This window comes from Oryza glaberrima, chromosome 5, assembly GCF_000147395.1.
Source record: "Oryza glaberrima chromosome 5, OglaRS2, whole genome shotgun sequence".
NCBI classification, from domain to species: domain Eukaryota; kingdom Viridiplantae; phylum Streptophyta; class Magnoliopsida; order Poales; family Poaceae; genus Oryza; species Oryza glaberrima.
In genome coordinates, this window is record NC_068330.1 from 5,803,727 (window position 1) to 5,939,739 (window position 136,013).

The window sequence follows — 136,013 nt, forward strand, 5'->3', positions numbered from 1 at the left end:
AATAGAAAAATTTGCTGTAGGATTTGAATCCTATGAAATTCCTACATAAATCCTTTGATTCAAAGGGACCGTTAACTTCTTTTACGTGGATCACTAACATGTGGGGACCCATCGCGTCTCTGACGTTCGTACATAAAAACTTTGGCGTCAAGAGCTAAGGTCTATATTCCAAATTACTTTTCTAAGAGGTGTATTTGTAAAATAATTTTACAAAAGGGCCACAGTGTAAAAAAATCCAGTTCAGTACAACTCTATTGGTTGTGATGTGATGGTAGGGTAGAGATGAAATGGGCGATGTTCAGATTGATGTTACGGTCGTGCTAATATGGCCATTCTCACGTATTAAGGGCCCTTTTAAATTGCAGAAATGCAAAAATGAAGGAATAGGAAAAACACAGGAATGTGCAAAACAGAAGATTGCAAAATACATGAAAAGCACAGGAATGACCATTTGTTTGGACCATAGGAAAAACGTAGGAATCGGTTGAGAGAGATAGACTCAAAGGGAAATTCCCAAGAGGTTGAAGCCCTTGCTAAATTTTCTCTAAAATATCTATGAAATTGTCTATTCCATAGAAATTTCAAAGGATAACATATGATTCAATCCCTTGTTTTAAAGGCCTTCATAGGAAATTTTCCTATAAGATTAAAATCTTGCAAAATTTCTATGTTTTTTTTCCAAATCAAAGGGCCCTAATTACTAAAATTTCAGAATTTTGACATTTCCAAATTCCAAGACTAAACAATAGTCAGGATCCTATAGGCTGTAGAGCTCAAATAGAGGGTAGTTCCTGCAAGTTTCCTTATGTTTTCGTGGAAATTGAAATCATAATATATACATTGCATGGCAGCGATGTGCAAGATCAAGGGCCATTTTGGATTGAAGCCAAACAGCCCTCAAATTGATTGAACTCTATCAAACTTTTGTTGTTGACAGCACATTCAAACGGATCCAAGCTTGAAAGTATAAAAAAAAAAAATCCTTTAGCCCTTTGGCATACACGGATCAAATTTAAAAATATGGATTGATGGTATTAACCGTCGTTTCGATTAATGCTCGTAGTGATTTTAGAGGAGCTGGTGAAAAACATGGGTAATTTACTAGGGTAGGATTCTTCCTGAAACGTCGAGAATCTCTCACACCTGGGCCATGTGGCCATGCCATGTGCTTGCTGGTCAGCGACGAGATCTGGAATCTGGATAGCTTTCTCTGAACAAAATTAAATAAAATAAATAAATTTCTTGTGAGAAGCAACAACAGGCAGCAGGAGGATGCAACATGCTTTGCTTTCTGAAAGCGAGCTCAAAGTGTGTTTGCCTCTGGAGAATATTCAGATAATCGTGGCACTTGTGCCTTTCTATGTGTTTGATTACCAGGACAGCCGATATGTTACTCCAGTGCAAACAAAAAATTTAGGTAAAATCATGCAAATAACTTTAGTCTGAAGATTTGCTGCAGTATTCCAGTTTTTGAAGTTCGTAAATCTTATTACGTAAAGTACTTGGGGAGGCAGATCAGTACGAATTGAGCCTTAGAGAAACTGAATTGTTTCCACTAATAATTCGATTCCTATGAACTTCACAAATTCCAAACAATAGCATAGTACTTTTGATTTGGAAGACTGCAAATAATTCCATCCAATCTGGTGAAGTCCATCATTTCTGGACAGCAATGCATATGCAGCTTCATCGGCAACTTTAGTTCAGGTTTGGGCAATCATAATTCATACGGAGTAATAGTTAACAACTAACCGATCAACCGTCCATTGCAGTTTCTGATGCTTGTACGATAAATTACAAAAGGCCAAAAATATGATGCACTATCAACAAATCTTCCTTGGGTCATCAACGACATTAATCATGTGGCCCTCCCCTCTCAATATATAAAAGAGAGAACATAAACAATGTCTCAAATTGCAACCCGTCACAATAGTTTGCTGTTGGAAACTTGACATGCACCTGAACATTATTACCACATTGTTATTTTTTTTTGGAACTTTTAGTCACATTCTACAGAAATAATAAATTTGCCGCTTCTCTGAAGTATGTGCTGGAAGCTTAAAGAAAACGAGAAAGGAAATGCATGAAAATGCTCAACTGGCAAATGTTTGTTTTTATAAGTTCCAGAATCCTACTATATACATATACAAAAAGATACATCGGTGATGTTTATAGGCCAAGCTGATGAGACCAACGTATTAGCACAAGAGTTAAGACAACGAACATGGATCTCCAAAGACACCTAACATAATTGACAAGCCAAAAGAAAATTCAGCAGTACATTGCAATTCTGCCAGCTGGAAACAACACTCTCTGATCATTCCCACAGGGCACAACCATAAGTACTAAGCCAAACCACCTAACATGATCACTAATTGCACATGACTAGAGGACTTCCCTTCAAACTGAAACTAGCTTTCTGGTCCATCGAACTAAATTAATGCTTGATTTCTAAATCTAACTGCTTACGATTCACCTCGCAAAATCAGGAATTCACTGGCAGAGGAAGAGAATTAAGTTATGGAGCATACTGATCTCATAAACTCAGCAGTAGTTGTTAGATGTAGATGAAAATTTCCAGAAAAGTCAAGCACCAACCTGGAAACTGAGCATTCAACTTCCCCTTCAAGTGGCTTCTACGCTTGGACACTAGGGTTGCACGTCTTTGGAGTAGAACGATTCTTGACAAGCGGAACCAACGATTGAACCACATCAGCCATTAGTGGCCTGTAGTCAGCCTCTTGTTGAACACACATGGCAGCAATGGCAGCCACTTGGACAGCATCTTTCAATGAATATTGACCCTCCAGTGCAGGATCCAAGATCTGCACAACCTTCTCTCGGTCTGTGAGCATAGGCAATGCCTGCATCAATGCAACTAGCGACAGGTCAGATATATGCAATGTTTAAATATTATTTTTGAAGATAAATAATTACATGGAACCTTTCCTACCTAGTACAACAAGAGAGGCAGATGGATCCTAATTAAGCTGTAACGTGATTCACTAGCATAAGAAAATGACAGGAATAATGAAGCAGAGTCGATTGAAGTGCATGGTAAATTTTAGTGTTGAAGTACATGTACTGATGTACCTTAGTACATATTGGTTCCTCACTTGGAAAGCATCTCAAACTTTTGCAACTGAAGTACTAAGTGTTCCATTACCTCATTTATACTATGAACTAAACAGTAGTACTAATTTTATAATTCCTGATGGTTGAAGAAAAACAGTTCAAAGTAAAGATACATCGGTACAACTATGTGATGGTCAGCTAATGTTCTTACCCAGTTAACTAGAACACCTTCGCCTGGAGGCCTCTTCATATCAACTGGCACCCTGCCAGTAAGCAACTCCAGAAGTACAACACCGTAACTATAGACATCGGATTTGGTCGTCAAATGCCCGGTCAAAGCATATCTTCAGAGTTTGTGTAGCATGCACCACATTAGAGACAGTATAATCAGTTCAATAATTCATTTATATTATCAAATCAAACAGTAAAATGGAAAAAGAATTGAATGTATCAGTATCAAACTCAAGTTCGTTCACAATGGGTTCAGAATTTGGTCTTACTCTGGTGCAACATAACCTTGTGTGCCTAGAACTCGAGTTGATACATGACCACCAGCTCTATCAGATCCAAGCTTAGCCAAACCAAAATCTGACACTCTTGCACGGAAGTCCTTGTCCAGTAGAATGTTGCTGCTCTTGAAGTCTCTGTGTATAACAGGTGGATTAACACGCTCGTGAAGATATTCCAGACCTTTTGCTGCTTCAAGAGCTATTCTCATTCTAGTAGGCCAGTCCAATTTTGAGATACCACCACAGGAACCTACAATGTCAGCTTTGTGGGATATCAGTTGACGAGAAAAATGGGCGCGCCTACAAATCGGGTGCCCGATATTTTTGTCAAAAATCGGGCGCTGTTTCACCAAGTAGATCGAAAATGTTTCAATCTTTTAAAAAGCTGAAACACAACCAAATCACCTCATGAAACATTTTGCTACAACGTATGAAACAAACGGTTTCCAGAAAATCAGGCGTTGTTTCACCCTATATAAAAACAATGTTTCAGCAAATATGAAAGAATGTTTCAATTCTTAAAAAAAAGTGAAACACGATCAGATCGCTAGATGAAACAATTTGGTTCAACGTATGCAACAAACGATTTAAAGCCATTGCAACACTTAAAACTTGTGTACATCAACAAACCACGTGTCCATCAAGTTGAAAATATTAAACAGTATCAAAAATTCACTGCAACATGTGATCCATACATAGGGAAACATCACGAGTATACTAGCTGAAACATTGTTGGTGGAACAAAAAATGAAACGGATCCCCCTTAATAGGGTGTTTCCGTTATATCCGGGCAGCTGTTGCAATGGGCGCGCGTGGTGGGGGCGCATGGTGAGGGCGCGCGAGGCGTGGGTGGCGCGGGGCGCCTGATTTTTTTTCTCCCCATCGGGCGCCCGACGGGGAGGATTTCCGAAGAAAATTTGGCTGAATGAATACCATCACTAAAAAAGATATGCTACGGTAAATGACAAGGAAACATTTTCAGAAACTTCATATTTTCATATCAACCAAAAGAATTGAAATGTGGCAATCTGTAATTTCACAGTATGCCAACTACCTGCCCACTTTAAGGACTTAAAGCAGTATCAATGTATACCAATAAAGAAAGAACACAATGCATATGTAATGACTGCAATTTTGTAGTGAATTCACTTCACTTGTTTTCCAAACCATAACTTTTAGAACTATCTCGGCAGGCCATATATACAAGACTCAACAGATTAATAACTCAATTGTAAGGATGAAAAATAATGGTGGTGCTCTCTCAACAAAGGCCAGATGACCGATTTTACAATATTACAAGGCTTGATTTTTTTTTTGTGGAAAAAACACCAGATTTTTAAGATTGAAGACACCTTGTTCACCATAGGACTAGCTAAGAGTTCTTATCTGGAAGAGAGAAGGCCTAAAACGGTCAGTTTCCACTTTCTTGTAGAGTATTAAACAGACTAAAATCAGTAAATTCTCACTGATAAGAGGTTAGCATGCTTTCCTTAGCAATTAAACCAAGCAAATAGTGTAGACAGTATATTTAAATACTATAGATCTAGGCCACTAAATTGCTAAAGCTTTACATGAATACATAAACCATTTCTTGATGAACTGGAAATTCTGTTTGATTCTTTTGACATTGTGACTTTGAGATAGGTGATTTGATAGGTTCACCAATTAGGTAAGTTCTCTTCTCTAACTGTCATTCCGAAGGGATAGTCAATCTTCAAGAGCATATGTAAACATCAAACAACGTATCCTATATCAGCATTACAGAGAATGTAATTATTTTCATTGCTATATCATGTATCCAGACCAAGCAGTCCCAATGGACTCATAGAATGGCAGAGGCAAATAGAGCTCTTGCACATTTTCGTTAATCCATGAACAGAATCTAGGGAAAAATTCATAATGAATTAGCATACGACCAATGGTGTCTAGTAATAAAAACTAAGGTACATTACATGAAATATTCAACTCCCGATTCGTTTGTCTTCTGATATGCAATACTAAGCATCAAATTTAGAATTTTTATTCCTGTATTATTTGAATCTCACTTTCCCTCCTTTTAGTCAGATATAAGTTTGTTTCCTCAGCAAGACAACTGTTACAACTGCTCCATTTCTTCCCCTCAAAGTATCAGGACATAATAAGGTTATCAACCAAATACTTCATGTGCACTAAAAGCAATTAATTCAGCTAGGTCCCTAGTTCTAGCTGTGGCATCACTAGTGTTTTGCAGTTTTGCCATCCAAAGACAATAGTCAACTAAGTTCAGGGATAGCTTCCCAGTCAATTTGCTCTCATAGTTTGGTGTTCAAATGTTGCAACACTTAACTAACAACATCAAACCTGCCTAAAAATCATTGTAAAATATCAAATTCAACTATAGTTGTAATTGGATGCTAAAAGGTGTGCATACCTCCATTTGGGTAGAGATGCTCCTGGAGACCCCCATTGGCCATGAATTCATAGACCAGCAGCCGGTGTCCACCCTCTGAACAATGGCCAATCAAGCCCAAAAGATAAGGTGATCGAAGCCGACTCAGCAGCTCCACCTGCCAAAAGATCACCAATGCCCTATATTAACCGCTCAAACTTGATTAGAACAGCTTAGAATTCCAGCAGTAGCAACATCATAACCCAGATTTACGGTAATTAGAGCTCCATGTGTGTGTTTAGAGCCAACTACAGGCCAAACCAAGCAACCGAACACTCCATTTTTGGAAACATCTTTGACAAGATGCCAAACCAAAACTAACCCCAACAGACGACAGTGACCCCATTTCGCTCGGAAACTCCGCAGTGTCTCATTGTCTCCATTGGACCGCAAAATTTCATCAACATATATAACTCGCAATGGGTGGTAAATTCGAATTTACCGCCCGTTGCATGTTATTCTGTCCCAGGCCCCAATCTCAGACGGAAACCCGCATTTCATTGCTGGTAATTACTCGAAACGCAGATTATTTTTTTTTACCTCCATCTCGAACTCCTCTTCCCCCTGCTTGCCGGGGCGATCCATGAGCTTGACCGCGACCTTCCTCCCATCGGGGAGCACCCCGCGGTAGACGGCCCCGAAGCTCCCCTGCCCCACCACGTGCGCCCGCCCGAACCCGCCCGTGGCGGCGTGCAGCTGGCGGTAGCTGAACACCTGGACGGCCCCCCTCTCCCCGCCGACCACGACCGCCGCCGCCGCGCCGTCGCTGGCGGAGTTGCTGGACGGGCTCTCCTTCCCGAGCGTCGGGGCATTCGCGGAAGGAGGAGGGGGAGGCAGCGGCGGGGGCATGGGAGGAGGCGAGGAGGAGGAGGAGCGGCGGTGGTGCTTGGGGAGGTCGAGCGAGTGGAGGCGGCGGGAGACCTTGCGGGTGATGTAGCAGTAGTAGGCGAAGGCGGCGACGAGGGAGAGGAGGGAGAGCGCCGCGAGGGAGACGATGACCATGAGTGCCACCGACTCCTCCCGCTTGTAGTCGTCGCCGCCGCCGCCGCCGCTCGACATTGGAACCCTAGGTCTCGGAGGTGGAGGAGGAGGAATGGAGGAGGGAATAGTGATCGCGAGAAGACGACGAGGGTTTTGAGGGGTTTGGGGGCGGAGGTGGGGGCGGAAGCGGAAGCTCTTCTTTATGCGCGGAAACCGAGGTTGGAGACAGGGAGGAGTGGGGGTGGGCCCGCAGTGTCAGTGAATGCGACAGTGGCGACGCTTTCTCACAAGTCAACAGTTTCGTTTTGTCAATAGCACAGTACTCGTAGTACTCCCCTATCGTAAAATACCTCCGTTTTACTACCTCCGTCCCAGTTTAGCTGTCGCTTTGACTTTTTTTTAATGTTTGACCATTCGTTTTATTTAAAAAATTAGTATAAATATATAAAAGGATAAGTTATACTTAAAGTACTGTTGATAACAAAGCAAATCACAAACAAAACAAATAATAATTTCATAATTTTTTGAATAAGGCGAATGATCAAAAATTATAAACAAAAACTCAAAGCGACAAGTACTTTGGGTTTGGGACAGAGGTAGTACAGTCTAGGCTCCTAATTAATTACCTCCACAAGTCTAGGCCTGCATAGCACCTTCGATTAAGGTGCTTGTGGTTGTCTCTTCGTCTTCGCTTCACGTTCTCCATGCATGATGAGTGTTTGTGAAAATGGTAAATGTATTTGTGGGCCCCGGCAACGTATCCATGGTCTTATCGGTTGGTGACCTAGCCTTCATATAGCCTCTGCATGCCCTCGTCGCTTCGTGCTCATCGGTCTTGAACGATGTGGTGGTGTGGATGGATAGGTTTTCAGCATGCATGAATCTCGTGTAGCTTAGACGTCACAACAGTGGCGTAGGAATGGTGTTGAAGGGAAGAGGAGTTGGTGGAGTCAGTCAGTGTATCTCCTGGCTAGATGAGATTAAAAGAATGAAGAGTTGATGAATACATCTGCTGTAGATGGGAACCAGATTAGACATGGCCAACCGCCTCTTGGCTTGTCAAGTCCTAGGTACAACAAGGACTTGTAACGAGATGTTGATGAAGAAGTTGATGCAGACAACAACTAGACGAATGTGGCTTGGTACCTACTTCAGATGGTGGGTCTACTACTAATTCAATTGATTATTGATATGATGATGAGCCCAAAAAGGGGCTCTATGAGAGCGTCGATAACAACAACAACCTTGGAAGAAGTATATGCCTCGTCGACAGAACGGTCAATAGCATCATTGGTGTAGCACAAGCATGAACGACTCCTTGGCATCACATATGACATCGTTCTTGCTTCATGTTGATGTAGATGAGTGACGCTCCAATACATAGACGAGTGGCATCCCATCATATTGGTATGGCGAAAAGGAGACGTCACGGAGATCAGCATGTGTAGCAGTAGTGAATAATAGCAGCAGGGAACCATTTATACATTCTTGAATTGTTTTGGGATGAGGACAGATAAATATCACTGAGGGTTGATGGATAGGATTGAACCCTTCTAGTGTAAGGAAGAGGGAGGGTGAATCCTATCCCCATCATCATGGCTTTAGACAGATGTCCGCTTCAGACTGAAGGAAGCTGCACTATTTAACTCGCACGCGACCCCACAGCTCATGCCCCATCAGTAGTACTTTTCCCTACTCTGGCTGTGGCGAGAGGTCTGTGAGAGACTTGAGAGTTTAGAGCTAGTAGAAGCCTTCCAGGTAATACACTGAACCTTGGGTGTGTTTAGTTCCTGAAAAAAATTGGAAGTTTGGGGAAAGTTGGGAGTTTGGAAAAAAAATTGAAAGTTTATGTGTGTAGGAAAGTTTTTGATGTAATATGATGTGATAGAAAGTTAGAAGTTTGGGGTAGTTGAGGGTGAACTAAACACAGCCCTTGTCCATTGGTTTTTATGAGTAGATGGCTAGAATAAACACCTGATGTCTAGCTACAAGTAGATGGATTAGTGTAGAAAATATACATATTAGTGAAAAGACTAATACTCTGGCTGGCTAGCAGCAGCTACATGCATGCATCGAATTTTAATGGCTAGCAGCAGCTACATGCATACTCCCTCCGTCCAAAAAAAGACAAACCCTGATTTCCGTGACCAATGTTTGACTGTCCGTCTTATTTAAAAAAATTATAAAAAAAATTAAAAAGATAAGTCACGCATAAAATATTAATCATGTTTTATCATCTAACAACAATAAAAATACTAATTATAAAAAAATTTCATATAAGACGGACAGTGAAACGTTGGCACGGGAACCCACAGTTTGCCTTTTTTTGACGGAGGGAGTACATGCAAGCACCTACTAGCACTAGTTGGTTCCCTCCCTTTAGCATAGTCACATCAGCTAGCTATATTCTAGTAGGCTGTTAGTAGCTATCTTGCATGCAAATTTATATATTGATTAATATCAAATATTTGCATATTTGACTTGGTGAGATGCACGGATAGGACGGCAGGAAACTAGGTAAGGCTGCGCCATCAACTATTTTACTTAATCATCTCTAACTGAATTTGTTTACCTGTATTATATTGAGATAGTGATACTAACAATCTAACAATAAACAATATTAACACCCGAATAAATTAACACCCGAATAATGGATTGATGACTTTATCAGCGATAATAATAACGTGATTAGGATACCTAGCCTGAGACGGCCGATACCTAAAATAACGATATCAGGTCGGCTGATATCAGTGTGAGATGAGGAACGCCTCACACAAGTAGGAATTCGACGGTGTGATTCTCAGATGAGGGTATCCCTAATTGGGGACAAAAATGGATTGAAGGAACGAAATTATGACGATTACTTTAATACCTCTGCAGTGTATTTTTTTAACTCATTTACTATGTTAAATGTCCTTTATTATTTATCGGCTGTTAATATCTATGGGTAGTAGTATTTTCTGTCTTTAAAAACATCTCTATAGCTATATGTACTAATCTTGCTGAGTATGTACAATATACTCATATATTATTACTATTTGATGTGCGCAGAAACTAGTCAAGATGAGATGTCTGAGGAAAATAATGACATGCAAACCTAGTGGGGGTGCGGTCTACTTAGTTCTTAGAAGCATACAAGAGGACATACCATATGCTAGGTATAGGGTATCGTCTTGGTGACAATAAGTTGGTCAGTGAACCAACCGATGTAATATGCAATGTAGTTGGTGAAAAATAAATGGAACCACTGTTGTAGGTGTCCAAGCTCCAGCTGTTATGGTTAGACATTACATCTTGCCTTGTATCCTTATGAACATATATATATATATATAAATAGTTAGCATATATGCTTATAAGGATACGGCGGACTGTCATGAAAAAAAAATATTTGAGTTGTGATAGCATGAAGACTCCGCGCGTGACGGATAGGAGACGTCATGGATGAGAGACATCACAAACAGATGGCATCTCATCTTGGCGTGACAAGGGGGGTACCACAGACGGACAGCATGACGACTCCAACACGAGAGGAGAAAGCATCACGGATGGACAACCGATGACTCTGGTGTGATAAAGAGAAAATCTTATGGACGGTCTTGACGACAGCATGCGGGCACCTAGCAATGACACCTCGATGTTCTCCTCGAACAGCTTGACGATGAGCGTGAGGAAGACGGCATTGTCGACGAGGGTGAATAGACGTCGGTGGCATTGTGAGGCATAGGCTGCAACCAGTAAAGTAAGGACGCCTGGCATCTTGATGACATAGCAGCGCCAGGATGCGTCACCGCGACCGGAGATTCTAGCTAGATGGAGTAGTGCAACCTCTGGCGGGATGAAGAGAGAGCGATGCCAACAGATGAGCCAGCTTGATGATTCCGGCGATGGCGACGCGCCCGCGTACTGGCCTTCCAACATACATGCACTGAGACAGACTAGTTACCCATAGCAGTGAACCGAAGTGGCGTCATATTGTTTCTCCCGGTCGATCATCTCCTCCTCAACGTGCGCCTTCTCATGGGATGTCGAGGTACTGCAACTGAGGTCGCCGGCCACCGAGCGCAGGCATCCTCACACGAATGCCGAAGCGCTACGTCGAGGCATCTACTTCTTCCAAGGTTGTCGTTACCGGCGCCCTCGTAGAGCCCCTTTTTTGGGTTCATCATCATATCGATCGGATCAATAGTAGACCCACCATTCGAAAGAGGTGCCAAGCCGCGTTCGTCTAGTTGTTTTTTGCATCTACTTCTTCATTAACATCGCTTTACAAATCCCTACTGTACCCAGGACTTGACAAGCCAGGAGGCACCCAACCATGTTTAATCCGGCTGCCATCTACACCAGCTATCTTCAACAACTTTTCGTTCTTTTAATCTCAGCTAGCCAAGAGGTGCCCAACCATGCTTATTCGGTTGTTGTGTACACCAAGTGACTTCACCAACTCCTCTTCCCTTCAACACCTTCCGACGCCATTGCGGTGACATCTAAGTTGTCTAAGCTACACGAGATCCATGCATGATGAAAAGCAACTCATCTACACCACCACATCGTTCAAGACTAATAACGCAGAGCGACGAGGGTGGGTGGAGCCTATATGAAGGCTACGTCACCGATACTAGCGCACGGACCGATGAGGCCATGGATACGTTGCCAACACCCACATATACATCTACCATTTTCACCAACACTCATCATGAATAGAGAATGTGAAGCGAAGACGAAGAGACAACCACAAGCAGTTTAATCGAAGGCACTCTGCAGGCCTAGACTTGCGGAGGTAATTAACTAGGCATCTTTCGAGACCTTAGGAACCAGAGGACCACTTCTTCAAGTTCAGATATGTTCAACGACAGGCAATGGAGCGCACATATATATTAAGTTGGGAATTTGTATTTATGATCTGGAGATTATAAAGCATATGTTTCCTATGTTCTTTGTTCATTTTGTGGACTTAGTTACACTGGCATGCCCGCATATATCGATCTCTAAACATAGAGAGACGTTTATTTTTTTTTTAATGAACAGTTTGACATGTGGGCCCTCTGGCCGTATATGTCCTTTCTCATTTTTAAATTGTAGGGTGTTGGTGGTGTGGTGGTGATAGATTTGCCACTCATCACCATTACTACTACACCTTTTTAAAGGAGTATAGAAGTTCAATATTTTAAAGTAAGAGATTTTGACTTTTTTCTAGGCAACTTTGTTAAGTTTGATCAAATTTATAGAAAAATTAGCAACATCTACGACACTAAATTAGTTTTATTAAATATAACATTTAATCTATTTTAATAATAATATATTTATTTTGTATTGAAAATACTATTATGTTTCTATAAATTCGATCAAACTTAAAGAAATTTGGCTAGAAAAAAAGTCAAAATGACTTATTATAATATGAAGTAGGGAGAGTAGCAAGTAATTAGTGTAAGTAAATAGTGTAAGAAAGTTTTTTCAGCAATCACAATTTTAAGGGGCATTTATAAATTTACCACTAGTTTTTTTATATCTACTAAGAATGTCATTCAAACGACATTTCAGTGGTAACTTTGCAATATTCTAATGGCGGCTTTGCAATAAAGATTTTAAACTGCAGTAACAAATTTATAAGAGTAAATTACATTGGTGTTACACAAACTTGTTAGGTGGGTGCAATTTAGTATATTAACTTGTAAAATGCTCGTTTTGATACACGAACTTATCTGATCCGTGCGAACTAGGTCCAAAATGGCTTGACAAGGTTAATTTCACCTAGCTGATGTTGATTAGGATATGGCGTGCAGACGTATAGTGAGTTTGCATAAAACATTTTATATTTATAAATTTGTTCTCTACTTTATCATGAATTTTATATGTTTCTAACCCATGTATCATTGCTCGGTATTTTATATTTTTCTCTACAATCACTATATCTCATTCTATCTTTTTATTGAACAAGTATATATGTAACAGTATAGTAGCAACCTTCTCATATATATGTTTATGTAGTATCCTAATCAGCACCTAAATCAACAAAATTAGTCATGTAATATCCTTTTGACCTTAGTTCGCATGTGCAAGATAAGTTCATGTACCAAAACGAGCATTTTACAAGTTCATACACTAGATTGCACCTACCTAACAAGTTCGTGTACCGCCGATGCAATTTACTCAATTTTATAATTACCCCTATTTTTAAATTGGGCCGAGTTTAGTTCCAAACTTTTTCTTTAAACTTTTAATTTTTCCATCACATCAAAACTTTTCTACACACATAAACTTTCAACTTTTCCTTCACAACGTTCCAATTTAAACTTCTAATTTTGGTGTAACACACCCTTGGTGAAATAAATAAACCTACGACAATAATAATCGAGTAGCCGAAAAAAATATGACAGAAATCGTGAAGGGCGGTGGGTCGCGGCAGTAATTGCGCGGGGAGGCCTTAATATTTTTTTTTTTAAAAAAAAGGGAAAGGAAGAAGTGAGTAGATCGACTTACTCGGAATTCTCTCTCCCCCCGACCGCGACTCCACGACTCCTCCCCGTGCCTTCTCGGAAGCCGCCGCCCCTCCCGCCCGCCCGCTCCGGCTCCGGCGCCGCCGAACCGCCGGAGGCGGGGAGCCGGCGGCCGTCTCCTCCGCCCTCCCTCCCTCCCTCCCATCGCCGCCCGCCGCCGCGAGATCCGCTTCGCCCCTCTCCACGTCGCGTGGTAAGCCCTAATTCCCGCCGCAACCCTACCTCCTTATCTTCCCAATTCCGCTGCTCCGGCGAGGCCAGCCACCCCTCCGTCCTAACGACGGCCGCTCGCCTCGCCTCGCCTCGCCGCCGTGTGGCGCTCAACCCCCCGCGGACACCCCTCCAGCGTAATTGGCAGCTTCTGAGTGACTCAGTTGCGTTTCGCCCTAGTCGATCTCCCCGGTCCCCTCGGCCTCGGCTCCCGAGTCCCCTCGCGAGTCCGGCTGCTTGCTCCGCCGCATGCTCGCCGACGAGCACCCGTACGCACTCTACGGTGCTCGAATTTGTGTTAACATTAGCTTCTCTGATGGATGTGGAAGCTTTACTGTTTGCCTTAACCTCAAGTACTAATAACAGTTTGTTTGTTACCCAAAAATATTGGGGTTCAACTGAACCTTGATGCCCCATGTTAGGTCCGTCCCTGTAAATTCTGTATCTCAGTTTGAATTGTCGCCAAATTGTGTTTTTTTCTTTTGTTCAGCTAGCATCTCTCGATAGACCAAATCATAGAAACGGAATCACTGCCAGTTTTGATTCTAGTCGAATTAGCACTGAATTGGAACTAGAAATTTCAAATTCCAGATACCTTTTCATACCCAGAACATACCCTAAGGACAATTTCAGCTAAAGTTTTGTCTGAAATGCCTTTAGCCACTAAATACCAGTATTGCATGGGGGTGGTTAGCGACGTCTTCAACGAAAATTTTGTTTACTGGTAATTGCTCTTCTGGAAGTATGTGCAATCTGCGCACTTATTGATTGACCAATTCCCCTTTTATTAAATGATTTCGTATTGCAGTTGAATGTTAATATGTGTGTGGCTCATAGCAACTGTACTGAAGAGAGAGTATGCAAAGTTCCTTATCAACATGATAGTTTTGGTGACTTCTTCAACAACAATTTGAATACATGATTTGTTAACTTTTTATGTAAAAAGTAAATTGTCCAGAGAAACAACACTACTATACTATAACTTTTGCTTCAACATTGTACTAGACATTGAAATGTACAACTCTGGTGCTGGATATTTTGTGCTCTTTAACATTCATCACAATGTGTATACTACTCTTTATACTTGTCCTGTGCAATTGTGCATCCTAACCCAAAGTAAAAAAAAAGTTAATAATAATAATAATAAACCATGATAGTTGTGATATTCAGCACCATTGCTCCACGGACCAATACCGACGCCAGGGTCCTCCTCTTCTATTCCTCTGTATCACTACTTTCTCCTCTCCACCTTTTCCCCAAAGATGGCAGCTGATGGATCGGGAGTCAACTTGAGAGAAGATGACATTCGGACAATCAAGATATCATGTGAGATGCTTAGGCTAAAGGTCAATGCACATGGTTGGCTAATATTCCATATGGTATACAATGGACATATTAAGTGCATATGGGATCTGGAGTCGAATTTGAAAGGAGTCCAGATTTGGTACAATTGGAGTTTGTAAAGTTTGTTACTTGTATGGGAAGGTGTCCTAGGGTATTATGACTTTTTGCATGAGTTTGGTTCGTGGCTTTAGACTAATTAACTCGGGTATAAATAGAGAGAGAGGGTGCGGCCTCTCGGTATCGACTTTAGAGAGAGTTGAGTTTTGAGAAAAGTGCACTTGCATATTTGCTGCGTGGCTTGCTGAGTATGTCGTATACTCACCTTACCATCATTCATCAGAGGAGGAGTTCTAAAGTGATGCTGATGGTGTGGAGGATTAGGTGTAGCCTTGGTCAAGCTGCCTGTGGAGTGGAGTCGTCTGCGCCGTTTATCTTATTTTCCGCTGCTTAGATCTTTATTGATTGAGAGGAACTATCTACCTCTGTAATGACATTTTATTCGCTTATTAATTAGAGTAATAATTGTACTCTATTATCAATTTGTTATTGTGTGCCCCGGCTGATTCCTGGACGAGGTTTCACACACATGTAAGCGTTTGGAATTTTGGATAGAAATTCCGGGCGTGACATGGAAGTTAGACAATGCATCAGCCTCCCTCTTAATAGGCTCAGTAACCACATGAGGAGGTTGTGTAGGATTGAACAATGAGAAATAAGCTTATCAGAGGGAGGGTAAATGGTTGAAGTACCCCAAAACTAGAACTTTTAGTGGAATTAAAAAGTACCCTCGAATCGATAGTGATCAGTCTGACCGGAGTAGATCCACCGGTCTAACTGCTCGAAGACCTCCGTTCTGAGCGGTGTTGTTGTTCCGGTTTGACTGCGCAACGCGCTAAAGTCGTTTGTTGCTGCCGCCAGTCTGAGCACCGTGTAGCCCCCGAGCAAACTTAAATTACAGATCTCTCAAAGTACATTGAAACTTTATTACTTCTATTCATGTTTACAAAGTGCAACAACACTCTCTCAAAAGTCAAAAGTGAGGCATGCCATCTCTCTCAGCGGTGGGCGCTAGATACAGATCTAAGGGAACAAGAGGGAGGACTGTGAGTTAGAAGCCACACCACGGGCTATTCTTAACACAGTCAGTAGAAAAGTAGCCATCTCGGTTTTTCTCTCTCTTGTGAACAGGAGCAAACAATTAAAATGTGGGTTATATATATATATATATATATAAGTAAGTAAGTAAGTTACAGTGAAGAAAATCAAACTGTGAATCATCTGTAATTTTTTTTAATTATTCTTTGCAGGTTTCCAATTTTTATATATTTATTGCTAAGAAATTGTGATGTTTACAGAAACTGAATCCCTCTCAGCCCTCACTATTCTCTACCCTTTTACATAACATGTCATTCTGTGTGTTAGTTTGTGACATCATTGAGGTTTACTGGTTTAATGATTTACAATTGTTTTTGCGCTATAACCATATTGTTTTTTAGTAATACCCTCCTTGTTAATGCGCATTTTACTTCTCGGACCTCTTCTCCTAATGTATTTGATTTAGCAGTCAATGAGATAATATAAGCTCAGCTGGTGGCGATCATCTAGCACATAATTTCTCATATTCTTTTCACTGTGTTGTATGCTGTCAGGTTACAGATGAATCAGCCTGAGGTTAACGGTTTGTTATGTGTTGGATTGCATCAAACAGATGGGGGTGACGAATTGTATGCAACTGAATGTCTAAAAATGAACCAGGGTTCTTCACATGAAACAAACAAGTTGGATGCAGTAATGTCAGCTTCAACAATGCACAGTGATCATAACAATGCTAATGCATGCGTAGATGATTACCAACATACAAAGATGATGGCAGGAATTCAACCTATGGAGGAAGTTGGTTTTGGCTGTATGCAACCCTTTGAGCTGCAATCACAAGTATGCATTTTTAATGCTAATGTATTTATACAACTAGTTATTCCTTTTCTACTACTGCAATATTGTTATTATTTATCAGGGGATAGTACCTGATTCTGAGGAAGAAAGCTTGCCATCTAGCCCTGAAACTTCTTCAACATCCAATTATGATATGCCTGGTGATATGGCCAACCCTTCTTCTTTTTTTTGCTTTGTACTGTGTGCATCCTGGTAATAATTGTTGTGTAATTTCAGATTTAGCTGAGCAAAACTTGGAGCATATTTACAATGTTTTGGGTGAAATGGTATGTATCGATAATGTATTTAATTTTAAATGTATGGTTATAGTTGATATTGATTAATTCAGTTTTAGTTCTTCAGTAAGATTGAAGCAATTGTATAATTGTTAGCACTTAAGCTGCGAAATATGTTTACAACAATTTACCAGGAAAAACCAATTTGCCGTAGCACTAATGTTTTATAGTTCCATTTACTGCTTCCTCACATTGGCATGGTTCAAGTGTTGATGTTTTGCTTACAAACAAGCTAGTTACTTTAACTTAGATTGAACTACCTGAATTGTTGGAATTGGGCGGAATGCTATATCTTGCTGTCTCATTTATGGTCATATGCACCGAGTTATATATTGTGATAATTTTCTTAGACGACATGTTCAGGCTACACTTGTATCATCTTGTTTTTTTATTACTAGCATATTGTCCGTGCGTTGCAACGAAATTTTAATTAAAGAAAATTTATCATTAACCCATTATTACCATTATTTTCTGCATATATTATCTCTTAGTTTCTGCATATATTTTTTAGTGACATGTGGAACCTTTGGTCCCACACTATCGTTTTCTCTTCCAAAAAAGATGGGAGTTGGTGATGGGGTGGTGGTAGATTCACCACTCACTACCACCAGTACTCCCTTTTAAAAGAGTATAGATTATATCCTATGCATTGTCCACACCATAGCAAGATAATAGAATGCCCTCTCTTTCCTTGAAGAATACTCCAAACTTTTAAGTTCTTCAGATGCTTCTTTCTTTTTAGAGTAAATTTCATAAAACTACATGTTTTGTGGTCTAAGTTGCAGAAAACCACATATACTTTGACACTTGGCATTTAAGTACATATATTTTGGTCGTGTAGTTTCACAAAACCACACTATCAATGAATGGATTCACTCGCGAGATGATGTGGTTGTTTCACATAGGACGAGGACATGGCATCCTATTACCAGCCATCACACAAAATTAACAGGATGCCACGTCCCCATCCTAGATGGAAGAACCACGTCATCTCACGGGTGAATCCATTCATCGATAGTGTGGTTTTGTGAAACTAAACTACCAAAATATATGTACTTAAGTGCCAAGTGTCAAAATGTGTGTGGTTTTCTGCAACTTGAACCATAAAACATGTAGTTTTGTGAAATTTACTCTTCTTTTTAATATTACCTTTTGATCTTTGTCGCATTTTATTTTTTGATAATATGATGGACTGAAAATGTTGGTCAGAGTCCTGACTTTTAAGAACTTCATTGCCCCTAACATTCTTCAATTACAGGTTGATAAGGAAGGGCCAGTTGTACTTAGTCCAGAGTATGTGATGTGCAGCACAACTTCGCATGTGGAACCTCGCTTAACTTTCTCAGCAGACGGATTCAAGATCGAATACTGGGATTCTTGTGAAAATGATGAGATGGCAGCTCAATATTGGAAAATTTCTGATATTACCTGCATTGATTGTAAATGGGCACAAAGTGTAAGCAGTTTGTTTATTTAGTTATTATTGCCTCCCGTTATTTTATATAGCTTAATACTGGTTTATTTCTAATCAGGTTGGATCTGTCTTAATAACTCTCCATGTTGGATCCGGCACAGAAACTGGAAATTCTAGTATGCAATTTTTTTATTGTGCTTGTGGTCAAGATATTATATTTCAGATTTGATATTCTTTTCCTTATGCTCTGAAGCTAATGAAATTTACTGGTTCATATGTGACTGCGATGCATGTTAGGCATGAAATAGCACTGACTCTGTTGGTTTATTGGTTGCCGATTTAGACCTCTGATTTTGTTTTTCAGTTTTTTCTGAAAATACAAGCATTACCAAAATACTTAAATATTTTGTTTGTTTGGTTGATTTTGCTTTAATGCAGTTTTAATGACTTACAAGACGGCAAGACTAGAGCTAAATGTAAAATTTCTTCTCTATTTTGTAGAAAATGTAGGTTCCAGGACTTATATTCACTAGAAAGTGGAAACACAATACCATCATTGAGAAATAGTACAATATTTATAATTTTAATGCATAACAATTTCCATTTGTTTGGTGAGGTTTTATTTTTTTCTTTGCACACCCCTATTATTAACTAGCCTGACATGACTAAGAACAGTATGTTTGGTGTTTTCTCTTAATATCTTTCTAAGCAAGAATAATTTTATGAAGTCTTGCTTATTTTATGTTGTGAGATTTTGTTTCAGCTTACCATCTTGTTTCGGTTGCATGTAGTAAACTAGACTCTAATTTAGCACCGTTTAGAAACTATCCACTTTGCTAACAGATGCATGCAAGAATACATAGGTAACATGGATGATAATTTTTGAACTTCGGATTTAGATATTCCTTCATGTTTGTTACAGACTAATTTTCTTGTCTTGTTATCCTGTAGGTCATGGTAGAATACAGTTTTGTCTTATTGATTCACAGTGGCCAAGGAAACAGCAAAACATTTGGCATCTTGCATCAAGATACCAAGAAATATGGAACAGTATTCCATCGTAAGCTTTCTACTGATGGTTTGGTTTGTGTGTGCATGGGTTGTTCATATGCATTTTCATCAATTCATGATTTTCACTACAACATAGAGCTGCTAATAACCTCATAATGATGCATCATTAAGTTGGACACATTCATTTTTGATATTTTCCGTGCTATTCATGATTGCAAGGATAATACTGACTATCAGGGGTGTTAACTCTGAACTTCTTAGCTCAGAACAAATACTGGTCATACCAAGTGCCTGCCCGTATTTTAGCCTGTGTTTGCCAGGTTGCTAGGTTCTACTTGGGTTCCAGATTCGTTGTTCTAGGATAGGTCACATCCTATCCTAGGTTGAATTATTTCGGGATGGAGGGATTAGAATTGATGAAATAATAATTTAAGTTGTTTATAATTTTGTGGTAAGAGTTCTGTTATAAACGACTTTTCAGAATAGGTATGCCACAAACTCTGAGATGCTATGCAATATGTATTTTGGTATATATTATTTCATTAGTTCTGGGTTGGGGTATGGATATCAAGTCTTAAATATGAGCATATATTATGACAGATAATATTATTTTGCATTTTGAGGGAACATTTACATCTAATTCACTTTATGCTGACCGTTGCAGTTGAATAATTGTGGTGTACCTATATCCATCACATTCTTATTGTGAAGTTTGCTCTGTATTGTTAAAGTAATTCCGATTTTCAGTTGTGTTATTTTTATCATTGCTATAACAAAAAGCTTATGTAACTTCATGTATTTTCAGGGGTGATTTTGCATCAGAGAATTGGAACATTGAACCCAGTTTGTTTTTCCCTAAGCAATACTTTTCTGAGTGAGTATTTTACACACGTTTATTCTCGGTCTGTTTTCTGTTGTTTACAGATGAACAATCTTAATATCAATGCTACAGGTTCATCTTCAGTGCTCATATGAAAGCGTTTTTGTTGATAAATTCCCAGCACACTTCATTCTTTTTTCTATCATGAGTTCCTGATTTCAAACATTTTTTTGTAGTACCTGAAATTGATTTTACTATCTGTGGTTCTCTTTCCTGTAGAACAGAGGTGTCTGCATTTTTTCTCATTTGAGGAAAAGCGCATTTTCTGCCTCTGGTATTATTAGTCCTAAAGTCTGTAAACTCTGAGGCTCACTATTTGTTTTCACTGCATCAGCACTGAAGAATTTGAAGATGTTATCTATCCCAAAGGAGATCATGATGCTGTTTCCATTAGCAAAAGAGATGTTGAGCTGCTGCTACCTGAAACATTTGTCAACGATACAATAATTGACTTTTATGTCAAGTAGGTTGATTTTTTTTATGCTATCTGATATATTAGTTCGATTTGAAATTCTATCAATAGGAATGCAACCACAGTTCTTGATCTTTGATTTTTAGATTTGCTGCAGAATTGTTCTCTTGTCATAAATTACATTTAATATTTAAATCCTCACTCGCAGGCACTTGAGCACAAGAATTGAACCCGCTGAGAAGCACAGGTATCACTTCTTTAATAGCTTCTTTTTTCGCAAGCTGGCTGATCTTGACAAAGATCAAGGGAGAGCTCCAGAAGGTAGAGCAGCTTTCCTACGTGTACGCAAGTGGACTCGTAAAATAAACATATTCGCGAAGGAGTTTCTGTTTATTCCAGTAAACTTCAAGTAAGACACATGACGATGAAAGTTCTGTTGATGCAGTGATAACCTTAGTGCACTACTAATAATGTTTCTGCATTGCAGCTTGCATTGGAGCTTAATTGTCATTTGTTATCCTGGAGAAGTGGAGACATTTAAAGGCATGAACTTGAATTGAAACTGAAATAGTACTTTTGTCACCTTTGAGTAAGTTATTTTAATTTCCTATTTCTTTGCTTCAGATGGTGACACAAATATCTCTGCAAAGATTCCGTGTATACTACACATGGATTCTCTCAAGGGAAGTCATAGTGGACTGAAGGATATCATCCAAAGGTATGCTCAATTCACGTAGTGGTTTAATTTTCTCTTGAGGGTTGGGGCAGAGTAAATATGCTGATATTTTCCTTGCATCAATGTTTGAAAAAATCACACTGTTCCGAGAATCAGCTAGATTTCTTTCTTTCTTGTAGTTTCATACTAGAAAGCTGTCCCTTTTGTTAGTAGTTCTGTATGAAGTTGTGGCAGGCTACTGACATATACTCAGAACCTTTTTGCTGAATACTGTGGTTGGAAACTTGGAATTGACCCTGTTCACACAAATATTAGCGACTGTTATTACACTCATTCTTTATTTTCGCAACTGGTTTTCTGAATTACTAGACAATCAGCACAGCTGGAAATCCCTGGAACCACCTAAGGGCTTAGGTGAAGTTCTGCACCAGTGCTGAATGGCACTGGTACGTTGCCATTAGGTTTTGAGGAGTATTGTTTAATTATCTCTTACTACTTAAAAGTGGAGTCGTTCATCCGCCCCTTTCCTCATGTCCCGTGCTTTGCGAACCACCACCTCCGAGAAAACCAGAAAAACCAAACCGGTGGTTCAAAAAGCCAGCTAGATGGATCCACACCCCAAGCACAACCCAGGCCTGTGGGCCCATGCAGCCTATTTCCATCTATGGCTCTGTTGCAAATGCACGGGCATATTACATAGTATAGTGAAAATAAGTAATTTTATTATTTGGCACATCTTTTGGCACACATTTGACAGATGTGGGGCTTAGCCCTACACAACTCAACAAAGATCCTCCCCTTTAGTGCAGCCACCAACTACACATATTGTGTGTCTCAACTTTTCCTCGATCCATGCTGCAACTAGCTACCACCAGTTACCTTAGATGAGCTTTTTACTCTTAATCTAGGCCGTAGCCAACTCCCCATGCCACCTGTGATTTTGTTTGATTCATCTCTCTTTTTAGCTCCAATGATGCTTAAATTCAAGTTCTTCATAGCACTCTCGAGTTCTAGAAAGCATTATCTGCATCAAGCTTGGACTCAGCATGTTTAACCTTAATGTGGGAGGGATATTGTTCAGTCATTCATCATTAACGAAAGCTTGAGGAATGAGGAGCATCACATACATACTTTAATTATCATTTAAATATATATAGCCTTGCGATGCACCAAAATAGTTGAAGAGAAAAAAGAAAGAGAAGACCAAGGTAAATGAGTTGCTTGTGGCCTTGGGCCTGTTCTAGCCAAACAATACTCCCTTCATCCCATAATATAGCAACCTAGGACCGGATGCTGTCTAGATTGTACTCCCTCCATCTACTTTTGATAGTCATATTTCCAAATCTGAAAATTTTATTTTTGATAGGCATATTTCAATCCAACAACCTATCATCTTAATGATTTTCTCGAATTTAATGCGTGACTCTCCATTCTTCCACACATGATTGGCTATATGGGCATTGAGAAATGTAAATATTAATGAATCTCTTGTTTACGAGGAATAACTAGTAGCATGTTTAAATGGATGATAAGTAAAATTACTTATCCTTGGTCTGTGTGTCAAGATAAAATATGACTATCAAAAGTAGATGGAGGGAGTACTATGAAATGTCTCATCTGATCCTAGGTTGCTATATTATTGGACGGAGGGAGTAGTAGATACTTCCTCTATTCTATAATGTAAGGCATGGTCAAACTTGGCACGGTCTTCAAAACTAATCTTTGACTTATAATTTCTCATACACTATAAAGTTGGTAGCAACAAAATTATAACCATATATGAAAGTATATTGAAATACCAATCCAATGACAATATTTTCAGCAAATGAAATTCAATTTATATTATACTAATCATTAGTCAAATGTTTTTAAAGTTGAATGTTGAAATGCGTGCGCGCCTTACATTATGGAATGGAGGGAGTAGCAAGCAAGCGACTAGCAATGTTTAGTACCACCTTCCTAGTATGAGTGGAGCTTGCCTAGTTTATAACGATGGGAACCCGAGCTCAAGTAACACTTGTTTGAACCTTTTGCATGAAGCGAGGACAAAATAGCAACAGTGCACAGAGTAGTGTGGTTAAACAAATTGAGTTCACCCTAGAATCGTTTTCGGGCCCTGGGTGTTACAATCGGTATCCTTGCAACATAGGGATCTACTGTAGACACTCCATGTTGGTCATATATAACTTGAAATGATAATGGTTGATGGTTTGTATTGAAGACCATGTCCATGCCCATGTTATAAATGATGCATATTTTGGATTAGAGGTAGTAACTGAAAATGTTCAGTCTTCCTGTATTAGTCATGTTAGGTGATTCAGAATCACTCCTTTGTGGTCAATATCTGGTGCAAAGAATCATTTATGATGTTCGATTCTTTATTGTGCAGTTATTTATGGGAAGAATGGAAGGAAAGGCATCCTGAATCAGCATCAGATTGTTCGGACAAGTTCTTAAACTTGAGGTTTATCTCCCTCGAGGTTTGTGCATGCTGTCTTATATTTTATGGTACCAGCTTCATATGCATTGAATTAGTCTGAAACATAATACAGAAAACTTCACTGGGCCACTATTAAACTGGAAAAAGAAATTCAGAACTAGGGTCCTTCTGAATTGGTTCAGCTCCATGCATTTGAGCTGGTGAAACAAGTGAACCATATGGTTATAGGTTATTGTTGGAACTGTGGCGAACCAGAACCAAACAAAGGCCCAAACTACTCATCTTAGGGGCCACATCATATATCATGTAAAAATTCGAAAGCTATGTATAGGTGGGCAAGGTGAGGGATTGAATTCAGATTGCCATGGCGAAGATTGGCTGCATGAGCCATCTGGGCAACTTTCTTATTGCAAACTAGAATGCATCTCCTATATATTAAGGGCCTGTTTGGCACAGCTCCAGCTCCAGCTCCACCCCTCCTGGAGCTGGAGCTCAGCCAAACAGTTTCAGCTCCACCAAAACTGGGAGTGGAGTTGGGTGGAGCTCTCTTACAAAATGTACTAGAGTTGTGGAGCTGGGTTTAGGCAGCTCCACAACTCCACTCCAGAGTTCAACTCCTGGAGTTATATTTAGGAGTTGGAGCTGTACCAAACAAGCCCTAAGTGCCTGTTTGGCACGGCTCCAACACCTCTCCTGGAGCTGGAGCTCAACCAAACAGTTTTAGCTTCACCTAAAATGGGAGCGGAGCTGGGTGAAGCGCTCTCACAAAATGAACTAGAGAGGTGCAGCTGGGTTTAGGCTGCTCCACAACTCCACTCCAGACTCAACTCCTGGAGCTAAATTTAGGAGTTGAAGTTCTACCAAACAGGCCCTAAGTTATTAACACAATCTTTCATGAACCACAGTTGAACTGCATGGTCCATTGGTCATACCACTGAACCAGTGAACTGAGGGCACCACTGGCTAAATGACCGGTCCACCCTTTTCCACTATGTTCTAAAGGACCTTAATGGTTGGTGTCTTTCTGTCCTAAGTTCCGAAAACCATTTTATGTTTGGTGGAATGCAATGGTTGAAGGGGTCAGGAACTGAAGGAAAGCCTATTCTTTCGGTGATACATAATCAGTGTACGAAAACCTGGTGGTAACTGGCCCATGACTGGTACAGGAACAAACCTGCCTGAATACTCCAAATTTTGTTAATTTCTTCCAGCTGCATTTTCTGGCTAGTAACTGGAGTCAGAGTAACCGGTGGCCCGGTTACAATATTTTGAATCTAAATATTTGATTTGAAATTGTCCTGTAAATTCTTGTAGATCAATGATGTTAGAATTGTGTTGCCATTTGCCATGTGGATTATTAAGAGGATTGATATTAGTATCCCCTTTGTATATTTGTGCAAAAGGTTCAGCCAAAGTCTTAACTGCATAAAAAGTTCAAGATGTAAAATAATTAAAAAAATCCTGTATGTTTACTGAATTTGCTTGTCAATATTCTGTATGTTGACCATATTTGGTACGCACTTGGTGTGCCACCCAAATTTTGCTGAGAGTTCACATTTTCATCCTAGTCGGCGACCCTTTGCTGATTGGGCAACCCAACTGATGGGTCAAACTTGGCACAAACAAAATATAAATTGATCTAATAGGTTTTAGGCCCTTAGCTTCACTGAAATTAGCACTTATTCAACAATTTCTATGATTTACCTGGCTATTAGATCTTTCTTGGAAGGCAGATGGATTCAATAGGCCCTAAAACATTGAACAATTTATGCACATCCGCTTGACAGGCTGACAATATGAGCAAAAGTATCATCTGAGAAAAATGAAATATAATTGTTTTAAGCTTCTAGCATACTTGAGTGATTTTTTTGGATTGTAATATAGTTGTGTTCCTTTCGTGGTCCAGCTCCCTCAGCAGGATAATTCATTTGATTGTGGCTTGTTCTTACTCCATTACGTGGAACTCTTTTTGACGGATACTCCGAGAAGCTTCAATCCTTTGAAGATTGACTCGTTCGCTAACTATGTGAGCTCTCTAATCTAACTTCATTTTCATAGTTGTTTAATGAAATTATGTTCGTTTGTTATTTTTGTTGGTAACATGTCTTGTTTAACCTTGAGCCGTAACACTGTTACCTTGAGTGATCAGTTGTTTTTCCTATGATCCTAGTTATTATTTCAATGAATGCGAAGAGTTTTTGCTATCGTGAACATTTTGCACTGAGTTTGAAACTTCAATAGTTTGTCCTCTAATGAAAAATAAACTAATGTAAATGATTTTATTCCAGTTAACCTGCATCTCTGTTTGACGAAGTGAAATAGCTATGATTTGAATTTGGTGCGAATTAATCATTACTACCTTGACTGCTAAAGTTTGCATTTTAGCAAGTTTCAACTTGTACTTTTGAATCAGTTAGTGCAAATGAATTCCTACTATAATAGCTTATGTGAGAATTCTACATTGTACAGATATATTGCTTCTTACCAAAATTTAGGCTTTATATGACATTGGGCTAAGTTGTATTTACCAGTAGTCAATTATGAAAAGTAGAAATAGCGGTTTATACGCACCAGTTGAAAGTTACAAATGGGGAATTGTGTCGGTTCAATTTAAAGCGGGATTTCTAATATTCTGAAATTGTGCCATTTTGGGTTGTGCAATTCCTAATTAAATCATCTGGATGGACATGGGTTTTGTTATTTTTATATCTCAGGATTTGAGCCAAACTTTAAAAAATCATCCTTTTGTAGTGCATCCCATTCCACCTTTACATCCTCTTCAGTTGGAGCTCCAAGTTCTGTGTTTTGTTATTTTTATATCTCATAGCATTTTAGAGTCCAACTTTGGTTTTGGTCTGCATTTCAACTCAACCCTCTACACTTTTTTTTTGCTTTGGTAACCTACAATACAGTATTCTGGAAAAGCTAATAATAATTCTTTTTTTACCATATGGTCTATCATTAGTTTTGATTTGATGATATAGTCCTCTTATGTTTTCACTCTTGATGTACTTTTCAGCTTAGTGATGATTGGTTTCCACCTGCTGAAGCTTCTCTCAAGCGTTCATTGATTCGAAAATTAATCCATAAGCTGTTGAAAGAGCCTTCTCAAGATTTTCCCAAACTAGTCTGCTGTAGTGAGCAGCTGGATAAAACACATGGGAGTGAGAACGCTGAGCTAGAACAAATGAGTGAGAATGCTGAGCGAGAACAAGCTAAAGAGCTCCCTGCTCAGATGTGCACTGATGGTGAACCTGATTCAGTTGGCACCATTCTTGAAACACAGCAACCATCCATATCAACATGTTTCAATGATTCTGATGAAAACGGCCCACCTGTTTCTGTACACAACCCACATAAGTTGGAGGTATATTTTTATCTATTGGCTTCTCGTTTTAATAGACTGGCAGTTATTACTTTTGTCAAGCTTGTTTAGTAATACAGTGCTGTCAAATTTGTTGTTCTTGTATTTTATTATTGTTAGGTATCGTCTGCAAACAAGGATGCCATCGTCTGCTTGTCAAATCATGATGAGAAAAATGAGTCACCTCCTGCAGATTCTTACAATCATCTTGATTTGAGATCATGCGACTCAGAAGAGGCTGAGACAGCCAAGGGATCAGCTGGTGTTGTGAAAGATCCGAATAGTCATAAGGAGCCTTTGCTGGATTCTCTGGATAATAACCAGGATATTTCCATCCAAGCTGGAGCTGAGATGCATGACAGTATGGACTCCAAGTTATGTTCGATCTCCAATAATGCTGACTTAATGGCTAGCGAGGAACGTTCGTTAGACAAGAACACCAAAGAAAATGAGGAGCACAATCGAACCTCAGAAGATATCGTAGAATCTGTCATGATGCTTGGCGGCAGCAAAAGTGACACTGAACTTGATGCAGAACCAGAAAGGACTGCAGGTGAAGCTGAGGTTCGGAATTGTGATCATTCTAAGGACATAGATTATATTGCATTAGGTGATATCAACAAAGATGCTGCTAAGCAATCTTTAAATAGGAATATTGTTGAAGCTGAGGACATTAAATGTGAAGGTACTCTTGTGGATCATACAGTGGTAGAAGATGCAACTCCATATAATGTGAATGAAACTAGTGCAAGTGCCGACAAAATCAATGATAATGAGCATAATGTTTCATCTGAGTTGAAAGAAGGAAATAACGGCAATGGTATAACCACTTCAATTTCCTGTGAAATGGAAGATAGAAACATTGACAATTTAATGGTAGGTGATAGCAGAAACGGAACAGATGAAACTCGTGCAGATGGCCAAGAAGCTCACGATAACTCTGCAACAGCTGAGACAGTTCCCTGCGAAGACAATGCAACAACCAGCATAACTGATGCTGAGATGCCACACGAAGATAGCACATGTAGCGTGAAGGGTGAAGCAATTTCGGATAACACAGCATCTGATGCCAAAAGACCTCTGCCTGATAGCACCTACATAGAAGATATACCTGACGACAAGTGCTTGCAGAAAGATGATGGCGGGGGTGATGAAGCAAAAACAGAGCGGCACTACAAGCGACGGAAGTTTCTGGTCTCTGAAGCAACATCTTGAGATTAGATTGGACCTGTGTAGGTGCTAGTTTTCGCTTTGTGTTATATGTATTCATTTTTATTGCCTTTACGCAATATCCTTGTCTTCTATAGGTGAGTCCATGAAATTTGTAAGTTATGAATAGACATAGACCTCAAAGAGCTATATGAAACTCTGATGCCTAGCTGCCTGCATGACCAACTTTTGTTAAAGGTCTTAACTTAGATTTGGAACTGAAAATTGTTGTATATGGGCGAACTTTGTGATGTGCTGCTAAGATTTCCGATACCGGTAATCATCATAATTTATAGGGGCTGGCGTGTTAGTGAGCTAGGCTCGAAGTTTCAAATCTATGTTTCTTTTGAGATTTTAAGCATGCAGGCTAATGTTCATTTTTAGCAGAGCTTCAGCTGTTTGGATCGGTTGGACATTGATGACATGAATAGCCGGTAGCTAATGTCAGTTTGTCTCATCCATATATTGCTTGCACGGCAATGCCAATGAAGTTTGGTTTTGTGCGAGGTGACCGGGATATTAAGCAAAGTTTCTGAGGTGGATTCCGTTAAGAACTCTACTTCTGTGGTCGGTGGTCACTGCACCAAACTATCAATTATGTACCTCACTCAGTACTTAAGTACGTGTACTGTGGCTATCGACGCATGTTTGCACGTATTTGGTTGGAAAAAGGACGGCAAAAATACACTTGTGGTCGTGCTATTCCAATGCGAAGTTCACCATGGTCCAACAAAATTTATGTTGGATCAAGGACACCTGGTGCAATGACCTTGGAACAATGAACAGTATCAATTTAATTGTCATGGCAAACACATGTAGTGCAAAGGGGGTAACCGAACCGCCTTCGTTTCCGGTATTCGCGGAAACTGTTTGAAAACCTTGACTAACAGTGAAATTTGACCATCAAAAATTTAAAATCCAGTTTGACCTTGACTAGTTTACCGAATGGTTTATGATCTCGAGTCGATAAGAAACCTTTGGTTGCAAACCACAACTTAGGTGAAAACCATAAAACTCAAAGTTTCTAAAAAAAAATTCACATTATATTGTGCAACTATACAAAATCTCAAAAGCAAACTTGACTTTGTTTGTGAAATATGAAATTAACTAATGTTGAAAAAAACACTTTCCTAAAAAAAATTCTCTGCAATTTGGCAATTTCATATCTCACAATCAAATGAAGTAGAGCTCCTTATTGAAGTTTTGCATGGTTGTCTAATGTTATCAAGCTACTATACAAAATCTCAAAAGCAAACTTGACTTTGTTTGTGAAATATGAAATTAACTAATGTTGAAAAAAGCACTTTCCTAAAAAAAATTTCTCTGCAATTTGGCAATTTCATATCTCAAAATCAAATGAAGTAGAGCTCCTTATTGAAATTTTGCATGGTTGTCTAATGTTATCAAGCTATATGTAAGGTTTTCTTTATTCCTTGACATTGATGGTTCCTTTGCCATTCATAACCGTGCACCACTTATATGTAGCACCCCACTTACACTTTCATTCTTCATAACGAACAATGTCTTATAAGTTGATTTCACTCTTATTTAACTATCAAGGTGGTATTAATCAAGTGCACATGGCACTCATAGGTCACGTAGACAATATTTTAATTGGGTTAGGATGTCAGAGTGGTCAACGCGGTTATTAAACCGTTTGGAAGAGTATTTGTGTGTTTGCAAGTTGTGTAAAATTATTTTGCCTTTATCCCGGGTTCTTGTTAGTAAAGACATCTTTAGGGAAAGTGATGCTTCAGCCAAAGAATATCCGAATGTCCATTTCACTTTTGCAATGTAATGCATGAGCCAAAGAATAAAAAGTCTTAGGAATGAAAGGAGTTTAAAGGAACTGTTACAATAAAAAAAGCATCTTTTCTTTATAAAGTGCGAAATATTTTATATTTGAAGATTCGAAACTTTTTGTAGTTATGATGGTTAGCCTCTGTGTAGTCATATATAGTTACCAAGTCAACCAAATATGTTAACCCCAACGTTGGGAGACAACAATGCACAAAATATGACCTTTTCCTATCCTCTCTTTTCGTTCAAAAGATAAACATTAGCCAGCCAAATCTTCATTTCTCTCTCTACATGTCAATCGATACTATTGTTTTAAAGGATAAATAGCAATGTGCCCATGTAAGATGATCTGCTGTCCGCGTAAGCATGTCCAACAGTTCACATAAACTCAATCTCCTAAATCTCTTTTCTAATAAGGAGAATTTAAGACATGGAAATATTATTCTTCCCCAAATATACTCTAATTTGAGCCCTAAATAATAATAAAGAAGAGGGCCAACCTCCCTTTCCACACTTTGGGCTATCTCCTGTGGGTGGAGCGCAATTCCTCTCCTCTCCGCTCAGTGCAAGGGAAGTAGCTACGAGTGAGGATTTTGGGACAAGAGTGGCTCCCAACTTGTGAGGACCGAATTTTATGGGGGGAAGAGAACTCCAATCCTTAGGCAAATGGACATAGAACTGTTAGACATGCTCTAAGGTTGTATTTAACAAAACCTTTTGTATTCCCTCCGTTCCATAATATAAGGGATTTTGGGTGGATGTGACACATCCTAGTACGTCTGTCCAGATTCATCGTACTAGGATGTGTCACATCCACCCAAAATCTCTTATATTATGGGACGGATGGAGTATGCTTTAGGTCTGCTATAGAAAAACTTTTAGAACTTATTTATAATTTTATCAAAAGGGTCAATTTATTCACTCTATCCAAAAGTGTTACACATTTCGGTATGTTGTTTTTCTTTCCAAAAGAGATGGTCATATTTATAGTCTCAACTATCTTAGTCCTCATTGGTTACATGCATAGTATAATTCATTAGTTTCTGGTGGGTTTTGTTTTTATAATTTTTAGAAGTCTCGTCAAACACTATCACTATAGTCCGCTACGGTCCATCCGCTGCCTTATCTATTTATTGTCATTGTGATTTTAAAAATTAAACATAATTATCGTTTGGGTTTATTATTTTACTCTCTATAAGTCTAGTAAAATCATTAGTGGCTTCGTTATTATACTCCTCTACAGCTTGCCCGCTGCTTCCGCTCTTTATTGCTTTTGAGATTGTAAAAGTCCAACATTATTATCATTGGGGTTTATTTTTTTACTTTCCAGAAGTTCCACCAATTGTCGTGACTGGTACTGCTTAATGGCATGCTCGTCGTTCCTCCTCTTAATCATCATAGGGATTCAATTTGGGATTCTGTTTATAGTTTTTAGATGTTCCATCAATCACCACTACCCTGCTTCATTACCTTCTCCCATCTTTTATTGCCATTTGTCATTACTGTTCTAGATGTTTTTTTTTTTGAAAATTTCATATTTTTCATTCCTATATTTTTTATTTATATAAATTGTATTCCTACATGAACTCTTATAATTATTCTTCTATTTTATAAATTTATTTTATTTATTATTTCGAATTTTATTGATCGTGTTTTAGATGGTCACTTCTTTCAATAGTTTTTATTTTTTAATTATAAATTTTAGCTATTTATAAATTATATTCCTAGTTGAACTCTTATTTATTTTAAATTTTAGAATTCATTTTATTTTTTATTTTAAATTTTAATTTAACAATAACTGAAATCCACAATTAAAAATAAGCAATATTTTAATCCCAAATTTTAATTTCCGAGTCGTAACTGCGGCGGCAACGACACTCCGACGGCGACGGCAGCAAATCCCCCCTCCCCCGCCGCCGTCCGGTGACGTGGCCTTCCTCCTCTTCCCACCGCAGCCTCAAGTTTGGGGCGTGCCCCACGCACTGGGCCCCACACCCGCCCACCATAGCTGGTCCCCACACTCCAACCTCCCAATTCCTCCATGAACGTAGCCCTCCATACACCACCCCTCTCACAAGTTCACAACACCTCACCCACGGGCCCACCTGTCAGTCACTCAACCATCCCCACCCATCCGTAGAGCGGGTCCACCCGCCCAGTCCACCATCGTCGTCACCCACGAGGAGACGCCGCAGCACGGGAACACTCTTTTTTCTTCAATTTCACAGGAAATAACATTTTTTGTAATTTCTTTTATAATTTTTTTTAATGCGCGTCGGCGTTAATAAAGCGCAACGGCAGGCAGCGATCTAGGCGCCCGTCGTCCACTCCTCCTCGCCTTCCTCGCTTTTATCGCCGCCGCCGCCGCCTCCGCCGCCACCGAGGAGTAGGAGTAGGAGGAGGAGGAGGAAGCCGGTAGCCGGAGGAGGAGCGGGGAGATGGCGGACGCGAAGCAGCAGCAGCAGCAGCAGACGGCGGCGGCCGCCACGGGGGTCTGGAAGACGGTGAAGCCCTTCGTCAACGGCGGGGCCTCCGGGATGCTCGCCACCTGCGTCATCCAGCCCATCGACATGGTCAAGGTACCGGACGCTGTGCTTCCTCCTCCTCCCTAGGGTCTGAGGTTGGCGACGGGATCGGGGTTTTGGGGTGGGTCGGGTTGCTTGCTCGGGGTGGAGGGCTTGGATCCGTTGTAATGGAGGGGGATCTGGTGGGTAGCTGCGTAGGAGTGGGTTGGATCTGATGATGCGTGGGTTCGAGTGGTGCAGTGGAGCTCGCTTGTAGGGGTGGCTGGGTGTGGATCGCTTTAGATCTGTTGCAATTTGTCGATGGCATCCGCGCGGATGCTTGGGAACTCATTTCCGTTAGCTAATTATTGTCTCGGATGGAGTTCGGTCGCCACGATCTATTAGATCCGTGGAGTTTGGGTTTTACGTGATGCGGATTGTAGTAGAGCCGTGCCAGTTTGGTGTTGCTCGCTGTTCGCTGTGCTTTCTTGAGGTATTTCATATCGCCATCTTAGGTAAATTTGTCAGTGGATTGTGTAGTAAATTGCCTAATTGGTCGATCCTGAGATGATCCATTAACATTTAATCTGTGAAAATTGTAGCAGTAGCAGATTTAGTGTATGGCTCTACATTTGTGCAGCGGCATGCAAACGTGCTAATTTTTTAGTCTGGTGGGCGGAGAAGATGCATTCCTTGCTATTCCTTTTCGTGATCTGTTATCGATTAGTAGCACAAAATGGGGAAAAAATGTCAGCAAGATCTGTTGGAACATGGGAATTGGCTAGTAGCCATCACTATCAATGTGCTGATGGCTTGGTTTATGGTTGGTACCTACTTTATTTAGCACGTGAGCTTCCTGTACATAATTCTTCCTTTTATTTTGATTTCAGGTGAAGATCCAGCTGGGAGAGGGATCTGCAGCTCAGGTCACAAAGAACATGCTTGCTAATGAGGGTATTGGTTCCTTTTACAAGGTTCGTTCTACTGAAGGTGCTTTAGATTCATTTTCAAACATTGTAATGTGTGTTCTCAATGCTGGTTATGTTAGGTTACTATGAGATTTTACTGGGTCCAACTTGGACATTGTTATCCAGTATATATTGTTCGTATCAATAATGATTTGATCCTTGTTTAACCTTGAAATGTCTCAATATACGATGTTAGCATTTTAGCTTGAACCAACAAGGATTCACTATTTTGCACTTGTTACACCATGTTCGGTTGTTAGTCTTGGATTGATATGTTGTTGAAGTTCTTCAGCACCTCATTCGCAGGGTTTGTCAGCTGGTTTACTAAGGCAGGCGACATATACTACTGCTCGTCTTGGATCCTTCAGGTTTGTATAGATCACTTGTTTTCCATGGGCAGAAATATTTTAAATGGTTACTGCTTTTGTTGTATTATTCTCATAATGGTCAGAATCAATGATTTCAAATTGGAAACTCGCGTCTAGTCTCCTCGGTACCTACTAGGACGATTAATACTAATTGGATGGCTTTACGACAAATTGTGGTTATAATTGAGTCGCCTTATTACCGACTAGGATGACTAATCGCGATTAGGTTGACAATTTGAAAACATGACTCGAATCTTGTAGTTACCAGCTAGGATCTTTCTGCTACATTCCTTAGGGGAAGTCATATTAATTCGATGACCATATTTGTTTCAAGTTTAAGAGTGCCAGTTCTTCTCACCTTTTGTACTGTACCAGGAACTCAAAATTTAGTTATGTGTGTGCATGATATCTGATGTGACACGTCCTGTTACTGGAAGCAAAACAAAGCCTTTTTAGGTCTACGAAACTATATCATTACCTAACAATGATGAATGGGCCTGCTTCACTGGGCAAGAGAGCCAAACATGTGCATAAACTATGCTGATTGCTATCTGTTGCTGTCTTGCTGATGAGTAACTGAAAGAAATGTGCCAATGCTGTTTTGCTTGATAACTTTGAGGAAAATTAGGTTACCGGGGATATCATTATTCTTTATTTTCTGGGATTTTTTTAAGAGTGATTAGGCTGTGTTCGGATAGTAGGGATGGGAACCCAATCTCCCCGCACGGAAAACGGAGCGGTCCATTAGCGCGTGATTAATTAGTTATTAGTTAACTTTTTTAAAAAAATGGATTAATTCGATTTTTTTAAATAACTTTCATATATAAACTTTTTACAAAAAATGCACCGTTTAGCAGTTTGAAAAACGTGCGCGCGGAAAACGAGGGAGGGGTTGGGAACTTGGAGTTCCAAACACAGCCTTAATCATGCTATTAGCAGAATTATTTTGTAGTACACTTGGCCTGATGTATCATTTGCTATTTTGGAGTTTTAAGGAACATTTCATCTTTTTCTTTATTGTTCTCCTGCGGTTGTTCCATTTTACTGTGTAGAGAAATTTGATCATCATAAAGCTGGATTAGTTGAGTTTATTGCTTCATGATTCTAAGTATTTATTCTGATTTAGATGGTTGTCAATATTTAGGTTGGAACTTGATATTTGATTATCTAATTCAGGGTTCTGACAAACAAAGCAATTGAAAAGAATGATGGAAAGCCATTGCCTTTAGTTCAGAAAGCTTTTATTGGCCTTACTGCTGGAGCTATTGGAGCATGTGTTGGTAGCCCTGCTGATTTGGCACTCATTAGGATGCAAGCTGATTCGACCTTGCCAATTGCACAACGCCGTAACTACAAGAATGCTTTCCATGCGCTCTACCGTATTATTGCTGATGAAGGTGTCCTTGCCCTTTGGAAGGGAGCAGGACCTACTGTGGTTAGAGCTATGGCCCTGAACATGGGTATGCTTGCTTCCTATGATCAGAGTGTTGAGCTATTCAGAGACAAACTTGGTGCTGGAGAAGTTTCGACTGTACTTGGTAAGATTACAGCATTGAATACTTTATTGTTTTTCTTTGCTAAACTTGTAGAAAATTTTCACCTATTTTGTTATGGTGCATAGCTTTTGCTTTACATGCATTAAGACTTTGCTGTAGTTGAGTAAAATATAATCTTTCAATATTGCACATTACTATCAAATTTATGTAAGCACATGCCTGCTGCCCTTCTTCTATGCTCAGGACAAAGTTTTCATATGAAATATTACAACTTCTTTTACAGGAGCCAGTGCTGTTTCTGGGTTCTTTGCATCGGCCTGCAGTCTGCCTTTTGACTATGTGAAGACACAAATCCAGAAGATGCAACCTGATGCCAGTGGGAAGTACCCGTACACCGGTTCTTTGGACTGTGCCATGAAGACCTTCAAGAGCGGTGGCCCATTCAAGTTCTACACTGGCTTCCCTGTGTACTGTGTCAGGATTGCTCCCCATGTGATGGTAATGTTTAAGCACATCTTTGCACTGTACTTGTACCACCTTTTGTCTCTAGTTCTCCACATGCATCCTCACTGAGTGGTATTTTGTGCAGATGACATGGATATTCTTGAATCAAATCCAGAAGTTCGAGAAGCAGATTGGAATATAAGGTCTTCAGTTGGAGGTTAATATGCGGAGTTATCATTTGCTCGAGTGGAGATAATAACGTTCCAGCTGCTTACACTATCGGTAGTTGGTTTTGGTAGACAAAAGTTTAAACCAAGTTATCCTAGCTTAAATGTTGCCGTGGTGGTACTATTGTGTCTTTTACAATAATCGAATCATTTGTTGTAACTGGGGCGATTTTTTTGGGGTGGACATACTTTATTTTTGTTGGCTGGGACTCAGCCATGAGGGGGGATACTTCCTGCTTGCGCCATTGAATTAAATGGGACCATATTTTATACAGATTTCCAAAATCTCTCAAATGATCTTCAGCAATTGTTTCTATTGGAAGCCAATGTGTTCTTATTGGAATCGGACATTTGTCTACATGGCAATGGCCACAAAAGATCGCATGTGACAAATATGTCCGACCAGTGGAATGGATCTGTGTTTTGCTAACCTAGTACTTGTACGCGAAAACAAATACAGCAGTCATGCGTCCGATAGCCAAATCGGTTGTGTAATTTTCAGCTCAAAGCAATCTATTGTTTTCTCTCTTCATTTATATAAACTATAAATGAAACACGATTTATTCGGAAACTCAAATTTACTATCCTAGGTACCATATAATTATAAGCTAGTACTTAGCATTCAGAAACTTGAAGTCAAGATCGTAGCATTCAGAGGGGCAGCATATTCAGAGAAGAGTACACGGCATCCAGAAAAGCAGGGAGCTGCGTAAACAGTTGGGCCGTCAATTTGTTGGGCCTATTGTGTCTGTTTACCAATTTTCCTTGTAGGGGACCAACAAGTCAACAACCCATATACTGTTTTCAACATTTGAGATCGAGAATTTCCCAAAAATACAATAAAAAAACTCAAGAAGACTTAAAAAAAGAGATTTCTAAAACATTCATAAATTGGATATTATGGTGGTGTGATGCCATTAATTTACCTTACAAATGGACCATGCAATTTAAGCAAAAGGAGAACACATTCTATCACCTATGTCCAACAATCAACACTAAACCACCAGTCCACCACACAACAAAAGAACAGAAAAAAACAATAATTGAAATTCATCTTGAACTTGGAAATACCAGACCACTACCCCCAAGATCATTATGAAACACAAACAAGAATAAAAAAAAAAATCAAAACAACAATTCAAAGCAAAGGAAACAACAAGGGAAACAGCACATATCTGATGATCAATATCTGCCACTGCACCTAGATAATCTGTCACATCAATTCCGAGGACTACTCAGTGGCGACACCTCCGACACTGCCGGCAGCTGGTTCTTCTCCGACGCTGCTGTCGCCGGCGAGGTCCAGCAGATGTCGTTCAGCGACGGCCTGAGGTCTCTGTTGCAGAACGCCTGGTACTCCAGCGTGTCGCCGGCCGTCTTCTTCACCTCGACGACGTAGCACGACGGCGAAACCTCGAAGATCTCGGCGTCAATGGCGAGCTGCCCTTTCCTCCCTTCCTTCCACCCCTGCAGCTTCACCGCCATCCCGTCCTCTTCTTGCCTCTTCTTCTGCTTCTTCTTCACCGTGAAGTGCTCCGTCTCCGCGATCTCCTCCAGCCTCGACACGATCGCCGTCGCCGGCTTCCCGGTGACGAACAGCTGATCCTGCGTCCTGCTGCTGTGGCCATGGCAGCAGAACATCCCTGACAGGTCGAATCCCTGCGAGAGCGAGATGATGTCGAACGCGTTCAAGCTCGCCGGCTTCATGTTCATGGCGGCGTTCGCTGGTTTCTCCTCCTCGTTGAGTTTCATGGTGTTCGAGCTTGCCGGCCGCTTGGTGTGTCCCTTCTTGAACCATGGATGCTTGACGAGCTCGTCGATGGTGATGCGAGTTGTAGGGTTTGGGTCGAGGAGTCTGGAGATGAGGCTGCGTGCGTCGGGGGTGAACCAGTCGGGGACCTTGAACTCGCCATTGGTGATCTTCTTGTACATCTCCATGAGGTTGGAATCGAAGAACGGGAGGTAGCCGGCGAGGAGGAGGAAGAGGATGACGCCGCAGGACCAGACGTCGGCGGTGGCCCCGTCGTAGCCCTTGTCGCCGATGATCTCCGGCGCGACGTACGACGGCGTGCCGCACGTCGTGTGGAGGAGGCCGTCGTGCCGCCGCGACGCGCTGAGCGCGCTGAGCCCGAAGTCGGTGACCTTGAGGTTGCCGCCGCCGCCGCTGCCGTCGTCGTCGACGAGGAGGTTCTCCGGCTTGAGGTCGCGGTGGTAGACGCCGCGGCTGTGGCAGAAGTCGACGGCGGCGACGAGCTGGTGGAAGTACCTCCTCGCCGCGTCCTCCCCGAGGCGGCCGCCGCCGGCGACCAGCCTGGCGAGGAGCTCGCCGCCGCGGACGAGCTCCATGACGAAGTAGATCTTGCTCCTGCTGGCCATCACCTCGTGGAGGCGGACCACGTTGGGGTGGCGGCCGACGAGCCGCATGATGGCGACCTCGCGCTCGATCTGGTCGACCATGCCGGCGCCGGCGCGCAGCGCCTTCTCCTTGTCGATCACCTTCACGGCGACGGTCTCGCCGGACACGAGGCTCCTGGCCTGGTACACCTTGGAGAACGTGCCGTGCCCCAGCGAGCGGCCGAGCTCGTACCGGCTCATCACCACGGTGCCCTTCTCCGGCATCTTGACACCGGCGCCCGGCGGCGCCGCCACCGGCAGCTGGTGGAGGCGACGGCCGGATTAGTGTATGTTCACGGCGGCCATGGCTGAACGTGGAGAGCCCATGTCGTTAATGGGTGAGAGACGAGGAGGAAATGGAGGTGTGGAGGAGCCATTTTTGAAGGAAGCAATGGCAATGGTTTGGTGTTTTTGCAAATCCGCCATGGGAGGAGGATGAGAGCATGGAGGATGGAGCTTAGCAGTGGTAATTAATTGTGGTCTTCTCCGTAACACAAGGTGAGGTCATTTCCATGTTAAATTTCACCATTTGTGAACTGCCTAAAAATAGGATATAAGACGATACAAATTTAGCTAATATTATTTATCAATTTAAGTCTATTGAGTTATTTCTCTCATTGATTTAGCTGAGCCTAAGGCCTTCTTAGTATGACTTAACATTAATAAAGGATCCCTTGTTGCTTTCGTGGCTAATGTCAATGCTTTTCCTAAATTCCAGAGGCATTTTGATGAAATTATCCTGGGAGAAGGCCAATATAGAGTTATGTTTCGCATATCACTAATATATATTAATATATATTAAGATTATCATCTTTGCCAATATTAGAGGATAATTTTGTGCTTGACAATGCGAAACTGTATCTAGCAAATGTTTTTGCGAACTTTAGGAGTTCATCAATACCAATGATAAGTCATTAGAAAGGTTAGAGAAAGACATCGCACATTTTAAATACGCCACTTGCCCAGTTCATATGACCTTTCTCCTACTAAACTACGATCATTTTTCAGAATTGTAATATTCAGTGAGACAAAGTGGAGCATAATTGACTTGTTTTATCACTTTGTATATCAATAAGAAATACAAAATACTAAGAAGCAAACTAAGTAAGATCATGTATTTGATGGCAAAGATAAACTTTACTAAGGAGAGAGAGAGAGAGAGAGAGAGAGTAGCAACTCCAAATTTAATGATAATAAAGCTCATATATTCCTTATAAGGGGAAATAAAATTGCCTCTATATCTTACGTATACATATCTTGATTTTTTTTCTTATGTATGTTTTTTTGCAAGAAATAGGGACATGCTTAATGTCCTGGTTTGACAAAGTATTACAAACGAAAATTAATGGCATTATTTTTAGGTTGAATCATTATGAGACGTTCTCGAAATTATGGCCTTGTTATTCAGCCACATTTCTAGTGGATAATAGATGTCTCATTAATATAGAGACACTTCATTCCTAGAAATTTTTTACATCGATCATTACTTAGATGATAATTTACTAAGTAAAATTAAATTTAAATCATGTGATTCAAGTTGATGGAAAATCATATATTATGATTCCATTGCATAAATAATAAAATCAGTGGGAGCTCATCAAAATCTCCAACAAGAGAGATTATTCTACCTCATTTATGATTCATATCTCCATTATGTGGATGCTAAAATTTTGCATGAGTTGTAAAAGTTTTGCAAAACATTTTTTCATCTCTTAACAGTGACTTGCAAAAATTAATATACATAGCATAGCCTGAGTTGGTTTTTTGTTGTGGAAAGACAAGTCACATATAGGGTGTGGACTTAAGAAATCTATTTGTGGAGTTAATCAAGCATCAATGATGTTTTAAATTCCGTTGCATCATTAGTGAACTAAGCTTAAATAAGAATATGGTGGATAATGATGTCTGTAATGATGGAAGTGAGACGTCATTGAAATTATGACATGTCATTTATGCCACATTGTTGATTCCAAAATTTGGAACAATTTTGAATCATGATAAAACATTAGTTAAGACTTCAAACCGAGTATGTTATTTTTTAATTAGGAATTTTAAAATTAAATTATGTATATGTTATAATTGAGTCTACTCTACATGTAATACAACTTGATATTTAATAATTATGAATATAAGAATTATTAAATCATCAAAAAGCTTAACTCCAAACCAAGATTATTTATGTACCTATTAATTCAAACTTGCTAAATTATTTTATAGCAAATGCTTACAAGAGACACCAAAAGATAAGTACAAATCTATATTTCTAGTATTGAATTTTTAAATTATGAAATTTCAAAAAAATAAAGTAATAGAAGAAATATTAGAATGGATTATATAAGAAATTACTAATTCTGTTTTTGGCATCTATAATTATATAGAAATGTTTTGTATCAACTTCCTTTAAAACAAAATTTACTTATGAATTTAACAACATAATTTATCATTATCTAGTGAAATTTTAATATTTTATATTCACAATAGGCCATGAAACATACAAGTTGACGGTTAGTAAGACTAATCAAACTTGAACTGTTTTTCCTTATTTTTTGGGTCATTTTACGGCGCCCCCTCCCTCCGTCCCCGGCAAATAGTAGTTGATTTTCATGGGTATTTTAGATTTTTTTTCCTTAATTAAGGTAGAAAGGTATTTTGGTTTGTTGCCTTGCTCCCAGTTTGTGATTGCTACCGCCCTCGGCTCTTCTCTCGCGACAGCGCAAGCCTGACTCTGCCACCACGGTGATGCATGGTGCCGCCCCTCCACCCAAGGTGCCCAATGGTCATCCCGTCCGTGCCCCTCCACTCCGCTATACGCACAACATGCGGCTAGGTGGCGACCCTTGTTGAACGAATTGGCGTCCTCTGGCTCCGCCTCCCACCCGCGTGCTTGAAGCTCCGAGCTCGCCGCCCCTCCACCTTTCTTGCTCGCCTTCAGGAGTGAGGGACCACTGCCACTCCTTGCGCGAATAATCCTCTCTGTGGAGGCGGCGCCCCTCATTTGTATGCGGTACGTCACAAGAGCCGCTGCCACCACTGCATTCAGTCTGGAGCCACTGTAATCATTCTTCCGTTTGTTTTGATCCGATTTGTGAAGCAATGTCTCAATGTACATATGCAAGGGAATTTTTATGCCAATATCTTTCGCTCCCCAGTAAGAGATTGTCTTGAGTAAGATATTGTTGCCCAATCTACTACTAGGGTTATCATCGGAGGCGTTCCTATGTAGTGTTTCCCGGGCTCACCACACCGGGGTAAATTATTCAATTCTAGCTAATTTGTACCATATTAATTAATATGTTAGCTAATAATTAGATAATTAATATGTATTGGATCCCCGGTAATTTTTGTCCTGGGATCACCATTGGTTATCATAGTTCAATTCGTGAAAGAAATTACTAATATTATCAAGAAAGAAATATATTGACATAATTGGTAGGAACATCCTTGTTGCAACATCCTTGTAGTATTAGAGCAAGTGAGCGTGGGGGCGATGGCATGGAAAACAGTGCTTTTCTCGTCGAAGAGCACGGCAGCAACATTCGACCTCTGGCTCCAGGTCTATGTGACTGCACGGCGCCTTGGCAGAAACTCGCAACACAAACCTAGCTGTGGTGAACCAAAGGGTCAGGCTTATTATACATTTGTAACCCTGTCATATTACTGATTACAGAGATTTATACCAATGCCACAATTTTTTTTTCAGATGTACCCTTCTACTACACCTATTACACTAAGTATACTAATGTAGTAGAAATAAACCTCCTTCTTTGGATCTAATCTAATGAATGGCTCACATTCACCCAAGGGTACTTTAAAAAAAAATCATGTTTTGACGAGAATATTTCGCCCCTTTGCTTCAGAAGTCATGAACCTAATGTGGGAACTACATCACTAATGGATGATGACACAACAAAAAATGAATGAGCTGATTGGCATGGATCATGTGGATTACTTCTTCAGTATAAATGGGAGAGCGACCTATGTAAAATAAATATTTAGCTAATCTAACATTTCGGCATTCAACTACACGGACCTGAAGGTGTTGATAGCGCTAGGATTTCTCTGATGGGTCTGACCATATTAAACTAAAAAAGGGTCTTTTTCATTGATCGGTTTGGCCTGGAGCCGAGTAATGACTTTGCTAGGGTTTTACTCCAAAGTCATTTATGCTCTGAGATAGAGAGAGAACAGACCTAGGAGAGCAGCTACCTTTATAAGTTACAAGCTGAGTCTGTCAAACCATTTCGCTTTGGCCCTTTTCTTAATTTTATAATTAGAAAGAAGGGAAAGACAAAGAAAGAAAGAGATCAAGGATTTATTTACCATTGGAGAAAGGGGATATTGGAGTAAACCAAATAAAAGTTATGTCTATGTGTGATCTGGTTGCAAGTACGAATGTTTTTATGTTGGAGATATCGGAACAAGATGATGTCATTTACTCAATTTGACATGTTGTATAAGTAAATGAGAACTAACTGTTCGAATGAGAGTTTTTGTCTTGAGAAAGAAAGGATGACTCCTCAGGGAGATTTTGATGTGTTTCTTATTGTCGTATTAACATAATTGAACATATAATTCGTATGATAATGCCAGTGCCTGTTTGGCCTAATTGGATGGGCACATTGTATACTATTCATTTAAATTCTTTTAAATTGGTATGATAATTTTGGAGTATAAATATGATGCAAACATGCAATCATCAGCTATTAGTTGCATGGTAAGGGCCATCTCTTGTTGTAAAAGCTATTAAGTCAGGACCCACTGCAAAATCAATTCAATTCATATGTTTTGCATTGTATGTGCATCTTTATGTGGGTCCAATAATAAACTGAAATAATCTATATTTATGTATCCTCGCTGTTCATTTGATAACCATGTCGTCTCGGTTCCCATGCTTTTTATCATATTTTTATATTGGTAATTGCACTTTGACCATATTTTAAAGACTAAATACCAATTTGACCATATTTTTCGAAGTTTGCTCATTTGACTTTTTTTTAAAAAATAAAAATTAGGTCTGACCCTGTTCCGTGAAAACAGTATAACAGTGTTAACTTATAGCAAAAATGACGCTCATGCCTTCATTCAGATGGACAACCGACAGGTACAGTGGAACAAAATTCAGAGAACGGACAGGTACAGTGGAACAAAAGTTCAGAGCTTTCCAATAGAGCAAGAATCAGAACTAAACTATTGTCTTCAAATTGCTTCGATTGCTAAGTTCAACCAGAAAATCTCAGAATATCCCTACGAAGAAATCCACTTGGACTGCTCTGTTCACACAAAAATAAAAAAATCATGAACAACAAAGATAGAGACCGGAGGAAAAAATATTCGTAGAGCCTGCACCTACAGCTGCTGAAGCCGGTGACCACAAGATTTGGGGTTCCACTGCTATGCGAGCAACCGACCACTGTCTCCCTCCGTCCCGGTCATTAGCCGAGCTTCGTGCCGGGCGTTCGCCGAGCACCATGCCGGTGAGTTCACATGCCTCCTTGCTGCGAACCCCCGCTTCTCTTTCCGAGCCATGCGCCGGCCGCAGATCCATTCCCCTTCTTCCCGCTCCTCCACACCCCGCACCGGCCACCGCGAGCCACCATCCTGGCCTCCGTCCATTGCAGGTCGCGCCGCCGCTCTCTCCCTGCGCCTCAGCTATCTTCACGCATGCCTCCGCGAGCCTTTGCCTCGGCCTCGATGAGCTAGCCGCCTCGCCACCGGGATGAGACCAGTCAGGATCCTCTGCAGTCGACTCGTCAGTGGCAAAGGTACAGTACAATCGTCTTTTCAGGACCACGTATCAGTGACAAAAATATGGTGTAGTCGACTTTTCGGGCCCACATATCAGTCATCCATGGTCGAGGTCGGGGTCGGCCTGGATAAAGTGAAAGTTGTTTGGTCATTTTGATGTGTACTCGTGGCATTTTGGTTATTTTGTACAAGAAGAAGGGAAACTTAATGGTGTAATGAAAATAGGGTCAGACGGTTACTCTGAATTTAAAAAGCGGGGTCAAATAAGCAAACTTAAAAAAATAGGGTCAGTAGTTAGCTTTCAAAATATGGTCAAATAAGCAATTATCCTTTTTTTTTATTGTGACGGTTCAGAAGTCTACACATTTTAGTTTTTGAAGAATTACCTCCTAAAATATTACCATCATTTGAATTATCCCATGAAATTCTAATACCAGATGTTGAGCACCCTCAACTGTTCAAACCGGCAAATAACACACTAACTCAATCTGGAACAGTTTTAGTCCTACGTGACAATCCAGTTAGTATTCTTTTATAAAAAAAAGTCATTGGGCCGATCTGTTAGATTTTTGCCCTTATCGCATTCCCCTCTTTCCCACAAGGTCGTGACTGTGTGTGGCATCAACGCCCTTCTTCCTCTGTTGCACAGTGGAGACCTCGGCAGGCACGGGCGCTAGCACTCACCACGAGGCGTGAGGAAGACCTCAGCAGGAAACAACACACCCAGTGCCGGTGCCTTGGCCTTTCTTGGGAAAGATTGTGGGGGATTGAAGCGCCACTGCCCGCCAATCTCTTGGGTTCTTGTCCTTTTCGAGAGAGGAGGGGTAGGGTGGGGTCAGAGATGACATGTGGGCCTACTTGGAATTTTTTGTTGCTGATTGGAGCGCCAGGTTGTCGCCATGTGTGCAATCCTAGGCCAAAATCTCTTTAAAAAGTACTGGAGGTATTTAATTCAACCAGTTTGAAGAGTTTTGGTAAATGTTTGGTATTTTGGTTAGGGGGTAAATCTTACTGCGTCAATAGTTTAGGGGGTAATTCGGACTTTATTACTATCAAATATACAACGACTCGATTTATTACGTACACTAGAGATGGCATGGGCTGCTTTAGAACGCACGATTTTGAAAACATGGAGTAGGAAATATACAAGATTAGAATGTCATGCCTTGTAAATTCCTACATGAAACGAAAACACAAGATTCTTAAATAATAGTCGTTTGGATGGCACTCAAGAAATACATAGGAATTGAAGGCACAAAAAGACAAGTCCGGTGAGACCTCATGTTAATTTTTATCTAAAATTCCTATGAAATGGTCTATTCCATAGGATTTCTCAAGGAATTTTAAGGGTTCAATCTTTTGTTCCAAATCGCTCCATAGGAATTCTATCCATAGAATTCAAATCCTCTGAAAAATGCTTCACTTTTCCTTTGTTCCAAAGGAGTCATAAGATAAGGGAACTTATAGGTTTCTTGGATTTAACCTATACTGTATAAACTGGCACTATTTTGCACGATCCAATAATTTTTAAGACACCAGACTATGATTAATTTGCAATCTTTTGGCAGTCCGACTCCAGAGCTAGCTCACATCACTATGGATATGTAGGCTTTTGTTCTGGATCTGATCTATAGCTATAGAATGCTCCAACCCTTGGAAAACAAATCAATTCTTATATCCTTACTATCATCTTACCACGAATCGAGAAGCTTCATTGTACCTATTCAATGCCCTTATGTACCTATAGTCCTTTTTATCACTAAAGTTGCTATGCAAAGCGAGACTTTGTTTTATTTAGGATAGAGGGAGCAGATGTGCTTCACGATTTTGTATGAACCAAAAGCTTGTGAGACAGCATGACTGAAGTCAATAACGCTAAAGCCACTCCCAATAATGGGAGTTTCATTCTTACTCCGTATTAAATATTGTATCATGTCAACATTTTTCATGATGTGGTAAGAAATTAATAATGAAGTAAGAGATGAAATGGGTTTAATCTTGATGAAACCATATGCCCGATGTTTTCAATATAGCTTGGTCTCTTGCATGTATTGCGTATGCAATATTAAAAATAAAACAATATATTTCATGTGCTATTTCAATCATCAATTAAACATCTGTTTGGTTCAATGTATGGAATTGGTCGAGTTGGTTCAAACCCATTATTTAGGGTGTTCGGTTTGAGAATATATGAGATGGATTGAACTCTGAAGGGGAATATTCCCTAAGGGCATGAGCAATGTATATGTATGAAGCAGCCCATAAGAGTGGGTCCCACAGCAGGAGGCATCAGTTATAGCAAATCTCACAATGTTTGTAGCCTATGTGAAGATAAGGTGGGTCCCACGTGTAAATAAAATATCTCTTCTTCTCAACTTCCCCGTCTCTCCTCCGCCTCAGATCCCCAATTCGCGCGAGCAAGGTGAAACCCTACCGTCGCCGGGCGGAAATCTGGAGGAGCGGACGGCTGCCAGGAGCCGGCCAGCCACGGGAGCGACGAGCGCGTGAACCCGGCAGCTGGCGGCGAGCGCGTGGTGGCCAGACGGCCATCCGGCCGATCGCGGGAGCGGCGAGTGCGCGGCGGCCGGCCGGCTAGAGTCCCGCAAGCTAGCGCGCGGGGGACGGACGGCCACGGCAAGGCTGCAGCTTGTGACAAGAAGCTAGCAGGCACGTCTCTCAGCTGAGACGAAAGCACAGATGCAATGCAGGTTAATCATCACCTAGTTCTATATTCCTTTGGGATTTTAATGATTTGCTTGGCACTAGAGGTTATTGATGTCCTGATCTGGTTGCTGGAGGCAAGTCGTATGCATGCAGCTCGATTCATTTAGTGCAACAATAATATATGTGTTCATCTTGTGGTTGAATATCCAGTTCTCGTTGTGCTTGAGTTATTTAAAAAAAAGTAAAAGAGAGCAAATCGGAGTCAAAATACAAATAGTTAAAATCTCAGTCCAAGAAACATGTAAATCTTAAATTTGGTTCCTGAATACAAACTAGCAAATTAAGATGAGAGCATGAATACAAACTAGCAAAGTACAAGATTAATAACAAACTAATAAACTAGTCAAGAGTGATAAAACTAATAAATTCTAATGTTGTTGGCCAGCAAACTTTTGCCATATGTGTTCCATCAAATCTTGCTTGAGACGACGATGGGTTGCTCGATCACGAATCAACAAGTTTTTCTCTAGGACGTCTTCAAATCCATAGATTGGGCCATGGTGAAGCCCTGCCATTTGTGCCGAAAAATGTCCTTGCTCATATGTATTGTCATCCGGTATATCATAGGTACCTCTTTCATCCTCAACTATCATGTTATGCAAAATTATACATGCATACATGATATCAGCCAGTTCTTCCCTTTCCCAAAGACGCGCTGGGTGACGTATGATGGCCCAACGTTTCTGTAAAACCCCAAAAGCTCGTTCCACATCTTTTCTTGCTGATTCTTGGCGTTGTGCGAACAATTTAGCTTTGTCATTCAGAGGTCTCTTGATAGATTTCACAAATGCTGCCCACTCTGGATAAATACCATCAGCTAAATAATATCCCATATTATAGTCAGACCCATTAACTGTAAACTGAACAGTAGGTGCTCTTCCTTGTAGTACCTCAGTGAACAATGGTGACTGGTCCAATACGTTAATATCATTGTTAGAACCAGCAACCCCAAAAAATGCATGCCAAATCCATATATCAGCAGAGGCAACTGCTTCTAGCATGATAGTCGGTACTCCATAATCACCACGGGTGAATTGCCCTTTCCACGCAACCGGGCAATTTTCCCATTGCCAATGCATGCAATCAAGGCTACCTAACATTCCAGGGAACCCATGTGCCTCTCCAAATTGAAGTAAACGTTGAGTATCCTCTTGAGTAGGCCTCCTAAGATATTGCTGACCAAATAAATGCCTCACACCTTGAACAAAATTAATCATGCTTTCCATTGCTGTTGTTTCTGCTACTCCAAAGGTTTCATCCATAAGGTCAGCTGGTGTACCATATGCCAACATTCTGATGGCAGCCGTGCATTTCTGCAGTGGCGATAGACCCATCTTGCCAAATGCATCTCGTCTTAGACGAAAATATGGGGACCAAACACCAAGAGCTTCAACAATGCGCAAAAATAGATGCTTTCTCATGCGAAATCTCCGACGAAATTGTTCATCAGTGTACAAAGGATTGTCACAATAGTATTTAGCAAACAATCTGTTATGATCCTCTTCATGATCCCTGTTGATGTACCTGCGTGTGTAGCCCCCACGCTGAGTAGATGGTCCAGCTAGTTCTGCCTCTAGCTCTGCTTCAATCTCTGCTTCAATCTGATCTTCAATTTCAGCCTCCATAGGGTCATTGATTTCTTCCCACATCAACTCTTCTAGATTGGAACTGGTGAGAGAATCTTCTATACGATTAGATTGTTCTTGTGAGTTGGCTGACATTTTCCTAAGTTGGTTGAGGCTGAATGGAGGGGGCGGTGAGAGGGGAGTGGTATCTTCCAAGAGGCTGAATGAAGTGGGTAGTGAGAATGTGAGTAGTGTCTTCCTCACTGCATCTCTTATATGCAGGATACATTTCCAACAGCTTGTTTGCAACAGCTATATTTTACTTTTGGCAGCATTCCAACAGCTAGTTTGCAACAGCTATTTTTTACTTTTGGCAGCATTCCAACAACTAGTTTGTGACAACTATTTCTTCCTTTTGGCACTATTCCAACAGCTATGTTTTGCTTATCATCTATATTTCTTATTATGGTTATATGTGCAGGTATGGAGTAATAACTGAATTGCGAAGAAAATTATCCCTACATCTTGTAAGTATGGGTTTTTCTGTACTGCAATGTATTCATGAAGATTATCATGACTCATGAATGAAAAATAATATTAAGAGCAGAGATGTGCGGTAAAAAATGTGATTTCTTGCATAATACAAGTGGGGATATAGTAAAAGCTTTTACATTAGTACTAGAGCTAAATTCTGAAATTGACAAGTACATCAACAATACACAAAATTTGCCAACTAAATTAATCGTACACTAAGCTTTTACATTAGTACTAGAGCTAAATTCTGAAAATGACAAGTACATCAGCAATACACCAAATTTGACAACTAAACTTATCATACACTAAGCACTACAGTGGAACAATAACATGCTTCTCCTTTATTCCTCAGCTAGTTCTTTAGATAATTTGTTCAACATAGCTTCATGCCTTCTCAGCTTTTCTCCACTAAAATTAGAGGTATCTTTTTCTTCCAGTTTAATGTATGCCTGCCACTTTTCCATCCTTATTTGTTCCCGTTTTGCCTCTGCTGATTTTGCTGTTGCCTCTGCTGATTTCAATAATGCTTCAGCTTTAATTTTCATAGCTTCGTTGTACAAAACTATGTTCTGAGATGGCTGGTTCCCCAACGGAGAAGATTGAGCTTTTCCTTTTCCTTTTCCTTTTAATCTCTCTTTTGCTTTCTTCTGTCCCTCGGGGCGTCTCTCTTTGTTTGATGATTCTTCTTCAGTCTCTTGGTTTGATGAGGATGTGTAAGCTCCTGACTCAGAAATCTTAGTCCTCTTGTTCTTGTTTTCTTCCTTTTTGATGATACTTCGCCATTTTGGTTGATCCTTGAGCTCTCTCCACATATACTCTAAGGTGAAAGGCTTCTTCTGATTTGATTGATTCTTGTACCATAGATGAGCTTTTTCCATGATCATGTCATCAGAGTGTCCACTGGTACAGGTACGTCTAACTTGAGCATAAACTCCACAAAACTTCCCAATGTCCTTCTTAACATTTCCCCAGTGTGTCTTCAATTGCTTGACTGTCCTCTTGTGGCCATTTGTAGGACGGTTGTTATTGAACTCATCAGCCACATCCTTCCAATAATACTCTCCCTTTTTGTCATTTCCATCTATAGGATCAACCGAGTTGCTCAACCAAGCACTAATTAACCGTAAGTTCTCCTCTTCTGTCCAATTGGTGCGTGTTGCTCTCCTCACCTCGTCTTCGCTGCTTTCACTTGACGACTCGAGATTAACTGGCGCTTCTTGTTGTCTTGCAGGGCAGGGAGTCGATGACTCCGACCCATGGGAAGAACTGTTAGCAGTGGCTCTAACTGAGGGGTGTTGCAGTGCAAATATTGCTTGGTGGTTTGCAGTTCCAAACCCCTGATTTGGTGAGTGCACCATATTTTCTTGCAAATGGAAACCTTGTAAGCTGGCTAAATTAGGTTGTGCCCAATTTCCTTGATGTGGAATACCTTGAAAGCTTGGAGGAGTACCTTGAAAGCTGGGAGGAGAATGACCATATGGTGGATAGTTGCTTGGGGAACGAAATGGATAGAAATTGTGTAAAAAATGTGGGTTGAAGCTTTGGGTAAACTGAGATTGGGGAAAATTATTGGGGAATTGTTGGGGAGGGGAGTTGTGGCTAGGCTTTTCTGTAGGCTTTTCTGCATGGTTTGAAGAGTCTTGACTGAGAAGATCTATGAATTTTTGGTTGGATGAATCCATCTCCTGATGAAATAAAGAGATACAAACTGAAATCTCTTGTTGGTCTGTTTTATAGGAGCATGGAGAAGGAGAGCCAACACCCAGCAGCAACGGCTACTTCAACGGACACCTGCTCGGCTGCTCACGCACCAGCACCAACTGCTTTAGATTTTATATTCATTTGTACACAGTGAACTCAAAAAGTATTGTATTTTATTTCCTTGTGGCCAGCCCATATAGCTAAAGACTGCTTTAGCAATTAATGCCATATGGACTACCTCCACAATGTATATTGCCTGCCCTTAGAGCTGCATTTATTGCATAATGCCCACTTTAGTGATACATTGTGGATGCCCTAAGACCAGAGTCAGTTTTACTGGACCAATCCCACCCACTTTCTTTCACTGAGATACGGGCCTTTCCTATCCCTCAAAATAATAAGATCACTCCATCTCATACCAAACAGATAATTTGACCATCCCATAAAAAAATAGCCACCTCATTCTTAAACCAAATACATGTTTAATGTCTTATTAGTTTTGTGACACTCTAAAAACATGAAAAATAACACCTTTCACTGGATGGGCTAAGGCGCTTGAATGCTATGCTTTTATATCCTGAGAGTTGTTTAAATCTGACGCTCAGTCTAAGTGCTCTTTTGTACTGTGTTTCTTAAAAAATAAGTGCTCTTTTAAACTATATTATATTATAGCTAGAACTCCAATGCGATACTTCTACACTATTAGTAACTAGCATGGCAGCCCACGCAGATTGCGCGGTTAGCATCATTATAATAGCATATATGTTTCTCAATTTATTATTAAAATATATTAAAATGACAACATAATTTTAAATTTTGTACTAACTTTACCAAACTACCAATGTGTAATATTCATACTATTGTACATACATGATAGTTATAATTATTTTTAATAACAAATTTTAGTTATTTCTAAATTGCGTTCCTATATGGACACTATGGGCACTAGACTTGTCTTCCATTATTTTAATTCTGAATTTTCGTTATTTGTAAATTGTATTTCTATATAAACTCTATACTCTTCTTCCAATATTATTTATATTTAATTCCAAATTTTGAAAATTTCTAATTGTATTTATACGTGGACTTTAAACTGATCTTTTAATATTCTTTATTTTTAATTTCGAATTACAGTTACTTCTAAATTGTATTCCTATTTGGACTCTAGATTCTTCTTCCCATTTTTTTAATTTAAAATTTTTGTTGTTTGTAAATTGTATTTGTATATGGATTCTAAACTCTACTTTTAACTTTATTATTTTTATTCCGAATTTTAGTTAATTCTAAACTCCTATATGAACTTTATACTCTTCTTTTAGTATTCCTTATTTTTTAATTCCGAATTTCTATTATTTCTTAATTGTATTTCTATATGAAATCTATGCTCTTCTTCTAATATTTTTTTATTTTTTTAATTCCGAATTTCAGTTATTTATAAATTATATTTCTATATGGACTCTATACGCTTCTTTCGATATTCTTTTTTAATTTCGAATTTAGTTATTTCTAAATTTTATTTTTTATGGACTCTAACCTAATTTTAATTTTCTTATTTTTTTTAATTCTGAATTTCTATTAATTTCTAAATTGTATACAACATAGACTCTAGTCTCATCTTCCAATATTTCTAATTTTTAATTCTGAATTTCAGCTATTTCTAAATACATTTTTTTCTTTTTCGTTGATTAATATGAGAATTTCTAGGCCATGAGAGCGAACGTGAAGGCTCTTTTTTCTATTGCTTTAATAAGTTAATAGATGTGCATGTGACAGACAATGACCAAGTGTAACCATGGAAGAGCTCACACAGCAGTACTATATGTTGAGAAACTTGGGCTTTTGGCCCATGGATAACAACCTCACTATTAGGTAGTCTTTTGAAAAAACTCAATATTAGGTGTACATCAATATGGCAATATCTTGTTAGAACATACAAGCTCCATCCGTTTTATATTATAAGACTTTGGGTTTGCCCTAAGTTAATCCTCTTCAAATTTAAGTAAGTTTGTAGAAATATATAGCAACATTTCCAAAACAAATTAAATATACTATAAAAATATATTGAATGGATTTAATGAAAACTTTGGTGTTATAGATCTTGCTATATTTTCCTATAAACATGATTAAATTTAATGAGGTTTAACTTAGAACAAAGACAAAATGACTTAATATGAAACAAATGGAGTAACGATCAAGGCAAGCGTGATATAGGGTCTGTTCAGATTGATGCCAAAATGAACCTTTCCAAAATTTGGTAATTTCAAAATTTTGGTAAATTGGCAGCATTGCCAAATTGTAGTAGGATGTGCTCAATATAATGTTGTCAAAATTCCATAGTCATTACCAAAATTTGGTAACAAAATAAATATAGCTACATAATTGTCATCTTTACCAAATAATGGTATGGTTTAAAATGACATCAATCTGAACAAGCCCATAATATAAGTCAGCATCAAAACATTTTATTACCTAGCTGCTTACCTATATCCATATATTCAAAGAGAAATTAGTAGTGTGCATTGAAGATTTTTAGTCATTTGAGTTTTGCCTTTGTGTCACTGCACGCATATGTTATGCATATAGGATCAACTAGTTTCTGCTTTTGATGCATAGGCTCATCCAGTTTCTGCTCCCATCACTACGCCAGATCGGCCTATCTGGGACGGCCTATTAGTGACGGACCAAAGTGCCTCGTCAGAGATAACCTCATCTGTGACGGGTTACAATAAATCACGTCATAGATAGGGCTCAAGAAAATAACCCGTCACAGGTAAGTACTCATCTGTGATGGATCTATATAAGGAACCCGACACACAACATCTTTAACGTGTCTACATATAGACCCGTCACTGATGACCTCTTACCTGTGACGGGTTTTAAGTTTGTAACCCGTCACAGGTGAGATACCTCACCTCAAACGTGTTGGATTTTTATACCCGTCACTGGTGAGTTAAAAAAAAAGAAACCCCTACCACCCACCCACCTCCCGGCCTTATCTCCTCTTCTCTCAACTCCTCCCCACCACTCTCTCCTCTTCCTCAACTCTCTCCCTCACTTCCTCCCGACCTCCCACCTCTACCTCTCTCTTCTTCCTCCCGACCTCCCACGTCTCGCCGCCTCCCGACCGCCGGCCGCCTCCACCTCCCACGCCTCGCCGGCCCCCCGGCCATCGAACACCGGATCCGGCCGACAGCGCCTCCCCCATAGACTGCGGACTCCTCCCCCGCCTCTCCCACCGGATCCGGCCTCCACGAGGTCGGGGGACGTGGATCCGCATCCCGGCCGCCAGCACCTCCCACACCGACTGCCGGACTCGTCCCCCGCCTCCCCCACCGGATCCGACCTCCACGAGATCAGGGGACGTGGATCCGCGTCCCGGCCACCGGATGCGGCCGCCTCTCGACAGTCGGACGCCGGATCTGGCCTCCGGGAAGCCGGATCCAGCCGCCAGCGCCTCCCACACCGACTGCCGGACGCCTCCCCTGCCTCCCCCACCAGATCCCGCCTCCACAAGGTTAGGGGATGTGGATCCGCGTCCCAGCCGCCGGACGAGGCCGCCTCCCGACTGTCGGACGCCGGCTCTGCTTCCCCTTCGCTCCGGCGGCCGGATGTGCCTCCCACCAGAGGGCGCTGCCGCCTCCACCTCCCAACCGTCCCTCGCCATGGCCGCCATCCTCTTGTTTTGCTTTGATATTATATTGTTGTATGTGGATTGAGAAATTCTTGCCATCCCCTTTCTGTGAATGTGTGCTATATGACTTCTATGAATGTGTGCTATATGAGATCTATCGGTTTGAATTTCTTGTGTGAGCAAAGCAACTGTGACAACGAGCACCACCGTGGCAGCGTGCGCCATTTTTTTTTGCTAGGTTTTTCACACCAGTGACGGGTTGCACGCTATGTCTTTCAATTTTTTTTGTTGGGTTAAAGACATCACTGACAGGTCACAATATAAGGTCCGTCACAGGTTAATAGTCACCTGTGACGGGTTTTATATATGGTCCGTCACAGGTGTTGGTCACCACTGACGGACCTTCACCTGTCAAAGGTGAGGACAGTCATCAGTGACCACTTATCTCTGACCAGGGCCAAATCCGTCAGAGGTGTAGTGCATGCACCATGTCATGTTCTCTTGTCGTTGCGTCTCAAGGGTAGTTTCTGTTCGATGCACCAAACATGTATGGCCAAATCCGTATGTCAACTAAGTTGTATAAGACTCATCAAACTTGATTTTTTTTCCTTTTTTTTGACGGCAATATTTTCCCCCTTTGGTTGAGAAGTCATGCATGAAGCTAATGTGGGAACTACATCACTAGTGCATGATCCCCCAACAAAAGCAGAATAAATTTATTGGCATGGATATTGTGGATTATTTTTCCAGTATAAATGAGAGAGCAACCTTGTACAAGCAATATATATTTAGCCAATCAAACATTTTGGCATTCAACTAAGTGGTTTTTCACAAGTCCTATTTGCTAGCAGATATATTTGCAGGGAACTAGTATCTGAAGGTGTTGATAGGGTTTAATTTATCTGATGGTTCTGACCATATTAAATAGAGGGTCTATTTTATCGTTTGTCTTGGAGCCGAATAAGTAAGGCGTTTGGCAATTTTTCACTTCAAAGTTCTTTACGCCCTGAGAAAGAGCATACCTATGTGCGATTGAGTCGTAGGTTGCGACCGAGTTTATCAAACCATTATACCATTATCACTTTTGCCTTTTTCTTTTTTTAGAATTAGGGATGAAAGAAAAAACACAAAGAAAGAGATCGGGAAACTTTATTTATAACCGGAGAAATGGGATATTAGAGTAAACCACATGAAAGTTAGGTCTATGTGAAACAGATCGGGAAACTTTATTTATGACCAGATAAATAGGATATTACGGTAAACTACACAAAAATTAGACCTATGTACCACACAGAAGTTAGGCCTATGTACGATTAGTTCACCTAAACAAATGTAAATGTTTATGTCCATATTGATCTGGATTGCTCTTGTGTCGCATAGTTGTACAGTTCTTGATTGGAAAAGAAGAATTCTCCAACACATGTGTGGGAGATTTTGATGTTACTAATATAATTGGTTCAATACAATCTTAGCAGATATTTCTCATTGTGCTACTAACATAATTGGTAAAATACAGCCATGGTAGCACCTGTTTGGCCCAATTGCATGTGCATCTTGTGGAGTACTATTTTCTCAAATAGGCATGATTATTTTGCAATATAAATGTGATCAAATTGACGTCGTCTAGGTGTATAATCATCGTCTAGGATTCAGGTGCATGGTAAGACCATCTCAAGTACTGATAAAAACTATCCTATATATTTATATAGTTGATCCCACCTACTGTAGTTATTATTGCTAATTTCATGTCCTCTCGTGCAGCCACATCATCACTTTTATCTTCATCGTTAGATGAATCTATATCTTTGATGTCAGCAGTTGGATAGAACTCTCTCCCATGATACAGTCCGGCAATAAACAACCAATTCACGAGCAGTCGAGTGCGAGCCACCACAGCCGCAATACGCAAGCGAGCGCGAATACCAGTCTCCACAATTCCATTAGGCATGGTTGTGGTGATAGAGCTTCTGCACCGGATGAGAATTGTAATTGGCAGCGAAGCCCGGCCGTCAACCTGTCCTCCTGCCTCCCCTATCGAAACTACCAGCCGACCACTCGACTTTGATAACTACAAGGCATCGATCTTTTGTTTTAAGAGAAGGGTATTTTTTTTACCTGGCCTCTATATATAATCGGATGTATACGGCATTTTAAATTAGAAACTTAGCCTATTAAATAAGGAACTTAGCTCTCAAATAACCAAATTTGAAATTCGCTACTATGAAGATTTGAACTCAAGACCTTAGGTGCTACTCAGGTTACTATATTGATAGGAACTTAGCCTATTAAACAAGGCATCAATCTGATCCAACGAGCATTGCTATTACCTCTTAATTTTACTTCCTTTCGATTAATCTTCCTCTCACCACCATACTATATTGCTGGAGCCTCCCAAGCACATCAACGACAAGCGTGCTCCTCGCTCATAGGACGGCTTCGCTTTTCCTCTCGCTCTGCATAGCACAGGATGCAGAGCAGATCCCCACAGCAACCCTGGTATACATGTTTCTCTTTGTTCTTTGATCAAAATAAATTGTCTTTTCCTTTTTATTTACTCTTTGCAGCAAACAATGTTAACAACACCCGCTCATTTCTTTTCAGTTTACACTGTATGTTTGTTCGAGTATATATATGCACCGATTGGGTGTAACCAAACAAGCTCACTCTTTTCAGTATATGTATGTTTGTTCAGGTATATGTATGCTCCTCGCCCGCCAACTTTTTTAGTTTGAGTTAGACCTCAAAATTTCATAGAAATTCCTTCGGATTAAGTTTCAGTATTGTTTAGCTCAATTTCAAATTAATTATTGTTCTCGTTGACAAAACTTGCCGATTCAATCAATTGTCTGTGAATCACTCTTCCTCGGTTGGGACAGTACCTATATTAAGTTAATCGATCAATATGCAATTTTTTATATCCTCAATAATTAAGGATGTATAGTTGGTGATAACTGATAACTAATTAGCTTCAGTAGTCCCAGTAGAAAGACTTGTCACTTTTACTTAGCATAACTGAAGCTACTATTTGCTACTACTAAATAAGTAGATTTACAAGCTATGGCAATTTGCAGGTTGTATTTCACAATTGCATTCTTTTCTCCAACTAAGGTTGGATTAAATTTTGGATACTCGTGACACGCTTTTCAAACTACTAAACGGTGGGTTTCGTGTGAAAACTTTCTATATGAAAGTTGCTCTAAAATATCATATTAATCTATTTTTCAAGTTTAGAATAATTAAAACTTAACTAATCACATGTTATTACAACCTCGTTTTGCGTGAAATATTTAATCTTCATCTTCATCTTCAGAACATTAAAAACCACCATAGAGTGCTTGAATTATCTTTTCAGTAAAAACTTGCTGAGGTTTCATTTTGAATAATTCAATTACTGTATAATGTTCCCCAAGGTATTATTTGCAGTGATGTACAAATGTACATTACAAAGGCTCTCATCGGATGGCCTATTCAGCCAAAGAAAAAGCCAAATTTTGAATTTTCAAACTTAATTTTGATATTGATTTTGAGATATTCTCAACGTAGTTTCTTTTTTAGCATTGGCTTTTAAATCACCGAGAACACATATATAAAAGCTTTACATGTAAATTTATTTTTATTCTCTAATAAGCCGTTTTGGCTTATTAAAATAAAAGCCAAACGATGGGCCCAAAATGTCCGGTCGCAACGTGTAGGGTACCATCAAGTTAAACTAGATCACACTGCAAAATCAATTCAATTCGTACTGTTTTGCATTGTACGGACGCATCTTTATGTGGGCCCAACAGTAAACTGAAATCCTATAAGCATATACAACTGATCCTCACTTACTGTGCTTATTATCAATTTCGTGCACTTTGGTTCATCCACGTCATTCGAATTAATAGCAGCCGTTGGATGAAAACGCAGTGGTCAGATCTCCTCCCGAGTACTGCACAGTTACATGTCAAGGCCTAATTGACAGAGCAAGCCAATTAATCCCACCACTCTGCCGTTCCACTTCCCTTCTTTTGTAAAGCGTCAGATCATGTGCTCCAGTCAATTAATCCTATTAATTTCTTTGTTGAGCTACCCATTTCAACAATCACCACCAATAAGTATACTACTTCCAGTTGATTGGTGAAGTGAATTTTCTTTCGCACATGTATGCAGTTGCCAGCATCAATACTTCAATAGTAACTAGAAAATAATAAAGCGCGCCAGTTGGCGCGCCTACTAAATTATAACCTATGTGTATTATTTAGCAACATACGTCAAAATATTGCGAGAATTTTATCAAAATTAGCATAATTGTTATAATGTTCTTTTTAGGAAATATACATTCAAGGTGATTCTTTAATGGGTTTTCAATTTTGTGTTTATATAAAAATGTCCAGGAACTAATCATGGCAGATGGTGATATTAGAGAAAAAAAAGTAAAATTTTGTTTTCTAAAAATTGTTCTTTTTCGTACAATAAAATGTGTTTACATGTGAGTCATCTAATTTGTATAATTAGCTGAAAATATGTATCCTAAAATTAATGTGTCTTAGATTACCGATTTCTATCTACATATTATTTCATTTTTCTATAAATATAGGACACACCGACATGGTAAATATATTTTTGTTGTTATCGACTCCCTCCGTCTCATTTTAAGTGCAGCCATGCTTTTCCGTGCTTAATTTTGATCATCCATCTTATTTAATTTTTTTTTTAAAAAATAAAAATATGAGTCACGCATAAAGTACTATTCATGTTTTATTATCTCACAACAACAAAAATACTAATTATAAAAGTTTTCAAATAAGACGGACGATCAAATTTGGATGCGAAAACTCACCGTTGCACTTAAAATGGTAGATATTTTGGAACATTCACGCATAAATACCATCTAGTTTTGCTATATATTGTTTTCATTCTATAGAACCATAGGCATTTGTCTTGAATTTTTTATTAAACCTATAGTAGATCATACTTATTCGAAGATTTTTAACTATCCGTATATTTAATTTTACTATTTATTACTCCCTCCGTCCCAAAATATGAGCATTTTTAGCATTGACAAGTCAAACATTTTTAACTTTGACCATTAATAGCAAAACAATAAAAAAGATCTATGATGTAAAATTGATGTTATTAGATTTATCATTAAACAAACTATCATAATATGCAACACTTTTTATTTAAAATATTTTACTATAATAGATATTATTAGTCAAAGTAGCATCTCAGAGGCCGTGCCAGAATCCAAAAATACTTATATTTTGGGACGGATGGAGTATAAATGTTAACAGGATGAAATTACTACGTTGATTTTGATTTAACTTTTTGAATAAATTTGCTAAACATGGAAATCTATGAATCCTGACATTTTCCCCCTTCTATCTCATTATTTTATTTATTTACATTGCACAACTGTCTTAGGTCGCATGCTGTCGATGATTTTTTTTCCTACCAGGCTGACATACGAATCACGCACAGCCCTGGAGCGAGCGGCCTAGCCGCATCTTTTTTTTTTCTTTTTACTGCACGCACGCACGGTTCGTTTTCTTTCCGGATCTCTCCAGCGGTATGTTCACCTGTTTCTTTGTGCCACGTGTCAATCAAACAGAGGACCATCAACTGAACCAATCAGATGCCGGCATCCACCGCCGGCTTTAGAAGAATAGATATGACCTATTTATCACAAGTAACATTGTTCTTCGCTCATTGTTGATTTTAACCCACACATAAACAGGTTGATAGCACTCGCCGATTGGATTGTGCCAAGACTAAGCTGTAACTATTGATCACACGTACTCCCTCCATCCAAAAAAAACTCAACCTAGGAGGGTAGAGAGCTAGTATGATCCAGCAGCGGAATGACATAACAAATTAAGTGCAAATCACCCCCCCTTAAAAAAACAGAATTAGCATAAAAGTCCATGTCCATCTGGACCAACCTCCCAAACCCCATTGTTTTTCGTTGCTATTTCTTAGAAACCGAAATTTTTGGAGACGAACCTAAAAGACGCCGATCAAACTGAATCCCGCTCCTACCAACAACAGTTTTCTCACGAATTCTGCTTAAAGACTAGAATGGTGTGAAAGGTTATCTGACTGAATGAGTATCCATTTATCCAAGGTAAATATGGTGGTTCCGCGTGTGTGACAATATGGGACATCGAGATTTCTTTTTTTTTTTTTTAAAAAAACATCAGTTACACAACTCTGTGTGATTATCACAAGAGAAGATTGTTTTCATACAGATTTTTCACCTTGCCTGAGCACTATTAGTCCTACTACAGTCTGGAGATTAATAATAATATATATAGTACACTTACTTCAATTTAATACTAGTATAAATATAATCCTAAAATTCTAGTATCACTTTACAAAATTCTAACCATAGGCACGAACCTCATCACTTTAAAACATATGAATTACGGCATCTAGAATCACTAGAGTAATTGGGGAAGCACCGGTGACATGGTGGTAAAGTCATAGGTGCACAATTCAGGGTTAAAATTCTGATGTCCATGATTAATACACACTTGCAAGTAGGCTTTCAACTAAAACTTTATGAGATTAGGGATGTGTCCCTGGTTTTCATCTCTTCAAGCGCATGTGTGAGTACGCATGTGTGTGTATAGAGTGTGTTTCTGTGCGTAATTAGAAGAAAACAAAAAGATCACACGAGTAATTCAACTAGTCAGGTGCACGACAATCAAGAAAAATTTAGCCAACTTTAAATTCACAAAACCGAACAAAAAGAAATGTATGAACTAATCTGTAGTGTGCTGCTTGTATCAACACGAAAACCTTGCCCATCAACATGTATATCAGCTATTACAAACACGCTGGCCAAAAAGAAAAAGGAAAACATAAAACCACAAAAGAAAAGAGACATACAAACATTCTATACACACTAAAAAAAAATAAAATCAGTCAGCTTCAGTTTCAAAGTGACATAGCCTGTTCTCAGCCAGCTTGGTCCTGTAGGCTGAAGCCTTGTACTCCCGCCAGGTGAACTCCCTGTACCGGCGGCGCCCGCCATCCTCCGCCACCAGCCATGGCAGCGGCGCTAGTCGCTCCCGTGGCGGCGGCCCGGCGAAGAAGATGACTGACACCCGTGGCCGCGGGCTACTCACCATCACCCGGTGCCTCACGCTTCGAAATCTCCCGTTCGTTAGAACCTGTTCGAACGGATAATTATAAAGCTTTATTATGCATGGGTGCAATAATTAGTCGTACATTATTATGTTATTGGTTGTAATTAATCTCAAGAATTTATGAAGTGTAAAGTGCAATACTACAATTTTTGTATTGAGACCAAAAGTGTAAAAGATTTTTCACTATCTAAAAATATAACAATAAGGTGTTTTTTTGTAACATAAATTCTATCAATGCAACGAAGTTGAGTTCTCATATCGAACCGAATGAATCAATCTTTCCCTTGTGTGATGGCAATTGTGCATCTGATTCAACTTTTTTTTTTGAAACTAAACCGGTAGGAGAACTGCCAATTATATTTTCAATAAGCAGGAGTAAAAACCCTAGACGGGTTACAAGAAAAGAAAAAACAACCACCGGCTGGCTGAACAGCTGCACAGCACACGCCACAACTCATTAACAACAGAAACCACTGACGGAGCCCAACATAGAACGTCGTTACCAAGCTTGACCAAGACGGCAAAGGGGCTCCGACCTTGCAACCGTGTCATCGTTGCCGAGCTTGCCGCCTAGCGACACAGCAGCTCTGACTTCAAACCGATTGCATCATCCATACCTAACTCGCTGTCAATGGTCAAGTGGCTTCAACTTCCCACGAAGAACTTCAGCCAAAGCCGTCTAAACGCCACATCCTATTCACGGCCAACAAACAAAACCCCTAGAAAGAGAATGCAACGTGTCATCGTTGCCCAGCTTCGTCACCCTACAAAGCAGCTCCGACTTCACCTAGCAAACACAAGCAAGGAGCGAAGATCGCCCGCCGCAAAACAAAAAGTGGGACTAGACAGCGAAGGCCTCGTCAAAACCAAGTACTGAAAAGCTTCGAAGCCAATGCATAGACCATTAACGACATCCTTGCACGAAAATGTTTCTCCAAAGCGGTGCCTCCAAGGAGGACACGACGTGGATCACCATCACCGCTCGTCCGGAAGCCGGAGCCAGGTTTTCACCCGGAGAACGGTAGGGAAAGGAGAGGGATCAACGCCAGAACGACGCCTCCAAGGAGGGGAACGACGCCAAAGGCGCCGCCGTCGTCAGCCAGCCAATGGCACGGCGAGGCTTTCGCCAGCGATTTCCCGTCCAAACCCACACACCCAATTCGCGCAAGAATGATCGTCGCCGGTCGGCTGCATCGTCCCTTTAGCAATCAGTCCTAGGCCATCACCCACAGCTCCGGCAGATCGCCAGACCAGTCGCAGCACTCGCCCTCCTGCCGTGGCCACCCACGCCTCCTGCTGCCCTCTGACCGCCGCCCTTGTCGCGTAGTCCACCGCCGAGGAGCCACCGGAGGGGATTCGGCCTCCCTCGCCGGAGAGGCCAAATCCGGACTGGGGGAGCCGGTGTCGAACTTGGGGGAGCCATAGCCGGAGGCGCTGTGCGCAGCCAGGCCCATGCCTCTCCCGCCATCAGCGCCGCCTCCGCTGTCCCGTCGTCATCGCTGCCGCTGCGCCGCCGCTGCCGCCCCGGAGCCGGCCTCCTTCGTGGCCCAGCTGCGGGCGTTGGATCCGGCCTGGGGGAGCCAGATCCAGCGGCGCCCAGGCTCGCTGCCTCGTCCCCGCCGCCAGCGACGTCGCCTCCGCCCGCGCCGCGACTGCCCCATCCAACGGCCTTCTCCGCCGGCGCCACGACTGCCCCAGCCAGCGCCTCGTCCTAGTGTGGCGCGGCCGACGCCGCTTCGTCCCGATCTGGCTGCGAGGGGGCCAGATCCGCTAACGGCGACGCTAGCTCTGCTGCCTCCGGCCGTCGGCGTCGCCGGAGCCGCCTCGACGCGTCGCCGCCCCTCCATCTATTTCCCGTCGGGGCCCCAACCGCCGGGTGTTGGAGGGGGTAGAAGGCCCCGCCGCCGCCGTCCTTGCCGCCGTCCGGCTTTGCCGGCGGCTGCTCGGGCGGCGGCGAGGTAGGGGAGGCGAGGGAGAGAAGGCCGGCGGTGGTGCGGCTTCCGGTCGTCTCCCGTGTTGCCCTGGAGCGGAGCGACACGGCATGAAGAAAACCTTGTAGTTCCTCTAATTTAATTCTACCACCTGGCTACAGAGGAAGTCGGCAAAGCGTGGACCTAACCATGGAATCTAATCTAAGGGACCGCAATGCACGGTTGCCATGATCAATTGATCATTGTACTACCGTGTTTTCAGATCACTGTATATATAGCCGTGTGCTTTACATTGGACTTTTATTATGAAATGATTCTGAATAATGACTGATGGTTTTGCCTGTTTGACAACACACCGACTGGCAGCTTGGTTCCCCAAAAGGTGGGCTGATTGGGATGGACTTTGACATCCACACGATTTTTCTTCTTTCGTTTTTATGATCACACGTCAGATTCAACATCGCCGTCTCCTGAGCCTTACAGCTAATAAGCCTAAACCATTTTCAGAAAAAAGAAAAGGAAAAGGAAAAGTTTGATATACGAGTGAACTTATTTTCAGTGAAAAAAAACTAATTAATAGGTGCTAGGCCTTGTTAAGTTCAGCGTGTTAATTTAATTTCCACAATATATATGAAGCTATTAATTTTTCGACATGACATTTAACCATTCCTCTTATTAAAAAGGTTATATAATATTTATTTTTAACTTGATCCATGATTAAATATACTTTAAACATAACTTATATTTTCAAACATATTATACAAAAATTTTAGATAAGACGAATGCTCAAAATTAATGTCCAAAAATCATGTATTTAAAACAGAGGGAGCAGTAACTACCTGTAAGACATCTCCAACATTAACGAAGAACGACTTTCGATCCGGAGACACAGAAGCCCAGCTACCATCACGCAAAGAGATCTCAAGGCCAGAGGTGTCGTTGGATCGGAGCACCGAGATGATCTGAGGGTCGGTGTGCTCTCCAAACCCGGTTAACCTGCCATGGCCTTGCTGCTTCAACTCATGGTGTGGTGGGTAGTGGTTCACCCTCAGCACGGAGTCACTCTCCTCGTGTGAGACCAGCCTAACCAACGCATCTTTCTCCTTCAGGCCTAGCCCTTCCGCCATCAACTTTAGCACCTCCCACATCATCGCTCTCACCGCCACAACGTACTCATTTAAGATATCGCTGCAATGCACACAATGGGCAAAAAAAAAAAAATGATTTTTAACATTTAAACATCAAAGTTGCTTCATGGTATATATAGATATTATTGTCTCAATTTACCGAACAACGTTATATACTCCTAAAATTATACTCTTTCCAATCAAATATACTTGACGTTGGGAGTACTCAAATATAACATTTATGAAAAATAATAGTAATATGGTTTCAAAATCATAATACTATGAAAATCGATATATTACTTTATGCATCACTTTTTTGGGCTCACAATAATTGGGGGGGTGATGAAATCAAACCAGTGGCATGAGATGTCACTGTGGGTCCAATTTTATTTGCCATGCTGGCATGCTGAGCAGGAGAGTTTCTGGAAAGGAACTTGATGCGACGAAGACATCACAAAGGAAAAAGGAAGGCATTAATTGAGGCCAGCTTGAAGTAGGCCATATTACCACAGCGGTAACCACACGTGCACCAACTAAAAAAATTACTCTTTTATGGGCACATACCACACATGACACAATTTTGAGCTCTGAAAACATGAGTAAGCAAACTGGTCGGCCAGCTCAAACTTTTATGTTAAAAATGTTTTTATAAGTTCTTTTTCCAATAAAAAGGAGGCTCAAATTGTCGCTCCCCTAAACGGTCTAGATTCTCATTTATATTCCAAGAGTATATAGTATAAGCTAAGAAAACAAGCTTTTCTAAATTTTCGCTAGCTATCTACTTATAAGTGCTTGTTAAAATCTTTAAGCTTCTCAAATAGATCTAAAAGAGAAATTGAGGAATGGGGTGAGAACAGTGACTAAGCAACCCAGGTTTTCTCACCATTTTTCTTCTCTTTCAATAATTATTGATAGTAAGTGTCTCCTCAGTATCAGAACTTGCTCTTTTCAGAAAACAGTGACTAAGCCAGCATTGTGCAAAAGTGATGCCAGGTGACACGTAGGGTTGCTGCAGGAAGCAGAGGGAACCTGCTGATGTGTGGTCATGTGATGAGGGGCATGCATGCTTGCATGAGAGAATCAAAATGCATTATATCAGTGCTTTCAAAAGCTGAAATCTACTCATACATGGGCTCAGTTTCATCAATAGTGAGAAACAGATAGGCAAACTAATCTCAAAAAAAAAAAAGAAGAAAAGAAAGAAAGAAAGAAAGAAAGAAAGAAAGAGAAAGATGGCAATAATCTAGGGCAGAATCTAGTGTATCTGTAGAGAGATGGGAAAAATGGTAGAAGGGTCCATGTGGTGGGGTGAGTTTAGCGAAATTTCATAGATTCTCTACTCTTGCTTCAAAATTCATCACGTGCTATTTGTATCTCATCTTTTCTGCCCACTGTAACCCATGGTTATGGCCTCATCTGATCTAACCACGAATATTACTTACGCATATGCATCACATGGCTAAACAAAATTGATCTTAGTTTTTTTTTCCGTTAGTCGCACTCTGCACAACTTTTTATACTGTTTAAGAACTTTTTTATATATGGCCTATTAGTTTACTTTAGCTCCTAATAAGGTTTTGATATAAGTTAATTTGTTCACAAAGTATCCATACTTGGCTAGGACAATATATATATCAGAAACCTCCGAAAATTTCCATATATTTAGCCCATTTATGATTTTTTTTAATACATACACTCTTTTGATCTAATGACTATTATTATCCGAACTATTTATCCGATGACTAATATATTTTTATAATGTGGCATATCCTCGTAAAAAAAGATTTGTTGCTTTCACTATATAAGATAAAATAAGATTGTAAAACTTGCATGACTAAAATGTCATTACCAAATTAGAGTCCGACCACCACCACATATAAAACCATGAATACAGATTGTCGAATGAAAAAATAGGTTGGTAGTTTTATTACTTGAATTAATCTTCAGAAATTAACATTGAAGAATTCTCTATAATGAAAAATAAAATAAAATTATTTAGCTAAAAGTTGATCGCTTTTTCCTACTCAGCTATTGGAAACTTTATAAAACCGTGTGCTGATCAACCTGCCGCTCCTCTGGTTTTGCACACGTTTCTTTCACAGAATTTTTTAAGTTTTTTTTTAAAAAATATACAAGTAAACGAAAAGAAAAGCACACAATTTCCTACCAAAAAAAACAACATAAGCACACCATTTCCGGTCGATTTTAATTCCAGAAATATTTTAAAAAGCCACTGCTTCAACGGGGCCCACTGGCAGTGACCGCTACAAATCACAGACAAGCCGGCTTCGGCAATGCGTAGAAGCAGAGTGTATAAAACTCACCGGAACGAGCCGTACGACGGCGACGGCGACGCCTCGCCGTGCGCGGGCAATGGCGCGGCGGCGGCGGCGGCGACGCCGAGCAGGAGGTACTCGACCCACCCGAGGTCCCCGTTGCAGCCGATCCTCTTGCTCCCGTACCCGAACGGGCTCCCCGGCGCGGCGGCGGCGGCCGCCGCCGCCGCCGCCTCCTTCTCCGGCTGCGCCATCTCGAAGAACGCCGCCGCCGCGGCCTCCACGCGCGCCAGGAGCCCCGCCGGCACGCCGTGGCCCGTCACCTTGAAGAACCCGTGTCCCTCGCACGCCGCCACCACCGCGCGAGCCGCGTCCGCCCTGCAGGCGCCGCCGCCCAGGTCCACCTCCGGCACGTCGGCCAGCGGCGGCGCCGCCTTCTGCACCGCCGCCGGCAGGGCGATCTGCTCCAACTCCCCCTTCGCCAAAACCACCATGACTGAGCGACAACTAGAATGCTAGTAGCTAGCTAGGTAGAAAGCAGAGGAGAACGCCGATTAAAAGCAGAGGAATCGAAGGAAGTGAAGAATGGAGGAGGTGAGGTGGGGAGGGAGACGAACGGGGTGGCGTCGGCATATATAGGCATGGGGGTGTATGAGGATGACGATGATGATACGTTGATGATGTGTATCCTCGCTCCTTCTTCGGACGAGATTTGTCTATTTTGGAACATAAGAGGTATTCAGTAAAACGTACTGTAACTTGTTATAAACTTAGTATTATTTTAAAATTAATATTCGAGTTTAAATTTCTCACATAGTATAATATTTTTGACAAACAAAATAATCATATAGGAGTAAAACTGAATGTAAATAACAACCGATGATATTATTTTTATCAATTAAAATTTAGTTTATAATAAATTATTTATTAGTTAGATATTTAAAGAGTTCAATTTTTAAATAGGTACGTGCATGATTTAGTGAGTGGGACGGGCCGACGGGCTCTGGGCTCTGGTTCTACTCGCGACAGTTACCTGTCTGCGTAGGATACACTGCACTGTAGTGATATCTTGCCCACCGAATTAATGAGCATGATTCATTGCACTATGACTGTGTTTAGTTTCACGTTAAAATTGAAAGTTTAAAAAAATTGGAACGATGTGATGGAAAAATTAAAAATTTACGTCTGTAGAAAAGTTTATGTGTCTAGGAAAGTTTGATGTGACGAAAAAGTTAAAAGTTTAAAGAAAAAAAAGTTAGAATCTAAACAGGGCCTATGCATCACTGGCAATCTGGCACGGTCAAAGTGGTTAAATGTTTGATGTTTCAACAATTCCTAGCGAGTGAGCTCTCTTTTTCAAAACAGGACCAATAGCGGTGGCTACTTTTTAACTATTGGCAGTCTCATGGTTGTAGGTTGAGGTATGGCTGGATAAGGGCAAGTGTTATGGTAGATGTGACTATCACCTTTAAATTTATCTATTTTATTCACTAATGAATTAAGAGCTAGTACTCTCATATCCTTCTTAAAATTTGTGTGGATGTTGCCTCTTGATTTAGGGATGACTCATCATCTCTCTCCTCACTTCTCTCCTCCACCTCATGTACTCTTAGGGGCAACATATGAAGTATTATAGTACTTGCCCTAAGCCCTAGAAAAATAAAGCAAGGCTGTGTTTAGTTCACACCAAAATTAGAAATTTGGTTGAAATTGAAACGATGTGACAGAAAAGTTGGAAGTTTGTGTGTGTAGGAAAGTTTTGATGTGATGAAAAAGTTGGAAGTTTGAAGAATTATTTTGGAACTAAACACGGCGTAAGTAACAAAAATATATAATTTATAAGTACAAATTTTTATATATGTATTGTTTGTGGTTAAAAATTTAATGTTAAAAATAGTCTATAACGAAAACAAATCATAAAATCAACTACAATTTAAAATTTTTTGTCACGATGATAAGCAAAAGGGTAGGTGATGGGAGACTGAGTTTTTAGTTAGTGTTTACTTAGGGATGCAGCAGTGTTCATTGATTATGTGTATATTTTAAAGTAACGTGATACATGTCATGCAAATTTGTACTGTATGTATTTTGTTTCTAATTTCACATTTCATAATCATATAGTCCATTCTATCAGGTGTAATATAATAGAATTAGTCAATTAAATCATTGCATAAAAAGTAACGAACGACCTATACTCATGCTAGGGTTCTGCAAAAAGAACTCAATAGTGGGCGTGTGGTGTTGTAGCACAAGTAGTAATTACGACAATAATAAACATAAAAGTCCTAATGAGATTCTTGAAAACATTTTTAGTGAAATTGATTTGATCTTGATCTGCTACAAAATAAGCAAAAATTGAAATGCACACACTCTCATTGCTCATCTTGTAAGAGGTAACCTTTATGATTGCTGATGAGGTAACCATGGGAGAAATTGTCATCTTCAAACATCGCCTTAGAGAGTTGCATGCACAAAGGCGACCAAGAGCGATAACGAGGTTCACGGTAGGTGGTATGTGACAGTTCTTACAAAGAATGAAATCCCACCTATCAGGTACTTCTTCCTTGATTGACAAACATTGCTCTTATATGACAGTTCAAAAAACACATTGGATCCTATTATTTATTTTACATTATGTGAAGATTTCATTAAAAGATGGAATTACTTCCAGCCTCTACATGGATGCACACAAAAATCAAAGCAAAAAAAACTGAAGGGTGACATACAAGAATATGATGCATTTGCACATGTATATGCTTATTTGACATCTTCTATTATATACTGAAAGTCCATTAAACTTCCTATAAACGCTTTCGAGTCGTCAAGTGGAACTCTAATAAGAAATCCGACCATTGATTTTTATTTAAATTGGTAGACCCATTATTTTAGATCGTTAGATCTATTTTATAATGAAAACCACATCCGGACCACCCCTTTAAAAACAAACTAACGTACCTAATGTATATACGTACGTACTTCCCTCCCTCTATATGTTATTTTTTGTTTTCATGCCCTATAATTAAAATAAAAATCTATATACTATATACTAAAAATCCATTAGTCTTTCTATAAACGTTCCTACGCCACCATGTGGCGCTCCTACAAACACTCCTAGGTTACCACGTGGCATTTTATAATCTCACCGTCGATTTTCATTTAAATTAGTGGACCCGTTATTTTAGGCCAATAGATTATATATATTTGCTTCCTCCTAATATTCCGTGGATATGTGTGAAACCGAAAAAACATATGTACATATGTACGATGGCAGGGACTAAACCTTTAACTGTTCATTTGAAAAATCGTTCGTACTTACCATAAAAAATATTTAAAAATATACTATTCATATGAAAACAAATACGTACATATATGGGAATGCGCCATTAATAAATTTCCTATATATGCTTTCAAGCCATCAAGTGGCATCCTATCAACACTCTCGAGTCACCAAGTGGCACTATAATAAATAATATAAATCCGACCATCGATGTTTATTTAGATCTGTGGACCCATTGTTTTAGAATGTTAGATCTATTTTATTAAAACACACATTTGGAACCAAAGTAGAAAAAAATAAAATTAATAGTTTTGGCACGATATACGAACTAATAAACGCTCCTACGCCATCATGTGATGCTCCTACAAACACTCATAGGTTGCCACGTGGTATTTTATAATCTCACCGTCGATTTTCATTTAAATTGGTGGATCCGTTATTTTATGCCATTAGATTAGATCTATTTGCTTCCTCTTAATATCCCGTGCATATGTGATTTTTAGTATATAAAAGTCCATTAAACTTACTACAAAAGCTCTAATAAATTAGAGAAAAACCTAGAAATTCTAAGTAAAAGGCAAAACATCTATCCTTGATTTTCACTTAAATTGATGGGTCCAATATTATACACCGTTAGATGAAATTGATCTTAAAACAAACCAAATACTATGGGGTCCCACCTCTCCTCCTCCTCCCGCGCATGTGTAGGGATACCTACGTATACCATGTACGTACGCTTCCTTCTCTTCTTCTTTTTTCCCTTTTTTCTTCTTTTTCCCATTTATGTAATGGATATATATTTTTTCTAAATAAATCATAATTTTACAAACAAAGAATCTACCATCATACAACTCAAAGGTAACTCTACAATTTTTGAAAATAAAATTTACACCATTATATGTTACCCATTAAATTAATAATGTAAGATAATTTCCACTTAAACCGATGTACTCATTACTTTTTACTATTATTTTTAAATAATGAACTATTTTAAAATAAAGTTTACACAATTCTATTGTGTACCTATCAAATAAACAATTTAAGATCTATATTAACTAATTTATACATGCACTTAAATCGACGGACCCATTATTTAAATCATCGGATCTATTTTTTATTACATTGCACTATTATTCTCAAATAATGCAGTGATTCAAAATAAAGTCTACACCATTATATTTTGTACCCATTAAATTGACAATTTAAAATCTATACTAACTAATTTCACTTACACTAGAATTGGTGGACCACATATTTAAATCATCGGATCTATAGGTTGCTAATAAATAAAGCGTACGAAGTTCTCTTTTTGGCCTCAATTCATCCTCCTCTTTTCCATGTATTCCTTTATTAGTTAAAAAAGGAAAAAATTTGTGTCAAACAATTCAGCAAATATAACATCTAAATCATACGACTAATTTTGATCAGCTTATATCTTTTATTATTTATGACTAAATTTACATGTAAAGATCAAATTTTCACTATAGTTCAGCTTTGAAAAGAAACATCATTTTAGGCTATATTTTCTGACTTTTTATGTGCCATTCAAATAATTATTAAAAATGAAATAATAATATTATATGTTTTATCATCGTACATAATTTCAAAATAATTAAATTAGATGTACAATCATAAGAGTAAAATGACCATAACTATGAGTAATGCTACCCGAATATATATATTAGTTAGAAAGCAAAAGGTATGCTAAAAAAAAAGCAACTATGACATCCAAATCATGCAACTAATATTTGATCCACTTATGGCTTTTGATTATTTTACACTTAAAAATCTATATTCACTATAATTTAACTTTCAAAAGAAACATGTCACTTGGGGGTTATATTTTCTTGCTTTTGTGTGCCATTCAAAAGTTATATAATTACGAAAAATAATGATATAGATTTTATCATCATATATAGCTTGACAATAACTAAATTAGATCTATAATGATAAAAGTAAAATGAAACTATTTCTGGGTAACGTTTCAAAAATTTACTCCTCCCATTCTAACACTGTAATAAGCCAAAATAACATTATTAGATTTGTAGTGTTATTTTTAATATCCATTAAGTAGGAAAAGACGAGTAAAAAAGATAATAAAGTAATAATAGTATAATTTGTAAAAAAAAAAGTGCTATTATAACTTCCCTTCCACTTTCTCTTCCTCTCCTCTCATTCAATTCCTTCGTCTTCTAGCCAAATATAAAAATAATCAATAATTACAAAGCTAAATGATTATAATTCTTAAGCCATATCCAATTTTTAGTTTATTTGAACTGTTGTTTTATTTACAATTAAATAAATAATACAAGATCCATATGCCCATATTTTACTGTATAAAAATAAAAATATGTCATTTGAATATAGACACATATCCTTTGCATGGTACCAAATAGCAAAAAGAACAGAGCATTATTAAAAAAAATTAAAATAAGTAGTATATCAACTCAGATCATTGTACATACTCTGTAGCACTCGGGGCAGGAAGAGAAGTTTCAATAACTTCTTCAGCTTTGTCATATTCATATTTCATTTATATAAGTATTTTGAACGCAATCTACCGCACATTTATATTCCATCTATGTAAGTTTTTCAAACACAATCTAAAATACATGTCTGCGCGAATGCGCGGGCTACCTTCCTAGTTGGTATAAAGTGCATAAGGTAGCAGCAATTGTCATGGGACCCACCTCATCGCTTGCATGAAGCAAATGTCATATTCGTATGATTGTCGCCTAAGAAAGTAAGAAACGTATGACTGTCGTATAATACACATACGGTGTTCCAAGAGTTCGACATTAATTAATTAATTTGTACGAAAGTGCATGGTAGGCAACTAGGCATAAAGGAGAGATGGCCGTCGAGATCATCCCACATGCAGGAAATGTCACTGTTGTATTCATGATACTCGTATGAGTAACATCGCCCTTATATCACATATATATCCGCTATAAGTTAACCAATAAAAACATGCTAAGTAAAGTACCGTCGGTCACTAAACTTATTCATCAGTGTCATTTAAGTCTCTAAACTGATCACTAAATGTATTTTTTTCCTTGAGCTTGTTAAAATACTGTCACTCCGGTCCTAAATTACCACGATCCCTCTAGGAACCTACATGACACTCACATGACATGTGGCGTTGATTGATTTTTTTTTAATGTTTTTTCTCCTCTAATTTTTCTATTCTTGATCCTGTTGGTGTGGAAGAGAGAGAGAGGCGAAAAAAAGAAAGAAGTGTAGAAGGGAAGAAAAAGAAAATATGGGATCGGAATGTTCATGTGGCATGCCACTTTAGTTTTCATGTAACATGGCACGTAAGCGCTATATAGGATCCTGTAGGGGTCGTGGTAATTTGGGATCTAAATGATATACTTTAACAAATTTGAGAATCTAAAAATGTATTTTGAGAGTTCGAGAATCTATATGACACAAACAAAAAGTCTAAGAACCGACAATGCATTCCACTCGAACCAGCAGCAAAAATATGTTTTCACATGTATGCATCGATCCTCAGTGTGATTTCTTGAGAGAGAGAGAGAGAGAGAGAGATGCTTCACGGGCGATATTATTATTCAGACGGCGCAAGCAATTTGCCACATGTTACACGTGATATCATATTCATAAGTGACAGTTATTCTACTGTGCGACGCTACTGAGGTTGGCATGGGCAAAAGGAGGAATAGATAAACACATAATGTTGACAGGCAGACAAGTACAAAATAAAGAATTAGAAAACACATGAACATATAAGAATAGTTGGTTAAATAAATTAGAGGAGAACCACAGGAACACACAAATGGTCGGATGAAGATATTGGAGCTCTTGTTGACTTTTCTTCAATAGCAAGATCATCCATTTCATATTAATTTCAAAGATAATAACATAATTTAATAATCTATTATAAATGCTTTTCTATTTTTTCTATAGGATCAAAATCCTTTAAAAATTTTCAGAAATGCCTTATATTTGAATATATACAAAGTCAAGTTACTCCCTCCATTCCAAATTGATCATCATATACATGGGTGCATTAAGACAAAAAAAATATAATAACTCTCTTATACTACATTTATTATGGCAACAAACTCGATGTATGCACATTCCCCACTATTTTTTAGCCAATAGCAAATCAAAACACTTTGTGCATGGATGCATGCATCAATGTTCATTTACTTTAATGCACAAATAATAAATAAATTTAATGAATGAACACAAATACGATGATCATTTGAAATATTCTTAAAAAGATTATATGCTGATCAATTTGGAATGGAGAGAGGAATATAGAAGATTTTTATTTTATAGTATTATTGATAGAGACTGATAAGAAATGTTGTAAAAGTACCCGTGTATGAAATAAAAGCCAGCGGGCGAAGTGAAAGATGTTAACTGGGTAGGTTTCTTTTGACGGAACCAATTCATTCGGATTTAAGTTTTAAACTTGGCACGTGTACTCACATTTACGGCTAATTTTTTTTACTAGTACGTATGTGACGTACGCATGGTTAGTTCTGACTTTATTAATTTAAATATATACTACCTCTGTCCTAAAATAAGTGCAGTTTTGCACTATTCACGTTCAACGTTTGATCGTTCGTCTTATTTAAAAATTTTTTATGATTAGTACTTTTATTGCTATTAGATGATAAAACATGAATAGTACTTTATGTGTGACTAAATTTTTTTTATTTTTTTTATAAATTTTTTAAATAAGACGAACGGTCAAATATTGGACATGGATATCCACAGCTACACTTATTTTGGGACGGAATTAGTATCAACCTACTTTTTCGGAGATGACTCATAGTGGTCAGTGTGTATGTGGTACGCGCTTACTCCAGTACGCGCTTGTACTGTGCTTCTTGAATAAAAAACCGGCGGGCCCCTCTGTGGTCGGGTGGCTGATGATTAGCGGCCGGCCATGAATGATTCCACTGATTCGGTCCCTTTCTGAGAAGAGCAACACCGCACATTCCATTTCTTTACGATATCCTCGCTGCCGCGCGTGCCCCCTGGTGGCTGCTGCTGGCGCACTGCAGCACTGGCACGCCCAGCCAGCCACCGCCACCGCGCGCGTCGTCCCCCCCTCGCCGCGTGTCGCCCGCTCCTCCCGCCGTGGCCCCGCCCGCGCGCCCATCCCGTACGTACACCCGCGCCGCGCGCGCGCCGGACCACCACCACCACCACCACACCGTTGCCGCCGAGGCCGACGTACGTACGCGACGCGGTGGGCAAAGTTTGCTGCGGCTGCACGTCGACTCGCGATCGCGCGCGGGGCACCATGACCAACGTACCGTCTCGCGGTCAGTCCCAGGTGCGCGCTCGGTTGGCCGGGGGCCCCCGCGGTGGCCGCGTCGCGTGGTGCGTGGCGTGGGCGTGGGTGGGGTGATTGGATTGCGAGGCTTTCCGTTCCCGGGGGGACGCGTGGGGGGGAAGGGGCCGACACGTGCGGAGCTGCATGCATATGCGTATGCTGCGCGGGTGCCCGGGCGGGGGCTCCAGCGGCAGCCGCGCGTCCAGCTAGCGCACCACCCAGCGACGCGATGGGATGGGTGTTTCTGATTCTGTGTGCGCACTGACGTAACTCCAGTACGGGTGGTCGAGCAGGGCTGGGTCGTACTACTAGTGCTGCGGTTTGACACACCGCCGTCAGATCTGTATAGAGATGCACGGCTGAGATCATCGTATTAGGATCTGTATAGTTGGCTATAGATCTTTAGAGAGATGCACGGCTGAATTAGAGCAAGTTTAATAGTGTAGCCAACTACTAGCTTTAATTCATCTATAACTAATTTAATAGCTTATTCATATAATAGTTAGTTATACTACACTATCAATATATAGTTCTACATTTCATACACACACAACGTATTGAAATCTGTGCTGCAGCTGGTTACAAATTTGTAGCCTATTTTTTTTCTCACTCTGCTCTTCTCTTCTCCACATGTGCTTATAGCTTATTTATAGCTTCCTACTGTACTCGCTCTTATTTGTCTCCGGCAGCCACCGCACCTCGTGCTGATCTTTTTTCTCTTTGAGGTTAAGATAAGTGTTGTGCTTGTTTCATGTGGCTCGGCAGGCAATGGATGCTTTCATGGACAGATTCAAAGATGAATAATATGATCTCGATACGACCCTGTCGTTTTGAACACATGTGGTTGAGGCAATATCTCCATAAAAAAAGTGTGCTAAGTCATATAACATATACATGCAGAAAAGGAGAAAAACATACGAACAACGGCAATGGGCGAGAAATATCAAATCAATGTAATTTAAGAGGGGTATTTACAATGAATTATTTGGGGAAATATCAAACTCAAGATGATATTTGGGATGGTTTTTATGATTTTCCCTTCTGTCATCTTCTTCTTTTGTGAGACTGATGCTCTATACATGTGCCGAGTTGTCTATACCACAAATTATCTAGTGCTAAATTTTGATTTCGTCAAATTTGATTTGAAAATTCATGGAGAAAGTCCGTAATTCCTTTCTCATTTGTAGCTATGGACGAAAACGGCTCAGAAGTAGACGGAGACCAATTCTATCCTTTTTGTTTTTATAATTTTTTTTGGAATTGGAATTGAAATCGAAAAACTTAGATATGAAAAGGAAATCAAATATTATTAAATACAGATACGAAACAAATGCAAATCGGCGTGAATATGGTAATGAATATTTATCAAAATATGAAAACAAATCTAACTACACTCAAATTATCGAAGAGATGTAGCTCATTATTTTTCTAAAACAATAAATAGACACTTTAATTGTTTATCTACTTTAATTTTCAGGAGAACTACAATTAGCAAGAGCTACAATCATTTAACTCTAATTCGTCGGCAAATTTTACTACAAAACACCAAGACCTGTGTAATTTGTTTATAGACATCGAAAAAGCGTGTCACGGCTAAAAGATATCCTAGAAAACTTGGTAATTTGCTAGACGACACTTTCGACTCAATTGGATAGTTAGATTTTTAAGAAATACAAGATGCCCCTGGGACCACGAGTTTCAAACATGGCATTAGAGTAAAAATTTAGAAATTATACAACTCTAAATTTGCAATCACCCCAAGTACATTATTAGCATACATCATATTCCTTCTTCACTCCAGCCTCAGATCAAAAACTTTTGACCCTAGGGATACTTTTTTATAAGAATTTATCTCTCCAATTGAGCCGAAAGTATTCTCCAGCAAATTACCAGTATTTTTAGTGTCTTTTAGTCGTGACACTTTTTATTATGTCTATCAGTAAATTACATGAACTTTGAGAGTGTTGTAGTAATTTTTTCCTAATTCGTATGGCATGGCCTAATAAAAAAAGCTCATTAAGCACACAAAGCTCAACATGCAAGCATATAGTATTTATATCTATAATTTATTTCATTCTAAAACCAAACATACACATGCTAAATAATCATTCTCAAATCATTTTCATAATATTTCGATCCAAATCATTTCATCGTTTTTCCAATATATAACAAATATCCCACAGCAAAGTGTGGGGCATCATCTTTTGTGAGACATAGCAGACCATACATGGCTTTGGTCTGGACAACTGTCGGTGAACAACTTTGAAGAGCTGCAATGCCGACCAATGGACCAAAGAGAGGCCACAGCTACACATAGTAGTGTACAACGAGGGATTTGCATACTTTGTCGCTCCACAAAATAGATTTTGATTATTTATCATACTTATCCACATCTTTGACGCGCTTCAACATGGGGCCACTGCTACAAAATCCTAATGGGTGTCAATTGGAAACCCACATAAGTGTCGAATTCTTCAACCAGTATCTCGCAGCAGCACTGATGATGAGGAACCAAATGTGTGGTTTAAAAACGACACCTTTATGGTTCCACTAATAAAAAACCAACTCGATACGTCGGCTCAATTAGCTCCTCATCACCCCTGAGATCCATCAACAACAAAGAACACAGAATCAACATTCAAGAACAAAATCAATGTCCACATATCAACAATAAAAATCCAAGAACATAGAGAGGAGGCTACCGAAGGAGAGAAGGCCACTGCCGCCGCTGCTCACCATGGGCTAAGTCCGTTGTTGAGCGTCGCGTGAGGAGAGGGCATCATCGCTTGTCGAGGGACCCACCTCCGTCATCTAGCAGGTCACCCTCGATCCGTCGTGCCAAGGTTAGTTGGCAAGCTAGATGGCGGTAGCTCGCCATCGCGCCAGCTACATCGGAGATAAGGAGCGATAGGGACAGTGGAGAGGAGGGATTGCTGCTGCGGCGGAGGTGAGGAGTGATGGAGAGGAGGAAGGAGGACGAGTACAGCGGAGATGAGGGGTGGTGGCAGCAGCATCCATATATAAAAATTAACCGGGCCGGCTCAATTGATTGTCAACTGACTAACTGAAGAGTGTCGGTCTTTTTGCAGAACTGACATCTATTACCCTCTCATAAGTGCTAGTTTATTAAAAAGAATAGCACATATTATTGTGGTGTCAATATTTTTAATAAACCAACACATATAAGGGGTTATATATGTTGGTTTTTATTTGTAGACCCATATTAGATGTTGGAAAGGTGAGAAAAATCTTATATATGCCCATTTTTTATGTACATATGAGGGCGTCAGTTTCGGTCTTCCAACACCTCTATGTGCTTTTCTCGCCATATGAGGCTTGCTCATTCACGTCTTACTCTTTCATTCGCGGATAGTGGGGAACCGATCTGGTAGTGTCTCTCATCTTGTCTCACAGCAACAGCGGATGCGTTCGTCCGACGGCTAGCATGTTCATCCGATGCATGCTAGGTGTTTCCCGCTAGGTTGCCGTTGGTTGTTCCTTGTGTTCTGCGGCTACATTTGGGCGAGTGACTGATTTACAATTCAGTTTTTCTCTTGCGCTTTGAGAAACGTCTAGGGGTTTTTCGGCTAGCTTCATAACATGGTGAGCTAGCCGGCTTGAGTTTGAGGTTTCACCCCTTCAATTTATTTGTTATCAGGTCTTCCCCTAGTGTTCGCGTTTTGCATTCGCGAAAAAGCGTTCTCTGACGCTTTCTTCCGTTTTGGCTCAAAGTCAGTTGCCAACGGTTATGTGCGTAAGTTTTGATTAGCAAAAAGATCGTCCATTAGTTTCGGGGAGTCTGTTTTTGGTTTGAGGACAAAGACTACATGCAACATGTAGGCAGCTGCTCAAAATCAAAGGTTATGCAGATTTTTTGCCAAACATGAATAAGATATAGTCTCGTTCTAAACTCCTACTAATTACCATTACCTTTACTAATATTAGCATCAATTCCCTTATATAAACTCCTAATTATTTTTTCCTCAAGTTACCAAACAAACCATATGGATTTCCATTAATACGGTCACATTTGCCAAGCTCCTAAATATTATATATTTTTTTAAAAAAATTCTCTTAACATGCTATAAGAACTTTTTAATCCACTTAATAACTCTCTAATATTTAATTTGTGGTTTTGTCTTAAATACTCCATCCGTTTCACAATGTAAGACTTTTTAGCATTACCCATATTCATATAGATGCTAATGAATCTAGACATTATTATATATATAGATTCATTAGCATCTATATGAATATGGACAATACTAAAAAGTCTTACATTGTAAAACAGAGGAAGTAATTACTATATTTTCATCCATCATCTATTGAAAATGCAGAGTGACACATCGATTATTTTTGGCACCACAGATCCCCTCCACAGCTGTACCCAGAGCCCAAAGCCGCTTTCAACGCCTCTGCTTTCGTCCAGATGTAGGACGCATTAGGGTGGATTCCATTCCTTTATCTCGTACTACTTAAAAGCACATCCATCCTTCTATCTCCTTTTGATATGTGTGTAACCATCGTTCCAGTTATTTATCTTCAATCCACCCACCCAACTTATCCCCAATTATATTGAGCCTACACAGGCATACTACTCCATCCGTTCACAATGTAAGCAATTATAGCATTTTCCACATTTATATTGATGTTAATGAATCTAGACATATATATTTATCTAGACATATATTTATCTAAATTCATTAGCATCAATATGAATGTGGAAAATGCTAGAATGACTTACATTGTGAAACGGAGGAAGTAGTATATTACTAGTATGAGGGAAAAAAAGCACAACAAAAATCTTGCAGCACGAAATGTAGGCATAATCAGCCCAGCCACATTGTTGGTCGCCCATCCTGCATCACCTGGATCCAGCTTGCTGCGTGTTGGGAGTCTTGGACCACCTTAGGTGGTAATGCAAAAGCATGGTAGCCTGGGAAGCCCTGGGTGGCACTAAAAACTGGAAATAGAAATACCTCCAAAGGCAGCTCATTTCGAAGTCAAAGAGAAGTTTACAATTTTCCATGGAGACAAATTAAATAATTTAGAAGCACCGACAGAATACATGATGGTCGGTCATGATTTGAAAGCATGTAAGAAATGTAAGGGCATCAGCAATGTAAGCCACTCCTAGAGTGCCCTCACTAACCGAGGACACTCCTAGGGAAACTCATCTCGCAATGGAGGCCACAGGTAGGTGGGTTCTTCAAAATCCAAAGCTACTCGGTGAGGATACTCCAGTTAACAATGGGTATCCCGGTCTCAAGTAGTCCCAGGTGACAAATTCCCTCCCTAGCCCTCTCGCCAGCCCACCACCGACGCCCTCGTTGACATGAAGTTTTATTCAAGAGGCTCCATATTTCCATTGTGTTTGTGTAGCTTTTGGTTTGGGGGCATTTATTCTTTGGTTTGGCCCTAGAAACCAAAACCAATAACTCTTCTCAAAAGAACCACTAGTAGCTCACACAAACTAGTACAGGGGGGATTTATTCATCGTACTAGTCTAGTAGCTCTCTCTCACACACACACAAACAGAGAAATAGAGCTAGCTTGCTCGCTCTCTCTCTCTTTTCACCTTGAGATAAACAATGCCGTTCATGCCCGAGCAGAGCTGCTCCTCCTCCTCGCCATGCCGCTACATCCGGGGAGGACGCGCACGGCACGCCCAGCCTCCATGCCGTCGAGCAGAGCTGCTCCTCCTCCTCCTCGTCATCCCCGGCCACCGCCTCAAGCCGCCGTCTCTTCCTCTCCTCTTCCCGTCTCCTCCGCTGGCGTCAACCTCGAGTTCCTCGTCGTCAACGCGGCCACCGCGGGGGAGTAGGAGCTCCGGGCCGTCGCCGTCTCCCACACCGACGCCGAGGACGGCTGCGCCCCCGAGTGGCGCACGGTGGCGTCCCTCCTCCCATGCCGCATCGAGGAGGAGAAGGTGGCAGCGCCGGCGGTGGCCGCATCGAGGACGCCGCCCAGTCGAGCTCGAGGCCAGATCTGGAGTGCTCGAGGTCATCGCGACCTCCACAACGCACGGCAAGGGCGACGACGGCAAACACAACAGCGGTGGCGGCATCGACGGCGCGCGGAGCGAGGAGGACGCGGCGGAGCGAGATCCGCCGCTGTCGGCCATGGTCGCCGTCGTCACGGGGTCGTCTCCGTCGCAGGGTTGTCGTCGTCGCTGTTGAGGTGGAAGAGGAAATTTGTGGTGCGGAGCTGTGTCCACGAGACACACGTCTAGCCACCGCGCGTCCAACGCGCAGCCTGGCGCCGTGGCTCAGCCAAAAGCGACTGAGGAACGCATCCCCCCGCGAGCAAACGCGCGCCTACGCGGGGGGACGGCTCAGGCCGAAAAGCAAACGGTACGGCGACGCCGTGAGCTAGGGGAAAGGCTCCAAGACACCCATTGCTTATGCTCTAACGCTAGTTTCACTGTTCCCGCTACAGAAAAAAAGATGTTTGGACAAAGATGGCTTCATAAACAGAATCAGATACTTTCTTCCAAATCACGAGTAACAATACGGCATTCCGCATATTTTATTCATAAATCTGGAGCACGACAAACGGAAATAGAAACTAAGTAGCTTCAATATTCAAGAATGAGCATGTCTGATTGCATGACAATCTGCAGGAAAATTATTCCACAAAACAACAAAGACAGCGCATCAACCGATCAACTAATATTTTCTTCATTTGATATCATCATGGCATGATATTTATTACTATTATCATCGTGCAATATTAGTCTCTAATGTCATGAGGAAATTTGCCAATCATAGTCACCTTGAACTTTGACTATATTATGACATTTTCAAAATCAATGTTCTTTTAGGAGATTTTGCTACAGGCTTACAGTAGAGCACTACCATAACACAAACACGCCAAAAACATGAACCATGCAAAATGCTGTCAATGAACAGCAACTGGAGATGATAAGAAGCTTACAAATCTAGTTGAACTCACCAGGTAAGCAGGGAGCAAGTTGTGAACATGATGGGATGTCTGACACAAGGATTGAAGATTTCTTGGAAGACAAATGTCAGTGTAATCACAAGCTAATTCAAAATTGTATGTTTTCAGCAGATCAGAGTAGTTTCATGACCTTCCCATAAATACAAGTACAATCTCCAAATCTATGACGATAACTCCATCCACGAGCTTGCTTCTAATAATGATGCCACTGCAGCTTCAAGCTGACAACTCCATGAGGTTGCTACCAAGAACGGCTCTGATGCTGCTTCAAGCTCATGCAACGGTAGCATGTGCATCTATAAGGCTAGTATGTTTCTCTCATTGTCCCAATAATTTTGTCTGCGTAACTATTTTCTCACTTTATCTGTTTGGTAAAATTTTCTCATGGTAGTACACTTTTCACATGATAGTAGAGGAACTACACCCACTAAAACACTTGGAAACTATACCGAATGAGAGATCTGTTGTGCAGACTGAATGATTGGAAGTGGATGGGCCTCTGTGTTGAATACATACTTATCTAATGGAAGAATATTGCTTTCACCAAACAGCAAATACAAGTATTTCAGTGTTTCTCCAAGGAAGAAAGTTTCCATTTTGTCTCTCCTAGGTGGGGGCAAGCTTGTGACATCATCCAATGAAGTATAGCCACCAGAATCAACTCTTGTATACTTCTCAAAAGCCTGAAAAATCTGCCAACCCCATTCCCTATACCTGTGTAAAAGAAAAGGAGATAATAAAAGGATAGTCAGTGGTGGCATTATTGCCTGGCTATCCTCCCGGCGGTGTTTACCCCCTATGAACCCTAACCCATAACATTATTCAAAATTGAGTGGCAGGTGACCTAAAGATAATAAAGTAGTGTTATATCTTACTTTGGATCCTCTGTGATTCTATATAAAACAAATAGTGATTCTACAGTCTCTGGGCGTAAAAGATTGTGACGATCCAAAGGTTTGATTATGATATCATTAACATATTGAGAACTTTTGTTCCCACCATCAGGTCCTCCCTCGGAATTACCCTGTAAAATGCACATGTCAATATTTTCTTCAAAATCAAAATGGACATCAATATATATGAAAAATAACAAGTAATGGAGATTTAATTCAGGAGTACATTGTAATACTCCATAAAATGCTGAACCACTTACCTCAATGTGAAAATAAGCAATTTCAGGAGCAAGTCCAGTAGATGTCACAAAGTACATTTCAACACAAGTTTTGGCCAAATCTTCAGCAAGCTGCAGATTGTCTATGTCTTCCGCAGTCAATAAATGATTTTCAAGAGCTTTTTTCTTGGTTATACCCTTCGTTGCACCCAGAGCAAGGGTACCAGGAAGAAAACACACCTACAGAATGAAGACAAAGTGGTGCACATCACAAAAGGGGTCAAAAAATGCCCGGGAAAAAGAAAAGATTTGAAGGATTATCGAATTATTATTTTTAGTTATAAAAGAAATAGAGAGAGTTCCAAGTAGTTGCATACCAGGTGATCCATTTTAGGGCTAAAACCACCATTTCGTCCATAGGGGAGCTCCCCAACAAAGACCAGTCCATTTGGAATAGTTTTTCGAACAAGAAGATGCTTGACCCCTTTCATTGCTTCTGTATACATTTCAAATAGATACTTCAAACTAGTGTCACGGTATCTTTCTTGCTGAACCCATACTTTCAATAGGTATTCATAGTAACTGTCACCACGAGATCCTAATCGAATATTTTCTCCACTAAATTGACCAGAGGAGGGACTGCATATAGAAAACAATAATGAGAGCATAATCACCTCAAATATCAATTTTTCTGATGGTTAGACAATGCAATATATTCTGAACTTAATTTAGTGCCAAAACACAGAAGGGTTCAAGCAATGCATACTTGATGTAAATAGGAACCAAACCCTCCACTGTTGGGAGTGTTCGCATATGCTCTAACACTTTCATTGCCTCTAAGTCATACTTTGGATCTCCTGATATTGTGCTAAGGTAACTGTACTCCAGCTGCAATGTTGTAGCCTCAGAGGTACTGCTTAAACCATCAGGGGCTGCATGTGCAGTTCGATCTCGAAGAACAACATCACTTAAAGGTATAGCAGTTGGGCTTGATGTAAAGGCTAACAATAATCTGTCTGCCAAGTCCTTTGAAACTTCCAAAAGACGCTCCGGATTAGCCCTTTTAGATGTCATTGGTATCCCAGAGTCACCTCTTGCTTTGTCACCACCACTCAAGTGATAGGCACTAAGAAGCCCTCCCAAGACACGGATAGTAGTTTCAAATAGATTGACCTGCCCTTTCTCACTTAACTTTTTCATGAGATTATCTTCAATCCATTTTGATGCTTCGGAAACAACATCATCAGCACCCATTATTATTGCAGTGTCTAAAGAATCTACAACAGTAGCGCCTAGACCTCCTAGTCCATCTATACCTCGGCGGGTTAAAGGCATAAGCTCATCATAACCCATTGCATAATTTCGATAGCCAGACCATGCATGTTCAAATGCTTCTTTAACTTTCTTCTGTCTGAGTGTCCATTCAGATTGAGGAGACTGTAGAAGCAATGAATTGTTTCTATAGATTTCATTTGGAGGAAGACGTGGCGGCAGCCTTGGTGGCTTTCTCCAAAATGTACGAATTTTGGGAAAATCTTTCTTGGTATGTGTATTCCCTACTTTTTCATGGAGCTCACCGGATACAAAACCATCCGAACTTTTGTGCACAAGTAAGTATATTACGCCAGAAACCATTAAAAGACTCAAAAATTTTCCAACAGTGAACTTTCCACATTGGTACTTGCTGCTATTGGTAAACAGAGCCTGAGAGGCCATCTGCATAGGGAAATAAATAAACATTACGAAAGAAGAAATAAACACATTAAAAAATTAATAAAAATTTCACATTGCAAGAAGTCGAAAACAACTGTTATGAACTTACTTTACAAGCTAAGGATATCAATTGATCGTCAAAAGCAAAGTTATAGGATTCATGAGAGTGAATTTTATTTAATTCCTAATGCTATGTAATTAGCATTCTAACACTATCTACTACTACACAACAGATCTCACGAAATATTATCATTGTGAATTTAGTTATAACTGGCAATCATAAATCTTATGGAGCACCGAAGACCGCAGTCAAACACTTGGCGCTAAAACCTCAATCTCTATGGACATAGCATTCAACAAACCGGATCTATCGGAGTCCACTCATAATGGACAAAGGCAGAAAACCTTTTGAAGTCATCCAATTCTTTCCAGCTCTGGCATAACTAGGAGACAACCATCTGAATCCCTAAATGCACAAAAAACTACGTATTACTACACCCTCATCACCTAACTTATTAAATTAAATTTGGCAGCAGCACAAGAACAGCACATAATTATCAGGTCCAATCAGATCAGACACACCCTAAGGCGCAGACGCCCACGGACATGACCAAGAACTAATTCGGCAGCAGCTAAACCCACAGATCGGGGAGCCATGAATCCCTCAAGCCAACCAGATTCCACACCTTCTACATCTCCTAAAACAAAAACAACACAAATGCTACTGAAAACGAATCGAGCAGCCGCACCGCGCCGCAAGGGATTCGGGGATCACAACAGCAAACCGCACGCGCACCTCGCGGGGAAAGAAATGGGAGGGGTGGAAGGGGATCGGGAGGGAGCAAAACCTTGAGGCGAGATCGGTGGCGGAACTTGGCGTTGTTGTAGGCGCCGCTGCCGTCCACATCGCGCATCGAGTAGGGGAGGGGGCCCGAGCCGCCGCCGCCGCCGCTCATCCGCGCGGAGGGAGTGGGGAGTGGGGATTGGGTTGGGGTGGTGAGGAACGGAGCTTCGAGAAGCTTCTGGAAGGGGGAGGAGGGTCGTGGCGCGCGAGATCCGGGAGAAGAAGAGAGGACACGACCGCGGGGCGAACGTGACACGTCGTGGACTTGGGTTGGGAACTGCCATAAGAGGATACCATCACACTGGTGGTGCCGTTTAACTGTCTGAAGACTAAATTTCAGAAAATCAATTTGCTGTGACATACTGAAACTTGTCGCTAATGTCACAGCAAACTGATAGTTTTATCACTAAAGTTATAGTTTTCTAAAATTTACTCTTGTCTGAATAAATTAAGGGTATCGGCAAAAAGAAAAGGAAAAAGTCTATACGCCCTACTATCTCCAGCTGATTCTTTTAAGTACGTCTTTTTTAAAAAAAATAACTTGATTACTATTTTTATTATAGTATATATATAGAAATATTAATAAATGAGAGCTTCTTTGATGTTTGGAATTGATTACAACCGTTGATCGCCTATGATCTAATGCATTAAGATAAAAGATACCATGAAAAATATTCTTAAAGGGTGGGTTAGGTACGAAAGATGAAAGGTTAAAATAGTAATTGATTTTTATGATTTATTTATACAGTTAAGGAAAAATACTTACAATCATCTTTTATCATCTTTTAGTATATATAGAAAATACTTACAGGATTTTAGGAAATCACCAGTATCAAATATTTTGGTCCAAAGTTGTCAACGCTGCACGTTTGATGCAAATTAGAAGTAATATGCATCGGTATGGTACTTGACTAGTTTCTCATTGTGCCCGATTTGCTTAATTAAATACTCAGCGATTAACAAGCGTAATATCTTCTTTGGTCATGCTAGCAATTAAGCGCATCAATTTTGCAAGAAATCAATTGCTCCAAACTTTTCAATTCCATGTAACAGCTTCCGAGCTAATCAACGCTTCAAAAAATGAATCAATGCTACGCCCTTCTTCCAAAAAAGTTACACAAGACATGTAACAAATATCATGGAGTAAATACTAATGAGTTAATGAGTATTTAGATGGCTCCTTGGTTCTAATTAAACATTTAATTTACCTCTCCATGTAAGTATTGGATGATCTCCCTATAACAAAAAGTTAAGGGTCACTGGTGGAGAAACCCTTTGTAGTCCCGGTTTGTAACCCCCCTTTAGTCCCGGTTTCCAAACCGGGAGTACCAATCCGGGACTAAAGATCACTATCTTTAGTCCCGGGTGAAATAACCGGGTAACACCAACCGGGACTAAAGATGTCTCAGCCACGTGGCCGGCTGAGCCATCTTTAGTCCCGGTTGGTGTTACCAACCGGGACTAAAGATCGAGCTGACCTTTTTTTTTCGCATGGCCCTGTTGCTGCATGGTTTATATATATAAACCATGCATATATATGATTCAATACATATATATATATATATATGTATTATATATATATATATATATATATGGTTCAGTTCATATGTACATGCATAATATATATGTATTTATACATATATATGTTATGCAAATGCATATGTATGTATATATATATATATGACCAAAATATATTTACATTATAGAAAATGTGTACACATGCATATAGAAACATATGTAGTCATGTATTAATTACAATTCGTTATATGTCCTAGCTAGCTACGATTTCGACGTAGTAGTAGTACTCGCTGCTAGCTCAGAAGCTAAGGACCGGTGAATTGTGTTTCCGTCGTAGTAGAATTCACCCTTGGGATCAAGGATTTCTTCGTTGATGAATCCCATGAGTTGTTCTTGAACCGCCGCGATAAATTCCTTGTGTGTGGTCAGGTTATCCCTCATGCGAATAAACTATATGAATGTATGGAATTGATTAGTAATTAAACAAGAAATCGTTACGTAATGAAATTTTGAATTTATTTGTACGTACATCGAGCTCTCTTGTGGTGATGATTTGGTCTGCAAGGCAGTGGCAATACTCGCACACGTAATAGCCGCACAAGTTAGTTCCCTGCTTTTGCTTTGCGCACTACAAATAAATGACAAACAACGAGAGATCTAATTAATATACACTTGTATGTATTTGAATCGGAGAAATATAAATGTAGAGCATGTGTACTCACAGGAAATTTGAACTTCTGCCTAAGTCTTTCTCTCCATTTGCCGCGAACCAAATGACGGAACCGATACCAAGCCCTACATGGAGTTTAAAGCTATGATTCGTAGTAGCAATTAACATAACAAGATTTTCTTAATTAACAGAGGAACTTATGACGGTACCTGTCTATAAGTTCGAAAACCTTGTCAAACGTAAACTCTTTTTTATCCATTGAGTCATATACGTTAACGGTGCAGGCCGACAGGTCGAAGAGTAAAAGCACACAGTGGAATCTGCAACGTGCGTGGGATGCATTACATATGAAACACTTAGCAAGTTCGTACGGGAATGAAATTTGGTATGTAGGAAGACAGTAAAATTAAACTAACTCTGTGTTGTACGGCAACAGTATGAACGTCTTGGAATGCTGCGCCTTCAGGAGATGGACGAGATTGTCCTCTGTTTCTTGTGGATATTGGTCGAGCATTGCGACGTTTACTCTCCGAGGGTCGATGAATCCAGTATCGAAAACCCTCCGCCGTCGGGCCCTTTGAATCTCCATTCTACAACGATAAAAGGGAGTATATTATTTTCTATAGTCTACTTATATACAAGGACCTAATTAATTAAAGGAGACGTATAGTAAGAAATCTAACTGAACGATATACTTACAAAATCCAGCAACTCATAATAGAGACGTCGAGGGCGTCCAGCTGGTATAGTTCGTAGATTCCCTTGAAATTGATCCAGAGAATGTCATCTCCTTGCAAGAAGTCCGTGTCCCTGATCCTCGCTCCGATCATCTCTCTACCGGTGGCGCTCATCTCTATGTACAGCTGATGGAACTTGTACATTTGTGTGGGTAGGGACTGTAGCAGCTCAGGCTTGACAAGCGGTTTATCGAGTTCGTACATGTATTTCACTTCTGCCTTTTCGATTGGTGCAACTCCTAGCAATTGATCCGTAGTTAGACCGGTGTCAGTAATAAATTGTTCTATCGTCATTTCTTTACCGGTCACCAACGGCTCGATCTCCTGGTTTGGTTGCTCTCCAAGCTGAGGGACTGGTTTGGACTTTCCAGAAGATGCTTTCTTCAGCGTTCGCTCATAGTCCGATAGCTTGATGGCCTCCTTGACAGATGCAGACATACCCCTAAAGAAGTTCCTGACATTGGGGTCTATAGGAATCTTCTTTTCTGGACTTCGAGGCTTGAATTGTCTCTTGACTTCTGATGCAACGTAAGCGTCAAGCTCCTCTTGCGTGCAATCGTACCCCGGGTCCTTGTTCTTGGCGGCGTCAACTTTCGCCTTCTTCGTTGCCCTTGTGTGGGCAGGCGGTGGAGCTGGGGGGGCCCTTGACTTTGAAGGTGCCGGAAGAGGAGCTTGCGGAGGAGTAGGTGTAGGAGCGCGAGGAGGAGTCGGTGCAGGATCCTGAGGAGGAGTCGGTGCTGGAGCCTGAGGTGGAGACGGTGCTGGCGGATCATGAGGAGGAGACGGTGCAGGATCCTGAGGAGGAGATGGCGGAGCCGGAGGAGATGGTGCACGAGACGCCGCTTGTCGCCCAGGGAGGATGATGTACCGCCTGCGCCATAAAATAATGGCATGGCTTGTGTCTCGTAGATGCGTCTCACCGTCTCCTCCATGGTAATCCAGCTCGAGGTCCTCGTACACGCCTTCGACCAACTCAACTTCGACCTTCGAGTATCCTGCTGGAATCGGCCTGCAGTGGTAAGTACCTGAAGGGTCCGTTGGGATGGCCATGCCCGACGCCACCTTCATGTTGTGAGAGATTATTTATTAGTAATCAACATATATAAGGAGCAACTAGCGGAATGGCTAAATCTAAAATATATAAACTACGAGCTTACCTTTATTGATAAGTTCTTGTAAGGAATATGCAGCTCACATGGTGTCCGCTGAGTGATGTCATCAACGGGACAGGTCGATTCGTCCTATGTTTGCATGGCGTCCATGCTCTGTGATCCTACCTGCCCCGTTGAGGCGCAGCTGCTACGGTTTCCTGACGGGCTCACCATTGCAGGAGGAATGGTCGGCTGGGGATCATGGCACCGATGTGCGGCCATGCGTTCATCAACCTTCCTTACCACCTCCTCTTGCATGCTGAGTTTGTAGCTCGATACTCGGAACTCTAGATCTGCAATCTTCGCCTCGGTATCTCTCTTACTCCTCATCCGACTCCTGTACATGTGGATGTCCTCCTTGAAACCAATCTTCCAAGGAATCACCCCTTTCCCTCGTGTTCGTCCTGGATGCTCTGGAGTCTGCAGGGCGAGTGTCAGCTCGTCCCTATCTCTGTCCGGTCGGAACGTGCCCTGAGAGGAGGCTTCCACTGCATCTGTTAGTCGTCGCGCAGCCTCTCGTATCTGATCGCCGAAGACCAGTGAGCCATCAGCTGGGTTGAGCGTTCCACCGTGAGCATAGTACCAGAACTTCGATCGTTCCAGCCAATTGGCGGTTGCCGGTTCGATACCCCTCTCAATCAAGCTAGCCTCTATCTCCTCCTACTTCGGCATCACGACGCTATAGCCTCCTGACCCCAAGTGGTGATGGTACTTCTTCTTGGCGGCATTTTCTTTGTTTCTTTCCGTCATCGCCTGCCCTTGTTCACCTGTCTTATATGCAACGAACTCGTCCCAGTGATCCCTTAGCTTTGGGAATGTGTCGAAGTTCGGTGTCTGCCCCTTCAGGATATATTTCTGGTACAGCTCTCCCTTGAAGCTCTGAAACTGTTCTGCCATTTTCTTCAGAGTCCACCTTTTCACTTTGTCCTCTCTACCTGTGGGAAGGGTGAATGTCTCGAGCATTGTGGTCCACAGCATCTCTTTCTCCGAATCTGGGACAAAGCTCTCATAATCTCCGCGTGCCCTTGTTCTTCGCCAGTACACCGTACTGACAGGCACGTTATCCCGCACAACCCAACCGCTGTGACGTACATAGTTCTTGGCGGCTTCGGCCGGGGCACTAGGACGTCCATCTTGTTCCACTTCCGTTATGATGTGCCGACCCTCAAGCTTCTCCGCTGCACCTCGTTGCCCGCGTGCCCTCTTCTGTCCAACGGAGGGTTGACTACCACTAGCCTCCTCCTCCTGGTTCCTGTCACGCCCAGAAATTCCCGAATAGAATTCCAAGCAGAATGTGCATTAAAATCCCCGTCCAGGACCGGCCGGGGTACACAAACGACAATGTTGACATTCAGATCCACGTCTTACAAACATTATAAAAGTCTTACATAAATGCAGCGGAAAAAAACGAAAGACAGCAGGAGCTAAGCCTTGACTAGAACTGCAGCGGGAACACCACTCCACAGGCATCCTCGACGGCACGGACGAAGCCTACTCCTCGGAGAAACCTCCATCTGACACATACTCGTACTCTGGGGTTGGGAAAAATAGAGCAAGACTGAGTACTACCCACTGTACTCAGCAAGTCATACCGGAATGGGGATATGATGCAGGGAATTATCAAAGGAGAGCTAGAGTGGTTCATTTGCATAAAGTGAGCATTTATAAATAGAAGTTGGAAGATTTAAACAGTTGTAATAATTAATTAATATTGATCATCCGCTGTCCAACGCTATCCCACGTTGCAACAGGCCCAACCATCCACCTATACTATCCAATTTCATTAGACTAAACTAGGGTGAGACTAATCACGGTGAATCTGGTTGACCGCCCATAACCGCGGGCACGGCTATTCGAATAGTTTTACTCTGATCAGAGGTGTACAACTGTACCCACAAGGCACAGCCCCACGACACGTTTCCGTGTGCCGACATGCCACCACGACATACCGGAAAGAGGCCGTGACAGGACCCTTTGCATAACCCCCTCTAGCCAAGCACACCACACCTCAGGTTTCACCCCCGTCCCCAGCGGGCAACGGGCAGTCCCCTCTCGTGCCTAGGTGAATCCGGAAGCGACAGAGGCCGTCGCAGGGCCCGCCCCGCTCCATCACGCCCACCCTTGCCTGGATGCGTCGACTAGAGGAAAGCTACACTACAAGCCCAGCCGTTGCCCACGCTGGCTTGTGGTAAGTACGATAAGTTCTTCCAGGGCATCCCGCGAACCGGTCCTTAACTGCCATGGGTGCGACTAGCAAAACCATGCACCCACAGCCCACCATGTGATTCATTTTAATTAACCAATACCAAAACGGTGGTACTAAACCAACCTTACCAATTGGACCTAAAGTCTATATTTTAGTGAGCTTTCCCCATTGTGTGCTAGTGGAACTAAGCATGGCTAAGCAATTCCTAGTCCAAAATCTATTCATGTTATAACCCAAGCTAACAAAGGAGCATGGTATCAACAATGGCATGGCTGTAACAATATGTAAACACCCCATAGTAACATTATAAAACAATGCAATATTTGAAGAAAAACAATAGAGCATTTGCAATATAGGATCAACATGTTCAAGTGACAAGCATGACTTGCCTTGCTCTGTTGCTGGAGAAACCTCGGCGACTATCTCGAAGTACACCGGAGCGTCGGAAGAACCGGAATCTAGCGACATACAAGGCAAACATTGCAAACAGGCTATAAGACTACTGAAACAGAGAACAAAACCATTTTTAATGGATTCTACACATTTTTCTTGATTTACTGAGACTTGAATGGGCTTAAACGGAGCACGGATGAATTAGTTATGAATTTTAGAAGATTCACTGTGTTTATCACTATAACAAAAAGTCCTTAAATCATTTATTGCGCAATAAATCCCAGGGCTGACGTCATCAGGGGGGGTGGCGCCGACATGTGGGGCCCATCGGTCAGCGGCTCGAGAGAGAGGGAAAAGGGGCGCCGGCACGCGGGCCCCACTCGGCAGCGGCTCAAAGGGGGGGGGGGCCGGTCCACCGTGGACCGGGACCACGCGGGTGGTCCACCGCCGGTCCACGGGACCGACGGCCCAGATCGCCCCCGGGGCTGATCGGACGGACGGCGGCGACCCGGCTCGGCTCGGCTCAAGGCCGGCCGACCGGCCACGGCGACGGCGACGGCGCGCGTGCGCGCACGCGTTGCCGGCGACGGCAACCGGCGGCGGAGGCGGCGGCGCGAAGGCGGCGGCGCTAAGCGGCGGCTAGGAAGGAGAGGGAGGGGAATAGAGGGGAGAGGAAGCCTCACCGAGGGTGGCCGGCGTGGAGGAAGACGACGGCGAACGGCGACGACGAGCCACGGGTGGACGACGGCAACCGACGGACGGGATTCGGGGTGCCCTAAGGAAGGAGAAGAGAGAGATTAGAGGGAGAGAGATAAACCACGGTGATGGGAAACCATGGCCGAAGGCGGCGGACATGGCGGCTCTCACCGTCGCACGGTGAGAACGGTGCTCCGATGGCGAACCTCGACGAAGGAGGGGTGGACGGGGTGGATCTCGGCCACGCGAACCCGACGGCGGCGACGGCGCGGTGCTGCGGCGAACCTAGCGGCGGCTAGCGGCGGCCGGAGCGGCGGGAAAGGCGGCGGCGGGTGGATGCACGGCGCGGGAGCGATGGGGAGCACGAGGGAGTTCGGTGAAATTGGGAAAAAGAGAGAGGGGGCGACGCCGGAGCTTAAATAGGGAGAGAGGGGGCCGGACGTGGCCGGGAGAGGCGGGAATCGCCGGCCGACGTGGGAGAGTGGGAGAAGAGAGAGAGAGAGAGAGGCGGGATTCGAAAATCGAATCCCGGCCATCTCGGGCGCGGGCGCGGGCGCGGGCGGGAGAGAGAGGGGAGGTGGGCGCGGGAGGCGCGGCGCACGACCGGGGCGGCCGACGTGGCCCGGAGGGGGCGGGAAGTGGGCGCGGCGGCGATTTCGGCGGTGGTGGCGACGTGGGAACGGGCGGCCGGAGGAAGGGGACGACCCCGACAGGTGGGGCCCACCTGTCGGCGTCCCGGGTAGAGAGGGGAGGCGGGCGGCCGGCCCGCGCGGCTTAGCTGGGCCTCGGCCTTCGGCCGGCCCAGCGGGAGGAGGGGGAGAAAAAAAGAGGAATGGGCCGGCGGCCCATTCAAAGGAAAAAGAGAAAAGAAAAGAAAGAAAAAGGAAAAAGAAGGAAAAAGGATTTTTCCTGAGATTAAAATTGCATGTGCTCAATTTTAATTGGTTAAAATTATTTCTAGGGCTCTGAAAATTCCACTAAAAATCCTGTTAGTGAGTTTTGACATGTAAAATTCAAGAAAAATTCCACATGCCAATTCCGATTATTATTTGCGTTAATTTATTAAGGTTTTCTCTTGATTTACACAAGTATTTTCTTGAGACCATTTATAACTTCAATTTAGGCTTGGGAAAGAACTTTGGGGTGTGACAGTTCCCCTCCACATCCCTTTCCACGTGCCCCTGCTGGTTCCCCTCCGCATCCCTCTCCACGTTCCCTTCCTCGTTCAAGTACTGGTTTGGATCCTCGTTCCCCTCTTCTTCATTCTAGTACTGGCTGCTTCCCTCCGCGATTGTATCATACAATATTTGTTCCTCATCGCGGTCAGCCATCTGTTGATACAAGAAACATCTGCTAAGTCACGAGACATTTATGTTTTAACAATCTAAGTCATGTATGCTAAGCGTAAATGTCGTACATTAGAACCCTACACAACCTTACGTGCTAAGTCTAATTACAAATCGTGATATAAGCTAAGTCTAGGTGACGTATATTATACAACCCTAGCTAGTAAATAATTATATACTAAGTCTAATTACAAATAAAATAATCTTATATTAAAACTCAAATAATATTACATACTAAGACTAAAATAGTCATGTATATGCTAAGTGTTTCGTGCGTATATGCTAAGTCTAATTAAGACTACAATAGTCAATTGCTAGGAGTCGCACCAATTCCGTAGTCAATAATTACATACTAGGTAATTCTAATTACAAATAAAGTAATCTTATATTAAAACTCAAATAATATTACATGCTAAGACTGAAAGAGTCATGTATGCTAAGTGTAACTGTCGTATATGCTAAGTCTAATTAAGACTAAAATTGTCAATTGCTAGGAGTCGCACCAATTCCGTAGTAAATAATTATATACTAAGTCTAATTACAAATAAAATAATCTTATATTAAAACTCAAATAATATTACATGCTAAGACTAAAATAGTCATGTATGCTAAGTGTTTCGTGCGTATATGCTAAGTCTAATTAAGACTACAATAGTCAATTGCTAGGAGTCGCACCAATTCCGTAGTCAATAATTACATACTAAGTCTAATTTGCAATAAAATAATCTTATATTAAAACTCAAATAATATTAGAACACTGCACAATCTTATATGCTAAGTCTAATTACAAGTCTAATATTCTTAATTGCATTACAAATATAACAATCATTTATATTATTACGTCACTTGCCTGCACGAATTCCTTCTAGGGCTAGCTCTTCCACTCCGGCTTGAGGGACGACTCCGACAACACGTCTTTTCTGCAAGATACAAAAAATATGTATTAGGATAAATGCGAAGTAACATATATATATATTGCATTTCACGTTCACGTTCGTTCGCTCGTTCTCGTTCACGTTCGTTCTCGTTCACGTTCGTTGTCGTTCTCGTTCACGTTAATTCGTTCGATCGTTCTCGTTCTCGCTCTCGTTCGTTCGATCGTTCTCGTTTTCGTTCACGTTCTCGCGGCAACGTACGTTGACGTGTTTGTTCTCGTTCACGTGTTCGTTAACAGAGGTGTGGCGGCATCGGGCCGGCGCTTGGCGCGGCGGCGTGGCGGCGGCGGCGGCGGCGTGGCGACGGCGGCGGCGGCGTGGCGTGGCGGCGGCGGCGTTGCGCGCGCGGCGGCGAAGGCGGCGGCGTGGCGTGCCGGCGGCTGCGTGGCGCGGCGTCGGCGTGGCGCGGCGTCGTTGTGGCGCGGCGTCTCGGGGCGGGCGGCGCGAGCGGAGAGAGAGATCGAGATCGGAGATCGCGATGAAGGGAGAGGCGGCGGCGGCTCTCACCCCCCGAGATGCGGCGGCGGCGGAGGAGGCGGAGGCGGTGGCGAGGACGACGAGCTCGAGACGACGGCGAGATATGGCGGCGTCGGCGCGGGGATTTGCCCTAGGCAGTGGCGGCGAAGGAGAGAGGCCGAGAGAGATCGATCGGTCGAAAACGTTAAGTGTTGGTGGAGAAGACGAGGGCGCGCATCGGGAATATATATAGCCCTCGATCTTTAGTCCCGGTTGATGAGAACAACCGGGAGTAAAGTCTTACTCCCGGTTGTTCTCATCAACCGGGACTAAAGATATTTTCCCGCTATTTCCAAATTCTTTTTAAACCCGGTTAGGGTTAAGAACCGGGACTAAAGATTATAGCACTGCATATTATTTTCACTTACATATGTGTTTCTAAAATAGAAGTTAATGCATTAACATTATTTCAAGTACAAAGATTAATGACAATTACTACGAAAAATTATTTTTGTCTGTAATAAATTAAGTGGATAAATCGTAATAAGAAAATATATGACTTAAAATGAATAAAAATTCCAATAATCATATATACTTAGCATATGAATGATATTATTAAATTGGTAAAAACTCTAATTAAGATTTGTATGTACATACTGCATGATTTAAAATTAATAAAAATTATAATCATCATACATACTTAGCGTAGGAATTATATTAAATTAAATGTTAAAAACTCTAATTAACATATGTAAATGCCACATGCATGATTTAAACCTTTTAAAAATTCGAATAGTCATATATAAGTAGCATATGAAAGATAGTAAATTAAATTGTGAAAAACTCTAATTAACATCTGTAAATGCCACATGAATGATTTAATACTTTTAAAAATTCTCTAGTCAATTATAATTAGCATAATTATGCCATACATCAATTGATTTATATGGATAATCAATACATCCAAAATAGTTTACATCGTGTACACAATAATTACGGCATTACATCGGCGGTGACGGTTGACCGCACGTACTTTCTCCTCACTATTGTTCCCTCCTTGTGATCGCTGCGTGAGTAAGGGGTGTCTTCATTTGATAGGAGGATGCTAGGGTCAATCGTCACCGTGAAAGGGGGTTGCCCATCCAACTGATCGTAATCCTCGTCAGTCTTGTCCTCAACTCCGACGATTTTTCTTTTGCCTGGGAGAACCACTTGACGCTTAGGCTCATCAGGCCCTCTACCCTTCTTTCCTTTGCTAGACATGTCCTTCACGAAAAAGACTTGCGTTACATCATTGGCAAGGACAAAAGGTTCGTCCGAGTATCCAACCTTGTTAAGGTCAACAGTTGTCATATCACTGTCATCAATCATTACGCCTCCACCAGTCAACCTAACCCATTGGCACCGGAACAGAGGAACCTTGAGAGGACCATAGTCAAGTTCCCATATATCCTCGATGGCACCGTAATACGTGGCAGTTGTTCCATCGTGTCCCATGGCATCGACACGAATAGCACTGTTTTGGTTCATGCTCTTCATGTCTTGGGCTCTCGTGTAGAATGTGTACCCATTGATCTCATATCCCTGGAATGTCGCGATCAACCCAGACGGTCCCCTCGCCAGGAAGGCAAGTTGTTGGTTGATCGACTCGTTACCCATGAGATGTTGTCGTAGCCACGTGGGGAAAGTATCAATGTGATGCCGTGTAATCCATGCATCGGACTTACCGATGTTCCTGGCGCGAACTAGAGCCAAGTGCTCCTCGATGTAAGGAGCTACCAATGAAGAGTGTTGCAGAACAGTGAAATGGGCTTTACGGAATAAATTGTTGTCTATCGTCATTATTGCTTTCCTTCCAAGAGTTCCCTTTCCCCGTAGTCTCCCTTCATGGCGTAATTCAGGTACCCCGAGTGGGCGAAGGTCTTCGATAAATTCTACGTAAAATTCGATGACCTCCTCTGTTCCATAACCCTTGGCGATGCTTGCCTCTGGACGAGCACGGTTACGAACATACTTCTTTAGAACGCCCATGTACCTCTCGAAAGGAAACATGTTGTGTAGGTACACAGGCCCGAGAATACGGATCTCTTTCACAAGGTGACAAAGCAGATGCGTCATTATATTAAAAAATGAAGGTGGAAATATCAACTCAAAACTGACGAGACATTGCACCACTTCATTCTGAAGGGCTTCTAATCTATCCGGATCGATGACCTTCTACGAAATTGCGTTCATGAATGCACGTAGCTTTGTTATTGTTGCCCGGACATTGTCTGGAAGGATACCCCTTATTACAACTGGTAGCAGTTGTGTCATCAACACGTGACAGTCATAAGACTTTAGGTTTGTGAACTTCTTCTCCTTCGTGCTTATTATTCGCTTGATATTCGTGGAGTATCCAGACGGTACCTTTATGCTCTCCAAGCATTCAAACATACTTTCCTTCTCTGCCTTGCTAAGAGTGTAGCTGGCTGGACTCAAGTAATGGCTTCCTTTCTCCTTTGGTTCCGGGTGAAGGTCCCCGCGTTGTTCCATATGCTTCAGATCATTACGTGCTTCCAGTGTATCTTTCGACTTTCTGTATACACCTAGGAAGCCAAGAAGGTTTACGCAAAGGTTCTTAGTGAGGTGCATCACGTCGATTGCGTGGCGTACGTCCAAGAATTCCCAATATGGTAACTCCCAAAATATAGAGTTCTTTTTCCACATCGCCGCGTGACCATCTTCGCTCTCTATAGGCTGGCTTCCAGGCCCCTTTCCGAACATTACTTTAAGATCTTTAACCATAGTAAACACTGTTTTCCCGCTGCGATGTTTAGGCTTCGTACGGTGGTCGGCCTTATGTTCGAAGTGCTTGCCTTTCTTTCGTACCGGGTGGTTTGCTGCAAGGAATCGACGATGACCCATGTATACAACCTTCCTACAGTGCTTAAGATACGTACTTTCTGTTTCATCCATACAGTGAGTGCAAGCCTTGTACCCCTTGTTGGACTGTCCGGATAGGTTGCTAAGTGCAGGCCAATCGTTGATGGTTACGAACAGCAACGCTCGTAGGTTAAACTCCTCCTGTTTGTCCTCGTCCCACACGGGGACACCTTCCTTCTTCCACAACTGTTTAAGATCTTCGACCAGTGGTCTTAGGTACACATCAATGTCGTTACCAGGTTGCTTGGGGCCTTGAATAATAATCGACATCATTATGTACTTCCTCTTCATGCATAGCCAGGGGGGAGGTTGTAGATACACATCGTAACGGGCCAAGTGCTATGGCCGCTGCTCATCTCTCCAAAAGGATTCATGCCATCCGTACTCAAACCAAACCGTATGTTTCGTGCGTTCTTTCCAAATTCTTTAAATTTTCTGTCGATGTTTCGCCACTGCGAACCATCGGCGGGGTGTCTCAGCATCCCGTCCCGTTGACGCTCTTCAGCGTGCCATCGCAACATTCTAGCATTCCCCTTGTTCCTGAACAAACGCCTTAGCCGTGGTATTATAGGGAAATACCACATCACCTTAGCAGGAATTCTCTTCTTTGTTAGCTACCCGTCAACTTCTCCTGGATCGTCTCGTCTAATCTTGTATCGTAGTGCTTTGCAAACAGGGCATGCTTCTAGGTTCTCATACTCCTCACCGCGATATAGGATACAATCGTTCGGACATGCGTGAATCTTATGAACTTCCAGTCCTAACGGGCAGACTATCTTCTTAGCCTCGTACGTTGTCTCGGGCAATTTGTTTCCCCCCGGAAGAATGTTCTTGACGAGTTTCAATAAATCGCCAAATGCCTTGTCACTAACCCCATTTTTTGCCTTCCATTGCAAGAACTCCAGAGTGGTATCCAACTTTTTGTGCCCCTGCTCGCAACCTGGGTACAACGAAGTTCTGTGGTCCTTCAACATCTTGTCCAATTTATGGGCCTCCTTTTCACTTTCGCAGTCCTCCCTGGCGTCCTGCAACATCTGACCAAGATCATCCGCAACGTCGTTACCATCAGCAGCTATTTCCTCCTCGCCCGTTTGATTTTCTTCAAATCCAACATACTTAGCAAAGTCCGGAATATTGTCGTCTTCCACTTCATCTTCTTCCATTTCAACACCTTGCTCTCCGTGGGATGTCCAACAATTATAGCTTGGCATGAACCCCGACTCAAACAAGTGGAAATGAATAGTCCTGGATACAGAATACTCCTTCTGATTCTTACACTTATTGCATGGACAACAAATAAAACCCCTTTGCCTGTTAGCTTCGGCCACTCTCAAAAAATAGTGCACGCCGTCAATAAACTCTTTGGACCACCGGTCAGCGTATATCCATTGCCGATCCATCTACATGAGTCAAAAAAAAACCGTACACAAATAATTATTCTTACAATAATGACAGTCATACAATAATTATAAGATATCTTTATTCATACAAAAATCATAAAATATTACACCAAATAATTGTTAAAAACTATTTGTAAAGTTTTAAACTAATTTTAATGTGTTTTACTTCTTTTAATTTTCATTTTAGTTTGTTTTCTATTATTTAAGATTAACTTTCACTAGAGTTTTCCTTCTCAACTATTTTATAAAACCTTGTTTAGCAAATGAACTAAATTTCTATATATTCTTTCTTCCCCACACACATTTTCTCTCTCATCAACTTACAACTAAATTTTGGAGACAAAAAAAGTGTGCAAAACATAGGTGCAAATGTAGTATGACAAAAAAAAAACATTGGAGGATGAAGTTGCAAACCTTTTAGGCACCTCCGATTTGTATGTAATCACCAAAATAAATTCAATAGAAATTTTGGCATGACCTCCCCTCTTTTTTGAAGAAATTTTGAAGCTTGCTCGGGCAGCTGGAGGAGGAAGAAGATATATATATAGGGGTGGGACTTTAGTCCCGGTTGGTAGCACCAACCGGGACTAAAGTTACGATCTGCTACCAACCGGGACTAAAGATCACGGGGGGGCCTGACATGCCCTGACAGCATTCGAACCAGGACTAAAGATGATCTTTAGTCCCGGTTGGTGTTACCAACCGGGATTAAAGATCAAATATGCCCGTTACCCTTTTGAACCGGGACTAAAGATCATCTTTAGCCCCGGTTTTTATTGCATCCGGGACTATTGTGGAAATCGGCCGACCGACAAAAGATGGTTTCTCCACCAGTGGGTGTTGGCTCTCATGCAAGAGCTAGCTTAACACAAGTTCCAAGACAAATACAATTAATGTATAAGTGAGAGATAGAGAGATGAGAAGAAAATTGTAGCCAACCTTATAGCTAATCTATTATATGTGTTGGCTTTAGGATTGGCTAATAGTAGGAAATGAGCTCTATTATTATCCTTGCTCTTATGTAACCATCATCAGCAGCCAACCTCCATCAGCAGCATTCAATGACAATCAGATCAGCCATCATATGTGTTCGCCAGTCGCCACCAATGTGCACGCCCGCGCACGGCTGGCCCTGCTCCTCACTCCTTTCTCTTAGGGTTAGAGGCACAGATGGAGTGGATTACCAATCACTTCGGTATAGTACGCTTCTACCCTTATTAATATTATTTCTTACTAGAAAAGATGCTCAACGAGTAAAATAAAATTATAACAAATATAAAAATATTAGATGATTAGGGTTTAGTTTTTCATGATATGAGCCCTTAAAAATATATATTCCTTAGAAATAAAAAGCTCTTTAAAAAGATAAAAAAGGCACACTGCACCCTTTCGGCATGCTATCACGCGCTCGGCCTATGAAACGTGTGTGGCCCAGTAGTGCTGTGGCCCGAAATGGAGGCTGGCTTGACGCGGGATCGATCTGAGCCATTCGTTTTGATGGATGGCTCTGAACGGTTCTGAATCCATCAAACCCGTCGGTACCAAAATCCTAACCATAATTCACATTTTCCCCTCTCATCCCCCACCGCGAGTTCCTCCTCCCCCTTCCTTCCCGGCGGCGCCTCTACCCCTCTCCTCCCCTCTCCCGACTTGGGGCGCCGCCACCTCTCTGCGGCTCCCTCTCCCCCTCCCCTACCGGCATCACCAGTCCCTCTCCTCCTCTCCGTCCTGTCTCGCTGGCAAAGCACGAAGACGACGAGGGCACGACTCCATTCGCGAGCGGATAAGGAGAGATAGGGGTGGAGCGCGATGGCTTCCCGCGGATAGATCCGGCGGCACCGACAGCGGTTGCGGCTTCCCGCGGCCCGATCTCTTCCCACGGTGGATCCGACAGCGACGGCTTCCCACGGCAGATTCGGCGGCACCGACGGTGCCAACGGCTACCCGCGTGCAGACCCAGCTCGCGGGCTGATCCGCCACCGACGGCGGCTTCCTGCGGTGGATCTGACGGCAACAACAGTGGCGGCTGCTTCCCGGGGTGGATCCAGCAGCACCGACGGCGCCAGCGGCTACCCGCGTGCAGATCCGGCTCATGGGCCGATATGGCAGCGGATCCGACGGCGACGGCGGCGGCGGCTTCCTGCGGTGGATCCAGTGGCTACCCGCATGTAGATCCGGTGGCAATGACGGCGTCAGAGGCTTCCGGTGATGTTTTTATTAATTTTTTTTCTCTTTCGCTGGATTGTCCTATTGGATTTTGTATTTATGCTTGTGATGAATTTTCGCTGGATCGCTTGGGCATTTGGTTGTTGATGTGGACTCTGGATGATTTTTTTTTTGTCTTGGACTCGCATATCGGACGTTGCGGACGAAAATATTAGGTGAAGATGGACGAAAATCCACCGGAATCCTTATGTATTTTTAATTAGGTATAGATTTCTAAATTATCCTTTAGAAATCAACGGTGGATATTAATTTATCAAATACTTTTAAGACCAATCTAGTCATCATATTTCTAAGATAAATATTGTAGATGTTATTTATAATCAAAATTTTAAAAGTTTGACAATAGGCTTGTACAAAACGACAAGTATTTATATTACTAAATTCTTACTAAAACTATGTGTCACATTATAAGTACATCTAGAATTCTTATAACTTCCATCTACTTAAATCAAACAGTTGATATCATTGTTTGTAAGAATTTTGTAAAAAATAATTAGTACGTGTAGCAGTACAAATGCATACTTGATGTATATAGAGACCAATGGTGCCCGGTTTTATAGGTACGAGATAGAATTTGAAGCAATATAATACCATGCTTATGGGATCAAAATGTTGCATAAAGCTTAGTTTTACTATATCAAGATTTTTTTTCAATAGCTTATTATTTTCTTATAAATAAGGCAGGGTGTTTCTTAAATGAAGAGATAATAGTTAAGGTAGAATGCCCACTCTCACTGCTTTTGGTTATAGCCTGGCAAAGACCTAACATGTTTTCATTTTTAACAACGACGTCCTAGGGACACCTTATATCTGATTTATATTATGAAAAACAAGAATCAGTATAGAAAAAACCATAAAAATTATAATTAAATTTGATAAAGCCTTCCCCTCTACCGCATTCAGTCGTAACTATGATCACTTTATGTTGTTTCATATCCCCGTTCATCCTATCATTAGTGGAAGAGAGGACAAACAAAAAACCAAGCAAAATCTAGATAGTCCTAATTGCACAGTTATTTTAAAGACCGCAATAGCCGTCCGTCCCAATGATGGAATCCATAAAACCGCTGAAAAAACATCAGCAAGGCCATGCCCCAATCCCAAACTAGATCTACTTCTGTACCGCCATCCATCGACACGCACACAACCCTCAAAAGCCCTTCACCACTGTCGGATGGACCACCCATGAAGAAGAAAGAAAGAGAGAGCTGGAGGGTCGTTATTCCAAAGAACGTCATTTCTCCACTCATGCAACAACGCCATGGACACAAAGCGCATAACACTATCACATCCTCATGAGAGAAACCACCGAGGAAAGATAGTCAGGAAAGCACTATATATAAGATTCACAATCACGGAGAGAAGACGAAAAAATTATCTAGAGGAAAGACCAAGCATGTTGCCACCATTGAAGACATGCAGTTGCCTATGAAATAGGATGTCCCACCACAACACAAATCTTTAAGCGATTGAAAGTTCAAAAATTTCACCATTAGAATACATTATTTGCGTTCAAAAATGTCAGACATTATTTGCGTTCCATTTATTGTTACATAGTACAACCCTATAAATAGTTGTGTAAGCGTCTTGATCTAGACTCATATTTCTCACATCCCTAAAGCTACAACTTACCCCCATAAATAATTGAAGAAAAACAATAATAAAAAAGAGAGAGTAAGCAATTCATGAAAAAAACACAACAATAATTAATTTCTAATAAATCTACACATGTCATATACTACTACAGAATAATCTACTGCTGCGCCTCAAGGTCCCTCTCCCTGCCGTCGTCCACCACTGTCCCCGTCGGCCTCGGCGCCGGTGCCGGTACCGGCGATGTCAATGCCCGCGACGCGCTGCTCTCCGGCAACTTCTCAACGCGCGCCGCACCGACCGGCCTAACAACCACCTCGGCACGGCAGACGGGGCACGTCGAGTGCTCCCTGAGCCACACATCGACGCAGCCCCGGTGGAAGACATGCATGCATCTGGGCAGCCGCCGCGCCGCCTCCCCGTCGGCCATCACGGCGAGGCACACCGTGCACTCCCGTTCCTCTTCCTCCTCCTCTGCTGCCCCCACCGCGCCGCCGCCGCCGCCCTCCTCCCTTTGCTTGTACGCGAACACCGGCAGCGCCGCGATGGCGTCGTCATCCAGCCCGGCCGACCGCTTCTTGGCTGACCCAACCGCCTCATCCGCGGCGCCGTCGTCCCGCCGTGGTCGCGCCGACCTCCACACGAGGTACCACCGGATGATGCAGAGGATGAGCAGGATGGCGAGGAGGGAGCCGAAGCTGATCCCGAGGACGACGACGTACGACGCGGTGGTGCAGCACGCGCGCGCCACGGTGGCAGAAGCATCGCGACGCGTCGTTGTGGCCGAGGCGTGCAGGTAGCCTGGCGAGCTGGCCGACGACGAAAGCGCGAAGCATGCCTGGTCAGCCGGGAGGCAGCCCGTGACGCTCCCGCTCCCACCGTCGCGGCGGGTGCCATTGCTGCCAGAAGGGGCAGCGGCGACCGAGGATGACGATGACGATGGCATGGCGAGAGGTGGGGGTCAATGGGCTGTGGGGTGCATGGGGTGGTGGGAGCTTGCTTTGAAGAGGGGGAGGGGGAGTGGGGGATTGCATGGTTGGTTTGCATGGTGCGGGGAGTGTGGAGTGAGGGAAGTGCGGGGGTGTGGAGTTGACCGCCGCGGCGAACGCATTTGACAATAATAGGTTGGTGGTGGCAATGCCATGTTTGGTTCAAGCAAAGTTCCACACTTTTTCTTTCATTTTCTTTTCCCTTTTTGCTTATAGATTAATAATCATGGAATCAACAAAATTACTTCCATATATAATTATTGTGGTGTTACATGAATTTTATATGGTGATATAGAGCACAATTAAGAAATAGAGAAACAAAAATAAGTGTCTTGCTTGGATGTGATCAAATTGATCCTTGTCGTATCAGTTGTCTTAACTATCTTAGAGAAGATTTTACAGATGTTTTATCTTACCTTTTCCTTTATTTTGGACCCCTTTTACTGAACATTGGTAAAAGGAAGGGTGTAATCTATATTTCGCTCTTTTTTTTCCTCTATTTTACGTAGACATAGATTGACTTAACATATTTATTATTTATAGGATGGCTAATAGCTCCCTGAATTAAAGTCCTTTGGCTCTTCGTTGTATTAAAATCCAAAACATTTTTTGAATTTAAGAAATTAGGATGGTCTACTTTTCAATTATTTTAAAGTTTTATTCAACTTTTTGAATGCTAGAACTGCATCAAGATTCGTGTAGACCCTTACTCTCTCCCCTAATCTCTTCTCCTTCCCCACTCCATGACATGCGGCTTCCCTCTCCCACCTCACATGGTCATCTCCTAAGTCCCTCGAGCTTGTCGATGCGGTGAGCCCAGCCAACTAGGCTTCTCCCTCTCCGTGTGTCCTCCAAACTAAGGCAACCACTCCCCTCTGTGTTGTCACCTATCCGTCATCACCAACAATCATCCCTCTAAGCTCGAGGAAATCCCCCTCTTCCCCCCTTTCCTACTCCTATCCCACCTTGACCCCACCTAAAAACGAAACTCTAACTCACCACCGCTATTCCGCTGTCACTCGAGAATAAGAGCTCATCGTTGTGTCTACCAACGCTAAGAGATCATAGCATGTATCAGGGTTATGGATAACACATACCCAACAGTAGTTGACTAAGCACGGCGGGGTCCACCATATATCAAGTCTTATATAGAATCATACCTCATATAGAGAAGGAGTTCCGAATAAGGAAGGACAAGTAGAGTTCTACATTGAAAATATAAGGACTACTCAGATTGTATCCATATTTGTGTCCCTAGTTCTACTTAGACAAGTGGATATCTATGGGTATAAATACAAGACCTCCTAAGAGGAAGAGGAAGAGAGGACACGGAACAGTCAGAATAGACATCAATACACACCGCTAAACATCGACATCGGAGATTAGCGTCGACATACCCAATCTGGTGCCATCGGAGGCCGTCAAGTGGGATCTAGCGCTATCTCTGATCTCGCCGAGTATGTATTCGAGGAGGAAAACTACCCCGTCATCGACTACGTATTCGTTTTCCATGCCGCCAAGTCGACGACGACTAGATAGGTTATCCTAATTATTGTATTTGTGTGATTTTAATGAATAAGAGCAACACCAGTTTCGGCCAACAAGAGTAGGGCTATTACCTGATTCTGATGAATAAGGGGTCCGAACCTGTATAAAAATCCTTGTCTCAGTCTCTTTTATTTCAATCTCGTATATATCCTGGGACCAACGATTCTTATATCATACAAATACCATAGTTATAAATACCATAGTTATGATCTAAATCGTCGGCAGCATGTGAGTTACCTCCTTTCTCTACAATCTGGACGATTCAACACGTCACGTAAAGGCTGACATTCTCTTATATTAACTTTTAAACTTATATTTTGTTTTTTCATTCAGCTTTCTTTTCATAATTGATACGTTAACGTGTCTTTTAGTGCTGAAGTTTCACTTTATACCACCTTTTGACTAATCTTTCACTTTAAATTAGTTTTTTTAAACATTTCACTTTAAATTAGTTAACTTACATATTTTTACACTTTTCATCTCTACTATCTTTCTAGCCATTTCTAACCACTTATCCAAGAAGATATACCTTGTGCACACTGGTGCAGCTAGGCGTGCCAGAGGGTGTCAACACCCCCCCTATCCAAACACCACCACCACTACATCTCCTATTTTTACTTTATATTAAGGTTAACTAAGATAAGTATTTATTTAGTTTATTCGTGTAGTTTGAAAGTATTATCAGATTAGTTAATTAGCAAGTCTAAAAACATTAGCAACGAACATTAATTTTTGATTTCTCATCTTTTTTAAAGTAAAATAGATAAAACTTATTTGTGAGATTATTCAATAGTTTACATTGAAAGAATTTAGCAATAAAAACTAGTTTTAAACTTTCAATGATATTATTAAAGAGGTAAAATTTAAGTTTTTTTAAAGGACTAGTTTATGTATTAATTGTTATTAACGGTAACTATTTGATCCTCTTTGCTATCAATATTAGTTATTCGGTTTCATAGCTTATCTCACTTCACACCCCCTAATTTTAAATCCTGGCTCTGCCCCTGCTTGTGCATGGGTGAGATGGTCCATCAGCCCGTTGGAACTAATGTGCTCTAGGTCGTTTTGTGCAGGATAAGTTACTTAATCCTAAACGGAAAGATGGAACAAACGGTGATCAAAAGGGAAACTCTGACCAACAACAGTGGCCTAAATTGCATTTCATAATTATTTTAGGGTGAATAGCTAAGGTGGTCCTTCAAATTTTATCTGAAACTTAGTTTAATCCTTAATGTTTTAATCTGTTCATACTAGTTTTTCAAGTTTTGGTTTTAGTTCAAACTTACTTTTGAACCCACTTAAAAACCACATGGCTAAACATAACCAACAACTCTCTTGATAAATGACAGTTATATCCCCTCATTCACATATATAAGAGAAAAAATTACGTGTAATGAATTTTTTAATAGATAATGCATAGTAATTTATATAAAACAAAAAATAAGTTATGTACTTGCAAGTGTATACCATAGCCATTAGGCTTAAGTTTTATGTGCACACGTTGAAATTATGTGAAGTATATATGTAATGTTGTTTATTCATCCTGATTTTCTCTTTTCTAGTGTATAGTTGTATACAAATTAAGAGCAAAAATGACATTTTCTAACATAAATGCTGACTAGAAATAGTCTTATGGTATATTAAGTCTGTCCAAGGATGATTTTAAGTAAAAACAAATAATTAGATAATCTATATGGACAAAATAAAATTTGAAGGAACAAATTAAGTCTTTGATGAAATTTGAGAGATTAAATTAGCTATTCACCCATTATTTTACTTTTTTTAAAAAAATCAAACTTCAATATTCAAATTTACAGGGTAAAATGTCAAAGGAAACCGACATTTCTTTAGTTTAACGGAGGGTATATCCGTGGTTGTTTTGGTTGTTGCGCCTAAAAATCCTGTGGGGGAACCTCGCCGGCGATCCCTCCAAAGCCCAGAAGCGCCGCCGCCGCCGCCGCCGCCGCCGCCAGCCGCCACGTTATCCATGAGGCCTCTCCTCGCCCGCCTCTTCGCCCCGACTTACATTGCCATGGGTTTCTCCTCCTCCGCGTCGCCGCCGTCCCGGCGGCTTGCCCACCTCACACGCCACCTCCTCCTCAGCTCCGGCGAGCTCTCCTCCTCGGTGGGCGCCCCCGCCGCCGCCGCCCGGCCGGCCTACCTCGCCGCCCCAAAGGGCTACGCCGCCGTGCTGGTCTGCCTCTTCGAGGACCCCCACGGCGGCGACCCCCGCGTCATCCTCACCAAGCGCGCCGCCTCCCTCTCCTCCCACTCCGGTCTATATGAGCACCCAAAGCTGGGATCCTTTTTTGAAGAATTTTCTTGCTAAATATCTCATTGGATTTGTTCAATTTATTGTGGAAAATTGATAGGGGAGGTGTCGCTGCCGGGAGGGAAGGTGGAGGAGGGGGATGCGGATGCGACGGCGACGGCTCTGCGGGAGGCGAAGGAGGAGATTGGGTTGGACCCTGCGCTTGTTTCTATTGTCACAGTTCTTGAGCCCTTCTTGTCCAAGGTAAACCCATTTTTTTTTCAAGTACTCTTGGCATGGTTGCGAAATCTAGGCAATGTTAGGTTATAGCTTTTACCTATGAATTTTAGTGGTTTGAATGTGCTTTTGTTACATTGCCTGTGTGGGATGGAAGTGAAACCATCGTCGATACAAAGAGGATCGGTAGTTAGTCGCTCTAGTGTAAATCCTACTGAATTGCAGGAAGTGGCAGTAGCTGTGCTGCCAGAGCAGCAGCTATATAGTGCATGTTGCAGGTCAAATTCTGTTATAGTATTGAGTTGATATGAGATATTTGTAATATTTTAGCTTTTGAGCCCCAGTCTTAATATGCTGAATGGCTTATGTGTACTGCATCTGCATGCCTCAGATTGTTCAGAGAAACAGAAAGTGTGAAGCATTAGCGAATGAGTCAATCACAGAAGTCATGTGATTTTTTTTACCTTGTTCTTAGCATGTGTTAGATAGTGCTAATAAAAGTAGAAACCAATATGATGATCGATGGATTTTGATTCATTCAGAGACAATAATTCAATAAAGAGATAATGAAAATATGCTTGCTAGTTCATTTGATCTCTGTTTGCCATTTTATCGCTTGTTTGTGTATTGCTGATATGCCAATGCCATATCACATTTCTAGTCCCAAGGCGTTATATAACTGACTTGTGAGAATATAAGTTTACGTGCATGGCCAACTGCGAATGTCTTGGTTTTCAACTAATAACAACCAAAAGTTCTTGCATACTTTGGTGCTTCATCTGGTTATTGCTGTTTTCTTGACAAATAATACTCTAAATAACTACTCAAACACATGTGTCCATCCAAGTTCATCTAAATTACCTTTTTTAGTCACCTGAGCTTGGTACAACTTGTCATCTCTTCCCCAAGAACAGGTGCTCTTTCACTCTAGTAAAGTCAGGCCACTTACCTGTTTCTTACACTAAATTATTATGGTTGCTATCTGATATAAGCTGTGTGAGTTTTTGGAACCCTGCCTTTGTGCATCAAATTTCCCTTTGTAATATCAAGTAATCTATAACTGTAGTCCCATGCTCAGACCCCACCGTTTTCTGTCCTTAGAGGAGAGATTTCCAATTAACATCTCACTCTTATATTAAAATACTGATAAAACTATTTGCTCTATATGGCTTTAATTGAGTAATTATTGATTTCCAAGATAACACATTCTTTGACACATTCAATAGAAATGCAAACTATCCAGAACTCATAGTACAGTCATTTTGTAGAACGGACTCCATGTAACTCCTGTAATCGGCATTCTTTCGGATAAAGCTTTATTCAAGCCTGTCTTGAATGAATCTGAAGTGGCAGACATCTTTGATGCACCTCTAGAGATGTTCCTGAAGGTATTACTGTTATTTATCGATGTTACTCTTCTCCTTTTATATTCATCATCAACTTCTTGTTGTCGACAAGGGCATTGTTGCATCTAGCTCTCATTTCTACCATACCTTTAGGATGATAACCGGAAAACACAAGAAGCGAATTGGATGGGCATGAATATTCCAGTCCAGTCTTTTGAGTACCAGTCAGAGGACAAAACGTTTGTGATTTGGGGCTTAACGGCACACATTCTGACTCGCGCTGCAGCAGTCGTTTTACAGAGAGAACCATCATTTGTTGAATTTCGACCAAGATATGTGAACTCACCCTCTGGAGATACGAATGAAACAAAACGCTGATGCAATACCATAATCATCAATATGTAATTCTAGCATTTATCCCCTCCATTCAGAGGCAGCTGCCTGTGCCTGTCTATAGAAAATCAGCTTACTGTACTTTTTGTATGTACACGATAGTCCATAGAATGTTGCATCATCAGCATGTTGGAAAATTTGTCAATTTGATCATCGGACTCAGATAGTGAACACTCTTTTGTTGCACTTTCCACAGAATGTTGTAAACTTGTAATACTTGAAACTTGCTCGATATTTGGATGCACTCTCTGAACAGGAAACAAAAGTAGCAGATCAATGTTTTTTGTTAACGAATTGTTCAGCCTGTGGGATATGTCTGTTTTGTTTGAATTGCACGATGCTCGTACTGTTTCTTCATGTGAATTTGAGTTTTTCATGAAAAGCGGCTCACCGGCCGTGCGGTTTGAGATTGTCTTGAATGCAATTTATTATTGTTCTGCTTTCTTCAAAGCAACATAGCTATGTGCTATGATTAATAACAAAGATGAGCAATCTCCCTCATATTTTTTATTAACTTGCATGTAGCAAAGAATTAATCTATTTCCGTGCTAAAGTTAACTTGCTTTCACGTTCTAAAAATGTAAAATGGCAATTATAGTAGACCTTAGAAGATCTTGTCTGGTCTAAATCTAAGCCCAGTCTGATTTTGCCCCCAAAGGCATTTTGCGCCAGGCTTGGACGAGGACTTCTCAACCAGAGAACATTCTAAATGCTAACTACTGTAGCTCGTGTAAAACTTTTTAGCAAAGTTAGGAAAACTCATATTTTATGATCAAAGTTGTACAAAACCGCAGTTATCAGAACTGCTGGCACATAACTCTCCGTATTATGATTCTAAAATTTTACAAAACCTCACCTCTATGCATGTTAAACACAAATTCACTTAAAATTTTTAAATGTAGAATGTATAAAATTTAAATTGTTGGTTTCTTGATTAAGATTGTCTTAACTCTTCACTACTTTTTAAAAAATAATTTTAGATATGCAAACTAATTGAGAATTGAATCCTGGTAGGATTTTATGGAACGCTTAGGATGTGCTAGGGAGGAGGGGTTGGGAAACCCACCTCTCCGGCACGTATAACTATGCACTTATTAGTATATAATTAACTAAGTATTATTTTTTAAAAAAATAGATTAATATGATTTTTTAAAGCAACTTTTCTATAGAAAACTTTTTTAAAAAACATCGTTTAATAGTTTAGGAAGCGTGTACACGAAAAACGAGAGAAAACAAGGGGAAGAACACAGCATTAGACCCGTAAACATTTGTTACATAACACAGATCATAATATATATGTTTTTTTTGCATCTTTGATCATAACATGTGGGTTTTCTAAAATTAGCATTATCATCCACTCTAGAAGATAAGCTTGAAATCCCATGCCCCTGTTTGGCAACGCTACCTCGTCACCGATACTCCTATAAAAACCGATACGACTGGAGGGAGGCTAGTGTGTGGGTGAGTGCGAGCTAAGCAAGCACGCATGCAGCTAATGGTCCATTTCCCTCTCTACCTTATCCTCTCCTACTCCAACCATCCGCACCCTTGCGCAGCCCTTTGCCCCTTCCAACCTAACTCGTTGACACCTGTTTTCCTCGCCGGTAACACCATCCACTCTTGACTGCGATTGGAAGCACCACTACTATCGCCCATCTCACTCTCACCATCACCACTACTAAGTGCCACCTACTATTGGTCGGCCTATTCTCTGGCAATCCCTCTAAGCCTAGACCTCTTTCCCCACATCCCCCTCCCTCCCACCATCCCTACCCCTACCTTGATACCTTAATCCACGAGGGCTTAGACAATAATGACGGTATCGGAGCGCTACTGCGTGCCCCGACAAACCGATTTGTTCGAACCGATGCACGGGTAACGAACGCTCGCGAATTAGCATTCCTACACTGTGTAGGACCCCTGTTCAGTAACCTGCCTCATCTGCCGCTGATTTCTCCATGTCCATCAACGAAGAAAGCGATGGGAAACGCCTCCCACTCGCACGCGCTGGCACGGCACCATGTGTTTGACTACATATGTAGGTCAATAATTAGGCCACAACCACAACAACCGCCACAAAATACAAAGCAAAACCTGGCATTCATAATTCATACAAAAATTATTAAAACAAGATCGATCGATCGATCGATCAAGGGTTGCATCCCAAAATAAATAATCCACCGCAAAAGCTACAGGCGCCAGCCTCCAGGTAGCTTCGCTATAGCCCATCAAACAAGCAAGAAAGGGGGAGAGAAGGGAAGGAGAGGTCGTCGTCGCCGTCGACGACGATTCACCGGCCATGTGCTGCTGCTGCGGCGGCGGCGGCGACGGCGACGGCGACGGCTGCAAGTGCCGGCCGCTGGGGTGGCTGCTGGGCCTGCCGTTCGCGCTGCTCGCCGTCCTCGTCTCCATCGTCGGCGCCATCATCTGGATCATCGGGTATGTACTTTGTACTCCTCACTCTTGTGAGAAATCAAGTTGCAAGAAGCCAAGAACTCGATTCATCTTCTTGTGAGAAATCACAATTCACAGCGATTGATTGATGGATTTCGTGTGTGTAGGCTGCCGATCTCGTGCATCTGCCCGTGCTGCCTGTGCGTGACGCTGGTGCTGGAGGCGGCGGTGGAGCTCATCAAGGCGCCGCTCCATGTCATGACCTGGTTCACCTCCAAGATACCATGCTAGCTATAGCTTCTTGATTTGCTCTACCATTTGATCAGACATAAACAGAATGATCAGTAACTGATCAGTAAGTATACCGATTATTTATTATTTATTTATGCATATGTACTCTGGCTTGGAGATATGATTAATTTGTCATTCCAATCGAGATTCATTCGGTGAAAAGATATACTCTGTGGTGCTGGTTCATCTTTGATCCCCTTTTTCGTGTGTTCCTGTCAACAACTCCTGCTGCTGATGGAATTTCAGAAACTAAAAAAAAAAAAGTCAGGTTGATGGAGTTGGTACAGGTAGAGCCAGTGATTAAAGCCTGACGGGTCAAAGGCTCATGTACTAGTAACTTTCTTTGACGAAATTTCAACCAAACAAGTCTGATCCAACTTCGAATTTGTGCGCTTTCTGTGGCACACAACTCAACCTTGACCATTCATCCTTGCGAGTCCACCTTTCCCTACGTGTCTCTCAACGTTCAAGACATGTACAATATACTCCCTCCGTTTCACAATGTAAGTCATTCTAGCATTTTCCACATTCATATTGATGTTGATGAATCTAGACATATATATCTATCTAGATTCACTAAAATTAATATGAATGTGGGAAATGCTAGAATGACTTACATTGTGAAACGGAGAAAGTACGTTGGAGCTCGCGCGGCTATGTCGTAGGCAGCTACTTGCAGGTTGCGAAGAGTGTTGAAGACAATAGACAACAGCTTCAACTTGATTAAGATCTCTACTTGAAGGCACGCTGCCGGTGCTGTCTTCAAGGAGATTCATGCCCTCACCGAGTGATTAAGATCATCTATCTTAAGTCAGGCGACTTTAAAATTACTGACATGTGACTCCATAGCAAAAAACGACCCACTGACAGTGAGCAAGGTAGAAGATTTTAATCCCTCACTGAGGTGTATGAGATGGTCAATGACTCTGCTCTTAGATACAATGATTGTATCCTCGGCCGTGTACTCGCCCGGGAATGAACCCATAGGCTGGATGTGGATTATAACTTCGGTGTCAAAGAACAGCAACAGTATATGGCTTATATAGCTTATCTCTAAGTTGGATAACAAACAATCAGCAGATTGATTTGTTGCCATGAATATCTATAGCAATAAAGGCTTCATCTTTCATGGACAGCTCAAACCAATGCGAACAAAACTGAAAACCAAAGTCTAAAGATAGGGCAAAAGTTCAGATATGTCGTTCTAAAGACTGAACAGAAAAAAAAAAGATAAACCCTAAATAAAGACCAAACATCATTTGTGACCTAAATAAAAATGCTTCCAGCTTTTAGTTGTAAGGGGTTGAAATTTCCTTTCAGAATCTTCCAATTATATAAAAACAATTAACTTGGGGTTTGATCCTTCAATTGGAAACCTTAGAAATCAAGGCAGGGGAACATTGATTGCCGTTGCTACCAATTTATGGACTAGTGCAAGCCTTTATTTTCTCCGGTTCCTTTGCTTTCAGCCCAAAAGTTGGGAAGATAGGCCGAAGAGCCCAGTGTGGAAGGGCCGAAAAACAAAAAGTTTAACAAGGCCAGTCAATCGGCTGGCTTGGACTTGGACTTTCTACTCACTTGGGCCTAGTATTCTGCCAGTAGTTTTCTCTCTCGTGATTTGCAGACCTGCCATTCATCAATTCAAAAGTGTAAAACGTTTTTTCTCTGTTTCAAGCATGCGTGGACGTGCGGAACTGTGGTTACTGTATTTTGAGAAAATGATAACAGAATATTTGAAAATTTACAGATTTTCGGGTGTCTAAAATCTAGCAAATCTATATAGAATACTCTCACCATTTCAAAATATTGTACACACCTATTTTTTTCAGATATTTTATAATACAAGGCGCGCATCAAACAATTAATTAGCACATCTCTTCCCTAAATTCATTTTTTTAACAATTCTCCATCCTTAAATCTCCAATCCCATTGTATATATGCATTGTAATTATTGGAGTCATCCAAACGAGAAGATGATAATAATTTTATCTTGGCTTTTGCGTTAGTGATAGTTATGCAATATATTCTGAAATGGAGAAAGTAATACAAAATAATTATAAGGAATGTTGAACAAAGGGTTGAAATCCTCATAAAAATATAGGACTACCTATTGAACAGGTGAACAGAACGACCCTCACATGGCCACATGAATTTCTATTGAGGTGCTAGTAGAGGACATGTACACGGGGCTGTTTGGTTGATGATCATAAGTTGCCACATTTTGTCACACTTGAGGTTAGGCAAGTTTGACCATATTAGGTGAGTGTTTGGTTGGCTCCCACAAGTGTGACAGGATTTCTCTTTTGTAATCTAGGTCCCACATATAAGTGACTCTAAAAAGTGTGGCATGGTTTCATTTTGTTAGCTAAAGTGTGGCTTGGATTTTGATGGCCTCACCTTTGACATGTTTAACTAAGAAAGTATGGTAAGTCTAGGCAATGTTAATATGTGAACCAAACAGCCCTTACATCCCCAATCCACCTTATACCTTCCTGTTGCCTTTCCTTCCTCTTTCTCTGTAAAACTTTGTATTTTTCCCTCACCTTGCTTTTAATTGAATTTGGCAGAATTTCCTTCTTTGCTTGAAAAGGAGGAACAATCCAATGTCATACATAAAACTCACTCGAATCCACATGTCAGCGACTGCTACTAATGATTTCATTCTTTTTCATGCATGACAACCTTTAACTTTGTCTCCAATGTTCCAATCCTGATCCTCACGGCACCTTTCAAACGAATCAAAAAAAAAAAAAACTCAACTCTGCTTTCGCTAACAACCTTGCATCAGCATAATTTAACACTTATAGCCACCTAACCACATGTAGTACATGACATGTTACCAATTTATACTTTTCCCCATTTTCCGTCCTCCAGTTGGGGGTATCTCACATTGCCCTTTCCATTGTATGGCATGGCCACCTTTCTGAACTTTTCGATCAGCTTCAGATTTCAAGGCAGCTAAAGTTAAAGTCCAACCTTCATCAGCTCTGCCCAGGGAGTTAGCCGCCACCTTGCAATAATTCTGAATGTGCAGGGTACTGATCATCATACAGTTAAAAGTTTGCATGAGCTGTACTTTTGGAGCACTGTGCAAGTGTGCAGGTGCAAAATGATTTGTCCATCAGATGCTTTTGACTCATGTTCCTGCATTTTCTTATCTGCAAAGTGCAGATGCCCTCTCAAGTCTAGTCAAGATTGGCATGGATGATAGCATATGCATATGAGTTATCACCAATAATTCACATAAGAACTTGAACTGTACCGCCCGGTGAAATCCCGCAATGATGATCCTGTATGATGGATAGAAATGCGCAACGGTGCTTTCGTCAGAAAACAAACCCCTGCAATAACACTGTGAAAGTTCCTATGTTCAAATTCGGACCAAATTGTCACAAACTCAGAGTAAAAAATCAGAAGTTTTTGCCCTATAGAAAGAACAACTCGGACACTAAAACTGCATTTCCCTAGGCTGGCTGGAGTTAGTAGCAGATGCACGCATGCACTCGTTGTCAACTTGTCCTTGCAAGCAAGTACAGTAGGTGCATAGTATTTTTCCTTTTTCCTACACTGTTTGATCTTCTGGGCCGATCAATCAGAGCTAGCTGTACCACCAGCTCCAGATTATTGTATCAAACTCACCGAATCGCTCGCGTTCTCCTCGTGCGAGGCGGCGATCGAGCGAGTAGTAGCTGCCGTGTTGGACTGTAAATTCTCTCTACTGAGGGCCTGTTCACATTGAAGTTATTTTCAACTTTACTAAATTTTGGTAAATTTACTAAAAAGATAGCTACAATTAATTTGATGTCAAATTTTGGTAACTATATAAGAAATCCTACCAAAATTATGTTAAGTTATTAAAATGTTAGCACTATGCTAGATTGGAGACGCAGATGCAGAGCAAATTTCAGTTCAGTTCAGTTCTCTGAATAAATTATATCATCCACTATCTCGTTGTGCCTCTGCTTCGAGCAGTGTCAGTTTCCAACTTGGTTTTTGTCGCTCTTTTGGCTCCGTGTATCTCGCAGTACGTGCATGAACTTGCTGACGAGTCGTGATGTGATTGAATCGATCGGATTAGGGCCGTGACGACGATGATTTTCCATTGGATGTTGACCACGTGTTCTTGGCATGCAGTGTTCCGTTTTTTTTTTGGTCTCTGGGCGTTAGACTTATGACGTGCACCATGTCAAATACGGTAGAATTTTGTCCAACTTGTACTCGTGAAAATAAAAGTTTGAACTAAAATTAAACATAACTCCTCGTTCTGTCCAAGAATACAAATACTCTATCGATCTAAAATTTATTTACCAAATATAAGATTTTGTAGAGTACTACTTATCATGTTAATCATATGTCGTTCAAATTTCTCCATTTTATCCTTAACAATTCTTCCACCTCAATCATCCCTCATTTAATAAGGGGCACCAAAGTCTAGTGGTATATTCCACATTTCCACTATTCCTACGTAGTCCGTTCTAAGGTTACATGATCTCGAGTAAATTATCTAATTCTAACTAATTTATATCATATTAATTAGTATACTATATCCATCAATAATTAAATAATCAGTATGTATAAGACCTTAGGTAAGAGCAGGTACAATAGCAGGCTATTAGCCAGCTATAAACATATTTTAATAAGATAAAAGATGAGAGAGAATAGTAGCGGGCTACAGATATATAGCCAGCTGCAGCACGGACTCCAAGACGCAGTGTGTGTATGACAAGTGGGACCATATATTAATAGTATAGTAAGCAACTATTGTATAAATTGGCTATTAGATTGGCTATAGATGAATTGGAGCTTGTAGTGGGCTATACTATTGAACTTGCTCTAAGTATCTGCTTTGAGTACATAACCATTAAAGTCTTTTCTTCTTAACTTCAATAATATTTGTATTTATGGACAAGGAGAGTAATACGGTGAGATCACAAGAGCTCTGACCATACGAGTCACAAATGACCGAGGACACAGAAATTTTGTAGTCTGGATAAAATATTTACTACAAGGTTGTCACAGACCTCTTTCTACCAATGCTCACAACTCACAAGTCACAAAGAACTGGGAAAGGCATAGTAAAGCTCTATGTAAAGCCCATGAATGCATCCATGGAAGCAATGCTAGTCCCAAAGTTGGTAGAAAGAGCCACCTTCCCCTACGTCCCCATGCAATTCATTGTCCTATAATGCTTACGATTATAAATGTTCATATGGTAGCCAGTATGCTTTAAACATATATATGTCGTTAGGTCGTAAAGTAGGGTCCCAGCTAGCTCATCTCTGCTCCCACCCACAGTACACAAAACCCAAATAGGGTCATGTCGCATCATAATATGTATTTTTTTCTCTATTCCAAAATATAATAATTAAGTTTTAACATTCAACAGGGATATTAAGGAGATGGATAAAAAGACTTGTTGTCTTTTTGGTTGGGTGAGATTTAGACCGGACTAGTTGGGACAATACGTTTAGTATAGATAGTTTAGTTGTAAAAATCACGCTTTACAAGTAATAGTTGTCATATCTGGAATAAAGTTTTAATTTTAGAATTTATTATATTTTGGGATGGATGGAGTAATAAAAAGATAATACAGGAGTACCATATGGGAGAACAATAATTTTAAGTCTTTCACTACCTAGCTTATTGTTAAGATGATTGGTTTATCTCCATGGAAAAACATTATTAAACTTCCATGCATGCATGCATCTGGTGTGATCCTGGTTTAAAGAAAACGACGGTTATTGGCCATTATTTAAATGGTATAAAAGTTTAAAATTTTGGATCTATATTTTTGTCCACCGTCATTTCGAATTCCCGGGGGCAGAAATTCTGGCCAAAACCCCTATTGTGATAGTTTACACCATATACATATATAATGCTACATCTGGTCTTAGATATTTGATTTTTTTTTTACAAGATCTGGTTATAATGATAAAATTCCGACAATTTAATTTTATATTAGAATAATTTATAAGAACTAATAAAGTTTTGATATTAAGATGGAACTTTTTGAGGCAAATCATGTATACCATTTATTATTTTTTAAACCGAGCATTTGAGAAATTATTTGACAATCAGAATTTTCAAAGTTTAACCATGTTGAAGGGTCAAAATATTTATGACTAAAGGGAGTAGAACCTAAAATTATATAATAAACACAAAGCTTCAAAATGAAGGAGGCAGATCATCCAAGGTCACAGGCCATATATATTCTACCTAGTTTGGAAAAGGGTAGCTAGATAATTAGATAGGAGAGAACAAGAAAAGAATTTATTCTGCCATGCTCTAGCCTGGCAAGAATTGGAGGGGGACCAAGGTCTAAGGACCAAAGCTTAATTAGCTTCTCAACAACACATTTGCACCTAATAAAAAGCCTCCAAGAGCAGCTGGAAGGCTTGTCAAGCATGCAGTGAGACTATTTCTGAAGCAAACCTACAAAAGACTAAAGAGAGAGAGGCCCATAGCATCAAGGCATGCATGCAGAACAGGAATAGTGCCTAGATGATCAGTGTGCTCCACCATTGTAGCTCATGGCCAGTATTGCAGCTTGCATGTGGTGTTGTTGTCCATGATCACTGTATACCGTTGGATCTCGCTGTGATCATCTTTTCACCTGCCTAACTAATTTTGGGTCCTGATCAATTTTTGAGAAGATTTGCAAAGGAGCGAGAGCGAGCGTGCGAGAGAGAGAGAGAGAAAGAGAGGTCACACACACTGGCTTTCTTCGAGAATTTTCTTTAATGTACTCAATTTTTATAATGTTTGAGAAGGTTAATTAATTCATCCTTTAGTACCAATGAATAAGTTTAGCAAATTGTCAGGAATACTGACCACTACACTCAATCTTACTCTTTGTTCTGCAGCCACTCGACCCTGATCATCTCCATGGATTCCCTCAATCATAGGTTGTTATACAAAAAAGCCTTATATATGCAAACATATATAATATTTCTGTCATATAGATCATTAGTGGGTTAATTCTTTTGGGTGGCAGAGAATAAAGAGGATGATTTAGTTAATTCATCGATATGACCAATGTTATGATCACTGATCTTTATTCCCTAATATTGCGATTATGCATCTCCATGTGGAAAAACATAACAAGCATACTAGCTACTATTCACCATCAATTTTGGTCCAGCCAAGAACATGCAAAGTCTAGCTAGCTATAAGGCCAGTGATGAACCACACCACTATGCCTAACACGATTGCATGCATGCCTGAATACACGCATGCAATTCAGTGAGACCAAAAAAAAGAAGATGATGTGAACTTGCAACTGACTATGCGATGGAAAGATGTAAAGAGATATCAAGATCACACCGGCATCTTTCACTCTATTTTGTTGTTTATCTCCATGTCCATGGACACTCCATGTGTGATGCAGAATATGCTACATCTTCGGATATATATCATGATGATACATAATTGGTTTCATCTGTCGTTTCTTCAGAGAAGAGAAAAGAAGAAGAAAGAAAAGGAAGAAAAATAGCTGTCTACTGCATGATTGTTTGATTGATCAAGTGAAGGCGACTCCGATTCTGAATTTCTCATCAAGTGTGCTTTTGCAAATTGGCTACATGAAATGGATGGATGGATCGATCGATGATTGAGTTTGCAGGGAAGATTCGGCAGTACAGATTGGTCAGAGTTGTTTCTGCAGAAATGGAAGACTTGTTCCGTTATGCGCCATGCACTGCAGATGTTTTGGTTTTTCTATGTCATTGCAGAATTGTTGAGCTGTCAGATGAGATATAAACTAAAACAGTGACGGAATAAGATACTGTACCAGCACTTGCACATGAGAAAATAACAATATTAGCTTTTGATTGGACTTCCTCTGCATCACCTCCGCGAAAATTGGGTAGGGAATTTCAGAAGGAGAAAGAACAAGTTCTGGACAGAGTAAATGAAATTCTAGTTCGAAAGATATGGCTATATAAATTCCTTTTTTTAATAATGAAACGAGTAGTAGCTAGCAAACATTTCTATGAAAATTGAAAAGTTTTAGGTTGGAAGCTATAAGGTAGAGCCGATTTCATGCTCACGTCGTTTTCTCTCATCTTTTCAGAAAATTAATGCATCGACATAGTGTCATCTACATGCACTGGCAATAGTTTAGGCTTATCCAAAATCTGTAGAGAGATCGGCCAGAATGTATTATTCCTCACACCGTTTTTGCCATCTATTTCCAAAACAATGATGTGAAATTATGAATCCTTGCAAGAATGGAGCTGGCAGTCACCAGCGATCCCTGAAAAAGGTGAAGTATTAATATGCTTGCTTTTTTTTAGATAATCCATTATATACCATTAAGTTTACTCTAGTTAAACAATTCGCTATCGACTTTGTCTCCCTTTATAATATGGACTTTGTTTTTTTTTCTAAAACACGTCATTGGGTGGATATTTTTCACAGAATACCTAAAAATACCCTTCAATGCTTACAAGAGGTTACAATTGATTGACCTACTATAAGTTTTTAAAAAATATGATTTTTTTTATGTAGCCTACTTACATAAAATGGAAGTGTGTATATTTCAAGATTTTTATTTTATATGTATTAATTTTTAAAAAATATCATTCGTGTTTTATATGCTAATAGAGTTTTTTTATGTACATAATATTCACATGCTATATAATTTATTTTGATGCGGCAATCTTTTATGTATGTGATTCCTCCTTCATAGTTATATAAAAATAGTTTTCTAAAAAAATACGAAAGATAATTTTGAAATATACACACAAACTTAAATATTTTTGTAAGAAGGCTAAGGACACGAAACTTTCATATATTTTTTTAAAAAACCTTCTAGTAGGTCAAACAGTTGTCAACTCTTGTATGAATTGAAGGACATTTTAGAAATTTCTTAAAAATTATTCACCCAATGGCATATTGTAGAAAAACTAATAATAAATTTAGTAGTACATTATAGAGGAAGACAAATTCGATGATAAATTGTTAAAATATAATAAAGTGTCATAACTAATCAGAGGGGAATCTTTTTCGGTTTTTGAGAGGGTACCAGACCGTAAAACTATTTGTAGAAAAAGTGGACTAGTAGTTGGTACCATCTTGGACCAAACAAATAAAAATGTCCAGAGATGCCACTGTCAGGATTAATTACATATACTAGTAAAATGTCATTACCATTTCAAATATTAATCAAGAATTAATGTTCCTATTAAATGTCATTACCATTTCAAATATTAATCCAGCTAACAAACTTTGTTCAGTTCTGTTCATTACATACTATTGAGTGTACAAACTTTGAACTTTAATTTACCTATGTATTCCACTAAAAAAAATACTCCCTCCGTTTCATATTATAAGTTGTTTGATTTTTTCTTAGTTAAAATTCTTTAGGTTTGACCAAGTTTATAAAAAAATTAGTAGTAACATTTATAACCCTAAATTAGTTTCATTAAATTTAACATTGAATTTATTTTGATAATATGTTTGTTTTATATTAAAAATATTAGTATTTCTTTTATAAACTTATTAAACTTGAAGAAGTTTGACTAAGAGAAAAATCTATCGATTTATAATATGAAACGGGGAAGTACTCCCTCCATCCATAAAAGTTACACCTATTTCACATTTAAGTTTTTCCAAATAAATTGTCCCTATTTGTAGTCCTTATGCATTCAAGACTTAAATAAAGAGATAAATTAAATGTTTTATTAGAACCCAAGGAGTCATCTAAATACTCATCGGTTGTATGCTTGCATTCACTTTTTGACTTTATAACATCAAAGGTGATTTAATTTCTTCTTGATCTTGATTAAAAGTAATATGTGTAACTTTTATGGGTGAAGGCAGTATCTCTGTATTATTAATGCAAGGTAAGGGCATGCATGCAGTTTCTTACTGCATTTGTATATGCTGCAACCTCGAAATAATATGGACACAGATGGCCCAGAAAACAACACACATGCATGGCCGGCGAACATCAAAGTCGCCAACTACTCAGGTTTGACCCCTGCATTGCACAGACAGGCTAGCTCTCAACGCTGGCGGCTCGCACCTCACCTCTTCACTCATTGTACGTAGCTTTTCCCAAATCCAAGCTGTTCTAGGCTAGCTAGCTCTGGCTACTTCTTCTCTTCCCATGAAATTATTAACGACTTTGACACATGCATGTGCGTACTATATACCTCTAATTAAACAATTCATAACATTGTATATATATCTGCTCACATATATATGGAGATTCGATCATGATAACAGTCGTTTTCCAGGGAACTATTTTAAACTCTCCGGAGCATCTCGATTGTTAAATGTGATTTCAAATAGTTAATTAATAAAAAAATCTGGAAAATTAGGTAATGTGGGTTATAGTGACATATAAGTATGCAAGGTTAAATACGATCTATACGCCTTTTTTTTATCCAACTTGCTTGTGTTTAGTTTGAATTTGACTTGGCATGTTTTTACCTGTTAGAGGCACATGTGACACAATATATAATATGCCTAGTCTAGCTAGTTTTTTTTTAAAAAAAATTTTACATAAATGTTTAGAGAGACTATATATAAAAAAAAACAAGGGCACATGGACTTGAGGGTTTAAAATCCACATCCTTTACCACCTTTTGGGCTCAAATATGCTATGATTATCGAGCGTACACCAGTGAAACCAAGTGTTGATGGCGATTCTGTGTTTGCCTTCATAGCTTTGTTTGCGCGCAATTTTTTCAGACATTGACTGTGCTTATGGTGGGACGATGCACACAGGACTGGACAAGGAGACATGCAAAGTCTTTGACACATAAGTAATTTTGGTGTCTTGGAATCTTGGATGCTTTGAAAGGAACAAAAAGCGCACGTATTTGACATTATAAGCGGAATGGTGATGGATGTTGTCGAGGCGGTGTCTGAGGAGTACTGGATATGGCAAGTTGTTAGTCTAGCGGGTCCACTCCCTACTATAGAGTAATTGCGGTGTTTGATGGGGACAGTATAGTTTATCGATAGAATGCCGCATTACTAGAATCTTTTTTTCCCTATAGTGACCACAAGTTGCCGATGGCCCCTTAGCCAAGAATGACCGACGGTTTTGTATATCTCCCCATCACAAATGCTACTACCTTCGGGATGTATGTCTTCATAGTTGTAGCTCTCACACCTCATATGAAAAATGCTGAGCTCCAAAATCATAATTGTAGCGTAACAATGTAAAATTTTTCCTTCCATGTAAATAAAGTTTGGCTAGCGCTCCTCCGCCAGACCGGCGGAAAAATGTTTCGACATTGACTCTTGGATCGGGCATTAGTGTCTTGCCATGCTATCAGAGGATGCATGGTTCTATTGTTGGGATACGCGTAGGCTACGATAGCATTAATCAAAATTTTATATCGCGTAAACCAGGAACCATGCAAGTATTAGATCATAGATCGTTACCACTCGACGCGCTGCGCAGCGGAAGAAGACGCTAAGAAATCGAAGGAACTCTCGCGAAGTAGCGCGCGTCGATGTAGAGGAAGTAGTCGATCGCACCGGCTCGACCTTCTCCTCCTCGTGCGTTCTCCTCGCCGTACTCCCACGCCGATCAGCACCGCAAACCAGCGGCGCCTCTACCGGTATCCACACGAACAGGGACGGAACGCCACGCGCAGATGTGCTAGCACCCACGCGCGGCTAGGGTTTTGCTCGGGGAGGGATCGGTGACGGCTAGGGTTTCTCATGTGATGCAATGCCTCCACCGGTCACACCCCTCACGAATATATAGGATCCATCACTCGGGCCTCCAAGGCCCGTAGGACTCCTATTCGGATCCCTATATGAATTAAGCTTATATTGGATCTCCATCCAATCCCCTTATTCTGTCCCATTAAGCGTGCGACCCTGTAGGTTCATGTATACTCGGCTGTAATCCAAAAACCCCTTTTCGGTCCACGCGTCAACAGTAGCCCCTAACAGAACGTATTGACCCACCGGGCATACATAAAGATCATATCGGCTGAACCTCTAGTGTATACTTGTATGAACCCCTTTGCCTCACGATATCGATTAAGCTCAAGGCTAGATATGTGCCATCCTCTAATAGCTCAATCATTCACTTGAACCTGTTGATAGATTATATAACTTGTGATTGACTCCTCAATCACCTTTGGCATGACCATGCACTTCTATAATCTACAACATCGAGGGGCCCAGAGATATCTCTTCATAGGAGGGGTAAATCTCATCTTGATTATTCATATCCCATTACATGTTTCATAGCATACCCGAAAACTACTTTTATAACTACCCAATTACGGAGTTAGCATTTGGCAGTCCCTAAGTAAGCTACTACACATGTTGGGAACCATGATAATCTCAAGTCTAAGGATTCAACACCAACACTAAATGAGATCACTGATGACACAACACATATGGTTCTTGCAGTGTCTCATGTTGGGTCTATCCAACAACATGTTCACTAACATGTACCCACATTATTAATTTGGTATCTCTATACCATGATCCATGAGATATGATCATCAATTAATACATGTGCTGATCATCTAAACATATTTGTTCCACATATGATATTTGATCAGTGATCCTTTAGAAATAGCAACACATAACATAAAGAGTCTCATAAAAGAATCACACATTCATTAACCAATAATTAGTTTATCTATTTCAAGGAGCAAAGTCAGATAAATATGTAAACATAGTGTGTGATATAATCATCTCTATGATTATCTCTAGGGCATATCACTAACATCTGTGACTACGGACATGTATGGTATAGGGTTCTAACTCTTAAATTTACTCTAGGAGCGAAGTCTGGAGTAAAAATATAGCTAGAGTCTATATATAGTTTTTTAGCAATGATGAATGCATTGTAATTTGCAAAGCAGCAGCACCCATGCATCATATCGAAAACAAAAGGAACAGAAAAGAAAACAACAATAACAGTATCCATCACATCCAAAACAAAATGAACAGAAAATAAACAAACACCGAAAACTCAACAGAAAAAGCTGTATGTTACTGCCGTAGCTTTATGACGATAAAGAATCACGCTTACGTGAGTGTGCAGAGGACGACGTCGTGGTTGCAGTGGTGATCAGTGAAGCAAAGAAGAATATGGAAACGCAGTAGCCCGCCGCGACAGCGACCCACCAACCGACGGCGGCCGAGACGAGACGAGCTAGCGCTAAGCCTATAAAATCGCATCAACCCACACGAGCTACCTATCCATCGTCCTAGCTATCTCACGTAGTCTCCCTCTCCCGGTCGCCGCGACGACGCTAGCTTTGCACGTTCGTGATAATGGCGGCGCTGCTGCTGCTGGCGGCGGCGATGGTGGTGGTGGTGTTCGCGCACGCGGCGGCGGCGCAGCGGTACAATGCTATCTACAGCTTCGGCGACTCCATCTCCGACACCGGCAACCTCTGCGTCGGCGGCTGCCCGTCGTGGCTCACCACCGGCCAGCCCCCCTACGGCAAGACCTTCTTCGGCCGCCCCACCGGCCGCTGCTCCGACGGCCGCGTCGTCGTCGACTTCCTCGGTAGGACGACGTCCTGATTGATCGATCGATCGAGCTAGTAGTGGAGAAAATGACATGTGAATTTCATGCATATATGCAGCTGAGCACTTTGGGCTGCCGCTGCCGCCGGCGTCGAAGGGCGGCGGCGACTTCAAGAAGGGGGCGAACATGGCGATCATCGGCGCCACCTCCATGGACGCCGCCTTCTTCAAGTCCATCGGCCTCAGCGACAAGATTTGGAACAATGGCCCCCTCGACACCCAGATCCAGTGGTTCCGTCAGCTCCTCCCCTCCGTCTGCGGCAACGGTAACTAACTAATTATTCAACATCTTATTAATTACCACAGTAACTACCACTGTAATTAATGATCCAATTCATTGATTAGTCGTCTCACCAACAACTACCAGTATATATATGCATGTGGAGTAATTAATTAATTAATTAACGGACGAATTGATGGATCGATCGGATCACGGGTGTGTGTAGATTGCAGGAGCTACCTGTCCAAGTCGCTGTTCGTGGTGGGCGAGTTCGGCGGCAACGACTACAACGCGCCGCTCTTCGCCGGCCGCGCCATGACGGAGGTCAGGGACTACGTGCCACAGGTCGTCAGCAAGATCATCCGTGGCCTCGAGGTAACTAACCAACTAACCTGATCATTTCACGCTCTCCACCTGATCAACTCACGAGAGTTGGATCACGGATGACTCCAAAATGGAAAAAAAAAACAAATTGTCCGCCAAACAGTCTATTTCCTCCTTCCTACAGTATCAGATTAATTTCACACAAACTATTTTTTTATATAGAAATTGCCCTATAATATCAAATATATCTTTTTTCAAGTTAATTTGTAATAATTAAAACTCAATTGATCATTCGCTAATGGCTTTCCTGTTTTAAATGCCCTTACGTATTTAATCTTAATCTTCATCTATCTTAAATTAAGCCTAAATTACTATATTTTAGGATAGATAAAGTACTTTTTTTATCGTAACTCGTATAGGCAACAAAACAATCATGTAAATTTTGCGCGCGACTTGTGAACAGACATTGATCAGGATGGGCGCGGTGGACATGGTGGTGCCAGGGGTTCTACCCATCGGGTGTTTCCCGATCTACCTGACGCTCTATGGCACATCCAACGGTGCAGACTACGATCGCAATGGTTGCCTCAAGAGCTACAATAGCCTCTCCTCCTACCACAACACGTTGCTCAAGAGAAGCCTCTCCAACCTCCAGAGGACGTACCCACATGCCAGGGTCATGTACGCTGATTTCTACTCGCAGGTTACTGCCATGGTCCGCTCTCCCCAAAACTTTGGTGAGTTGATCATACTATTTCTCATATCATAACCGCACTAAAACATACTACCTCCGTTTGATAAAAAAACTGTATTTTTGACTATGCACCTGGACAGATCAATATGTGATTTTTTAGAACGGCGCATTATATTAGTAAATCTTGACTTACCTGTCGTTTTCTTGTTTATTTGAGGGTCATGGACTTATCAATGATATGAAAGCTATCGCTATTTTTTCTGTTAGGCTTGATTTTTTTTTTTTTGCAAAATGGAATTTAATCCAGCCTTGTTATGGTTGATAGGAGATAACCGTTTTATAAAATTTTACAAGCTATTTCGTAGGAACTAGGAAGCATAATATTTAGATCAGCCTATAAATTCTATTTTGTATAGTAGTTAACAGATCAGCCCTGAACATTACTGCCCAGAGCTGCAAGGCACCATCGTTGTCCGGTAGCACACATCACCCTTTTATGTGCTAAAAATCAAAAACGTCCCAGAATCCAGTTGCCGTGACAGAGTTGAAGTTTTCAGTGGTCACGGCATGTTTAGTGTAGGTTAGCTAGGGGTACATGGCCCACACGTCAGATCTAGGTAAAGGATATATCCAAAGGTTGTTAGAGATAAGTATAAATTAATACACTGTACGTGCATAACAACAAGCTTTACATCTCCAAATAGTCCAATTACTTGTTGGATTCTTAGCTCACTTGTCCTGTTAGTGTGGCAAATGATTTGTGCCTTCCCTGTGTGGACCATTCATGACCTCTGTCCATATACTAGCTAGTACAGTATAATTTAGGAATTGATACCTTGTAATCCAATTGGAATGGCATCTATCATACTATATCAAATACTCCCTCCGTTTTAAAATATTTGACACCATTGACTTTTTAGCACGTGTTTGACCGTTCGTCTTATTAAAAAAATTTGTGAAATATGTAAAACTATATGTGTACATGAAAGTATATTTAACAATGAATCAAATGATATGAAAAGAATAAATAATTATTTAAATAAGACGAATGATCAAACACGTATTAAAAAGTCAACGGTGTCAAATATTTTGAAACGGAGGGAGTATTATGAAATAATAACAACTGGCATGATTTATGTAATACTAGTGCTAAAGCATGCATGCATGTATCACAGCTAGCTAGCTCTTCTTTGCATGCGACATCGTCCAATTGAAAACAAAGATACCCTTTGGCCAAAAGCTCATGGCCACAAATTAAAACAAAACAAAGGAACATGTTCATATCTTTGCATGATCTTGAAAGTTCAAACCCTCTCAGCCTTGCTCTGCTTGCACCACTGCAAAAGAACAGAGCACACATTACAAAGCAAACCGAAAAAACGACAAAAAAAAAACAACGGCACTATTTGAAACATAGAAATATTATTTTATCAAAGATAGATTTAAAATCGAGCCTCTACATCTAAACTAGATATACACAGCCAAATAAATAACGCAAAAATCTGACACTACATATATCTGCCATTCTAAAACTATTTCTAGTGAAACATCCGAAACACGTATATATGACATCAATTTCTAAGATAAGTGAAAAATGGTTTACATCTCCGGTATCCACCGATCAATATATTTATTTGGAGAGTGATATTGGTTGCTCACCTTGTTAATATAATATGGCAGGGCTGAAATACGGGCTGAAGGTGTGCTGCGGGGCGGGAGGGCAGGGGACGTACAACTACAACAACAAGGCGCGGTGCGGCATGTCCGGGTCCAGCGCCTGCGCCGACCCGGCCAACTACCTCATCTGGGACGGCATCCACCTCACCGAGGCCGCCTACCGCTCCATCGCCGATGGCTGGCTCAAGGGCCCCTACTGCAACCCTCCCATCCTCCACTGATTTATTAATCCTACATGTATAATATCTGCAGAGAGATGAGATGTGACCCAATTAATTGTGCACTGTTTGCTTAATTAGGCCGAAGTGTGTGTTTGTATTTGTGTGTGGGTTAATTAATATTTGTTCATGGGGTTTACTTAATTAGAGTTTGGTTGTGATTTGGAGAGGGTGATTTTAAGCCTAATGATGTATTTAGTTGGGGATCGAATCAAACTGATCCAAGTGAATAATGAAGCTCAAACAAGGGCTTTTCCATTTTAGTTTCACATGTTGTTATGGGCTGGCTCTCAATGAGGTCCTGAGGGGCTTTCGTTTGCGTGGCCTTGCAACTGCAATTCCGGCCCCTCTAGTCGGAACTTTACGGGCCAAATTTTGTAACGCTTTTGTAGTAGTAGAGCCAGAAATGCTAAAAAGAATTTGGTCGAAAGGAGCCACTATAACACTATTGTTAGTTTTCTTTTTCAAAATTTCCTGAATCTATAGTAAATCCCTCCTTCCTCCTAACAAAGCCACTGCCTCCCATCTTTCTCTAAGAAAACCGCATAGAACCAAACAACCGTAAAAAAGCCGGCATAGAAATAAACTAAAACCATATTTTTATCACCCAATCCCATTACAACCTACGGGCATATAACTAGTTCGGTCTAAAATTTAACGTTATGGAGAAGGCTAAGTTAACTAATAAATTATTACTGGTAGTCCATTTCTGGCATGGGCTAGGAAATAGCCCATGCTAAAAGAGTCATGGAAAGAGAATGGAGAGGAGAAAGTTCACTTTGACTCCTTCAAAACATTAGGTTGGATCTGATTCGTATCCTTCAATTCAATCGTAAAACAAGGTATAATGATTCCTCTAACTTTTGAAACTGACACAAAATGACTAGGTGATATTTGACGTGACAATCTATTAATCATAGAAATAGAGTGGGGCCACGTATCATACCCTCTCCTTCCTTTCTCTCCAACATAACTCCTCTTGTTGGCAGTAGGGTTATGGCGGGGATGCAGCAGGGTGGCCGGTGCGCGGAGGTTGAGGAGAGGCAACATGGCAGCGATGGGGGCGACAACAGGGTAGCTCACAAATCGGCGACAAAGGGGTTGAGGTGGAGCGTGCTCCGGTGGGGAGTGGCGGCGGCAGCGACGGGGAGTGGTCGTGTGCTCGCGCGGCGCGGCGACGGCAGTGGGGAGCGGCGGTGGCGGCAGCGGGGAGCGGCTGCGTGCTTGCGCGGCGCGGCGGCGATAGCAGCGGTGGTGGTGGCAGAAACCTCTTTGGCCTCACCGCGGCCTCCTCCCCGGAGCTTGTCGCTAGGAACGTGAGCCACCTTCTTCTACTGGGCCGCCTTCTCGTCGTTGTCGTCACCGACCCCCCACTCCCTCCGCGCTTACTGCCTCCTCGTCCGCCTCCTCTCCTGCGCTGCCCTCATCGGAGCTCGAGCTATAGCGGCGGTTTCACCTGCGTCCTGAGGATCCAGGCCTCGGGCTGCGGCCGGGTCTGCGCGACCCTAGACGATCTCGGACGCTTGGGCTTCACGGCGACAACGGCGAGTGGGAGACGGAGTCCCGGAGGCGCCCCGCCGCCGGAGAGCCTAGATGGCCCCAGCATGTCCTCGATGTCCTCCATCTCCATCTCTGGCTGCTGCTGCGGAGGCGACGGTGCACTAAGGCAAGTGGTGGGCTGGTCATTGGTGGCTTCCCCGACCGAGTAGGGTTTGGGAAAAAGTATACTTTCCCACAATACTTTTTTTTGTGTGAATAACATATGGGTCTCACATATTTTTTTTATTTTTGTTTTTATTCTATTGACACGTAAGCGCCACGTAGGACAAAGACTTGGTCAAGACTGCCATCTCAGCCAAAACCACCGCCAAAACCACCGAGGGACATTGTTTGCACCGGTTTTGATAGTTGGAGGAGTCGATGTACCCGGTTTTATGGTTGGAGGATATGAATCATACTCGGGCGATACTTGAGGGAGTCAAACTATACTTTTTCCTTCCCATTTTACTTGTTAAGCTAAGCCCATCAATCACTCTGTAATTCATTCCCCCTCTCTCCACTCCACCATGTTACCTTCTAAGTTTCAAACCGTATACGCTCCTCTGTATCGCCGCCGTCGCCGGCGGCGGCTGACGGCCGTGAATTGGGCTAGCTAGCTGGTGGAGTTGACACCATAAATTCTCGCCGGTTTTCACAAGAGCGCCATGGCGGACGTGGTCCGGCGAGAGGCGGGCGGCGTCGCCACGATCGTCTTGGTGTGCTCCACGGTGGCGGCGGTGGCGGCGGCTGGGACGCTGGCGGTGACTGACGCGGGCGCTGCGGCTGGCGGTGGCGCGGGAGGCGGCGCTCGACACCAACCTCGTCAGGCAGAAGTGCGCGCTCCAGCAGGCGGAGCGCAAACTATTCAAAGAAAAGTGTTGAACCAACTAGGAGCAACAATTGAATTGGCAGGGGATGGAGCTAAGGCTGTGGATATATTCAAAGATGCTATTGAGAGAGCAAGTGTTTCAGGAGAGCATAATGTGCCATTGCCCTATGATGTCATATTCATGGATTGCCAGGTTTGTTTCTCCTTCTAGCTGTTAGGAAACGATAAGCGAACAAACGATAAAAAACAATAGATCAATCATAGAAGACACGAGATTTAACGTGGAAAACCCTCCCAAAACAGGAGAGAAAAAACCACGGGCGCCAGCCAGCAAAATATCTTTACTATATCTGGGATGAGGTTACATCACCGCACGACGGCTTACAAGAGGTATATATATGGTGGAACCCTAAAAGGGATGATGATCCGTTTCGCGTGGTCTCCGCCCCCGCACCCCCCCGGGCGTCCCCAGGTGCACGGCCCATCCTTCACCCTGAACACAACAAAGACAAAAACACTTTCGGCGCCAAATAGCCTCTTGGGCTAAACCACTATACCAACTAAGCTTGAGCAAAGCTCAAACTTAGCAACAGGAACAGGCTTTGTCATCATATCAACAGGATTATCATGAGTACTTATCTTGCATACCTTCAGCTTACCTTGCGCAACTACATCGCGAACATAATGGTACTTGATATCAATGTGCTTTGTCCTCTCATAAAACATTTGATCTTTAGTGAGGCATATAGCACTTTGACTGTCACAAAACAAGTTAATGCAAGAATCAACTCCACAAAGCTCAGCAAACAATCCTTTCAACCAAACTGATTCTTTACATGCTTCAGTAATAGCCATGTATTCTGCTTCAGTGGTAGACTGGGCAACAACAGGCTGCAATGTTGCCTTCCAACTCACAGCACAACTACCAATGGTAAACACATAACCTGTGAGTGACCTTCTCTTATCCAAATCTGCAGCAAAATCAGAATCCACATATCCAACAAGCCCCTTATCAGTCCTGCCAAACTTCAAGAAAGCATTAGCTGTGCCTCTGAGGTACTTTACCAGGATTAGCCATGTATCTATTAACCAAACTCATAGCATGAGATAAATCTGGAAGGGAGCAAACCATGGCATACATCAAAGAACCAACAGCACTAGAATATGGAACTCTAGAAATATATTCTACATCCTCATCAGTACTAGCACATTGTAAAGCTGATAATTTAAAATGAGGTGCAATAGGAGTACTAACAGGCTTTGCATCATGCATGTTAAAACGCTGAAGAACCTTCTTAATGTAGCTTTGCTGACTAAGAAATAACAAACCAGAATTTCTGTCTCTAGTGATTTTCATACCTAGAATTTTCTTAGCAGCACCAAGATCCTTCATATCAAACTCACTACTCAACTGTTTCTACAATGTAGTGATTTGCTCCTTGCTCTTGGCGGCAATCAACATATCATCAACATATAAAAAGTATATAGGTAATACATTAACAAATTTAATATACACACAGCTATCAAATTCAGATCTCTTGAAGCCATGTGACAACATAAATGAATCAAACCTTTTATACCATTGACGAGGAGACTGTTTCAAACCATACAAAAATCTTTTCAACTTGCAAACATAATCCTCCTTACCAGGTACTATGAACTCTTCTGGCTGGTCCATGTATATCTCCTCCTCAAGCTCTCCATGTAAAAATGCTGTCTTCACATCTAACTGCTCAAGCTCAAGATCATGCATAGCAACAATAATGAAGAATGTGCGAATTGAACTATGCTTTACAACTGGAGAGAACACATCATTATAATCAACACCAGCAATTTGATGTAACCTTTTGCTACTAACCTTGCCTTAAAGCTCGAAGGCTCGCTAGGAGATAAACCCTCCTTTCTCCTAAAGATCCATTTACAACGAACAGGCTTCTTCTGTTTTGGCAAGTGCACAAGCTCCCATGTGCCATTCTTCTCAAGAGACTGCATCTCCTCCTGCATAGCTGAGATCCACTTCTCACGGTCTCCAGAAACAACAGCTTCAGTGTATGTGGCTGGCTCAAGAGTATTCTCCACCTGTTCAGCACAAATAAAAGCATAATAAACCATATCACATTCCTCAATAAGGTGGACTGGAGCTCCACAACTCCTCTTTGTTCTGCGATGTGCAATAGGTTCATCTTGTGGCTGCAAAACAGGAGGTGAGTGCTGAACAGTATCATTAATATCATTACCAACAATTTCAGTTTCCTGATCATCCACATGCTCCACCTACACGCTAACATATTGCTGCTCCTCATCAGAACCACCTGGTATGACATTTGTGGGCAAGCTGTCATTAAACATAACAGATTCATTGAAAACAACACTCCTGCTCATGAATGTCTTATTAGTTTCAGGATTCCATAACTTATATCCTTTTACTCCTGAACCATAACCAAGAAACAGACACTTAATAGCTCTAGGCTCTAATTTTCCATTATCAACATGAGCATAAATAGTGCATCCAAAAACTCTCAACTGTGAATAATCAGCAGGCATACCAGACCATACCTCAATTGGAGTTTTCTTATTAAGTGAGATAGAAGGCGACCTGTTGATCAAGTAGCAGGCGGTGTTAGCAGCCTCTGCCCAAAAACGCTTGTTCATGCGGGCGTTGGACAACATACAACGGCCTTGGAGATGATGGTTCTGTTCATGCGCTCAGCCACACCATTTTGCTATGGAGTGTACGGGATGGTGTGATGTCTAACGATGCCTTCCTTCCTGCAGTAATCATCAAAAGCATCCGAACAAAATTCGCCACCATTGTCAGTGCGAAG

General features: G+C 41.2%; 11 protein-coding genes and 1 pseudogene across 13 annotated transcripts; 6 read left to right on the plus strand and 6 right to left on the minus strand.

Annotated features, from left to right (window-relative positions):
• Positions 1 to 1,365: 1,365 nt before the first annotated feature.
• LOC127774562 (probable serine/threonine-protein kinase PBL7) lies at positions 1,366 to 7,153 on the minus strand. 3 transcript variants are annotated; one of them, XM_052300824.1, is made up of 6 exons: positions 6,553 to 7,153; positions 5,995 to 6,130; positions 3,576 to 3,846; positions 3,287 to 3,419; positions 2,599 to 2,864; positions 1,366 to 1,959 (listed from the first exon to the last, which is right to left on the minus strand). In XM_052300824.1, exons 1-5 carry the CDS (start codon positions 7,069 to 7,071, stop codon positions 2,637 to 2,639), a joined length of 1,287 nt encoding a protein of 428 aa, XP_052156784.1. In that variant the 5' UTR covers positions 7,072 to 7,153; the 3' UTR covers positions 1,366 to 1,959; positions 2,599 to 2,636. The 3 variants fall into 3 exon arrangements, with proteins under 3 accessions (XP_052156784.1, XP_052156782.1, XP_052156785.1); XM_052300822.1 differs by lacking the exon at positions 1,366 to 1,959 and adding an exon at positions 2,017 to 2,496; XM_052300825.1 differs by lacking the exon at positions 1,366 to 1,959 and adding an exon at positions 2,022 to 2,496 and having other exon boundaries at positions 3,576 to 3,834.
• A 6,445-nt stretch (positions 7,154 to 13,598) lies between these two features.
• LOC127773281 (probable ubiquitin-like-specific protease 2B) lies at positions 13,599 to 29,033 on the plus strand. Its single transcript, XM_052299321.1, has 17 exons — positions 13,599 to 13,680; positions 16,691 to 16,712; positions 16,797 to 16,976; positions 17,056 to 17,134; positions 17,211 to 17,260; positions 18,528 to 18,725; positions 18,802 to 18,859; positions 19,635 to 19,743; positions 20,500 to 20,568; positions 20,909 to 21,037; positions 21,195 to 21,395; positions 21,474 to 21,529; positions 21,611 to 21,704; positions 24,052 to 24,142; positions 26,009 to 26,128; positions 27,122 to 27,469; positions 27,587 to 29,033. The coding sequence occupies exons 2-17, from the start codon at positions 16,698 to 16,700 to the stop codon at positions 28,679 to 28,681; spliced, it is 2,892 nt and encodes a 963-aa protein (XP_052155281.1). The 5' UTR covers positions 13,599 to 13,680; positions 16,691 to 16,697; the 3' UTR covers positions 28,682 to 29,033.
• A 3,721-nt stretch (positions 29,034 to 32,754) lies between these two features.
• On the plus strand, positions 32,755 to 36,758 carry LOC127773497 (mitochondrial dicarboxylate/tricarboxylate transporter DTC-like). The gene is made up of 6 exons (XM_052299582.1): positions 32,755 to 33,054; positions 33,870 to 33,953; positions 34,254 to 34,315; positions 35,492 to 35,853; positions 36,095 to 36,309; positions 36,401 to 36,758. The coding sequence occupies exons 1-6, from the start codon at positions 32,914 to 32,916 to the stop codon at positions 36,455 to 36,457; spliced, it is 921 nt and encodes a 306-aa protein (XP_052155542.1). The 5' UTR covers positions 32,755 to 32,913; the 3' UTR covers positions 36,458 to 36,758.
• Positions 36,759 to 37,356: 598 nt separating this feature from the next.
• Positions 37,357 to 39,294, minus strand: LOC127773496 (CBL-interacting protein kinase 20). The gene has a single exon (XM_052299580.1). It carries the CDS (start codon positions 39,099 to 39,101, stop codon positions 37,701 to 37,703), a length of 1,401 nt encoding a protein of 466 aa, XP_052155540.1. The 5' UTR covers positions 39,102 to 39,294; the 3' UTR covers positions 37,357 to 37,700.
• A 22,167-nt stretch (positions 39,295 to 61,461) lies between these two features.
• LOC127772772 (gibberellin 2-beta-dioxygenase 3-like) lies at positions 61,462 to 67,828 on the minus strand. The gene is made up of 3 exons (XM_052298739.1): positions 67,289 to 67,828; positions 64,677 to 65,025; positions 61,462 to 61,930 (listed from the first exon to the last, which is right to left on the minus strand). The coding sequence occupies exons 1-3, from the start codon at positions 67,732 to 67,734 to the stop codon at positions 61,679 to 61,681; spliced, it is 1,047 nt and encodes a 348-aa protein (XP_052154699.1). The 5' UTR covers positions 67,735 to 67,828; the 3' UTR covers positions 61,462 to 61,678.
• A 13,407-nt stretch (positions 67,829 to 81,235) lies between these two features.
• LOC127773769 (uncharacterized) lies at positions 81,236 to 82,475 on the plus strand. The gene has a single exon (XM_052299943.1). The coding sequence runs from the start codon at positions 81,426 to 81,428 to the stop codon at positions 82,011 to 82,013; it is 588 nt and encodes a 195-aa protein (XP_052155903.1). The 5' UTR covers positions 81,236 to 81,425; the 3' UTR covers positions 82,014 to 82,475.
• A 387-nt stretch (positions 82,476 to 82,862) lies between these two features.
• On the minus strand, positions 82,863 to 86,739 carry LOC127773768 (mannosyl-oligosaccharide 1,2-alpha-mannosidase MNS3). Its single transcript, XM_052299942.1, has 6 exons — positions 86,470 to 86,739; positions 84,675 to 85,624; positions 84,286 to 84,547; positions 83,951 to 84,148; positions 83,673 to 83,821; positions 82,863 to 83,511 (listed from the first exon to the last, which is right to left on the minus strand). Exons 1-6 carry the CDS (start codon positions 86,575 to 86,577, stop codon positions 83,241 to 83,243), a joined length of 1,938 nt encoding a protein of 645 aa, XP_052155902.1. The 5' UTR covers positions 86,578 to 86,739; the 3' UTR covers positions 82,863 to 83,240.
• Positions 86,740 to 92,350: 5,611 nt separating this feature from the next.
• On the minus strand, positions 92,351 to 100,898 carry LOC127773433 (uncharacterized; annotated as a pseudogene).
• Positions 100,899 to 104,616: 3,718 nt separating this feature from the next.
• LOC127774884 (E3 ubiquitin-protein ligase EL5-like) lies at positions 104,617 to 105,672 on the minus strand. Its single transcript, XM_052301176.1, has one exon. It carries the CDS (start codon positions 105,661 to 105,663, stop codon positions 104,878 to 104,880), a length of 786 nt encoding a protein of 261 aa, XP_052157136.1. The 5' UTR covers positions 105,664 to 105,672; the 3' UTR covers positions 104,617 to 104,877.
• A 3,452-nt stretch (positions 105,673 to 109,124) lies between these two features.
• LOC127774841 (nudix hydrolase 15, mitochondrial-like) lies at positions 109,125 to 111,771 on the plus strand. The gene is made up of 4 exons (XM_052301131.1): positions 109,125 to 109,530; positions 109,627 to 109,769; positions 111,011 to 111,130; positions 111,242 to 111,771. The coding sequence occupies exons 1-4, from the start codon at positions 109,242 to 109,244 to the stop codon at positions 111,464 to 111,466; spliced, it is 777 nt and encodes a 258-aa protein (XP_052157091.1). The 5' UTR covers positions 109,125 to 109,241; the 3' UTR covers positions 111,467 to 111,771.
• A 1,218-nt stretch (positions 111,772 to 112,989) lies between these two features.
• LOC127774842 (signaling peptide TAXIMIN 1-like) lies at positions 112,990 to 114,332 on the plus strand. Its single transcript, XM_052301132.1, has 2 exons — positions 112,990 to 113,920; positions 114,043 to 114,332. Exons 1-2 carry the CDS (start codon positions 113,781 to 113,783, stop codon positions 114,164 to 114,166), a joined length of 264 nt encoding a protein of 87 aa, XP_052157092.1. The 5' UTR covers positions 112,990 to 113,780; the 3' UTR covers positions 114,167 to 114,332.
• A 13,011-nt stretch (positions 114,333 to 127,343) lies between these two features.
• Positions 127,344 to 131,083, plus strand: LOC127775144 (GDSL esterase/lipase At5g45910-like). Its single transcript, XM_052301456.1, has 5 exons — positions 127,344 to 127,667; positions 127,747 to 127,953; positions 128,134 to 128,282; positions 128,695 to 128,968; positions 130,606 to 131,083. The coding sequence occupies exons 1-5, from the start codon at positions 127,430 to 127,432 to the stop codon at positions 130,821 to 130,823; spliced, it is 1,086 nt and encodes a 361-aa protein (XP_052157416.1). The 5' UTR covers positions 127,344 to 127,429; the 3' UTR covers positions 130,824 to 131,083.
• The last annotated feature ends 4,930 nt before the right edge of the window (positions 131,084 to 136,013 follow it).

Excerpts from the sequence above, each read along its gene's own strand:
- LOC127773281 (XM_052299321.1), top strand. Across the intron at positions 24,143-26,008 it reads TGAGGTTTATCTCCCTCGAG|CTCCCTCAGCAGGATAATTC; the intron begins GTTTGTGCATGC and ends TTCGTGGTCCAG. Across the intron at positions 26,129-27,121 it reads TTGACTCGTTCGCTAACTAT|CTTAGTGATGATTGGTTTCC; the intron begins GTGAGCTCTCTA and ends TGTACTTTTCAG.
- LOC127772772 (XM_052298739.1), bottom strand. The coding sequence starts at position 67,734 with ATGGTGGTTTTGGCGAAGGGGGAGTTGGAGCAGATCGCCCTGCCGGCG. Across the intron at positions 65,026-67,288 it reads CCGTCGTACGGCTCGTTCCG|CGATATCTTAAATGAGTACG; the intron begins GTGAGTTTTATA and ends TGTGCATTGCAG. Across the intron at positions 61,931-64,676 it reads ATGTTGGAGATGTCTTACAG|GTTCTAACGAACGGGAGATT; the intron begins GTAGTTACTGCT and ends CCGTTCGAACAG.
- LOC127774842 (XM_052301132.1), top strand. The coding sequence starts at position 113,781 with ATGTGCTGCTGCTGCGGCGGCGGCGGCGACGGCGACGGCGACGGCTGC. Across the intron at positions 113,921-114,042 it reads GCCATCATCTGGATCATCGG|GCTGCCGATCTCGTGCATCT; the intron begins GTATGTACTTTG and ends TCGTGTGTGTAG.
- LOC127773497 (XM_052299582.1), top strand. The coding sequence starts at position 32,914 with ATGGCGGACGCGAAGCAGCAGCAGCAGCAGCAGACGGCGGCGGCCGCC. Across the intron at positions 33,954-34,253 it reads GTATTGGTTCCTTTTACAAG|GGTTTGTCAGCTGGTTTACT; the intron begins GTTCGTTCTACT and ends CCTCATTCGCAG. Across the intron at positions 35,854-36,094 it reads AGAAGTTTCGACTGTACTTG|GAGCCAGTGCTGTTTCTGGG; the intron begins GTAAGATTACAG and ends CTTCTTTTACAG.
- LOC127773496 (XM_052299580.1), bottom strand. The coding sequence starts at position 39,101 with ATGCCGGAGAAGGGCACCGTGGTGATGAGCCGGTACGAGCTCGGCCGC.
- LOC127774841 (XM_052301131.1), top strand. The coding sequence starts at position 109,242 with ATGAGGCCTCTCCTCGCCCGCCTCTTCGCCCCGACTTACATTGCCATG. Across the intron at positions 109,531-109,626 it reads CTCCCTCTCCTCCCACTCCG|GGGAGGTGTCGCTGCCGGGA; the intron begins GTCTATATGAGC and ends GAAAATTGATAG. Across the intron at positions 109,770-111,010 it reads TTGAGCCCTTCTTGTCCAAG|AACGGACTCCATGTAACTCC; the intron begins GTAAACCCATTT and ends GTCATTTTGTAG.
- LOC127775144 (XM_052301456.1), top strand. The coding sequence starts at position 127,430 with ATGGCGGCGCTGCTGCTGCTGGCGGCGGCGATGGTGGTGGTGGTGTTC. Across the intron at positions 127,954-128,133 it reads CCCCTCCGTCTGCGGCAACG|ATTGCAGGAGCTACCTGTCC; the intron begins GTAACTAACTAA and ends GGGTGTGTGTAG. Across the intron at positions 128,969-130,605 it reads CCGCTCTCCCCAAAACTTTG|GGCTGAAATACGGGCTGAAG; the intron begins GTGAGTTGATCA and ends ATAATATGGCAG.
- LOC127774562 (XM_052300824.1), bottom strand. The coding sequence starts at position 7,071 with ATGTCGAGCGGCGGCGGCGGCGGCGACGACTACAAGCGGGAGGAGTCG. Across the intron at positions 6,131-6,552 it reads AAGAGGAGTTCGAGATGGAG|GTGGAGCTGCTGAGTCGGCT; the intron begins GTAAAAAAAAAT and ends ATCTTTTGGCAG. Across the intron at positions 3,420-3,575 it reads CAAGGTTATGTTGCACCAGA|ATATGCTTTGACCGGGCATT; the intron begins GTAAGACCAAAT and ends CAAACTCTGAAG.
- LOC127774884 (XM_052301176.1), bottom strand. The coding sequence starts at position 105,663 with ATGCCATCGTCATCGTCATCCTCGGTCGCCGCTGCCCCTTCTGGCAGC.
- LOC127773768 (XM_052299942.1), bottom strand. The coding sequence starts at position 86,577 with ATGAGCGGCGGCGGCGGCGGCTCGGGCCCCCTCCCCTACTCGATGCGC. Across the intron at positions 85,625-86,469 it reads GCCACCGATCTCGCCTCAAG|ATGGCCTCTCAGGCTCTGTT; the intron begins GTTTTGCTCCCT and ends TTCCCTATGCAG. Across the intron at positions 84,149-84,285 it reads GCCCTAAAATGGATCACCTG|GTGTGTTTTCTTCCTGGTAC; the intron begins GTATGCAACTAC and ends TTCATTCTGTAG.
- LOC127773769 (XM_052299943.1), top strand. The coding sequence starts at position 81,426 with ATGCCGTTCATGCCCGAGCAGAGCTGCTCCTCCTCCTCGCCATGCCGC.